The sequence below is a fragment of the Spermophilus citellus genome (assembly GCF_964194105.1).
Source record: "Spermophilus citellus genome assembly, chromosome: 10".
NCBI classification, from domain to species: domain Eukaryota; kingdom Metazoa; phylum Chordata; class Mammalia; order Rodentia; family Sciuridae; genus Spermophilus; species Spermophilus citellus.
This window is the reverse complement of record NC_138197.1, coordinates 4,253,840-4,376,623: the sequence shown is the minus strand read 5'-3', so window position 1 is coordinate 4,376,623 and position 122,784 is coordinate 4,253,840. Positions and strand designations below refer to the sequence as shown.

Sequence of the window (122,784 nt, the reverse complement as noted above, 5' to 3'; positions counted from 1 at the left end):
AAGGCCATACTGGATCTGGCGCCGTCCCATCCTTACGAAAGTCAGACCCCGGGAGAGACCTAGAACTGGGTCTCCAGCGCACAAGGGAGGAGTACTCCAGTTCTCAGGCCAAGACGGATGCTGACACAGGCCACCCCAAAGATAACAGTGAGTGTGTTTCCCAAGAGCTTTCTAAGATCAAAATCTGCAGCCTCGAAAATCAGGACAACAGTTAGGGACACGGAGAAAGTCTTGGTCCAAGAGAAAATGTAGTGGTTCCTACCTCACAGCCACAGCCTGCAAGGAAGAGCGGGGAGGAGCACCTGGCCAAGATGGAGCAGGCGGCAGGCAAAGGCTTACCCAGAGCACTAGAAGAAGTGACCACAGAGTTTGAACCTGGACCCACTAGAACCATGACACCGAAATCTAATAAGTCAAGCCAAAACCTACAACAAGAATACGCAGAGATTTTAAAGAGAAAGTATATGGTCTGAAAGATACTTTACTTATGGAACTGTTGACATAACAATTTCCCATTAAATGCATGATACGAATAACTTTAATTGAAGGAAAATGTTTGTATTATATGATTAATATTCATAAAATATTTGCAATTAAAAAAAAAGATTAGCTGCTTTCCTTCATTTTTTTTTGTACCATCTGAAGGCACCAGCATCTTTGAGCTGGTGGAAGCCAGAAGGTTGTCAGTTTTCCCTTCCTAAACATTCTTCGTCATCCCCATGCACCATCAGCTGTCAGTCCTGCTCACTGTAACTTCTGAAAGTTCTTCATCTCCATTCACTTTTCTCTTGGCACCTACTTAGTCCAAGTACCATCACCTCTGTCCTGAATTACTGGAACAGACATGTAAGTGCTCTCCCTCCACTCCCCTTCCCTACATCCAAGTTTCCTTTTCCCCTACTCTATCTCCCTAGCTTTTAATCTTGTGCTACCAATATAAATCAGTTTTTCTTGGAATGTCATATATATTGCTTCACTATATGCTGTTTATATTTATTCAGAAGGAGTGTTTCTTTCATGAAGATTATACAAGTACCAGCCTGTACTGATATTTATGTTCACATTTCAAACTTCAATATTCATTAGGGTCTTGATATATTCATTTTTGTATTTTACTTGTTCTTGACTTATATAAAAGCATCAACCTCCTCAGTTAATATAAAGATCTGAAAAGCATAGCCTCTGCTAAAAGAAATGTTTAATGCCAGCTTGTTGAGAAGCCATTTGAATTCCCTAATATTTTCTCTAAGTACTTCTATTATTTAAACTGCACCAAAACATGATAGTCATTTTCTACTCCTTTTTAAGTACATAATCCATAAGTAGGTAATCACATATGGCCACATGATTATTATGTTCATAAGACACAAAAGGAAAATTTCTCCTGAAATTATCTTGGTTACGAATTAAATTTTGTTACAAAATACACTTTAAAACTTTGACACTTTTCATAAAGTACAATAGACACCATTTGATACATTAACATAAGTGGATTTTGAATTTATTTTTAAGTAAAATTACTGAAATATGTGTTCCCATTAAAATAGAGACTTTAACTCACAGAAATATGAAAAGCTGCTTTTCTTTTTCATAAATCTAACCATGATTCATAGTTCTTCCAATCTCCTTATGTTTCAACAATAGTGTTTAACAACAAAAGATTAAGGACCGGTCTGTAGTGATAAAAATCCAAGCCTATGTAGTCCCATGTGGTTTTATCTTATTCTCTCTTGGCAGAATTTTATTTTTCCTTCCAATATGGAAGAAACCCATGTTCAGTGACTGAGTCACTTTCTCATTTTGGTCAGCAGGCTCAGTGCATTAAGTCCTAACTCAGCCTTGTGTTTGCTCCTTGCAGATCCAGACTTCACCTCCCTGGCTCACTCACCTCCGTGTCCCATGGCTGTTCATACTCCATGCATCAGGGGATCACCACCCTGATCCCTGCTCTCTCCCTTGCTCTCACCTTCCCGAAAGCAGCCTCCCTCCAGTCTCCCATTCACCTTGCCCATTCCTTCCAGAACCCTCTGTTCTCAAACCTCTCCTGCCTGAGTCAAATGCTCCCTTTCTTAAAGTTTACATTTTATCAACATAGAAAGGTAACAGTTTTTTAAATGTTTCTGTGGAGGCTCTATATGATTTATGACTTTATGTTTGGACTTCTTAATAAAGAAAATTTTTAAACATAGTTGCACTAAAAAATCCCTGAACTTGCAAATTATAAGAGTAAACTTCATTCAGGAAGCATTCAGAGAAAAGGCAGAGTGAGACACACTAACAATAGAGATTTTAGTTACTAGATTGTTAAAGCAGATTAGGGGAGATTTCCTTGAAATTTTTAATGGTGTTGTAGAGTTACAAAAACAAATTATGTTTGGTCTTTTTTGCTGTTGTATTTTCATTTTAACCAGATAGAAGGCATCTGTCTCAAGCATAGATAAAAATCTAAGTGGGGCTTTGCTAGCTGCTATGGTAACCCAAATGATTTTCCCTTTTGTGGAAGTGATTCAATGAGATTTATAAATAACTTACTGTTGAAAAAAAGATAAAAATAAAAATAAAATTCATCTGAAATAAATACATAGCTGCTTACTATACTTTTAAATCTTTTAGTTAGATTAGACTTTATATTGTGTGCGTCTGTGTGTGTGTTTCCTAAGCCAGCATCCCTTGCATATAATATACTTTATTCCATTCTAAGTGATTTATATTCTGTTGCAAATCTTTCTGTGGCTCCAAACTTCAATGAAAAAGATTATCATATAAAGAAAATTATATATCAAAAAACAAAAAGTATTAAACTACAGTAATTTTAAGATTTTCTAGTGCCTATAATTATTTTCCTTTGTCTAACACTTAAGGAGCTCATGTGATAACAAAAGCAAAATAAAAGACACAAAAGCCGGCAAGTTCATATGAAATGATGTATTCTGATGACCATTTTTTTTGCTCATTTCTATTCTAATTTTATTTCTTTTTTTAAAAAATTATTTTTTATTAGTTGCTCGAGACAATACAATGATCTTGACATATCATACATTTGATTCAATGGGGTATGAATTCTCATTTTTCCATGTGTACAGATTGCAGGATCACATTGGTTATACAGCCACGTATATACATACAGCAATACTAGTGTCTGTTGTATTCTGATGACCATTTTATTAAAACACATACACAAAAAATGTCTTCTCATTTCTGCATGATGTTACAGTAGAATAAAGATAAATATTTCTTATATTTTTAAACTTGCATTTTTTAATTAAGCCATTGAGTGCTTATTGAATATCTACTATGTCCCAAGCACATTGTTCTAGAGGTTGAAGTTGTACCAGAGAAGAAAGAGATTTGAATGTCCACCCTCAAGGAGTTCCCATTGTGATTACCTGTGAAATCTGACTGAGAAATTCAAGTGAGTATTAAAAAAGAGTAGTTTTCCAAAGACTCACTTTTATCAAGTTAGCGAGCTGTTCACATTTTTAAATGAAACAAAACTTATATTATGAATGAAAATGAATTATCTTGAATATGATGGAAAAACTGGAAAATAGAATTGTATAAACTATAACGCAAACTAGCCCTGTTTTGGGAGTTTAACACTCCTGATTACCCTCCCACATATAAATATTTACACAGCCAACTCTACTTTCTGTATGGAAAATGAAGGGACTGGGGGCAGAAAGTCAACTGAACTTTCTAAATATCCTCCAAGTGTGTTATGGAGACAGGAAAGCTGGCTGCCTCCACCCCTCCACAGCAGTGTGTTCACAGGGCAGCCCTGCATAAACTAAGTCTTTGCATACTCCAAACCCACAGGTCAGCTTTAGTCCTTGAATTAAATGCCTTTATTAATGAAGTTGCAGAAGAGGTTGACAGAATAAAATTATTAGTGAATATGGAACTTCCTGTTTCATAATTGTTTTTTTCTTAAAGTACATAATTAATTTTGAAATCACAAGGCTAGCTCCTTCTGAATACTAATAGCATGAATTTCAGAAAGTATATCATTGTATGTCTTGGGAGATGAATGAAGAAAGATCAAAGGAAGATGAAAAATGTGTTTTTAACATAAATAAAGTAACATTCATTTATATGCAGTTAAATCAAGTAATTTCTCCTGTTAAGGAGCATTTTTAAACTCAGAACAGTTATCAAAAAATCAAAGACAGACAATGGAATTATTTAAGACTAATATGCTTGTACAATCTAACAAAAAGGGAAATAATGTATATATAGCCTAATATAAATATATCATTACCATAGATTAGCAGGACATTAGCTAACAGTGTATGGGGGTTTACCCAAGAGTGTCTGAGTCACCATAATTAGATGTGTGGCATCATTACATTTCTGTGGACTCTTCTGAGTCCATAGAAATACTATCAATCACATTTTATTGTAATTCTTTTCATTTTAATGTAATATAAACAAGAAATCGGTTTGCTAATTGCTAATTGATCTGGAATCAGTTTTCATTTGTGTCCTTTTATTTTGGCTTAGTTGTTTATTTCCTTAGTAATAAAAACTAAGGGAACAGGATTAAAAATTTCAAAATAACAGGAAGTGAATAAGCAGTGTTTATATTTCTCAAAAGATCTGGCTTTCCAGTCTCTGAAACAGAAAATGTAACCCATGTGTAAGGGAAGCTGCAGAGTCAGAGACCAGATTAAAATTTTGGTTGCTGGAAATTTTGTTTTCACCTCATCTCCCAGTCTGAATATTTTCTTCTCATCAACTCTTTCACAAGTAATCCTTCTAATGTCTCAATTTAAAATCTTCCTCCAAAACTCTTCTTTTGCTGTTTTTCTCTTAACTATCTCTGCCTCCTCAGATTTATAGATTTAATTTAATTTTAATTTATAAATACATAAATAAATACTAAGAATTCTGTGGATTCTTAGAATTGGGTTTATCATTTCCATCCTTGCCTGCTTTGACACCTATTAGACTTCCCTAAATAATTCAAATATCTTAATCAATAACAACCAGAGGGCATATTGGCTTGGTTATGTCTATAGGCTGCCAGAATTTATGTACTTCTCAGTGTCAAGATAACATAAATATGCAAACAAGACGACATCATAAGGTTTGGTAGAAGCCAGAGGATGGTGGGTTAGATTTAGGAAATCTGGATCAAGTCTCATCCTTAATAAGCTCATTAAACTTTTTGTATTCATTTACAATAAGGAGAGAGATGATATGATCTATGACTGCCTTGAGAGTGTTTTTTTTTTTTACTTTATTTCACAGTGCATGAGTCACAGGCCATCCAGCATGGTACTTACTTGCCAGAAGTAGAAGTAGTGCTCCCTAGAAATGAGGGCAGCATGAGTCGAAATGATCTAAAGTATGAATTAGACAGGGCACAAAAAATAAAAATATAAAATATCTCACTAAGAAATATATATATATATATATATATATATATATATAGCTTACATGTTATATTATAATGTTATATATTAGGTTTACTAATAAATATTATTAATATTATTAATAAATATATTAATTTCGCTTATTTTTGTCTTTTAATTTTTTAGCTACTTTAAATTGAAAATCATGCTTGAGCTATATTTATATTGGACAGCACAACTCTAGAGTATCCGAAAAGTTTCAAAATGTTTCTTTTTTATGGAGAATTTTACAGAAATAGAAAAGTATGTTTTGATTTTTTAAAAGCATGTTCAACATGTTTTGGCAACATTTATGTTTCAATCATGTAGAGTTTTCCTATATATGTTTCAAATTAAGGTGATTGCTCATAACATTATTGGCAAATATATTCTTGAAAAGTGTGTTCTGATAATGAAACTGTACACCAAAATGTCTGTGGCTGTTATTTAAATATATGTGTACAGGTCATTTTATTCCTGGCCATACAGTTACATAATGCAGTTGTCATATCACAAGCAAATGGACATCATTAAAAAAATTAGATACATCTGCTCAACAGTTCAATCTAAACTTTGAGAAATCCCACCATTTAGACAATGTGCAAAAAATGATGACTAACTTTTAAAATGTGTATTTGTTAAAATATCTGCTGTACTGGAAGTCAGAGGCCAAGAATCATATTACCCATTCATGCTCTCTGAACAGCATTGTTTTAAAACTTAACTGTATTTAAATTTTAGCTTAAACTTTGGCAAAGAATAAACATCTAGAAAAATTGTGGACTTAAAATTTGTTGGATGTGAAAAATTCTATCTTGTTCTTATCCCTCTCTGCATGAAGATTTATTTTTCTAATGCAGTTTGTATGAGCAATCAGGACATGATGTAAACAGAAAGGAGACAGAGAATTCTAGCAAGATACCAGCACCCTAGCATGGGAACAGGTATTAATATTTATCTAGTGAAACCAACTGTGTTACTTAATTGCTTAAGTAGAGGAGGAGTTGAAGCATTTCAAGGACAAAAACTCTATGTCCAAAACATTTCCAAATGTAGTACCCTTATAACTAATATTCTTACCCTAAGTTCCTAATAATTCCAATATCTTCACTTCACCTCTCCACTGGCTGCTTATACACCCTAGACACCATACTGCTCTAGCATTTCTTCCCAAATCAATGACAAATACCTCTTATTACCTCCTCCCATCCTCCTTGTAACTGTCCCTTTTGACCCAGCCTTGAGTCTGTCAATCAACTCTACTGCCTTTCCACCATCTCTCACTTATTTCACATCTCCCCTCCCCTCCTCCTGTGTACTCCATTTTTAATAGATAAGTCTCATCCTGGCATTCCATCATCTCACCAGCTTAGAGAACCCTAACAGGTCAATGCCATCTATCTGACTGCTCTGTATGTGCCCCTGAGCACCTTCTCATATTAGAGAAAACACCTGCTTGGGTCTCTCCTCAAGTTCTTGATTCTGAATCTCCAAGGGGCTTTCACCACTGCCGACTCAACCTTATCCCATTTCACTTCTCTTCCACTAGACTCCTGTCTTCCTTAAGGCATCTTCATTGATAAAATTGTTATGTTTTCCCACGCTCTACACCTCTCAATCTCAGGATGCCCATGTGCTATGTGTTTCTGCAGAGGGATTGTCCATGCCCTCAAGTCAGGCTTCCTGTTCTTAGGCACATCTCATCCCAGCTCACCTACTCAAAGGCGGGTCTCCTGCCAACACAGAATCCTTGCTCCTGTGTTACATCAGTTCAGACCCCTGCTTTAGGCCATTCTCATCAGTAAGAGAAGTGTTGTGATACCTTCAACTTCAAAAAGTGATCTTGATCCCTGCTCAGGAGCCATCCCATTTCTCCGGATTTTTATAATAAAAATCTTTAAGAAAAAAATTTTCTCTTTCTATTCTCTCCTGAAGTTACTCTATCAATTTCAGCCCCAACTTCAAACAAAATCAGAGAATAAATGATTTCTACATCACTAAATCTAATTAATGGTTAACTCTATACCTGAAATTCCTGTTTTATTTGAATAATCGGTAGCATTTTATATGATTGTTATTTCCATCTTTCCAGAATCCCTCACTCACCTGGCTTAAATCAACCCAGATAATATTTAAATACATAGTAATATTAATAATTTTTCAAAGTTAGGATTTCAATTAAATGGCTAGTTTATTTCCTCTAATACAGTGTCCAGTTTTCCTTTTTGTACCCAAGGTCTCAAGTTCATATTCTATCACATTTGAGCATCTGTAATTGGTGAGAACTTGGCATCAGGAATAAGAATCATTCTGTGCAATATAATCTTGGAACATAACCTAAATCTGTTTATTTAAAATACAAAGTCATGAGGTCAGGGACCAGATCATGGCATTTCAAATATCCTCATCTGCTTCAGTGTATGGAAAATATGTTTCTCCTGTAAAGCTTACTTAAATGATACTATACTTATAAAGTAACAGATAACATGTTTATAATTGATAGCATAGAAACCATCATATATATATTTGTATGTGTGTATATAAATCTTCCAAAAAAAAACTCATTAACAGCATAAGCTGAAGTTTTTTTTAACTTCATTCAAACCATAGAAAAGAGAGAAGAAGAAAATGAATACTAATTCAAATACTAGTTCTATTTTACTTCAAGAGGAAATAAAAGATGTTTAAAGTTTGTATACATGGGGGACAGTTGCTAATAAATAGGTTCTAGTATTTTTACTATGGATACACTGAACACTATATAATCCATTAGCAACATAAATTTTATGTGTACTCTTCCACTTGTTGAAATAAAACTAAAATGTATATTATGCTTTCCTTTGATAATAATTGCATCTTTCCATAGTTTTAAGAGGGCGTGGTCACTAAGTAGTCATCAACATCACACATTGAAAATAAATCAAGGAGAGTCAACCTGCTCCCGATAACATTCCCAAGCACTTCAAGTATTTCTATTGTGTACAACAATCTTCACTGAAAACCTGTAATGAAATTTCCTCTGAGAAATCAAAAGATAGCTTCTCTTTAATATGTTTTAAAATAAGAAAGAAAGCCATAAGTATTGAAGAGGAGGCAAAACAATTCAAATGTAAAAGCTGCTCCTTATTTTTTCTCAAAAAGCATTTTATTTGTACTTGTTTTTAGTCAATCTCTTTCACAGACCCAAATATTTATTTGCCTTTCATTTGTTATCTACCATGAACCAGGTACTAGGCTTGATGCAAATGAAAAATATGAACTCACACACAGGTGCACACACACACACTGAAACCTATTGTCCCTTCCTCAAGTGATCCATATTTTCATACTTTATTAGAAAAATATCATAAAACACTGTAAACACCTCCCTGGTAGTCAGGGACACAGATCCACAATGCCAGATATGTCTCCGTAACAATTACTGTTCCTTATTTTCATCATTGATTTCTGTTCTCTATTGCCAAAGAAAAGAGTGGAACACTTGATAGAATTGTGATTGATTGGCTATACGGAATATTGAAATTGATCTTTGGGTTGTTGTCTCCCTTCCTCCTCTTTGTACTTTATTAATTCAATGCCCATTTCAAAACTCTCTGTTTAACTTCTACCAGATTCACATTCCTGAAATACCAGCATAGCACTGTGAACATACTCTGGAGCCAGAAAGACAGTGCCTGGAACCCTGGCTCCAACACTCACTGTATCTGTGGCTGTAAGTAAATGATTTGACATTTCTGAACACCAGATTTCTTCATGTGTAAATGAAGGTAACTTGTAAAATGAAGTTCAGTTTATTGCAGAGCTATCAGAATTGAAGACATGTATGTCAATCACCTTGCACACAGGAAACACCATCTGTGTTGGCAGGATATGCTGCTGATGGTGAGAATGAGGTAAGAATGATATACTCCATCTCAGAAACTTGCCATCACCCTCACTGAAGGATATATAAAACCTGAAACATTGTGTGAATTTTAAGATTTCCACAAACATTTTCTGCTCCACCTATGTGGAGCACAATGTCAACTATTCACAAAGTGCATTTTTCATGTTCTGATCTCTCAGATTACTTCCCACTATTCTTCCATGCTTTATGCTAATTAGGGCCTTTAAGTTGACTGCTTCCACAAAGTAAGAATATTTCTCTTGTTTTGAGCAACTATCTAAGTTTCACTAATTTTTCAATATTCAGCAGAAAGTTGAACCTCTTTCAAAGTCTCGTGAGTTCTTCTAATACTAACATCTCTGCTAAAAATAAAAATTTTTAAGATTTTGATGGATCTCAATTAACCTTGTCAAATCAGCATAAAAAATAAGGCACTTTTTCAATTAAAGGTGACCTGAGAATATTTTTCATATATTTAATAATCATATTCATTATCTTTCTGCCTCTAAGAATTAGCTAAAATACATAAATTAGAGGTCATATCCACTGCAAGAGGCAAGAAGCTCTGTACCTGGGATGAAGCAACTGTTGAAGCTAATGAACATGCAGAATTCAAAAGAGAAACAAAAAATAACATTATTTCACAAGAAAACTATTTTTAAAGTTTCTGAAAAATAAAGCAATTCACATAAACTATTTCTCCAGATATTTTAAGTCCAGATTGCAAAATGACACAAAACCTATAAATATTGCCTGACTAACTTATTGAATTCCTTTCCAATTTACTATTTATCAAAAATATGGAAAAAATGGAATTCAAGAACATTTAATGTGTACATAAGGACATTTATGGATAACAAAAAGATTATAAAAACAGAAAAATGGGTATTCATGTAAATAAGATTATTAAGAAATATCATTATATAGTTTGGTGCCTTATATTACTTAAACATTTCTAATGGCATCTTTTATTTTAAGAATATCTTCCTCATATTTATGTCCAACTGATTCACCCACTGGGCATTTATTTGATAATTTATTTTTGTAGAAAACATAAGCAAATTCTTCCCAATTGATCACAGAGATTTTTTTCCTTTAGTCCTGCAATTTATTTCTGTATAATTGAACATCAATTTCTTTTCTTTGTTCTTAAATGCAAGATTTTATAATTTTATTCCATGTCCCTATCTCTTCCACACTATACAGGTAACATATAAAACAAAGTCGGTATCATTGCAATACTTAAAGTACACTTTTCTGTTAAGGATGAAAAGAATTCAGCATGAAGTCTCATGAAATGAAAAGTGCATAGACTTTGCATGACAATTTCACTGTTTTTACTACAAGAATACAGATTACTTCAAACACATTCATTTATATGCACATGGAACTAGAAAGTAAGGGTTCAGTATCAATCTATTCTATGACTGTCTAAAATTGGAGTTGAAATTCTTACCTGAGTTTTATTTAGGGTGTATTTTTTTAAGACAGAAAATGCATGAAGCTGTCAGAATAGATAATACCTAGAGTGAAAAAAAGGAAGGGAAGCGAAGAAATCAACTGCATTTTAAAAAGATCCTCCAAATCCTGCTTCCAGACCTACAGTAAGTAGTTTTCCTCTATATCTTATAAGCAACTGTCTTTTCCTTTGCTATGAGAACACAGGCTTTGCCTAGCAGGAAAGTATGAAAATTAAACAAAAAACCAGAAGGTTATGAAATTCTCTTACCCTCTGGGCTTGCGGGACTGTGCTAGCGTCTCAGTTGCAGACACATATGTAAACAAGAGAATTTCCTGCATCCTTTTCTCATCTGAGCAGCTCCGGGGTCCTGGCCAACGGGATTATTCCAGTATTAAGGACACCCCACGCTAACTCCAAAAGGATTCCCATTGGTTGTGAAGTTCTCTCAAAACCGATACCACAACACCCTCTTTGGATCACAAGTAAGATAACCAAAATAAAATAATTTCAATGTTCTCAAAGCATTAAGTATTTGTTATTCAAAGCTTTCCAGACAGCCCATTTGAAACTATGTTCTGTGAGCAGAAAAGGAAGAAAATACCTACCTCCTCATTCACACGTATATTTAGTATTTAATAATAATAACTTCTAAAAATGGGAAAGCCTAAAGCTAAAATAACAAAAACTATTAAAGCCCCTATCTGGAAAATAGTTAAAGGAAAATTCTACTGCGGGTCATAGAACAATAGAAAATATCACTTGTTCAATTTGGTTTGCAAATTGCCAAAAAAAGAAAAAGAAATCATATTTAATAAAGTTTCTGAGAATACAACTCAGAATACAAAAACTATCTGTCAGTCCTTGGATCTTAGTCATGTTGGCAGGGAATGTGACCTTCAGTCCCAGGGACTCACAGGAGAGTTCCCTGGCCTCTTCCCAGGGGAAGGAGTGGCTTTCCAGTGACATGACTCAGCTGTCAGGAAGTGTGGTGATGAGGGGTGCTGGCAGACCACGGAGAAGAGAGCTTTCCTGGCTGACAGAGGACACAATTCCCCAAGGAAAAGAGCAAGGGCAGAGGAGACGATCAGGATGCTCCTCGTGAGTGACCAGGACAGCTTTGGAAATTAGGAAGTAAATGTCAAGTAAATGAGTTTATTCTTCCACCTTTTAATTTGGAGGATTATTCTTAGCTGAATATCAGGGTTTTTTTAAAAAATATTTTTTTAGTTATAGTTGGACACAATACCTTTATTTTATCTTATTTATGTTTATGTGGTGCTGAGGATCGAACCCAGAGCCCCACACGTGCAAGGCCAGCACTCTACCGCTGAGCCACAACCCCAGCCCAGCTGAATATCAGTTTTTATCATTTATTTCTACTTCACAACATCCTTTCCTTCTCATTCCCTAACTCAGTGGAAATGTGACCATTCTCCCTACAGAATCAACAAACCCTTTTGAGCTATCTGGCTCCATCACGCTTCCCTTCGTCTTTGAATTCTCCCCCTCCATGGACTTCCCCATGGGATTTTAAACACCATAAAGTCCTCAGGTGATTTCACTTGTGCCAATAAATTTCAATTTCCATCTAGTCATTTTCATTTGCAGGAACTTTTTGTCTCTCCTTCATAGTCAAGTGATTGGAAGAGCTCTCCCCAGCCAATAACCCCATTTAATCTGGATCCACTTCCTTTAATGCATCAAAGTAAACACACACACACACACACACACACACACACACACACACACACACGCCTTTATGTGAAAAAAAGATAATGTTTACAAACTCTGTTCTGTCCTCACTTTAACGGATTTATGCTGCCCTTGGATGCCCTTCGCAACCCTGTCCATGTGAAGCTTACCTTGGCACAACACTCTCCTGACCTTCATCTCTACCTGCCTCTTCCCACCTCCTTTGGGGTGTCCATTCTCCTCCCATCCTTTATTAGACATCAGGTAGGTTTTCAGATAACGTACACATTCTCTCTTTGGTTAGTGTCAAACATGCTCATGGTTTCAATTACCATCTCTCTTTCAGATGACTTCTCAATATCTGTCTTTGGCCCCAATCATCTTCTGAGTCTCCAATACTTATTCCTTAGCGCATTGTGTCCCTGCACTAGAAAATATCACAGATATGGAACCAACATGTTAAATCTGAAGTCATCATCATGCCGTGGGCCTACTAAGTTATACCAATAAATTCCAACAGAGCTTATAGATGACTAAACAAAAATCCTGGAAGTCACCATGACTCCTGTTCTACACCCACTCCAATACCAGTTCCTTGTGATTGTCATCCATAATTTCGCCATTCTTCTCTCTTCGCACTGCCACCACCCTGGTTCAAGCACATAACCATTCCGAATCACTGCAGTGTCCTCTTAAATCTCTGCTCTGCTCCCAAACTTGCTCTTCTTGTTGTTCAGTGAGAGATACAGCGGCCTCCATTCAGTTCACATACTACTTGACACTCAGAAGATTTCTAATCCTCTGGTCAACTCTCTCCTTGTCAAGCTCCTCTTATTTTCCAGAATGAAGCTTTTCTGTATTTTTTTTAATTTCTTGCTTATATCATGCACTGATCCCTTCTTTTTTTTCTCTCCTCAGTGTTGGAATACTCCAAAGAACCATCAGTGGTTCTGTTCTCATTCCACATCTTTTGTCAGGGTGATCACATCTATTTCTGAGGCTTTATTTTATCATATATATCATTGTAGATTGCATTGTGAACTCCAAAAAGATATGCTGAAATTCTACCCAATGCCTATGGATAGGACCTACTTAGAAGTACTATCGTTACAAATGTAATCAAGTTCAGCCATGCAGGATGGGGCCAGAGCTAATCCAATGTCTGGTTCCTTGTAAAAAGAAGGGCATTTGAACTCACACAGCAGGGGTATGCCATGGCAAGACAAAAGCAAAGATTGGGATGGTGCATCTACAAGCTAAGGACTGCCAAAAACCACCATCAGCTAGGAAAAGAGAAGAATGGTCTCTCCTCAGGCCCTCAGAGAGAGCACAGGTCTGGGTGCATCTCCATTTTGGACTCCTAGCCTCCAGAACTGTGAGACAAGAACTGTCCCTTGTTTTAAATCACAAGTTTGTGTAATTGGTTACAGCAGCCCTAGTAAACTAATATACATAAAATTCCAAATATACAAGATATCCCCATAATAGTGCCTCAGCCTTCAGATCTGTACTTCCAACAGTCTAATGAAATATTCACTAGGAACCAGTCAAATCTCAGTGACACCAATTCTCTTGTATTTCTTCCAAAAACTTTCACTGTATTTCCATCTTAAGATACTATCACCCCACACTCCCTCAATCATTTTATTGTCCCTGAGTCCTTACACTACTTTGCCCCTCAAATTTAGTAACTCAGCTTTGTACTAAAACTTGAACCATCAGTTTATGTCTCTGTCTCTGCTTCGTCTTCTTCCGTCTTTGCAGAACCTGCACCAGTCAGGATTTTGTCTCACTATAATTTTTTACAGGAGGTTCCTAAATTACCATCTAGTGAACTCTGACTGTGAATGGGGGCACTGTCTCACTTGCAGCTTCCTCAAGTGAAGGGTCATGTTTTCTCACACAGCCCCACCTCCCTTGGGGCCAGACAGTAGAGTGGGCGTCCTGCTTCACACTTACTGCTAGGTCTGGCTCCCAGGTTCTTTGTTCACTGGTAGCATGATACTTACCACCATCAAGGAGACAGTTATCCAGGGTCTGTCTCCATCCTAGCTCAAAGGGTACATTGAAACCATGATCCATAATCTACATGCATACACACACACACACACACACACACACACACACACATTCTTCTTGAGTGGATTCTAATTTTATTCCATACACTAGGCCTTCCCTGTGGATTCTGCTATTTGCCTATCCAATATCATTTCTCCCCTTCTTTTCCAACAATAAGAATTTTATTTTTGTTTAAGTCAACAATGTGATTAATTAAAGAAATTGCAATCTAGCCTCCTGTACAAATGCACTTGGCTGGGAAGTAAGTTTTGCCAATGAAACGTAAGTGGAAATCTAATGAGCATTTTCAAAAAAACAACAACAAAAAAAAAAAACAAAACAAATCTGCTCAAGATGCCAACCCATTTTACATCCTCTTTTTCCTTTTCTTCTTCCTGTCTTGAGAGGTCAGCAGGCTGAAGGTGGAGAAGCCACTGCTGTATGATGGTGCTGTCCTGGGCCCCTGATTCCTGTGGAAGACACAGAGTGAGAAGAGCAGAAGGAGCCGGGCTGGCACAGCTCTCAGTGTTGCGGGGAAGGTGGTCATCTGGCTAAGACACTGTCGGGTTTCTTCTGGGGCCTTCTTACTGAGTCAGGAGCTGCTTCAGGCTGAGGGAAAGTTGTAATGGTCTCTGCTGGAGAAACAATGGGAAATAACTATTAATCAAAGCTGATTTTATTCCAGGTAATTATCCCCTAACTGGGAGGTCCAGAAGAAAGCATAAAATTGAAAACTCATACCGCAACCTCCACCCAGATATACATCCATCTCTTCCCCTGCTGTGAGGCATTTCCTCGTTCCCATGACTCAGGGTTAATGCCAAAGCTCTGCACTTAGTTACATGCTTTGCCTCAGAGACCATAAATTTCCTAAGGAGGTAATATTGTATTTGTCTTTGGGTCTTTTGCAAATAGACAAGTTAGTCAATGGACAAATGGCTGAGAGTATAAATGGTAAATGAATTGATGAATGAACGCTCTATGTGTGCATTGAAGAAAATAAAAATAATGAGAATATCTGAGAATTGGAGAAGTTGTAGAGACAATAAATTAGAAAAAAACATGCCCTTATAACAGTGAAAAGGTCCATGGAGATGTTTAAATTTCTCCTACCATTTCTCCCTGCTTTTACAAATTAAAAGAATTAATAGGGCCAACATCGTGCATATGTGCTTCTCCCAGACAACTTTTAAAAAACAGAAATACTCACCAAGTAAGACAAATAGAATTTTCTGGACCTTGGTAACTATTTAAACCAAGCCATACTTTTAAATTTTAGGTGCCACAATTTTAACGGTTTTAAAAATATTCAAAATGTGACAGTGTCAGTAACTGAAAATTTCTTGTAAGGAAGTCAATTGTGATTTTGACTGAGAATCAGTAGGTGGTTTAGAATTGTGATTAGAAACACACATTCACAAAATTCACAAAATTCCTAAGCCACAGCTCTGATGTTACAAAGTTGCCTTCGTTAATCAAGCCGGTGGACTGGGTTGTCATGGTCTTCTATTAAGCTAACTAACCTGTCCCCACCCTCCTACATCAGCCTCATAAACAAACCCAAAAGACAGTATGTTTTAACTCTCTTACTATTTTAAAAATGGAGATTATTGTCTCTCAGTTGCTTTACAATCAATATATATTCTCAATAAGAATGCGAGGCTTTAGCATTAAGTCACTTATAGTTCTATTTTGTCAAAGGAAATGTTAAGGAAAAAAATGAGTAATGAATCTGATTTATAAAATCTAATACATTGAAAAGAGATGACGCCAGACAGACCTGAGATGGCATCTAGTGGAGTGTGCTCCCAGCAACATCTCTGAGCCTCATGCCTTCATTTATGAGGTGGATGTTAGACAGATTGTAAAGGTTAAGAGATAACAGACATAAAGTGCTGCAAAAGGTACTTAACATATGAATGAATGAAAGCTACCATCAGTAGTAATTATTATTATGCCGTCCTAACTACATTATCTATAAGGTAGTCTAAAGCAAAATGTTACATACTATGTACAAATGCTAAACAAATGTAGGCATGGTTTAGTTTGATGGCTTAACATATTGCTGCCAATAAGTGATAGTTTCATGGTTGTGGTCTTGTTCTGGCACCCAACACTTAGGATATGACCAACACTATTAGGCACATTACTTATAATAAAATCCATGCATTTGTGTTTATGAGACTCTGAACATTTCAGGAATGTTCCTTGGAAGATCTAATCACAAAAAAGTGACCCCAAAACAAACATTTTCCTTTTAAATCATCAGATATACTTTATTATATATATATTGTCATTGAAATTTTAGCCATAGAATTTTGCTTGAACTCAGCAAAAGTATATGGTTAACTTAATTATTTGGTTGATGGTAGGACATACTCCACGTTTTAGAAGGTTTTCTAGACTTGTCATGTTAACACTTATTGGGGAGCGCGGGGGGGGGGTACTGTGTTGTAGACTGTGGGGTGCTTAGCAGCTTCCCTGGCCCCTGCCCACTGCAGTAGCACTCCAGTTGTGACAACCACACCTATTTCCAGACTTTGCCCAGGTCCCCTAAGGAATAAAATAACTGTTGATCAAAATTCACTGTTTAGTGATGGAGAGTTGTAGAAAGATGAGACTCAGCCAGGCTTAGCTCTGCTGCTGGCAGATGACAGATTGTGGCCTTGGGTAAAGTGACTCCATGCTCCTAATCTTATTTTCCACATATATATATATATATATATATATATATATATATATATATATATATAGAGAGAGAGAGAGAGAGAGAGAGAGAGAGTCAGGAAATTAGATAATCTTGAAAGTCTATCTTACTAAAAATTGAAGCACTCTAATATCTCTTTCCACCCCCTCATATTCTCTCTCTCTCTCTCTCTCTCTCTCTCTCTCTCTCTCTCTCTCTCTCTCCTCACATATTTCAAACATAGTCATTTACGTAGACATGCATTATGGTATCAAATGTGTAAGGAATGAAAATTTTAAAAAAGATGCAAAATCTACTATTAAGTGGAGTCAGAGTATTGTAATTATTTTGTAAGTAACTTCAATTCCAGGATTACCATGTACACAGAAACAAATAAAAAAAGGTTTGTTCTGAATAAGTCTACATCAACATTGTTTAGCACTATTTTATCTCAGAATACAATTCAACATCTCTTATATTGATGAAAAGTGCTCTTTTACTATATATAATTACAATTTAATTTAGCCTCACTAATAAGACTATTCATACACTTAAAATGTAGAATATAATTTTAAGAAAAAATAATTTTTTATTAATTTAGAAAACATATCTTTTTGAGCAGAATAAAAATGTACAGTTTCATTGAAATCTTAGAAGGACAAATATTTAATATGTGAAAATCAGGCCTATAAATAATATTAAACAACTTTCCAAAATAATTTAATAATGGTAATATATTTGGTAGTAGAGTATTAACCAGGACTACACCTACTTCTTCAATTATAAATTATTTTTTGTTTTTATTTGAAACCAGAGAAGATTTAACTTTCTGGTTGAATGCTAAAAATTGTTAACACACAACTACAATAAAGCCAGCTTTGGTGTTAACAATTTCTCTTCTGTTGATGTCCCAGAGCCCTAAAAAATACCTCAGTTACTATTCTATTTGTAATATCTCTCATATCTTAAAATTAAAGTTATTGCATATTATCACTTAAATTAAGATAATTAATAGGATTTAGTGATACATGATGTTATTATAAAAACTTTCAAAATGTACAAAGTGGGAAAACCAATTCATCTTTCTTCTATTTAATCTCCAAATCATTACATAGGCAATACTCAGATAAGTTGTAGGCAATTTGAAAAATAACAAAATAATAATCATACATTAATATTTTGGCAGTATAAGGCAAGAATTAATCTTTATTAAACAAAAACATATTTCAGAATTTTTTATAAAGTAATGAAGTGTTTTCTCTAAGAGTCAATAAAAAATCATATATTACACAGAAGTCATTTATGTCTAAAGTGAAAACTCTCCCACTAAGGCATAGAGGAACCTTGGATACCTGCCTACTTGGAAACTCTCCCCACATCTAATTTCCTCCAACAATGGTCCTTGGAGGTCATCCACAGAACCCAGACTCCATGGGATCACTTAGGAAAACAACTAACACAATAAAAGCATTACTTTACAGATAAAGAATCTTGACTTCAGCAAGGAAAAAAATATATGTCCAGGTTTCTTTTGGTCTATGTACTCATTAGCCTTTTATCAATTACCTGGAAATTAAAATATACCTTTGTCTAAAGATAATATATATTACATAAGTCAGAGATATTTATTATAAAGAGAACATAAATAAGCATAAAGAAGATTGCCACCCATTGCCTCCATGGTCAGGGAAATCTGGCAGGCATTACTGTACTTTTAAGGGCATCATTAGTGAATGATACAGATGATACATAGATAATCATGCTTATCTGTGGATACTATGTCCAAGTTGCACTAATCTGAGTGTGTTATCCTGTGTACTTAAAGACTTTACTGATGTCCTAGGCTTTTTCCTTCATGCTTGGTAAGGCATGTGTCCCAGCAGCCCTTTCACCTTGTGTGAGTGCCATCACGTCATTGTCTGACACCCATCCAGGTCTTTTTTAAACATGTTACAACAGAGAACAGAAACGTTGACATAGAACTGTGAACAGAGTAGTCACTGTAAGTGTATGCAAAATGATTCTGATCCAGGTAGCATCAGCTAAGTGGTGCAGTAGGGAAACCTGCAGCTGAGAAAAAATAAAAAACTTGTAAAACTTGTCAGAATCTCTGTGGGCACTCTCAAAAAAAGTTATACAAATGGTAATATGTATGTGAAAAGATGCATAGCATCATTAGATATTAGGAAGTGCAAAATGACAGATATTAGGAAGCAAAAATGACACATTATCTTAGACTTATTATGATGGCTTTAATCGAAATGATATAAGAAAAAGTGTTGATTAAAAAAAGTGTTGATGAGGATGAGGGAGAAATGGAAGTTTCATATGCGCTGAGACTAATACAAAATGGACAGCTCCTTTAGAAAGTAATCTGGCAGTTCTTCAAAACAGTACACGGGACCTGTTGAAATTTAATTTAAAAAGGAGGCATATCCCCATAAACGATGATGGAATGAAATTCAACAATAAAGGTCAATGAAGTACTGATAATATGCTACAACATTGAAGAGACTCTAAAACGTGATGATAAATGAAAGAAGCCAGTCAAAACACGACAACACGCTGTAGGAATCCATTTGTAGGAAGTTATATTTTTATGAAATGTCCAAAGTGGCAAGGTGTATAAACACAGAAAGATGAGTCTCTCCACTGAAGTTGGGGGGAAACGGAGAGTAACTGCTCATGGGTGCAGTGTAAATGCCATGATTAAATCGTACTCTTTAAATAAGTGGACTATATGCCGTTGTGAGTTATAGCTCCATGAAACTAACTTATTTTTTTAAAAAGTCAGCCCATATGTGAGGCAGTGAGCTTGCCTAAGCTTTATCAGAGCTTCTTAAAATCAAGAGCAAGGCGTGGGAAATAACTAATATAACTTATCTCTGTAAAACAGCTCTCCTTTACTGCCTTTTCCTTCCCTCACTGCATGACGTTTCGCTACTCTATTGTAGTGGTCTCCACATGTTTCTGACTACAGAGCCATCGGCAAATTACATTGAGTATAAACCTATAATATATGATGTATATACATACATACATACATATACACACCCATACAAATGTATTCATTCATAAAAATATATTCATGAATTATTGTGCCAATATGTGCTATATATTATTGAACTATGAAAGAGCAAATTTGTTATTTTGCCTACAGTTTCTGATTACTTCAGCAATCCCGGCACATTGTCTGGGGAAGAAATGCAATTCCCAGCATATCCTGCTGCTAGACACACCATCATCACCCTCCCTCATAATCCTTCTGTGACAGGACTGTGTGTGTCTTGACATCAGGTCCAGGGCCAGCTCACCCACCTATAGAAAGGCACAAACATGTGCAGAACTACTGCCACTGTAAGTTTTCTGTTATTGTCACAGAAAAGCACCTGAGGATGGCTGTCCAGTTCTCCGGGTGGCATGTGTCATTAAATAGGAGCACATTAAATGTCTTCTCACTATCATTCAGAGTAACCTCTACCCAAATTGAGGACAAGCCAGGTGCTGAGGGCTCATCTTTCACATACACACACCATCTGCCTTAAAATTGTTTTCTGTTCTTGGAATTCTGGCACTGGGTTTTCTCAGTTTTTGGTTTTGTATTTCTTTAACTTTTCTCCTTTTCATCGTTGTAGTGAGAAATTTGGAAAGGATGAGTTAGTTGAAGGCTATAGCAGGAAATCGTTTTGATCAAAAGTCATCACGGTTTCTTCATAGCTCTGCCTCCCCAGCTCTGGGAATCCCTCCAGAGCAGTTCCCAGCCCTCTTCACCTCCTTATCCCCAGTTCCCAGCACTTTAGCCTGAGAAGTACTTGGTTTTCAATGAACACTCTTTGAATAAGTGTGTAATTTACTCAATCAGTTATGCATCAGAGATTTGGTATTTTTCAGCATAAACATAAACACATGTCAATTAAATGTGCAACTTGGGGAAAACTTTCACAAATCAATGTGCCTTGGTCTTTGCTTGTTACTTATTAAAAAAAAAAAAAAGTCCTGATAGACAATCAGCATTGTCTGGTGAGATGGCAAACTCAAAGTGGGCGCTTACTACACTAACTCTTGGCAGATACTCCATTAGAAGTATTGTTAGAGGTAAAATAAACCATTCCTGGCAATTAGATTCCTCCCAAAATGGTAAATATCCAATATGAATTCATAAATAGAATATAGATTGATGAAAAGGAAGTAACAAATCTTAGAAAAAGCTAGATGATGTTATATTTGGAAAATTAATCAAGAAACTTCCTTTGCTGGCAAGTGGAGATTTTGGCCCTTGTAACCAGAAACTTTCACCATTAATTGAAAGAAATATGCTTGGACAGTTAGACTACAAAGAGGGAAAAGGTCTACTACCTACACGATTTCCAAGTACATCAAACTGTCGTAGGAAGTTGTTCTTCTATTAGATAGAAGGGCCACTCTTATGTTTGCTATTTCATGCCTGAAAGTGCTACCTCACTTGTCAGATTTATGGATTAGTGGTTTAATTAACACCCTGGTGTAAGCTCTATGGCTTCTGAACTAATTTCTAATCTAGTGCCTCTACCCTGTCAGCAAGTAATACCTTGATAATGAGAATCTATCTTTAAAAGATGGAAGGAAGTTTTCCATTTAATTCATTACAATATGCTTGTCAAACTTGTTTTTAACTTTTCTCCTTTTCATCATTGTAGTGAGAAATTTAGGAAACTGTTCTTAGTGTCTTTCTGTTGTTTATTCATTTGCTACCAGGCAAAACACCTCTTAGACTTACTCTAATGTTATACATTTGAGGCATATGACATTGTGAGCTCTTTAATTTGAATATTTTATTATTGATAGCAACTTTAAAATCCTCTCTACCATAGAACAACTTTATTTTTTTCAGCAGCATAATGATCTAAAGACTTCCTTGGGGCCCTTCCAATGATAAACTTTAAACTAGCAGAGTAAAAAAGAAACACTATTTTGCAGAACTGTGGGAAAAAAATGAGAAGTATTAGGCCAAGCAGGAAGTCACATTAGAAATCAAGGAGGAAAGCGGTTGTGAAGGCTGTTTTTATTGTGAGGGAATGTCTCTATAATTGGGAACTCTGGTTCTCTGTTTGGAGATGGCTCAGGGCATAGGCGGGAAGGAGACCCTGACAGGTGTGGCTCTGGTTCCTTGACTCTCACTCACATAAACCCGAGTCCAAACAGCTGTGACTTCAGCAGAGAAATCAACTGCAGTCTCCAGCCTGTTGAAGTGCCCCACACAAAAGTCAGAAGAACCTCTCAGTCTGACATACAGTTAATAAGAAATACAGAGAAGAAGGAAAAAGTCACACTTATTAATATTAGTAACTAATTTCCAAAGGAAAAGAGGAATCTGTGGATTAAAATAGACTTAAAATGCAGACTAGCTAAGTGCAAAGCATGGATCTTATGTAAAGCTCATTCTAAATAAACAGCTAAAGTGATCTCACATATAATAAAAGGAATTTAGCACTAACAAAATTAGACATATTCTTTTAGCACTTTAAGCAGCAGCAATGCCAGTATGCCAGAGTTAAACTGGTGAAAGCAGAAAAGGACATGTAACAAAATCATTAATTAGAAAAATAACTGAAAAAACATGTTTAAATCAGCACAAATATCTGTCAATATTAAAATGGATGAAATTCATAGTTAAATATAGACAGAAAAATGTAATTTATCCAGTTGTAAAAAGGAATGAGGGGTTTTTCCATACATGGCTATAAAGTGATATCTATAATGGAGCGTTAAGAAGCCAGCCAAGGAAAACATAATAAAAAGTGTATCATCTTACAATGCATTTAAGAAAGGCAAAACATGCATATGTAGCTATGTATGTATCATGTACTTAATGTGTTTTTGTATAATGTATTAAACTATAATATTTCAAACGACAACTAAGAGTGGTATGGATTATATCATCAATATGTGTGGAAAAGTTAAGAATAAACTATAATATTTTAAAATGGCAACTATCAGGATTACTGGGTAGAAAGCACAGGATTAAAAAGTTAAATCAAATATACCTTGTTTGTAGGATCAATTTTGAGCCCATGTAAAATTAAATTAAAAAGGAATCAATCTCTAGAATTCTAGACAAAATAAAATAAATGAACTCACATGTACATTCAATAAGTTGTCATGACCACGAAATGACCAATGATTCAAGTTATTTATATCATGGAAATTTGACAAAAATAAGTGCAAAAAATCAAACTTTCCAGCGGTCATATTGCTGATGGCAGCATGGATATTGTTATTCTGAGACCATTGTGTCCATATATAAAACAATATATGGACAGTATATAAAACAAATGCAAAATTACGTGATATGCAATATACTAATATAATTCTGGTGTCACTCAGCATAAGAGTCTGCCACATGGATAAAAGAGGTACTGAAAAGACTAAAGAGGTTAGGAGAAACCTTAGTCCTGACTTTAAATAGAATATGAGAATCCATTATTTTGTATAGACACATAAAAATTACACATACAACTACATAAATATATTATACATACACATACACATCCTAGCTTTATTAAATAAAAAAGCCAAGGAATAATGTTAAGCCTAGTAACAAATAATATTCCTCACTCCCAAAATATGATCATCCAATACTATTTCCCACTCAAAATAACTGTTATTAATAGATCAGAGTAATTTAAACATCAGAAAAAAATAATAATTTCAATGGTGTCTATAAGAGAATGCTAGTGATCTGCCCACCAATTTCTAGTTGTGTTTTAATGTTGTCTATCTTATCAGATTAATGATATAATGATCATTTTTATTTGTTGCTTTAACAAATAATGGATAACCTCAAAGAAAAAGTGTAAATATTTTTAAATGTAATGTTTACTCTCTTGAGCAAGAGAAAAATTTCAATTTGTGATTTAGTTATAGCTATGGAAGGAATTATGGTGTTATCCCTGTTTTATTTTTCAAAAAAAGAGATGAATGTTCAAAGAAGGGACTATCTAGTCAAATTAAGTGTAGTAGCAAGTATGAGAGAGAGAGAGAGAGAGAGAGAGAGAGAGAGAGAGAGAGAGAGAGAGAATTCCTTGTATCCTATCAGATCACAATGAAGTGAAATTAGAAATAAATGACAAAAGATAAAACAGAAACCACTCTAATACTTGGTTTCTAACTAATGCACTTTGGTGAATGGATAGCAAAAGAAATCAGGAAAATAATTTTAAAGTCTTCTAAACAAACGAGAATAGTGATATGAATCAAAATCTCTGGGAGAGTATAAAGACAGTTCTAAGAGGAAATTTTATAGAACTGAGTTCATACATTTAAAAAAAATACAGGGGCTGGGAGTTGTGGCTCAGTGGTAGAGAACTCACCTAACGTGTAAGGCACTGGGTTCAATTCTCAGCACTACATAAAAAAATAAATAAATAAACAAAATAAAGGTATTGTGTCCATCTACAACTAAAAAAGTTAAAAAAAATAGAAATAAGCCAAATAAAATCTAACATTATGCCTCAAGTCCCTAGAAAAGAACAAATCAAAATCAAGGTTGGTAGAAGACAGAAAATATTAAAATTGATGAAATAGAGAATAAAAAATACAAAAGATCGATAAAAAGTTCATTTTTTGAAAGGGTAAGAAAAATTGCTAAACTCCTCAATAACTTCACAAATACTTGGGAATTAATCTAAGGAAAGATACCAAGGATCTCTATAATGAAAACTATAGAACACTAAAGGAAGAAATTGAAGCTCTTGGAAGTTGGAAAGAAATCCCACATTCTTGGATAGGCAGGATTAAAATTGCTAAAATGATCATAATACCAAAAATATTATAGAGATTCAATGAAATTCCCATCAAAATATCAATGTCATTCTTCACAGAACTAGAAAGAGCAATTATAAAATGTATTTGGAAATATGAGAGACTGAGAATAGGCAAAGCAACCCTGCACAAAAAGAGTGATGCTGGAGGCATTGTAATACCAAACCTTAAAGTGTATCACAGGTTTACACTAACAAAAAGAGCATGGCATTGGCACCAAAAGAGATATGAAAACAAACGGAAGAAAATAGAAGACACAAAGATAAACTCACATAAATACAATTATCTTATACTAGACAAAGGTGCCAAACACTTTGATTAAATCAATCTAACCTAACTTACCTATGTACGAATGTGAGTATACCACAGTGACTCTCACTGCACACAACCACAAGACAGTAACAAAGAAAAAAAAAATGTCTACAAGCAAATAGCAGAAAGATCAGGAGAGCAGAGGGATGGAAGGAAAAGGAAAAATACTGTGGATGAAATTTGAGCAAATTATATTCCATCCTTTTAAAAAATTATGTCAAAATGAATTCTAAAGTTATGTATAGCTAGAAAGAAACTATGAAAACATCTAAGAAAAATACCCCTAGTTATTTGTTGAATTAATATAATAAACAGATTTTTGTCCCAATGGGAGACTGAAAAAGCAGCTCAAAGATTATTTGAAAGACCTATAAGAGTTCATAACATGATAATTTATGGAATAAAAATACAGTAACTATTTTGGTGGAAATACAAGCAGAATTTATGGAGGGAATGTGAACAGTCACAATGGAATTTACAACAAAGAATTCCCAAAGGGAAGACCTTAGTCTCATCCATTTTCCATGCATAACAGAGTTCTAAGCTCTCAGTAAAATTATAAATTGAGCAAAAGCTAACATCATTGAACAATACTTGTTGCCTATCAAAACATTCTCCTGATCATTTTAACCTACGTAAAATATTTTTGTGTTTTCCACATTTCAATATAATTGGACAACCTCCAAACTTCTTTAAGGCAAGACATTTCTTACAGCATCACTCCCCTGTGTGTATCTTAATAACTTTTCTACAAAAACATTACATCCTTTATTACTTAATATTCTTTAGTATTTTTGTGCTGTGAATCAGCATGTGTGACTGCAATGTAACTTTCCAGGATGGCTCTGACAACAGTATCAACGATGTATTTCACAATTGTTAGAACATTTCAATGAATAATCTGCAATAAATTAATGTTTCTATGTCAACTAGAAATTTATGTTATGCAGATGTATAAATTTATTAAGTGATATAAAACATTTTAATACTTAAGGAATAGAAGTGTCAGAATAAAGAATTATAAATGTGGCTGTGTCACTGTAGTATGCTGATACTAAATCCTTTGGGTATAAACCAAGGAGTGGGATAACTAGATCAAATGGTGGTTCCATTCCAAGTTTTCTGAAGTATCTCCATACTACATTCCATAATGATTGCATCAATTTGCAGTTCCACCAGTAGTGTATGAGTATTCTTTTTCACCATATCCTCACCTTCATTTATCGATGCTTATATTCTTGATAATTGCCATTATGATTGGAGTGAGATGAGATCTTAGAGTAGTTTTGATCTGCATTTCTCTAATTGTTACATATTTTGAATAGTTTTTCATATATTTGTTAATTGAATGTATTTCTTCTGTGAAGTGTCTGTTCAGTTCTTTAGCCTATTTAATGATTGGGTTATTTGTTTTTTTGGATGTTAAGCTTTTTGAGTTCTTTATATACCCTAGAGATTAATGCTTTATCAGAGGTGAATGCAGTAAAGATTTTCTCCCATTCTGTAGGCTCTCTCTACATGTTATTGATTGTTTCCTTTGCTGAGAAGAAGCTTTTTCGTTTGAATCATCCCATTTATTGATTCTTGATTTTACTTCTCGCACTTTAGAAGTCTTGTTAAGGAAGTCAGCTCCTAAGCCAACATGGTGGAGAGTTGGACCTCCTTTTTCTTATATTATGCACAGAGTCTCTGTTCTAGTGCCTATGCCTGTGATCCACTTTGAGTTGAGTTTTGTGCAGGGTGAAATGAGAGATAGGAGTTATACTTCATTTTTTTAAATACATGGATTTCCAGTTTTCCTAGCACCATTTGTTGAAGATGCTATCTTTTCTCCAATGAATGTTTTTGGTGCCTTTGTCTAGTATGAAATAACTATTTATGTGGGTTTGTCTCCATGTCTTCTATTCTATACCATTGGTCTACATGTCTCTTTTGGTGCCAATACCATGCCCTTTTTGTTACTCTGGCTCTGTAGTATAGTTTAAGTTCTGGTATTGTGATGCCTTAGGCTTCTCTTTTCTTGCTAAGGGATTACTTTGGCTATTCTGGGCCTCTTGTTTTTCCAGATGAATTTCATGATTGCTTTTTCTATTTCTATGAAGAATGTCATTGGAATTTTAATAGGAATTGGATTTAATCTGTATAACACTTTTGGTTATTAATTTTGACAATATTAAGTCTGCCTATCCAAGAGCATAGGAGATCTTTCTATCTTCTAAGGTTTTCTTCAATTTCTTTCTTTAGTGTTCTCTAGTTTTAATTGTAGAGGTCTTTCACCTCACCTCTTTTGATAGATTGATTCCCCAAGGTTTTTTTTTTTCTTGTCTCTTTTCATTTCTTTTTTTCTTTTCTTTTCTTTTCTTTCTTTCTTTCTTTCTTTCTTTTTTTTGAGGCTATTGTGAATGGGGCAGTTTTCCTAATTTCTCCTTAGTGAATTCATCACTGATATATAGAAATGCATTTGATTTATGGTTGTTAATTTTATATCCTGCTACTTTGCTAAATTCATTTATTAGTTCTAGAAGTTTTCTGATGGAATATTTTTGAACTTCTAAATATAGAATCATGTAATTGGCAAATAGTGATAATTTGAGTTTTTATTTTCCTATTTGTATCATTTAATTTCCTTTATCTGTCTAATTGCTCTGGCTAGAGTTTCCATGAGCACCATTTGACCCAGTTTTCCCACTCCTCAGTTTATACCCAAAGGACTTAAAATCAGTATACTACAGTGATGCAGCCACATCAATGTTCACAGCAGCTCAATTAACAATAATCGAACTATGGAACCAACCTAGATGCCCTTCAACAGATGAATGGATAGAAAATATGTGATATATATATATATATATATATATATATATATATATATATATATATCACAATAGAATATTATTCAGCCTTAATGAAAAATGAAATTATGGCATTTGCAGGAAAATGGAAAACCAGAAAGTTTTCTCTGATATGAGTATAATAGTTCACAGTAAGGTAGGAGTTAGGGAAATATAAAAGTATGTTGCATCAGGCAGAAGGAAGTGAATGGAGGTGAGAAAGTATGGGGGTAGAAAGGATAGTAGAATGAATTGGACATTATTATCCTATGTGCATATACGACTACATGACCAGTGTGATTTTACATCATGTACAACCAGAAGAATGAGAAGTTATACTCCATTTATGTATGATGTGTCAAAGTGCTTTCTACTGTAATGTATAATTAGAACAAATACAAAAAGGAATAGGGACCAAAAAAAATATAAAATGTGAAAAAAAACCTAAATGTTGTGCAAATATGAAAATTAGGCAAGACATCTTAGTGTTTTTCCACTCAAACATTTTAATGACAACCAACCACAAACATGCTTATATATTAAATAATTATCCTTAACAATTAAAATTTTTTTTACATCTTTTGAAATCCTCATCCTTAATGATAGTCAATAAGTAATATAATGGTCTGCATATTTTGTACTTGGAAAATATCTTTAATTAAAGAAAAATATATTTAGTTTGAAAAAAAATAAATTATTTTAAGCATAGCTTTAAAAACCTCATTTAAGATCCAATTTACAATTAAAATACATTTATATTAGGATGCTATATAGCAAGGGATTTTAGTCATTTAATTTTTCATAAAGTATAGTAGTTACATTAGATAAAAATGTTTTGAAAAAATAAAATATAGAAAATTAACTTTAAAACCTTCATTTTTGGAATAAATTTTTCTTCTGTTGAAAACATATGAAGTACACTAACTTCTTGGATTCTGCAGGACCTATCAAATTAACCTTCCCTTTCCCTGGATCCCTTCCAGTGTCACTAGGATCTCATCAGCGTCATTCCCACAACTTCTGGATTTCAGATTATTTACAGCTGCAGACATCCTCTAACCCTGGCAACAACCCGGTGTCAAATTTAGTGGAGAAACTCAGTACAATTCTTTTGTCTTGGCCTTTCTTTTTCTACTTAATTTTGAAGAGGTTGCTTCAAGAATGAAAATTTCTTATATAACTTTGTAATAAGTTCTTATAGCACATGATGTATTTTTTAAGTTAAGGCTGAAAATTACTCAATCCTTTATTTTGTGATTTTTGTTTTGTATTCCAAATGTTTTAACATTCCTTTGCCCCTTTTCAGTAATCATTTTGCCTTTAATTTGCTTTTGCTGACTTGTACCAGTTTTCCATCTAAGTTTCTATCTCCCTGATATTCTTTCTGAAGTTTCTGTTAAATGATAGAAGTTCCTGGAGATGAGTATCATCCAGCTCTACCTAAAACAATATTCAAGCTATTCTTTTAATTAGTCTGTTAAGAATGATCAAGAAAAATCAGGGTATACTCTACTGTTCACATATCTTCTTTCCTTGGACTAGAAAAAAATTGTTTTTAAGTCTCAATCTCCCAATGAATGAAAATATTAATATTTTGATTATTTCATTTATCAAGATATACATATGTCAATAAATCAGAAAAGGCTTGTTAAATAGTTTGGCTCCAGTGTATAAAATTAAGAACGAAAATTTCTGGTTTCTTAGCAGTACAGATTCTGCCAAAGACTGTAAAGTACAAAGCAAAATGGAAAATTGGCCAGAGGGTTTGTGGAGAGAGCCAAGACAGACAGTTTGGGTCAAAAAGTAAAATTTCACCCATTGTTCAAATATTAGGAGTTATTCACAGCTGCAGATAATTTGTACTCTACAAGTTCTAAGAATACAGTGCTTTGTCTTCATTATTTGGTTCAGCTGCCCAAGCTGACCGGATTTTCAGCACAGTTTCCAGCTTTTCATTTCACCTCATGCTGGCAACAAGAAAAGGTTTCAATAAAATAAATCCATTTTAGTGAGCAAATCTTTGTTCTGTTGAATGATACTAGATTGCATGTGAGACTCTGGAAGTTTTTGTTTTTGATCCACAAACCAGTGTGTTCAAACTTGGAGTCAAAAACTCTTGGATCTTTGGCAGAAGTCACAGGAGAATTTGATTCTGCTCCTCGTTGCATTGGATTCTGCACTGAGTTATATTTATCCCTAACCTTGGAAATGTGCAGAACTGAAATAATAACATCTAAACAAAGGCTCAGTGAAACAATAATTGTTTGGGTTGGCATTTTAATTGCTGTGACCAAAAGACCTGACAAGAACAATTTAAAGGAGGAAAAGTTTATTTTGGCTCATGGTTTCAGAGCTTCAGTCGATGGTTGGCTGACTCCATCATTCTGGGCCCTAGATGAAGTAGAACATCATGGCAGAGGCTATGGTGGGAAAAAGTAGCTCAGAACAGCAACTAGGTTACCAGGGATAAAATATAAACCCAAAGATACACCCCAGTGACCTAATTCCTCCAGCCACACCCTACCTGCCTACATTTAGCACTCAATTAATCCATATCAATGGATTAATACACTGATTAGGTCATACCTCTAATAATCTAATTATTTTACCTCTGAAAATTCTTGCATTGTCTTACACATGAGTTTTTGAGGGACACCTCATATCTAAAACATAACAATATTTCCACAACCACATAAAACAGAGAAACCTATTTACCTAAAGGTAAGCTGACCAGACATTAAGAATTTAGCTACTTAAAAATTCTTATTTCCAAAAGACATGCCTGTGTTTGTGTGTGTGCACTCTTGAATGCTTATATTTCAAGCTACCAACTCATCCGTGCAGAAGTGGCAATGTCTCTCTTAGGAGTAACTGAAATTTACATGGGGATGACCAGTTTGTTATGTTGTTTCATCAACAGAATTATTTCTCCTTTCCTTACACGACAGTTTGGGGGCAGTTTCAACAGCTGTTTTATTAAATTTGTTTTTAAAAATAAATTAGAATTCCTAGGAGGAGCAGAAATGTCTATGGTCATACATAAAGTCATACCTTTCTCTGGAACCTGCAATCTCAGTAAAGACAATGAGCCTGTTCTCTTTATGCAAGCTACTACCATACTCTTAACATGAAATAAACGCAGTTATGTTCCTTAAAAAGTCAGGAATAAGGAAAAAAGGCTTTTGGTAACAGTTAAGGTTTTGCAATGAGGACAATGCAAGTTGAGTTACAGAAGTGATGAAGAACTAACTTCAAGAAGGTAAGCTCAGAGCAGAGCTGTGAGCACCCAGTTGTCATTGGCTCTGAGTAGAATTGTTGGGTTAAACTCACAGGCGTGGGCATGCTACACAGACAGGCTACACAGCACTGCATCAATAGGACATGTACATAGTGGTACAAAACTTGGCCTCTGAAGTACGAGGGACTTCTGCACTACCCCATGGTTGTATTGACCTGGCTTTTGAATGTCCCTTAGAAGTAATACTCCCTGGCTCTTGTTAAGGACACCAGGTATGTCCTCAGAAGCTATGTGCCATATTGCGAAACTCCAGGCAGAAGCTTTTAAATATACAGCTTACACTGGGCATGGCATTTCTTGCCTTCAGTACAGTTAGAAATACCTACCATATGTGGCACACATGGCCATCATTCTACCAAAACGTTTTCCTTATTGAATCAACACATGCAATTTGGATTTCCATTTTAAAGCATTATTGAAATTTGCAAGTTTACTAGGATGAATAGAAAAAGACATTGCCTAAAACAGTTTTTTAAATATATTTTGTATCTGCTATATTGTCTTTCATATTTTAATTTGTTTATATATGTTTTCTTTGTTTTTGTTATCTCAGAGGGTCATCTATTTTATTGTTTTAGGGGCTTTGCTATACTTATTTTAGAAACTACAAGATACTATTAATTTACTATTAAATAATTTATCAATATAACCTACTTAATTTTAGTGTTTGAAGTAATTTTCTCTTTCGTTATATTCATTCTTTTCCATGTTATCCTCTCTTATTTGCCTGAATTAATTCATTGATTTTAAAATATTATTATTGGAAACCTTCTTTGAGCCAAAGTATGATAATTTTCTTGGTATTTTATTTTTGAATGCTTAATACCAACTTTTTAACTTATCTCATAATTGATTTGCTCTATAATTCCACAGTTACTTGGAACAGTATTTGAAGTGATTGAGGTAATGTGTGTTTGTATTACATAGAAGTTTGGGCTGGGGTTGTAGCTCAGTAGTAGAGCACTTGCCTTGCACACATGAGGCCCTGGGTTTGATCCTCAGCACCACATAAAAATAAATAAATAAAAATAAAGATATTGTGTCCATCTACAACTAAAAAAAATATTTAAAAACAGATGTTTGATAGTAATACTTAGTCTGCAGAGGCAGTTTGGAAAGCATCACCTAGGTGTTTAGGGCTCCCAGATATAATACAGGAGCCCTGAAAATGATAAGTGAATTATAAATGCTGATACGTGAAACCCAGTTCTAGCTGAGCATCCCAAGTTTAGATTGATCAAATTTGGCAACTCTATACACAATTTCTATTATTTGTAATTTGTAGAGAAGTTCTTACTGGTCTTTTGTTTTTGATACTGGGGATTGAACCCAGGGGCACTTACCCACTGAGCACATACCCAGTCCTTTTTTGTATATTATTTAGAGACAGGGTCTCTTTCACTAGGTTTTTAGGACCTCCTTAAGTTGCTGAGGCTGGCTTTGAACCTCAATCTTCCTGCCTTAGCCTTACTGAGACACTGGGATTACAGGTGTGTGCCACCATGCCCTTCATTGCTTATTGGTCTTCTAAATCATAGGTTCTTATAATTTTTTTTTATTGATGTTTGTAGGGAAGTTCAAATCTCAAATATTGGATATATATATATATATATATATATATATATATATATATATATAACTTATACATATATATAACTTAAAGCTATATATAACTATATATTTAACTATAATGTATATTTATATACATTAATAAAATTTTGTTATCAATTGTTTCCATTTTTTGTTTACTTAAATCTATTATGAATAAATTACATGAATATAAAATCTCCTGTTTCAATTACTTTTCTGACAATTTACATATTTCATATCATGTTTGACAAAACCCAAAACTATAATTTTCATATTTGTGCTTTACATTGCAGTTTTTATAAGTATAAAATATCTCTATTTCTACAATAGTAATACTGCAGAGAAAAATAAACTTTTTTTTCCTTTCTTTTGATATATTGTTCATAGATTGTCTTCTCTCCAATCATGACTTTTTAGGGCTTGAACTGGTTCTGTCAGGCTGGCATAAAGCCTGGTCATGTCAGTCATACCCGGCCCTCCTCTGTCTCCAAGTCCAGTGGTCCAAGAGACTGAGGTGTAACCATGCAACTAGATCTTCCTAGAAATAGCAGCCAAGCTGTAGTTACTACAATAAAGACTTGGAGTGATTTCCTGGGCAGCATCTCCCACTCCAGACATCTATTTCTCTACTGGAGAACAGTTTTGAGGCTTTCTAGGTTTTGCATAATTTTCTGAATTATTTTGCAGCTTTCTTGCATTTCTCAATGAATGGAGATCAAGAATAAAGAAGCAATCTGAAATAGTTTACTTGATGTTCTCTCTTAGTCTATTGAAGATGCTATAACAAAATGCAACAGACGGGAAACTGAAAAGCAACACAAATTTATTTCTCACACATCCTGAGACTGGAAATTCAAGATTAAGATACCAGTGAAGTCAGTGTCTGCTGGGATACCTCCTGGGTTACACATTTCCGTCTTGGTGGAAGCAGCTGGAAAGCTCTTTTGGGCCTCTTGTACGAGGGCATCCATCCTGTTCTTAAGGGCTCTTCCCTCATGACCTAAGCATGTACCAAAACTCCATCTCCTAAAATCATCACATCAGGGGTTTCAGTTACAACATATGGATTTATGGGGACACAAATAGTAAGTCCATAGTGGTCTCCCCAGCCCACCATTGCTTCTGACCCTGTCCTCTTGATGTCCAATCACCAGTCCTATCTGTACATCCTTTGCTTAAGAGGGGTTTGCATAGCCAACTCACACAGCCTGTTCAATTCAATTCAGTCACATTGTTACTAAATTTAGCAGACTTTCTTTGGGTTCCTTAAAATGCAGAATATAGCAAATTTTACTGGCTTCCAATGAATATGGAGAATTTCCTTTTTTGAGTCTTTTGAATATTTAAATAGGACTTCACAAGGCAGAACTAGGGAATGATTTATGGCCTTTCCATTTAGCTAGAAGTTTTGCAGTTTTTATCATGGTCACTTTGGTTGTAAGCCTCTTCAAATCCTTTGTGGAATAAACAACTCAGAACCAACTAAATATCACCTCTCACAAGAACTGTAATAAAATTGACATTTAAAAAAATTTAAGGGAAGAAGTTGATACACAGTAATATTAACAGGTCTATCTATAATCAACTTGAGCAAGAAGGAGGTGATTGAATGTTAAGCAAGGCTTGTACAAAACACATTCTTAGTATTTGGGACACTAGACAATGTTGAAACAATTTTTATAATTTAAAAATAACGAAGAACTCTGTTATTTTTATAGAACTGGGATGTAGATAATCTTAACTGTGTATATATATATATATGTGTGTGTGTGTGTGTGTGTGTATCTTTTATCTTTATGTGTGTGCGTGTGTGCACACACACGTGCCTGGGTATATGTATATTGGTACATACTTGAGATAATCTATAATAAGATGGTTAATTGGTTTCTTATCCTCTTCACTGGTAATCTCCAAGTTTCAAGATGAGTTCAACCAAAGAAAATGAAGATCCACTTTTTCCTTTGACTGGACAAACATACCCAAAGAGTCCAAAAGAATGCCCAGTCAGATATTTTAAAGAAAAAATTTCTAACATGCAAAAAGAATAGATGTTGCTATTATAAATCCCAGGTATTCACAAGCTATTTAAGAAATAAAAAGTAAAGAATAATACAGTGAAATTATCTGTGTTCTTCATTCTTATTCCCCCATCAGAGTGCTAGTGACAACCATTATCCTGGAGTTAGAATCTGACTTTCATATACATGTTGCTATACTTTTACCACCTAGGCAACTTATCAGGTAGGAGTTCATCACAGGAAACACAGAGTCTGTTCTTGCCAGGTTGAAAAGAGGATTTATTAGTATTCGGTAAACTGCTTTCAATACAGGAAGCACTGAAGGACCGGCTTGAGCCAGCTACCATGCTGCTTGTGCAGCCTCTGGGTTATCTGCTATTGTGCCGCCAGGACATGCTGACACAGGAACTGCCACTGCTACAGTGAGTCAGAGAACTGCAAATTACTCACTTGGAAAAACAACTATATGTAGCTGCCTCATTAGGAAATTTTGGCCACCACTGCAGATTGCAAGTCTGCCGGTTAGAAAAATGCACACCTAGCACTCAGCCTGTCTGCTCAGGCTCAAGCTTCTGTGTTAAGGCAGAGTCTCATCAAGGTACACACAAGTGGAAAATCCTGTCTCATCTGGATTCTAGCTTAGAAAGTAAGATAAGGGGTTAAATTCCAAAATACGTAAGGGAATTCTACAACAAACAACAGACCAAAACAAGTAAGCCAACTCAAAAATGGGCAAAGTATTTAAGCAGACATTACTCCCAAATCATAAAAAAAGGTGTTTAGTTATGTGAAAAGGGGCACAAAGCCATTATCATCAGGAAAACACAAACCAAAACCACTGTGAAATGTCATCTCACATCTTTTAGGTTGATTATCATCAACTGCAAAAAGAGAAGTGTCAGTGAACACATGGAAAACTTGAGCCCCTGAACACCATTGGTGGAAATGTAAAACTGTGCAACCACTATGCAATCAGAGGAATTGGGACCAGCGTGAGGAAGGGAAACCCACACGCCTACATTCACTGCAGCAGTGCCCATCCATCACAGAAAAACATGGTATGTCCAGTGCTGTTGTTTGGTCTGGAATGTCCCCCAAAGCCCAGGCATTAAAGGCTTGGTCCTGGCCTATTGCACACTTGGAGGGTGGTGGAACCTTTAAAAGGTGGCGCTTAGTTGAAGGAAGTCAAGTCACCGGGAGAGTGCCCCGTGAAGCAGATGTTGGGTCCTGTGCCCTTCTTCCCTCTTTGCTTTCAGGAGGCCAGGACATGAGCAGCTTCCTCTGCCATGTGCTTCTGCCATGAGGTACTGGCTCGCCACAGGCCCCAAAGCAACAGGGCCAGCCAGGCATGGGCTGAAACCTCCGAACCTGTGAGCCCAAAGAACCTTTCCTCTTTAGAAGTTGATTGTCTCAGGTATTTTTTCCACAGTGATTACTGGGACTAACACATACATACAATGGAGTTTTACTTGATCTTAATAAAGAAGTTCTTCCACATGTGACAACATGGGTGAACCTGGAGAACATTATGCTGATGAGCCAGTCACATAAAACCTGACACTTGATGAATGCCACACATGTGCAGTGTTTAAAATAGTCCCCAACTCATAGAGAGTCAAATGGTGGTTAGCAGTCGCTGGAGGGGGAAGGGAAGTAGGAAGTTGATGGATGGGTATACAGTCGGTCACATGAGATGAGTAACTTCTGGAGATCCTCTTACAGCACAATGCCTACAGTTAATAATGCTGCCTTGTGCACTTAAAATCTGTTGAGGGAGTAGCTTGCATGTTCAGTGTTCTTACCTTAAAAGGGAGGGGTTTAATGTGAAAATTATGTTCTTTACCTTCATCATGATAATGGATTCAAGGACATAAACCTACATCCAAACTCATCAAATTGTATACATTAAATAGGTTCTGTTTTAGTATATCAATTATACTGCAATAAAGCTGTTAATTTTTATAATATGATAACTCATTAATAATATAGAATCTGTGAAACTATAAGTGTAGCTAATTTAGGGGAAAATGTTTGTAGCAGTGGGGTATAAAAACAAACCTAAAAAGGAGAGTAACAGAAGAAAACCTGTGTCTGTTAAGGTAAAGTTATGACTGAATTTTTCTTATGATCAAAGAAGATATTGAACCATTGCTTGTTCTAAACCCGTAATATTACTGTTCACCAGGAATTCTATGACTAGGGACTTCGTCATTCCTTTATGCAATCCTGGTATGGTTTGGATTATGAAAGAAGCACATCACATTAGGTAACAAACTGCTTAAGATTCCTTTCTGAGAAAAAGTTTATACATCTTCCAACAGCCCTTTGAAATGTCTTTTGGATAGAAAAGGATTCCCATCTGAAAATGCTTTAACTGTTTTTCTTAGTAATCTGCAAATGTTTTCTCACCTCTTTAAGTGACAGACTATATTCAGAAATAGCTGAAGTAAGGGTAACTTCAAGGGCCTAGAAATTATGCAAAGTTCAGCTCTTTTGTAATAAGTTCTTAATATGATAGTGATATATTGGCAGTCTGGCTCCCAAGCACACATCTGGAGTCTATTTCTAAGCATAAGGACAACATGTCATACACTGCATAATTTTTTAATATGATATAAGTCAGTAATAACATTAAAGGTTTACTCTGCTTTGTGGTTAGACAATTCATATGACACTGTAAATAATATGATTGAGTGTCTGATACAAATATAGGGGAATTTTCTTGTATATGCCAAGAAGCTCAAATTCCTAGTCCATTTTATGTGACTACAACAGGAATATTGAGACTGGGTGATTTAAAAAGAATAGGGATTCATTTTTTAAAGTTCTGGATGTTGGAAAGTCCACGGTCAAGGGGTGTGCATTGGGTGAGGGCCTTCTTGTTGCATCATCCCATGGCAGAGACAGAAGGGTAAGCAAGGACAAGAGTGAAAGAATAGGGGAGATCTGAACTCACTACTATAATAACTCCCTCTCCCATGATAGCTAAGTCACTTCTGCAATAAGGACATTAATCATTTTATGAAGGCACTGGAGATTGTTCTAACATGTGAACTCTGAGGCACACATTTAAACCATAGTACTCTGTAAATGGTACCTTTCATACTCATCCAAGTTCTGAACCTAGTAAGAATTAGTGTAAGAGAGAGAGGCAAGACAGTGGAGTGGAGCTAGGCAGCGAATGTGGACTCATCCGCAGTCTGGAATCAGTGCACTGAGAGAACAGCCGATGAGAGATGTGGGTGACAGAGGGAAAGCACTAAGACACCATATTCGACATTCACAGACTTGGAGGGACTAGAAAATTCTGGAAGGAGGGAGAGGCAAAGTGGAAAAGCTCCCTTCAAAAACAACAATAGGCAAGTTAAGCTGGGGCAGGAGCGGCAAAGCCACTTAGAGAGCAAGCACAGCATAGCTTATCTCCAATTGCTGGCAGAAAACTGTGGCGGGCCTCCATTTTGGGGAGGCCACGCCTAAGCCCACTTTTCTAGAAGAAATTAAATCTATAGAGCTTCAGCCCACCTACACAGAGCAGTTTACTATTATAGGGAACACCTTTGAGATGGGATGTCTCCATATCTGTTTAGAGGGATCCCAGATAGCTGACGGTTGCTAACTTTCATCCCTGTTGAGGGGATTGAGGTGGAGTGGAGCAGAGACCAAGTCATTCTCGGGGAGTTCAACCACTAGGGAGAAGCAAGTGCCCCAGCTGCTGGTCCCAGGTGCCGAAGCCTCAGCAGATGACAGAACCTGCCTGGGCCCCAGCAGTATGCTGTGCACCACGGATGCTGGCCCCATTGAGCATACCCGAACAGCTATCCCCACTAGCTATCAGAAGCTGCGTAGGCCCCAGCAGTCCAACAGAGCCAGCCTGCAGATGTGTACACACCCAAACACAAGCCTGCTGAAGTAAGCCCTGCTGACCTGAACTGCAGGCAGAAGCAGTACCATGCACGCCACAGAGGCAAGTGGAAGGACATACCCTACAGAAAATGAACAGGACAGAGCACTTCCAGACACAGGTGCACTTTGTATGTGCAACTACCTCACTCCCCCCACATACCACCCAGAAACACTGCCACTGGGCCACTGCACCTCTGCCACGCAGCATCACGCTCTGTACACCCTGAAGTCTATACAGGGGAGCTCACACCTGTTTTAATAGCTCTGGGCACAAGAAACTTTTCTGTGTGTGGAGACACAAGACTACATCCCATATTAGGGAGAGACCTGGCTACTAGGTGACAGACAATTAGGGCTTATTTCCTCTTTACCTACCAAAAGCTATTAGGTGCCTGGACACACCAATGATCACAGGGAGCCTCTTAGATTTGCATTAAATGGGAGCTAGTGAGGGTGAGACTCCACATACAGAGAAACTGAGAGGTAGAGTCAAGGGTTGTGGGCATTTGCTAACCCTCCTCAAACCTGATGGGATCCAAATCTGTAGGGCCCACCAAGAAATCTCTCCAGCCAGGTGTGGTGGCACATGCCTGTCATACCTACCAGCAGCTCAGGAGGCTGAAGCAGGAGGATCATGAGTTCAAAGCTACCCTCGGCAAAAGTGAGGAGCTAAGCAACTCAGTGAGACCCTATCTCTAAATAAAATACAAAATAGGAGAGCTGGGGTTGTGGCTCAGTGGCAGAGCGCTTGCCTAGCATGTGTGAGGCACTGGGTTTGATCCTTAGAACCACATATAAATAAATAAATAAAAAGGTTCATCAACAACTAAAAAATATTTTTTAAATGATACATAATAGGGCTGGGCATGTGGCTCAGTGGTTGAGTGCCCCTGATTTCAATCCCTGGTATCTACCCTCCCCCCAAAAGAAATCTCTCCATCATGATAGTTCAGAATGGAATAACTTAAACCTCTCTAGCATCAGATTTTGATTTCACAGATGTTATTTTCTGTATTGATTTCATAGTTTCTCCCTATTATTGGATACTGCATTCCTTAATTCATTTTTATGGATTTCTTTCAATGTTCTAAAGTGTTGATTGTTTTCTTCTTGCATTATCTGCCCCTGTCTCTAATATCCCCATTTTTTTTCTTTTCTTATTTTTCTCTTTTTCATATCATGCCATGTATCATTCTTCAAAAGTAATACTATATTATTGCCTAATTTCTCAGCCTATCCTAGAGCATTATTGATTTTTTTCTGCTTTTGGATTAGTGGAGTTGTGGAGAATATTTACAGTAAGTTTTCTTAAGGTTTATTACTACATGGCTTCCTTCTGAAAGGTCAGAGTTACTGGTGACTCTTCAAGTAGTCCTGGGGACTGACACAGCATGTGGCCACTTGAGTGGGAGTTTTGACACAGATATACACTCATTCTGGGGCACACAGCAAGGACAAATAAACTCGTTAAAAATTCTCTTGTCTTAGCAAAGTAGAAAAGATAATCACTCCAGTTGATGTGCCAAAAATCAACATAAAAAACCCAGGAACTATAATAAAGCAAGGTAGTGCCTCCCAGAGTTCCTAACCCTCCAGTAACTGCTACTATAGGCATAAAGTAAAGGAAATGTCAGGGAAAGAAATGCAAAAGTTAAATATTTAAATGACCAATGAACTAGAAAAAAGAGTTAAAGTGTGAACTAAGAAAGAAAATGCAGAAAATGAAAAAGCATTTCAGTAAAGAGATAGTTTTTCTGAAAAAGAACCATATAGAAGTCTTGAAAATGCTAACTCAATTAGATACAAACTCATGATATCCAAATTAAAAGCTTCTTTACAGCAAAGGAAGCAAGAGTGTGAAGAGAGAGATCTTACAGAATGGGAGATAATCTTGGCCAGCAACTTTTCCAACTGAGGATTAAAGAACACAAACAACTTAACAAAAACAATCAACAAATGAGCAAATAAATAAACATTTCTAAAAAGAAGAAACACACATTACTGACAAACGTAAGAAAAAAATAATGTTCAACATTTTTGGCCATTAGGGAAATGAAAATCAAAATTACACTGAGAGTTGATCTCACTCCAGTTAGAATGATAACCATCAAGAATACAAATAATACATTCTGGCAAGGATATGGGGGGAAAGGAACACTCATGTATTGTTGGTGGAATTGTCAATGATCACAAACTCTATGAAAATCTGTATGGAGCTTCCTCAAAAGACTAAGAATAGAAACATCATATGACCCAGCTATCTCTCTCCTTGGTATTTACCCAAAAGAATTGAAGTCACATTCTGTTGTTATAGTTAAAGCTTCGTCCCAGGGTTTCATAAACTGACTTCCAGACCACTTACGTATAATTGAATCAAGCCTTTATTGAAGCACACTGGTGGCAGCTGACCAGAACATAAAGCTGTTCCCCTGATCAGCAATTGCAAGGGCACTCCTTATAAGCTTGAAAACTGCAAAAGGGATGTTCGGGGGGGTCTAGCCAATGCATGCAAGCCAGGTTACAGAAGCGGGACAATGTAGTCAAGTGGAGGGAAGCCTAACCAATCACAGTTAGCCCAGTCACCCCAGTTACAGATACAGCCCCATTACCCTAGTTACAGAAACAATACCCCATTAGGTAGTTCTGTGTTCTTACAGGTTTCTATAGCAAAAGGAAAAGAACATCTTGCCCCAGTCATGACTCTTCTACTTGGCATGGTTGTTTTACAGGGATGAAGTCATAAAACAAAATGGAGTCACATTTGCTTCTACTACCACACTATAGTACCACAACATATCTATAGCATGTGCAATTCACAGTAGCCAAGTTACAGAACCAGCCCAAGTGTCCATCAATGGACAGGTAGATTGTGGTATATATACATAATGAAGTGTTACTCAACTATAAAGAAAGAAGAAATTATTTCTTATGCTGGTAGATAGATGGAACAGCAGAGCATCATGCCAAGTAAAATAAGCCAGACTCAGAATGTCTTGTCTCATATATGGAAGTTAGAGAGTTTTTAAAAAAAGGCTGGGGGAGGAATAGAAGGGAAACCAACAGAATAGAGGACTGAAATGGCAGGGCAGGAAGGGAAAAGGAGGTACTGGGGGATGAAATAGGCTAGATTATATTAAGTGCATGTATGTCACAATATATCCTACTAGTAAAAATATCCTTAATGCACCAATAATTCTTTTAATTAGGTGAGGAAAGAGGCTGTTGGAGAGCAAAGCATCTTTATTATTTATAAACTAAGTTCTACAAGGTAGCATACAGGGTATGTGGTGGGGCAGGGGCACGCTGACTTCAAGACTGATTCTCCCTTGAGCTGGGCTCTCTCAGTACTCTGTGATCAAATGAGCAGAGGACGCTCAGATCTCTGTGGTCAGGGTGGCTCCCAGAAAAGAAAGCTGAGGGTTGTGATTTGAACTAAGCACACCCCATTTCTTGTTCACACATCTCTAACAAGTACATGACTTCCACTGCCTTTTCTCCTACCTCTGTGGGGAGGGACAGGAACTGGAAGGAGTCCCGGGGAGGGCTTAGTGCCTCTTCTCCTGACTCCAGGCACAGGAGTAAGGGAGCACAAGCCTGCCCAGAGCACTGCTCACTTTCTCTGCTCTCTGTGCTAATCACACAGTCAATAAGGGTTGAGGCTGTTCTCTTAGAGACATGAAACCCAGGTCAGTCTGGGTGCCCGGCCTCAGCCTTGACTGGATCATATCTCCAATGTCAACTCCTCCTCTATGGGTACTTTTGAGACCCTGCTCTGGTTACACAGCTGCAGAATTAATCACTCAAAACATGGTGCTGCACAGAAGTGGGTTTTACTGTCCACAGGCTGATGCAGGGTGAGTGCCTTGTCTCGCTCTCCCATCTCTGCTGTCTTGGCTGGGGTGAATTGACAGATGGAGGTCACTAGAGAGCTGAGGGGTAATTTGGAAATGTCTTCACACGTCTGCAGATTGATCCCAGGTGGCTGAATCTGTCAGCAGGGACTTCAACTGTGCTGTGAGCCAGAACACCTACACACTGACTGTGCGGGCCAGGGTTCTTCACGGCTTGCCATGTCAACGCAGGTGGACTTCTTATCTAACAACTCCATGCTAATTTGAAAACAAGTGTCCCAGGAGAACTAGGAGAAGCTGTGTGGCCTTTGCTGACCTAAGCCCAGAAGTTAGGCACTCCACTACAATCTGTCCTTACAAGCAAGAACTATGTTAAAGAGGAATACACATAAGCCCTGAGCTCATAAAACGAGTATCAAAGACTATCAGTCATAATTTATAACTTCCAGTCTGTTGTTAAATTTTATTTTGTTGATTAAGAACATAAAATTAATCAGAAGGTCATATTAATACAGCCCCAAGACAAGTCTACCACCATAGTGTAAAATCGCTCCTTTGTTGCATATCCCACACAACCTGTGACCAGTTAAGACTTTCAACAGAGCACATCACAAGATCTGCAACCTGCAATGAAGTTAGACAGCAAGATGTTCAGATAGTAGTTTGACTAGAGATATTCTAATAAAATTTACAATACTATAGAAATGTCCAATATGTTGATTATAGTTTCTCATTAAAAATATTCCCAGCAAGAAATTAAATGCGAACGCTAAGTGTTCAAGACCAAAGACATTAAAATCCAAAAGAATTAAATCCAAAGTAAAAATTTTTTTGCCCTGACAATTAAAAGTTCAAAGAAATTGATTCCTCCTCAGTTTTCTTTTGCTCAGATTTAACTTTTAAAAAAATTCTTAAAATCTTGATGAGCTTGTGGTTTTTCTGGCAGCTGACAGCTGGGGCATCTCCTGCTGAAATGATTAAGGTTCCTTTAAGCCTCAGAAGCTTGTTAGTTCAGTCCCAAGTCTTCCATCAGCCTCTGCAAAGGTATCATGACTTGAAGTGTCTGGTAGGATAAGGCTGCCCATGCCTTACTCATACAGAAATTTGCTTAGTGGCAACACATATGATTCTGTAAGAGAAAGATAAGAGAGTTCCCCAAGCATTGGGAATTTGAGAGACATGCAAATGTTAACTCCCACTCCTTACTCACACACCAATGCACTTTCTGAATTGAGCCATCAAGATGTATATTATGAAGCTAGCCTTCCAGAGAGCTCAAGGCAGAAGCTCCAAGAGAAGATTTTAATGCACTATGATCCATAGTAAGACCAAATCATCTAACCCGTCATGCCAGTAAAAAATCACAAGATACAAGTATTCCATAAGACCAGAACTTAAACAGATGTATTAATTTCCATCACTCTTGGCTAAAAGTCAAAGCCAGATATCCAGGCCTCCCCAGACATAAAGCTAGAGCTGTTACAAACCAGCTGTCAATTGTGTTAATGATGGTCCCTCTCATAAAGAGAAGAGTGTTTAAACTGTCCCTATGTCCAGGAAAGGTAGAAAACAAAGCAGGCTGTGTTCTCTAAAGCAGGTAGGGAGGCCAAATTTCATTTCCATGATGGAGTTTCTGGAGACAGCAAAGACCTTAGCAGGAACTCAATGGCATCGAGGTGTCAGTGAATGGAGAAAATCAATGCTTTCGGCTCTACCATGACAGCCACTAACCTGTGTTAGTGGTTCATGGCATTATCTATTGATAAATTATTTATGTCATTAAGTTTACCTTTTATCAAAGCATTAATATATCAAAGGGTAGCATTGGAAATTTATTAGTCTCATATGGGTTGAAATGTGTCTCCCCAAAAGATATGAACACCTAATCCCTAGCACCTGTGAAGATGGCCTTATTTGGAAATAGGGTCTTTAGAGAAACAGAGAAGTAGTAAGTTAAAAAAAGGTGGTAGTGGAATCACTAAGTGACTGGTACCCTTACAAAAGGACAAAATCACAGGGATGGACTCAGGAAGAAACCCACATAAAGATGGAGTCAGAAACTGGAGCTGTGCTGCTGAAAGCCAAGACTTTGCATTCATAGCCAGCAGCACCAGAAGCTGGGAAGAGGGCAAGAAGTAGATTCTCCCTCCGATCGCAGAAGGAAGCCATCCTGCAGGAAGCCTGGCATGAGATTCCAGCCTCCAGAACTGTGAGGCAATAAATTTCTGTTCTTTTGACTCAGCTAGTTTGTGGTAACTTGTTGCAATAGCTTTGGGAACTAATACACAGTCTGACTATATTTTTTCAGGTTTGACCACTAACAGGTTTCAAGCCTGACCCTCCCTGTTTCCTTCTATTTCATAGCTGGGAAAGTAGATAAAGATGCACAGGTATTTACTCTGCTGTGGATGTAGGCTCCAGTCACCCCTCAGCTTGTTGCTTCTCTTGTTCTCCTCGGCAGGTGGACCAGCTCATGAAGAGAGGCATCGCTCTGCAGTGTGCTTGTCATATACTTCTCCTGGATGGGATTGCTCTAGAGCCTCCCCAGGGATCAGCTCTCACACGTTCTTGCTGAGCTGAATTCCCATGTCCCAAATCCCTGATGCTCTTCTGAGAACATTCCTCACCAAATCACTTGCCAAGAATCCCGCCTAGACTCTGCTAGGAACCAAAGCTTGATGTTTGCTCTTCAATGTGCTATAACTAGACAGAATGTAAATCATTGAAATAAAAACATGAGAAAACACAGCACACATATAACAATTTGCACTTGCATCCAGAAAAAAAAAGTTCTATAAAAACCACATGCTTAACCCATAGTGTTAGGACAGAGTGATAAAGGGATATGCATGGTGTATTGACACGAATCATCAGTTTTACCAAGAAGCCAGAAAAACATAATTTGAAGCTCACAAGCATATGTTAGTTTATACTGTTAACATTAATTCACTGTGAAGCTGGAGAAACATCTTTGTGTTTCTAAGAGCTACTCTTGGATTCAATATTTAAGATTATCATCACTGATGATATGATGCCTCATATGATGAATCACATTTTTAAAGATGTGCCTAAGATTCAAATGTTGAACAACTTTAAATTTAAGGTACTCTCAAAACTGACTTGCGTTAATGAATTTTTATACTTTTGATCAGTGTGTGCCCTAACACAGCCTTTAGAATTGCTGTTCCCTGTATTTATTTGTAAAACATGTTTTCTTTTTCTTTTTTAAAAATATTTTTAAAAATCTTTTTAGTTGTTGGTAGACCTTTATTTATTTACATGTGGTGCTGAGAATTGACCCCAGTGCCTCATACATGCCAGGCAAGTGCGTTACCACTGAGCCATAGCCTCAGCCCAAACATGTTTTCATTTAAATAACTGAAGCTATTATACAGTGAAAAAATATTGCCTGGTTATAAGATGTGTGGTATTTGGCCTAAGAGAACTGTGGGACAAAGTGTCTGTGGTGACTAAGGCTAGTTGGTCTCTAGGGAGAAAAGTGGTTGGGTGGCAATAAAGCTGACAAGCCTACACAATGTCAGGCTACCACGGGCGTCCCTCCAGCACAAGGTTCCAGGGTGGAAAAGGCCTTCAGAAGCAAGTGTCAACCTTTGCAGATTCAAATACTCAGCTAAAACAACAGAGCCACACAGCTTACAACACAGGGTGTTTCAAATTGGGGAATTTACACTGGATATTGTGTGTTCCTTATGAAAAAATGGAACCCCTTGGAAAGTTCTGGGCAGCTAGGTGAGGATATCTGGTAAGAAGGTGAGTCAGGGCCTGTGCACTTGAGTCTCCTTGTCATGTGTGCCTGCCTGCCAATAGGATACACAGGGAAAAACCCATGTCCAGAAATGGTATAGTGAAATTTAAAGAACACCAAAGACACAGAAACATATAGAGCTTTTTATAATTCAGTCTTGATTCTTTACAGATCACCTGCAGAGAAACAGGATCAGAAAGACATCAGACCTAACAATGAAAATGAATGCAAGAAAATAAAGGATATTATGTTTTTATGTATTTAAAGGAGAAAGTGTTGGATAGAAAATTCTGTATGTACACACAAGCAGAAGTCCTTTTCAAATACTGTTATCATAAAATATGATCTTGGCAATGCAAGGTTTCGGAAATGTTTGTATGTAAAGAAGCCATTCATAGACATTCGTGAAGAGAATACTAAAATGATTTGCCATGAGGCAGTAAGATTGGTCAAATTATACCACAAAGTATTTTGGGATCAAAAAAAAACCCAATTATTAAAAAATATTAAAGGAAGACTATCTATAAAATCTTAGTCTAAATTTTCATAAAATATCAGCAGGTTGAGGAAAGTGACGGCAAAGGAGCTATTCAGCCATTCTTACACTTTGTCCTGCCAAGCTGCAAAAAATAAGATGGAAAACATCTAAAAAATGGAGGCTAAAATTATCAAGTGTTTTTTTCAAGACATGTACTTAAATGGTTGTGACCTCTAGCCTGAAAAATATTCTGAAAAGGTTGACATTTGTAAAGGTATGAAGGAATAAAAAAAGGTACTCATTTTCAGAATACTGAATTAGGAGGTGTTGCTTTACATCTTAAGTAGACTTAAAATGGTGGCATTTGAATCACTACACATAAGGCCCTTGGCATTTCTGGATTTCTCTTTGTGGTTTAAGTATATGTGGTGCATAAAATTTCTCCCCAGCGAGGTGATAACAGCAGTCCCTCACTGTTGTTCCACGGAGGCAGTCAAAGCACGCTGCGTAATGCTGACTGTAAAATGCAGTTCAGATTTTGAAACAATACAGGTATTGAAACCCTGCTGTTTGGCCTACTCTCTATGCGCTGATGGTAATAAAAGTATTTACAGATGGACACTTCTCTAGCTGTTTGTCTTTTTTAGAGCTGAGCATGTCCTGTCATGTGTCTTTAATGAGCCCTAAAGCCAGCTTCCCTGCGGCAGCACACTATTCTCCATTCTTCTTCCCAGAGGACAGGTGCGTATTGGATACTATAGCAACCACTGCTCACTGCTTTCTCTCTGACTTTTTAAGCTTAGTCATGTAGGGTTTTTTTGGCAAAAATATTATTCCAGAAGATTTCAGTTCCCAAACCCCTGTCTTGAGGAGCTTGGCTTTTTTTTTCATCATAAATTGTTATTCTGGACCAAGTAGGGGGTTTGTTATTGCTACATTCACATGTGTCTGTGGTCCTTCCTGGGAAATACAGATAGATATATGGGTGAAGTGAATTATTCAAGCCTTGCTCTCTGATACTGAGACACACAGTCTCAGCATAAGTAATCACTTATTCCTAAAAAAATATTGGAACCTAAATATTTTTCCAAGCTGATAAAATCCATCTTCGCTTTCAGGAGGCAGAACTCATCACAAAGTGAAAGGAGTAAACCCAGGCCATCAGGTGCATGATTTCCCTTTCAATGGCTAGACCTAAATGGCTAGTTGGAAGACCTCCTAGATTAATTTTCATTTCAGGAAAGTTTTTGGTGATTTGTTTCCTGAATCTTAGTTTACTCATCAATAAGGGAAAGTAACGAGTTCAAAACAAATGAAAGATTAGGAGGGTTAAGTTGTAACATATCACGTGATGTTCCTTGCCACAAAGGCATAAGGATTTATTTGGCCTAATCTCCATCATATGGGTTTAGGCCCCAACTTCCTTAATAAAACTCCTGTGGCACAAGAATTAAAATCAAGAATCAATAAATGGGATGAACTCAAACTAAAATGTTTCTTCTCAGCAAAGGAAACAATCTGTGAGGTGAATATAGAGCCTACATATTGGGAGCAACTCTTTACCCCTCACATATCAGATAGAGCACTAATCTCTAGAGTATATAAAGAACTCAAAAAGCTAAACACCACTTGAATCAAATGTATGAAATATGATATGTCAAGAGCTTTGTAATGTTTTGAACAACCAATAAAAAAAAGAAAAAAAAGCTAAACACCAAAAACAACAAAAACAACACACACAAAAAAAGTAATAACCAATCAATAAATGAGTAAAGGACCTGAAGAGACACTTCTTAGAAGATGATGTACAATCAACAAATACATGAAAAAGTTTTCATCATTACTAGCAGTTAGAGAAATGCAAATCAAAACCACTCAAAGATTTCATCTCACTCCAGTCAGAATGGCAGCTATTATGAAGACAAACAACAATAAGTGTTTGTGAGGATGCTGGGAAAAAGGTACACTCATACATTGCTGGTGAAACTGCAAATTGGTGCAGCCAATATGGAAAGAAGTATAGAAATTTCTTGGAAAATTGGGAATGGAACCACCATTTAACCCACCTATCCCTCTCCTCGGTCTATACCCTAAGGACTTAAAACAACATACTACAGGGACACAGCCACATCAATGTTCATAGCAGCACAATTCAAAATAGCTAAACTGTGGAACCAACCTAGATGCCCTTCAGTAGATGAATGGATAAAGAAAATGTGGTATATATACACAATGGAATATTATTTAGCATTAAAGGAGAATAAAATCATGGCATTTGCAGGTAAATGGATGGAGCTGGAGAATATAATACTAAGTCAAATTAGCCAACCCCCCAAAACCAAATGCTGAATGATTTCTCTGGTTTAAGGATTCTGATTCATAATATGCTGCAAGAATGAGGGGAATGGGAGGATTAAATGAACTCTAGACAGGGGAAAAGGAAGGGAGGGGAAGAGAGGGGGCATAGGGATAGGAAAGACAGTGGAATGTGATGGTCATCATTACCCTAAATTCATGTATGAAGACACAAAGGATGTGACTCTACTTTGTGTACAACCAGAGATGTAAAAAATTGTACTCTATATGTGTAATATGAATTGTAAAGCATTCTGTTGTCATATAAAACAATTTTAAAGACTGTGCTATTTCAAACCAAGCATAGCTTGATAATTATCTCTATAAATAGTACTGTTTTTATCCAGTTTATCAGCATCATTTTTTTCTAAGTAATACCTAAGTGATATTTTGGGCAAAGAATAAGCCAGGAATATATTTAGTAATCTCACTTCTAATACTGGTTATACAAAAGCAGTTCAATTGCTCAAAAAAACCTTCACAGGATTCTAAGTAAGGATGTTGAGCAACCAATTAACTGCAGGAAAAGGATACAATATAACAACAGCATTGAAACAATGATATGGATCACAGTATCACTGTCTCACTGCAAGTGGTTTGGAAAAGAGAGCAGGTGAGCATGTAGATCTTTTTTTCTGTAAGGTTCATAGGTGTGTGCACTTTCTGTCTGGAATCAGGAACCACTTACATATACATAGAACACTGTGGAACTAGGGATTCCAAAGTGGAATTTTAGTTGGGTTTTTAAATATAATACTGCTTACTTACCATATTTCTGCAACAAAATCAGCCCCAACCATAGAACTCTCTGGGGTCTCACTGATACCAAATGTAAGTCCACTGTCTCACTCTAATAAACAATGCTGACAATCAGGCAAACAAAACAGAGGAACAAAAGAAGCAAACACTGGAAATTCTTTGAATCCAAGATTACAAAAGCAATGTTATTTATTAATTAGCATGTTTGAGATCTTGACTAGAGGCTAGTGTCATGCAGGAAATTAAGCACAACAGCTCTGGGCAATTCCAGAACTGATGCAAATTACCCTTCACAGCATGTTATAAAATTGACTTCCTGTTCCTAGTTTTACTATTTTGATTAGAAATTTAAATATATAAAAATTATTTTACTGCACTTACTTAAATGATTTATTTTTCATTTTTCAAAGGTTACTACAGAAAATTACATTTAACGTTTCATCTAATGTTAAACCATGCTTGTATTTCTGGAAAATATACTTTAGTCATGATGTATTGTCTTTTTGGTACCGTTAGATATGGTTTGCTGGTATTTTAGAGGGAAAGTTTTCTGCTTTTGTTTGTGAAATTTCACATGCATAATTTCCTTTCTCACATATGCCTTTTCTGGTATAGTTCCAGTTGATAGCCGCCTCATTGAATGAGCTGGTGAATGTTCTTCATTTTTCTGCTCTTATAGAGTTTGTAACAATAATTTGCTAGTTAATTGTATGTGTCAACAACAGTGAGTTAAAGGATACCCAGATAGGTGGTAAAACATTATTTTGGGGAGTATTTTTGAAGATGTTTCTGGAAGAGCTTAGCATTTTAATCAGGAACTGAATAAGCAGATGGCTTTCTCCAGTGTGGGTGGGCATCACCCGCATACATCTTGAAGAGAACAAAATGATGCAGGGAAGGTGAATTTACTCCCTCTGCTTGAGCCGAGACATACACCTTCTCTTGCCATTGTACCTGCTGCCAGTTCTTGGGTTTTGAAATTCGGACTAGGTCTTAACATCACTGGCTCTCAGTTCTTAGGTACTTGGACTTGAACTCATTTGTATCATCTGCTTTCCTTGTTCTGGAGCTTACAGGTGGCAGAACATGGGACATGTTGGTCATCATAGTAGTGTGTGCCAATTCCCAATAATTAATCTCTTCCTATTGGTTTTATATCTCTTGAATGTCATGACTAACACAAACATATATATATATATATATATATATATATATATATATATATATAGTGTGTGTGTGTGTGTACACATATAGTATATATGTTTTTTTCCATTAAGATAGACATCTTAGAAATTAGGTCTAATGTTTTCTTATGAGATAATTTCAACCTTTTGACTCAACTTCTTTAATGCCTATCCAATCTCAAATCTTTTTCATTCTTCAATCAATTTTCATTATATTTTTAGAATTCTGACTTTTAAGTTTTAATATGCATTTTTATAAAACTGTTCCTCTTTTCAATCTTTGCTGTGCAACAACTAGTGCATACTAGAATTTGAGAAGCACCATTGAACATTATATATTTTTATTGAAAAACATAACCCTGAATCATTTTATTTATTATTCTGTTTTAAACTGTTCTTGTTAGAGTGTACACACTGAAAAGTACACAAACACTAAGAGTCTGATGCATTTCCACAAACCCAGATTGAGAAACAACATTTACCTGTAATCCCTGAATTTCAGTGCTATTGTTCCACTAGTTTTGAGCTTATGAAAATAAAATCATGCCAGTTGTTGTGGTGCACCTCTGTAATCCAAGAGGCTCAGGAGGCTGAGGCAGGAGGAACATAAGTTCAAAGCCAGCTTCAGCAAAAGTGAGGCACTAAGCTACTCAGTGAGACCCTGTCTCCAAATAAAATACAAAATAGGGGTGGGGATGTGGCTCAGTGGTCAAGTGCCCCTGAGTTCAATCCCTTGGACCCAAAACAAATAGATAAAAATAAAAAATAAAATCATAATAAAATGGCTTTTCTTGCTTGACATTTATTATATGTATCGTTGTAAGTTCCCTATACAAAAGTTCATTTGTTCTTATAGCTATAGGAGAACAACACAATTTATCCATCCTATTATTGGACATTTTAGTTGTTAGTCTTTCACAGAAACAATTCTATTATAGATATCCTCATACACACCTTTTGGTGAAGATGTTAAGTCTTAGCCTGCTTCTGTTACTACATCAAAATAATTCAGATTGGGTGACTTACAAATAACTAAAAATAATATTTATCAGTGCTGGAGGCTGAGAAGTTCATTATCAAGGTGTCCGCAGACTGGGTGTCTTCTCTGCTTTCAAGGTGGCACTTTCTTGCTGTGTGTTCAGATGGCAGAAGTTAGACGCAGAAAAGGGACTAGAATGCTCCTTTTAACCTTTTTTATAAGGACACTAACCCCATTCATGAAGGTTCCACTATCACGAATTTATTACCCCTGTTGGTCCCCATCTCTTATTATTACATAAGCAATAAAATTCAACATATAAATTTTGATATTTTGATATTTAGACCATAGCAATGTGCATGCAAAATATAAAAAAGCATATGTATGCATCCATTGTTCATCTGAAAGTCTTTTTCAGAAAAAAAAACACTTGTCACAATTATAAAAACTTTTAAATATTAAGGGTATTCATCACTACTTGAGACAGATGAGTAAGTACTAAGAACTTACTTAGTATAAGTTTTACCATATGGAAAGGTAATATATTTTCTGCACAAGAATCCTAAAGTTTGTTTTGATCATTATCAGATTAATGCAATTTTTTTACCATTTTCAGATTCCCTAGGTTAGTGATGTGCAATGAAAATATAACACAAGTCACATATGTAATTTCATGTTTTTTTATTAGTCAAATTGAAAAAATGTAAAGTTGAAATCAATACAATGTTTTATTAACTCAATAGATGAAAACCCAACATTTTACATTTATAACACATTTCATTACAGACTCTAAAATTTCAAAATACTAATTCTTGATTAGTATTTAGATTTCATAAAATTTACAGTAGAAAATAATATTTAAGGTGCTGGGCACACATCTGTTATCTCAGAAACTGAGAAGCTGAGGCAGGAGCATTACAAACTGCAGGCCAGCCTGGGCAACTTAGTCAATTCCTAATTCAAAAAAGTAAAACAAAATGGGCTGGGGATATGGCTCAGTGGTAGACAACTTGCCTAGTATGGGCAAGGCCTGGAGTTCAATTCCCAGTAATGAGGGAGGAGGGAGTAGATTCACATACCCTAGTTGTTCCAACCACAAAAATATTTCCAATAACTAAATTGTGTCAGTTTACAAGTTTACTAAAATTAAATACTTGGTTACTCTGCCACACTAGCCACATTTAAAGATAGTTAAAGATACCATTGGAAGGCATAGGTATAGCTCCAGTGGGTTTTACTGTTTTGAACAGCTTGAATTAAGTTTCAAGTGAAAATATTTTCTTTTACAGGCTGTAGCAGTGAATTTTAAAATAGATGAGAATGCACACACACACACACACACACACACACACACACCTCAGTTTCCTCCAGAGATGTCAAATCTTACACTATATATCTAGGTATTTTATCACCTTGTAGAACACTTTCATCACCTCAATAGTCACCTTACTTTCTTTGTGTACTTTTTAATATATATCTATGCATATATACATATTTGAGTTTGTGAGAGGCTGCACTGAATACCATGCTGTATACAATAAGGGGTGAAACAGGATGCTTGTTCTCAGATGCGTGTAACTTATAAACTTCTTGTAATACTGTCCAAGGAGGTTTGTTTGTTTTAATTATGAACGTAGAGTGAATCAGTTGACATCCTAATCTCTTTCTGCTGTTCTCTTAAGTTGCAAGAATTTCAAGGATACTTTGGTACTGTTTGTACTATAAAAATTTCATTTAAGTAATATGTAGTGACAGGTGCGAGAACTGTTATGTAATAGAGTATCGTTCTTATATATCATGCATGTATGGGGGAAAAACTGACAGCAAAAAAAAAAATCATCTAAAACAAAACAAAAAAAAATCTTAAGCTCAACTTCAGTTTTCCAGGATTCCATGGAAACAAATTTTAAAGAGGGGTTCCTTTAGTTGGTCAACTGAAGGAGCTTGCGGCTGTATGAGCCCCCGTTTTGCAAACAACGTTTAAGATGTTTCAAATACATCTTAAAAACACACGGACGGATGCACAGCTCGGCAACCCACAGATTTCCACTTTCCACGCACGCAAGGCTAACGCACGATTTCCCACGAATTTTGTCCAAGACCAAAAGCGCAGGTGCGCTCACTGTAGAAAATAAAAAGATCCAATAAATTCAACTTTGACGGGCATCCCAGGGGTCCACCCCCCAGCGTGCCGCGGCCCGCACAGTCTGCACCGGGAGCGCCCCCTAGCCGGATTCCCACGCTTTCGTAAACTGCCGCAGGGCAAATTAACCCGGAGAATGCCACCGCGCTTGCGCCGTGGAATGCGCATGCGTTGCAGTGCCGCGCATGCTCTGAGGCAGAGGCCTGGGAGAGCTCGGAGGGTAACGGAGCTGAAGCGCCCCGCCCCCGGTGTGAGTGCGGAGCTTTTCTTCCGCACCGCGTCGGCTTGTTTTTTTTACCCCCGCGGCAGACGACCGGTCGTTACCTGCGTTGACTTCTCTCCCCTTCACGCTGAGCTGCTGCAGCCCACCATGGCGAGCGTGGCGGGCCTGGGGAGCCGGGCGGCGCTGGGTCTCTGCGCCACAGGTAACAAGTGCACTGAGGCCAGGTGCGCGGCCCGGCTGGGCCTGGCGGGCCGGGGTCGCCGCGGGGGCCGACACTGCGGATGTCTTCCGGGGCTTTGGCACCGGCGTTCTGGAGACTTGGCGCGGGGTGTTGGGAAGATGTGGCTGCTGCTCCTTGGCTTTTTACTGCAGGGGCAGCGCTGACTCCATTGGTGGGCGATGGGAATGCCGGTGTTCCTGCAGACCTTGCCTTGGCTCGAGGGTCTGCCCTGTCACCTTCAAGGGTGTTTACCACCGGGGTGGGAGAGAGGGTCAAGGACTGACCGTGGTCCGATCGCCAGGATTGTGCGCTGTGAGACGTGACTTGATGGTGTTGGTTAGCCTTTCCCAGGGCGCCCTGGCTGTCGTTGCTGGATGATTCGGCCACCATTAGAACCTGCGGTGTGCCACCCTCCATTCTGTGGGCAATGAGTATCAGAGGGGTAGCTTGGCTTTGGTTTCTTCTCTCTCTCCTTTTTAAAAAAATAGTATTTTCAGTAACGTTTGGAGTTTTTAATGAAGAGAGGTGATTGCTTGCAAAAAAGAAAAAAAATAAGAGAAGCAAGTTTTGTCTACATCCAGAAGGTAGTGAAAAAAAAACATACGTAGAAAATGGCACCATGTCATAGGTGGATTAGCCTACATAGCATTTGCTAGTTGCAGGATGATTGCACACAGAGTGAATGTTTGTTAAATGGATGTAATTCATTTGCATCACTGTAATTCTTCTGCATCACTCAATCCTTGGAATGAATCATTGATCCATGGTAGACCGTAACAAAGAATCAAAATATTTTATACGTGACTAAACATATGGTAAGAGGCAAATGATAAATCATTAAATTTTGTCTTCTCTTTTTGTTTTGCAGTTATTTTGCTCGATATGGCTTTTTTTAAAAGTGTTGTACAAGATTTAGATGACTCGTGAGTATATATATATATATATATATATATATATATATATATATATTTAAACTGTTATTTTAACTTTAAAAACTTGAGCTTTTATCTAAATATTTGCATGTGAATCTTTTCTTTAAATGATAGGGGCAGTAATGACCAGTGTTTATATGTTGCTACTTTTTTTTTCAGGAATTGTTCTAAATACTATATATGTACCCCAAATATTTATACTAATAGTTAAAAGATCAGAAAACTGGCAAACATCATTTTGCCTTGTATTTATTTCTTTGTACTCTAATCATATAGAGTGGGTACTGGAATTTACTTTCTCCTTTTGGGGGGAGGGGTGTACTGGAGATTGAACTCAGGGGCACTGGACCACATCCCCAGCCTTATTTTTTATTTTATTTAGAGACAGGGTCTCACTGAGTTGCTTAGATCCTCGCTTTTGTTTAGGCTGGCTTTGAACTCACAATTCTCCTGCTTCAGCCACCTGAGCCTGGAGGTACAGGCATGCACCACCATGCTTAGTGTTTATTTTCATAGTATCAGCCTTAATCACAAGGCCTTGCTTATAGTGGGTGAGCTGTCTAGCTCCAAACAAAAATCCTATGTGTGATTTGGCTTGAGTGAAGGTGACAGCAATGCCTTTCCTGCCAAGCCACAGGGGGAAGGTGCCCTCCCCACACCAAATTTAGTTGCACAGTTTATTGCAGTCTCTGGAGGGTCTTGTAATCAAGGATTCAGACCTCCTGGGCCAACCATGTTCATATGTATATGTGTGCTCCTAGCCCAGTTCTGTTTGGAGACCTCTTTATTTGGAGCTTCATCTGAGGCATTTCTCAGATACTTATGCCAAGACCTCCTCATCAATAGTCACTCATAAAGAGGCAGAACCCTTTTGTTCAGCTCTTCTCAGCAGTGAGATGAATTTCCCTGTCTTCTGCATCAACCTGATTCTCTGTTAGTGCTCTTTCATGTATTAAAATGGTACATCGAGGAGCTGGCACCTCTTTTATGTCTCTTGGCTCACATTGTGAAAGTAAGTGAATAAAGGCTTGATTATTACTTCCAGTCTAGCTGATTGTCCTAATTTACCTTCTGAAAACCTGATTGCATGACAGAATCAGTGTGGTGTTCAGGCTGGTCAGTTGAGCACAATGTTGTTACAGAAGAGCAAAACCTAAGATCCTATGTGTACCAGGCATGCGGATGGATCTTGGGAGTACTTGCAGATTGCTTATAGAAACTTTCTGGTGCTGAGGAAAACAATTAGGTACAAAGAAGTAACCTTATTGAATTTAGTGATACCCAATGGGGTGTGTCATTACAGTTTTCAGCTTATTCTGGCAGTGCTGACTGCCTGAGGAGGAAGGAGGAGTTATGCTCCTGCTGATCATTCCATTAGCTGTGTAAATGCTTACTGCAAAGGCCCCTACACTGGGGAACATTTCCAAGAGCATAACATGCTTATGAGATAAATGTGGAAACTGGTTCCTCACAGTCGAGTAAGCACATGTGCCATCAGTTGTTTCCTGGATCCGTAAGACAGGGGCCATGAAGATTCTGGTAAGATTCTGGACCAAGCATGGAATGCCATTATTTTGAGAAGGCACCAAAACAGCATTGAAAAGGTGTTCCACTTGTCTCACCATGATCAAAGCTAAAAGTACTTCCCCAGGGACAGATTCCTCAAGCTCATGGGTGAGGGTATTCTTACCAAATAGAGAACACTGGACCCCTTATTCCATTAATAGTGCTCTGGATCCCAACTGGAATTGATGATTCTCTGGATTTGCCTTAGCCATCCACATGTGTTCCACTGGCTTGAGCCACACTGTCTAGACCCTGACATGACCACAATTGCTTCTTGTTCACATTCTCTCAAGATTACTGTATCTGATGGCTCAGCCTGTACATTGGTGGGACAGATCTTGGGCATACAGTGCACTCTCTATGCTCCAGATCACTCCAATTCATAGGGATGGTTGAACATTTTAATGGACAGCTGATGACAATGTACCACTTTACCCCCGCCTGGACTGCACATTTACTGAGTTATTTCAATGCAGTATCAATTGGGTACTTTTCTCAAACATTAAAACTGAGCCATCAGGAAATGATGGGAACCCTCCTAGAATCCAACTTCTCAGATTAAAAACAACAGATTAAAAACCGCCAGTTTGTAAACAGGATTTTCCAAGCATAGCAAACTTAGGCTTTGCTATATTAACTTTTCTCTAGAGGTATAAAATGTAATAAAAGGGTGAAGAACTTAGGTATACAGTGTCATCCCTTGGTATCCATGGGGATAGGTTCTACAACTCCTTGTAGATACGAAAATCTGGATGCTTAGGGACCTTATATAAGTGGTACGGTGCTCTGTGCACATCCACCTGTATAGTTTATATCATCTAAGTGATTTATAGTATTTAATGTAAATGTCATATAAGTAGTTGTTATTTTCTGTTGTCTAGGGTATAATTTCAAGAGAAGAAAACCTTGCAAGCAACACTCTGTCAGATGATCAAAACTGTCTGAAACAATTTGAGCTTGCTATAGCAAGAACTCAGGGGTACTCAACTACTATTCTGGCATTAGGGTTCTCTCTTCCATCAGACAAACCATTCTGTAGACTTAAGAGTGTTAAAAAAAAAGAAAGAAAGAAAGAAAGAAAATTAAAGCGAAGAAAACCTGCACATGTTCATTACAGAATTAGAGAGGCAGTTTTCTATCATGCGTCCCACCAAGTATTTTCAGGTCTTAGTGATCACAGATGAGGAAAACCAATTACATTTGTATTTCTCCCAGAAAAACCTTAGTTCCACTTTTTTTGTTGTTGTTGAATTCTTTATTCCTCTTCTTTGAGTGGTTCTTTTTAAAAATTCAAAGAATAGGATAAGATGTGGAGGTCACTGAGGAAAAATTTTACACACATTTAATGAAAGAATTTGTTTCATGTTTCTATATTTATCAATTTATTATCCCTACCCTTATGATACATTTGTAAAGTGAACACAAACATAAAAATCAGAGATCTGCTTTTGTTTTTAGGTTTAAAGAAAATCGAAAAGATGACATTTGGCTTATAGATGTGAGTATGTAAATTTTATGTTAATTACCTGCCCCTACCATTTTAAAGACTCTTTTTTATTCTCTTTCACGCAAAGAAGGCAATATATAGTTAGTACTTATGTATCTTCTTAATTTGTTTTTGCAGATAGTATTGTTTTGGTTTTTCTGTTAAAATGAACCTTAGAGCTTTAAGGTTTAAGGGACTTATTTTATTGAAATTTTGGGGGTGAGAGTATTAAGATGGGAAGCTAGTACCCTATCTTATAATGCAGTAAATTTATAGATTATGTCTTTAGGAGATTATGATATGATTTTATTACAGAATGCACTCATTTCTTCTTGTTTTCCAAGATATTGAATATATTAATATCATTTAGTCACAGTCATACTTTCATCCTTTTTGTTTTTTGCATTCTGGGGATTAAACTCAGGGGTACTCAACTACTGAGCCACATCCCCAGCCCTATTTTGTATTTTATTTCAAGACAGGATCTCACTGAGTTGCTTAGTGCCTTGCTTTTGCTGGGGCTGATTTTGAACTTGGAATTCTGCCTCAGTCTCCTGAGCTGCTGGGATTACAGGTGTACGCCACCATGCTCAGCCGTACTTTGATCTTAATAGTGAACAAAATTAAATATTTAGCATCCTTTCCTCACTTTCTAGTTTAGAATAAATTTTAACCTCATGACATTGAAGATTTGTTTTAACATTGCCTCAGCAAAAGTAGAGTAGCCGCTGCAAAAGAAATGAAATAAAGATGGTAGAGTTGGGGATTATTGAAGCTATGTGATGGGATATGAGAGTCCACTGTTCAGTTTTTTCTCCTTTTGTATATTTTAACATTCCCATGGTAAAAATTTAAAAAGAAATATTACTTCATGAAAATGCAATAAGCAGTTTGTTAGCTTGGGTTCTAAGTATTACCCCCACCATTTGCTGATTCTGGTCTGTGATTTTAGTTTTATCAGTCAGATTTGTCACTACTGCTACTACTGCTGTGTGACACAGGGAAGGTTTCTTAAGGCTTCTAAGCTTTGAATTCCAATGCCAGTAGATACAATAAACTCAGCAAAGGCACTCACTTTGTTGGGATTTTTGTAATAAAAATAGATTGTTTATCATTAACATTTGGATGTGCACATGGTATGACATATGCATTTTTATTTACTGGTTTCTTTCTTTCTTTTTTTTTGAAGAACATGGATACATTCACTTGGAAGCAAAGACATTTTATTAAAATTCATATATCTGTTTTAAATAGGTATCAATAATCTATTAAAATGAACTTAAGTTAGTATTATATTTGAGGTATGACTTAGTAGTTAGCCTATCTAGATTTCTGTGTGTCTTTTATATTTTGCTGCATAACCATTTAGGAAATATATTTAAACATTTAGTTCCAAATAGATTATTAGCAATTATTTAATCAAAGAGATTCTTTAAATATTAAGATTGATAGTTACAGTAGTACAACATTTTTAGTGATTTTTTCCCCCTTTGGGTAGTTTTATGCACCATGGTGTGGCCATTGTAAAAAACTGGAACCAATTTGGAATGAAGTTGGCCTTGAGATGAAAAGCATTGGTTCTCCAGTTAAAGTTGGAAAGATGGATGCTACTTCCTATTCTAGTAAGTCTTGATGTAGTTTATTATTTTACTTTTCTCATATAAAGAAAATGTTTTAATTATATGCAGCAGTATTCAAGGTGGAAGAAAACATAATTTTCTGCTCTTGTAAAATTATCTTAGTTTAAGACTATACTTTATAAATTAAATGAATTAGCCATTGAGTATTTACTATACAACCTGTGATAGTCCTAGGCCTAACATAAACATACAAGCCATTGTGTATTCGTATTTGAACCCAACTTAGGTACTTAGTTTACATGAGGCAACTATAGAAAGTTGAATGTTTCATTGTTGATATAAGTTAAGTGAATGATAGTTTATTGTCTGAGTAGATAGATGGTATGGTAGAGAAGTACATAAGAACTTAAAGATGAATTAGGATGAATATGAGAATCAGGAAGGTATTCATGCTGAAAAGAATATAAGAACAAAAATCAGAACTGAAAATGAGCTTAATGAGTATGTACACAAAATAAAATGAAGCAGAACAGATCTGTCCTCCTGTTTGTTTTGTAAATAGAATTATTGGAACATGGCTACACTTGTTTATTTACAGTTGTTTAGACAGTGTTGATGCACCAGTGTCAAAAATCAGTAGATATGACGAAAACTACATGTTCCCCAAAACCTAAAATATTTATTATCTAATCCATTATAGAAAAAAGTGCTCTCTTAAAGGATTTAGGCAAAGAAAAAATTGAGTTTAGAGAAGTATGAATTATCATGGAAATTTAAAAAGAGCATGACTCTAGAAGTAAGCCTGGCTTTGCCTGCTACTACTGCTGTGTGACACAGGGAAGGTTTCTTAAGGCTTCTAAGCTTTGAATTCCATATTGGTACATAATTAATTGTAATGCAGCTTTTATTGGTTATTCTGAAGCTTGAATGATGTTGTGTTTGCAAAATCCATTGTATGTTATATATTTCCTTTTCTTTTAGCTGAAAAAGAAAGTTGAACTGTGTAATATGTATTTCTTTTTAGGAAATCAACTGCACATTTTGGATCATACCTATGTTTTAATTTCAAGTTTCTCATGTTCTACTTTTGTGGTTTTGGGAAAATACTTAAAATACTTAGTTTCCAGGTCTGTAAGGGACAGTGATATTTTCAAGGTTGTGAAGATTTTATTACTGTTTTATGTTCAGAACCCCCTATTGCAATAGCATATATACAGTGGTAAAGGATGATTTCAGATTGTTAGAACCTCCCAGGGCAGAATGTTTTGCGTTTTATTAGTTGTCCTTAAGGAAGTTATACACATTTTTGAGAAGACAAATTATTTGATAGAATTTTTTTGGCAGCAACTTGTAAATGAAAAAGAAGAGCAGGTGGAGACAAGAAAATCACGTGAGTGAATTTTTTTTTTTAAAGAGAGAAATGAGAGAGAGAGAGAGAATTTTAATATTTATTTTTTTTTAGTTTTCGGTGGACACAACATCTTTGTCTGTATGTGGTGCTGAGGATCGAACCCGGGCCGCACACATGCCAGGCCAGCGCTTTACCGCTTGAGCCACATCCCCAGCCCCGTGAGTGAATTTTTTTTTGTGTGTGTCCTGGTGTGGGTCACTAGGAGCTTAGGCTGGGGTAGAAGCAGTAAAGTGAAGAAGGAATTCTTATATCATGTTCAAGGCTGAAGTAGCAGATGAGATAGTTTGACAATGCTTCATTATATTCACTCACCTGTACTACTACTGTCATGTGGAAAAGAATGAAAAGTTTGATTTTGTGTGCATTTTCAACCTCACTTGAATTGGAGCCATTGCTTCATTCATGTTTCTGACTCGAGGAACTAGAGTTCATTTGCGTGCTTAGAGCTGGAGTTACTGATCACACATCAGTTTTTGCAACTTTGAAATAAGACAGGACATTGTCAAAGGGAGAAAATAATATTCTTGAGTTGCTATTTCTTGAAATAAACTTTTAAATAAACTTTTAACTTCATGTGTAACTACTGAAGGAATCCCTTTATAAGGCATTCCTTCAGTAGTTACACATGAAATAGGTTCTTATGTCTTGATTAGAAATGTATACACATTGATCATAGATGCAGTCCTTCATTAGTTCACTCAATTATTATTTCTTAACTACTGTTTATAAACCACCAAGTCTCCAGAGATTAAAGAAAGACTCAAACACATCCTGCCTGTTTTGGAAATGCTTATAATACAGCCTTATAGAGGTAGAAAGATAAACAAAGCAATAAGTGTAAAAAAGTCATAAAAACTGTAAATTCTTATGATCACTTGAATCATTGAGTGGAGTAATAATGTATAAAGCAAAGTGGAAATATACAAGAAAAAAGTCATTGAAAAAGTAGTTCATATAAGTTAGTAAAAATTTTTATGGTAAACTGGTCATGTGATGTTTCAGTGATAGTTAACAATTTACATTGTTACAATTCATTATAATATCTAATTCATCAATGTACTATTTATTAAGTGTTTCTGTGTGCCATTATTACATTGGAACTCTGATTAGAGGCAAAATAGATATTCAAGGGCTGGGTATGTAGCTCAATGTTATAGCACTTGCCTCGTATGCAAAAGGTCCTAGTTTTCATCCCTAGCACTACAAAAAAAAAAAAAAGCCCATGCATTTCTCCTGAGTAACTTAGAGAAGTATTTTAAATGCTTCGATTAAAAATCAGTATTTTTTTCTGCATCTTCAGAATATAATGTGTATATAAGTCAAGAGTATCCACACACAAACACACTGTATACATATATATACTATATGTTGTTTTTGAATTTTAATTTTAAAATGGGACTGGGACTTTTTTTTTTGTTTTTCATAAACCAGAGATTTGGTTTTTGCCTATAATTTCATGATTGTTGCAGATTTTATTCCTTATGTCTTGATTAGAAATCATCTTAACATCATATTACATGTTATATTGGATTAATGGGGAGGAAAAACCACTATAGAGATTGCTTTGAAGGAAATATATATACAGCACATTATCTCACACAAGCCACCTAGCTTTGGGAAAAAGGAAAAGAGGAACTGATATATACTGAGGCCACTATCTGCCAGGTTTTGGGATAGGTATTTTTTATATACCACCCCAGCTTGCACATCAACCTACATAATGATGTGTTCTTGTGAATACTTGTGGCTCCTTGAATAATTGAAACATGGTTTATTCAAAAAAGTCATTCCTTTGTGAGAAAGTTATTGAGTCACATTCATTAAATATCACGTATTGGGGCAAGACAGGAACATTCTAGGTGTTGGTAATTTGTTAGTGAGCAAAACGAACAAAAATTTCTGCTCTTGTAGAGCTTGCATTTTTATGGAGAGAGACAAAAATAATCAATATAAACATGAGTGAATAGTCAGTATTTCATGTTAGTCATGGATGCTTTTCCCTGCTGTAGACAGAAAGAAATTTTATCTTCCTAGTATTTAAAAAAAGTTGATAAATATTCAGAACCACTGTGGAGACATTACAAATACATTTTGGCTTATACTTTCCAATGTTTCTTTAAATACTCTAAGGCAGTTCAAATTTAGGCATTTTAGTGGAATTTAGAGTTAAATAGACAAAGAAATTGAATCTGTTGGGATTATTCTGTCTTACTGTAGAATGTTAATGATTTGGCTATTTTACTAATACCTCTTCCATCCGCACAACCCACTTCTGTTTCTCGGCCTATAGTCTGTAGACTTATGACATGCATTAGGATGACGTGGGAATTCATTGTCAGTTCAGGATCCTGAGGCCTACACCACTGTACCAAATGGAAATCTTTCAGATTTGGTCAAGAAAGTATATTTTGAACATGTACTTCAAGTGATTTTGCTGCACACGTAAGTTGAAGAACCACAAAGAAGAATATTAATTTGATTAATAGATAGTTACAGGACTTTGTTTCAGAGTGAGGTAGGATTATTCAAAGTGATCAAGTGCAACAAAAGTCTCTAAGATTCTTTGATGATATCTTATTTCTTATTCATCTCTTTGTAGTGGTTGAAAGCAAATGCCATCAAACTCAATCCAACATATCTGTTTGTAGAACTTTTGAAGTGGAGAAATTTGAACTGTATGTTTATTCAGTTCTCTGTATTTAGAATTGTACCAGAAACTTCTTGATGCATGGTTTTGTTTTTGTTTTGTTTTCTTTTTTTGGTACTAGGGGTTGAACCCAAGGTTGCTTTATTATTAAGCTACAACCCCAGTCCTCTTTACTTTTTATTTTTGAGACAGAGTCTTTCTAAGTTGCTGAGGGTCTCCCTAAGTTGCTGAAGCTGGATTCCGACTTGTGATCCACCTGCTTCAGCCTCCCTAGATGCTGGGATCCCAGGTGTATATACTATATTAATCCCTTCATGCACAGTAACTAATATCAGATTTAATAAAAAAGCTGTATGTGATCACTGTAAATTCAGATATATATTTTAGCCTTTCTTTTTGTATGTATTCCTTCAAGAATAAATATTGGAAGTTTCTCATTCAGTAGTTAAATTGTGATATTGTGCGCCCTGTAGTGGGATGCTGATTTTATTGTGGAACCAATGGAATTATGTTTAGTCTCTAGATATGGTTGTATGAAAAAGATCATAGTTTACCTCTCTTGATGCCTAAACATGCAGTGGTGTTTGAACAATAAAATTCTTATTCTGACTTCATGTTTACAGATTATATTTACAAATTAATTTTACTTTCTAGATTGTAAGCTCTGTTTGATCAGTGATTACATTTCAAGTTTTCTTACCTTGTATTATCAGCATTTGGGGTCTCTTTTTGGGGGGAGGGGTACAGAGGTTCTGTGCATTGTAGGAATTTTTTTTTAGCATTGTTTCTTGCCCCTACCCACTAGATACTAGTATACCACCTCCTCACTGCCCACTCCCATCACCACATTGTGTCAATGAAAAATGTCTCCATTTGATTGACAATCACTATTGTCTTTTATGTCCTTTTCATGTTGGATATATAGTGATACTTAGAGAGTACTAAGACAGATAGTATTTTTCAGCTGAAATAGAGATTGAGAGTTTGAGGCTAACTCCTCGCTACGTCCCCCCACCTCCAGTTTATAGGTTAAGTAGCATGGTAACTAAGTGGCATGAGAATAATTATACATACCAGAATTTGAGATAGAATTATGCCCAGAATTCAAGATTACCATGATTCATATCTTTACCTGTCTCTGCCATCAAATTATTATAATTTCAAGAAGCCAGAAATAAAAGATTGCTTCATATTTAATCTCATTTTAGAAATATTTAAAAATATTTAAAATTATACAACTTCAGAGGAAGTTATTCATTTTATAAACTGGATCTTCTGTTTCTAAATAAATCAATATTATTATTCTTTAATATAAAATGTAGAGAATGAAAACTTAGACCGAGTCTCAATTGCAACCTTGCTTCCTAATTTGTTGTTTTCAAACAAGTTACCACATTTTCAAAAGTTTTCTTTAATTTGAATTTGCAGTATTTTTTCCCTCCAAACAAAAATGTTTCAAAGTTCAGTGGAAGGATATTAAAACCTGTTAAAATTTGTACATATTAGTATTTTAATATTATTTACACTTTGATGTATCAGCAGATAGTTACTAACAGTGAGGTCAAGAACAAGAGTAGGAAGGAAATGGCTCTAACATTTAAGGATAATTTATGTGCCAGACTCTGTGTTAGACACTTTTCTACATATTTTCACATTTAAAAATTCTACCTGTAGTCCTGAAAGGTGAGTTGTATCTTAAGAAGTAGTATCTTCTGAAGCAGAATCAGAGAAGTTGAATCATCCAGCATTGCACTCGATAATAAATGGAGCAGAATCTTAACCTGGGTCATTGTACGTCTACAACCTAGCCTTTGCTTGTGTGCTTTTCATTATATTGTCATTCCCCTCTAGGGGAAGCTAAGACAGTCATTGTCAATTGAAATTCTATCAGACATGAAGATCAAGGAGGCAAGGGGCTTTTAGGATAGGTGATATGAAAACTTCTAGATATGAAAACTGAGGTCAAAGAGATTGATAGAGTTCAATGTGGAGCAAGGATTTTTGCTCTGAAACCTGTTAAAGAGATTCACCTCATGCTGTGAGATACCATCACTATATTTGTCAGTGTGTACTTTGTTTTATTTATTGGATTTTTACATAAATAACTTAAAACAATTTGTGTGGATTGATTAATTAGTAGGATATAACTCCCTCCTCCAATCAGTTATATTCTCATGTTTTGGCAGATTTTAATCAATTTTTAGGTGAAGATGATATAGGCTTATATTTATTTGCCTCCGTAATTTGGGAAGGACAGGGTTTACTCATGTAATCTCTCCCAAATCAGTGTTTTTGCCGTCTTGGTAGTCACAATCATATTTAGTTAGAATACACTTTACAGAATTAAGTTTTAAGTTTAAGTTAGAGATGGGCACAAATTGTGTAGTTGCTCAAAGTTCACGTGGATATTCAGAGACAGGACCTCCAAAACTTGAATTTTCATTAGCTTTGCTGTTTATGGTACCTCTTATGAACATAGGTATTGTTCATTGTCCAGACTATTATGGTCACCTCCCTCCATGTGCCTCGGGAAGAACTCTAAGGTGATAAGGGAAGGCAGAGAGATTGGGGTGTTATTTTGCTACAGATTTTCCTTGTTATTCTGAATTGGTGACATATAATAAGAAACTGGACATGAAGTGAGTGTTAACTGGAGCTCAGTGCTGAGAGCCATGGCCAAGCAGTTTCCTTCTCCCCAACTGCAGTACACATATACTTGCATATACTGGAAATAGAGGAGATGACAAAGGGAGAAGTTTGGGGGTAAACATGGTACACTCTGCATAAATACTAGTATAGCTTTGCAAATGTTTTATATTGTATAATGTCCACTGAGAATATTTATTCTCTCCTTGTTGCCCTGAGTATAGTATTAATTTGATGAATGTTTTTTATACTTCTGAAAGTCCTAATTCTCTATTGGCATTTACTTGGTTGTGTTTTTATTTCTTCTTTTGTCTCAAAAGATGCCATTGGAGCAAATCCTTCTCATTTTAATCACTTGTGAGGATTTCAGAATAATCATTCGAGTTTATTGGAATTATTCTAGGTTATTACAGAAGCAGAAACTTACAAAATATAAACTTGCGTTTCAATCATATATTTACTGCAGTTAATTACAATTAGTGGTTTTAAATGTAGTAAACAGTAAAGGAAGAGATGGGTCTTTTTTTTTTTTTTTTTTTTTTTTTTAGAAAAATGAGTTAGATCTAGGAAGAAATGCTTGTCCTGGAAATAAAGTCAAAAGAAAAGTACCTGAGTACTTTAAAATATTAATAATAATAGTAACCAGAATGTCTTTTAGAATGATTACTCTGGAGATAAATTTTGAACTATTCTTTTGGCATTTTTTATTTTATCAGAATATTTATTTCCTGCCATGGATTGGATTTTTAAGTAATTGAATTCAATGAGAATGTCATGTTTTTTATTTTTCTATGTGAGTTTCTTTTTAGCAATCAATTGCAACATATCTGCAAGGGCTTATATAAATATATATATTTTTTAAGTAAAAGACTCATTGTTATCTAGTTTCTTAAATAAAATATTTAGAATTATTTATTCTTTTTCTTATTAAGGCCTTGCTTCAGAGTTTGGAGTTCGAGGTTATCCAACAATTAAGCTGTAAGTTAAGTGTTGTATGTTTATATGTGTATTTTTTATTAGTTCACTCTGCTTACGTTTTAGTACGTTCATTTCTAGTAAAATTTCACTGGTGGATTGAGGATTGGGTTCAGCTGCCTTTTTAAGATAAAATTTGTATTCAAAGGAGAGGAATGCTCTTCATTTTTAAGTCAATACATTGTTTATGGCTGATTCAATAAGTGTGTTTTGAGTGCTTACTGTGTGACATGTCCTGGGCAAGACATGATATACAGTCATAAATTATGAAATGTCTCTTATTCTTGAGATGCTCAAGTATGTATTCTGCTTTCTCTCTGTAAATCCTGTCTCCTAACAGATTTAATGATTGTATGATCAAATTTACTTCATTAGGGATAAAAGACATGAAGGGAATCAAAATTGATGGTCATTAAGTTTAATTTGTAGGTAATTGATCAAGTCTAACAGTGTACAAATTGGAAGAAATGGTGTGATAATTCTAAAGAACTTTTATTTAATTTCTCAGGATATTCATTGCCCTTATGTTGGTAATGTGAATAGGTGAGGAATTGTTTTAAAAGTTATTTTTGTAATGAAAGTTTTTTTTTCAGTATTTTAAAATCTCAAATATCAAAATTTGAGTAACTTAAATTCATTATATATTTGGTATTATGTTGATTTCTTTCACCTTTTCAAAATGTTTGCTAAGCCTCTTTTACTTTTTGAGTTTAATTTTCCTTTCTTTTGTGTTTAATTATAGGTGTTCTGTTATACTTCCTAATTTTCTTTTTGGTAATTTCTGTTAATTAGACACACATCAGCAGGCTTTTGAAGAATTATCTAAATTTTTAGAAAAGTAATTGTATGTAATTTTTATGGTAGATATTAGAGCATATGTTAAATAACTATGATATTTGTTGTTTAAATTTGAATGGCTTTACTAAAATACTCTTATTAATTTCCTCCTTTTGACAGATAAGATAGAATCATACTGCTTTGAAGCTCTTGTCCATGAATATGTAGATTACTCACTTTTCAAAAGGCATAGGCTCAGTGTAATACAGAGTCAAATATTTTTTATAATTTATTAGAATGCAGCCTTTTCCTATATATTTTGAGTTGCTGATCCTCTGAAGCCAGTTGCCTGCTATATTTTACATGACTATACTACTTGTAAAAGTCTTCTGCAATTACTATTTCATGTACTTTAAGTTTATGCTATAATAGTTATTAACATTAACTATTAAAATTTAAAATAATTCATGTTCTTTTATTTATTTACTTAAGATTAAAGGGGAACTTGGCATATAATTACAGAGGACCACGTACAAAAGATAATATTATTGAATTTGCTCACAGAGTATCTGGGTAAGTTCTTATCAGGAAAAACCTGTATTTAACACTAACATTTGAAAATTAGATATATCGTAATAAACCACTTAAAATGCACATATTTTAGGGACTTAAATAAGAAGTATTTGTTTCCTGATTTATTTATGGAAGGTAGTTATGTAGCTTAAGCAAAGAGATATTTTAAAGAGATAGTGTTTTGTATTACATATTTGTTAATCTCACATTTAAATTCACTTTGTGTATAGAAGAAATTTTCTAAAGTGAATTTTAATATATTTTCAAACTTTGCATTACTTACCAGGCAGTCCTCCCTCATTCATGGGTGGTACGTCCCAGAACCCCCAGCAAATTCTTGAAACTGTACATAATACCACACCCTGTATATGCTGTGTTTTTTCTAACATATCCTTACCTGTGATAAAGTTTAATTTATAAAATAAGCACAGCAAAAGATTAAATCAAACAGCAATTCTAGAAATATACTGTAATGATGGTTATGTGAATGTGGTGTCTTTTCTTCTTTTTCTCAATATCTTATTCTACTTTTACCTTTTCACTTAAAGCAAATTCTATAAGGCTTATCTCTGGTATCCAAATTTCCAGCATCACTACTCTTGCACATTGAAGCCATTATCAAGTAAATTAAGAATTATTTGAACACAATCACTGTGGTACTTTCACAGTCCATCTGACAATGAAAAGGGCCGCTAAGTGACTAATACGCAAGTAGTCTATACAGCATCCACATGCTGGAAAAAGGGATAACTCACACCCTAGACAGGGTGAAGTGGGACTGTGTGAGATTTCACCACACTAATTAGAATGGTGCACAACTCAAAATTGTTTATGCTGAAATTTTCTTACAACCTAATTATTGATTTGAAAGTGATATATTTTTTTAAAATCTATCTTGCTTAGGAATAATAATTTAATTTGATTATCTATGGTTGTAATTATTTAATGTGATTATGTGGAACCTCTTGAAGAGAACATTTATCAAGCTAGGTTAACAAACATTGACTTTAAAGCATTTGAGCTTGACTGGATATATTGATATTCCTAATAGCTTTATTAGAATAAGATTGATTTTATTATGATATTTTATTATGATACTGTCTCAAATTATTTGAGAAAATTCACAAAATTTGAATATTTTTGTAGAAGTTTAGGATGCTTTCTGGTGTATTTATTTATTGATTGCATGTTTTATTTCCTTTCTTTGCTTTGTAAATAAATTTTGAAATAACTTTTATATGAAGGTAATGTTTTGGGGAATGGGCTTTACTCCCCCATGACTTATTAGTCTACAGGTTTTGACGGTTTTTAATGCTTTTTGGTTTAAGCTTAAGAATGGCTTCTGATGTAACTTGGGTTGACTTTATTGCAACTGAAATTTCAGGAGTCAGTTCTGGAGTTGCATCACTTGCTAGTTAATTACTGAGCATTAGAATAGAGGTTGAGGGAAAGTGATGCAATGAATCCCAAGAATTGTGCATTTTGAAAATGTTTCCTTTTGCAAAGTGTTTTCTGTTCCTTTTATGAATTTTGTGGGGTGAAAGTCTGACAATATATACCATTTTAAAAAGATAATTCTTCTTTTAGTTATTTAATTACATTTAAAGGTGATACGTTTTATAATAATTTTGATGTAATTCATTTCTGTTTGCTTTTGAAAAATACTAACAAAGCTGTAGAGTTCTGTTTTCTATCTACAAGCTTTTATGCACTATAATGCATACTATTTTATTTTTTCTGAAAATAAGTAATAATCTGTTCTGGAACTTGTCAGGTTTTAACCTCTGTAGATTACTTAGAAACTAACATTTAAATTGACAGAATATTATATAAATATTTTTAAATGCCGTATATTCCTGGGATGGTATTTCACAGTATGTTTTGTGAATGTTCTTTTAAAAGGGGAAAAACATTCTCATGTGAATTGTTTTGTTTTTAATCAAGGGCTGTAAAAAGATGATAATTCTGTTTTTACCTATCAAAATGTTGGCAGTGGTGATATTCTCTGAAGAGATTATTTGAAACTTGTTTTCCAATTGGTAGGTTAAATTGTAGGTGTATATATATTGTCAATATGTGGAAATAATCATAGTCATGGGTTGAAGCTTTATTTGCTGTATGGATTTGGGGATAATGAATTGATATATTATTAAAGCTTTTTCACTGTAGACATGACCAGCCCTCATAGGTAGGAGTAGAGTAAATCATGTACTATCTTTAGTTCATGCTTGTTTTGTTTTCACACAGAGCTCTAATTCGGCCACTTCCAAGTCAGCAGATGTTTGAACATGTGCAGAAGAGACATCGTGTATTTTTTGTTTATATAGGTGGAGAATCACCTTTGAAAGTAAGAAATTATTTCTTGATCTATAAAAACATACGATTATAATTAAATGTGCTTAATAGTTAAGACTTAGTCAGAGCCTCAAAATTTACTCCCATTTTTACAGGAAATCTTTCAGTTCAATCTTAAGTATTTTTGTAATAAAAACATTTTCTTGGATACCTTCTGTGGTGTTTGCTGCTCTCAACAGAAGTTGGTAAAAACATCGGTGGATGCCACCTGCCTTAGTGTTTCTTTCATTACTGACCTGGTTATTTAAAATTCACATTGCTTTTTAGCATTGTACATCTTTAAGACTACAAATTGCAGTGTGAATATCAACTCTCTAAAGGCAAAAGGCCCTTATTGTCTTAAGTTATTTTATGTGTATGTGTGCTCACACATATCTTCCTTATAATCATCACTGTCATTATTATACATTGTTAATCTAACTTAAATTAATATATTGAATCAAGTTTAAAATTAAATATCAAATAAACAATCAAATGTATTTGGAGGAGGATAAAAACACTTGGTTACAATTATCTTTTGCCCTAGAAACAATTCATTTCATTTGCTTGTATTTTATCTTTTCACTCAATGTGCTAGCAAATTGCAACACTACTACTTACTACATAAGGTAGCTCTGATTGTTTAATGAATAATAAATTTTCATCTTTTGATATTCTAAAAAGGCCTTTTTTTCCTCTTTATATTGTTACAGGAGAAATACATAGAAGCTGCTTCAGAATTGATTGTTTATTCATACTTCTTTTCTGCTTCAGAAGAGGTGGTTCCTGAGGTAACATTTAAAATTGTATTTTAATGACAGTTTTATTTTTTAATTTTACTTGATTTTATCTGATTTATTTATCGTGAGGCATAGAGTAAACATGTTTACTCTTTACTGCTGGTGACAGACTGCTTATTATTAATAAACAAATATCGCCAGATTAATGAAATTTAGGAATTATTATTATAGGTTTTTTTTTCCTTTTTAAATAACAAAGGTGGTAACAAATGATATCTCACACTCTAAGGTTGTTCATAAGTAGTTGTTCATAAGTAGTAGATTAACTTGGGTCTGTGCACATGCTTGTGTGTTATACATGAAGTCTACTGTTTGGATCCTAAGATAGCAGTTCTCAGTAAACAAATCTATAAACAGGATCTCATAAATTCTGTAAAACAAAAAAGCAGCAGTGTGATAGTGGGACATAGGGGGGTGAGATAGTTGCTGTAAATTGGTTAATTAAGAAATGTTTATATGAGGAAAAAATAGGTAAAAAGGACTTAAGACGATGTGAAAGAGTCATGCAAAGATAATACAAATACCAAGATGAGAACATTCCCAGCATATCTGAGGAAGCAAACAATAGACCAGAGTGACAGTGGTGATGTGAAAGAGGAGATCGGAGTGGGCACTTACTGGTGATGAGGCTAAGGTTGATGGAGAACATGGTTTGATACTCATTTTTTTTAAATGTAGACTCTCTTTTTAAAAAAATATATATATTTATATAAAACAGCAGAATGCATTACCACTCTTATTACATATATAGAGATCAATTTTTCATATCTTTGGTTGTATACATAGTATACTCACACCAGTTTGTGTACTCATATCTGTACTTTGGATAATAATGACCATCACATTCCACCATCATTAATTACCTCATGCCCCCTCCCTTCCCCTCCCACCCCTCTGCTCTGTCTAGAGTTCGTCTATTCCTCCCATGCTCCCCCTCCCTATCCCACTAGGAATCAGCTTCCTTATATCAAAGAAAACATTTGGCCACCCTGAACGTGCCCAATCTCCTCTGATGCTCATTTTAAGGACATCTGTGCTAAATGCAGACTGAATTGTAAATTGGATACATAGGAAAGAAAATCCAGGGAGGTCAGTTGAACTTTTGTAGTAATCTCCAGAGTTTGGGCTTGGGGGTTAGTAAAGAACTGGGGGAAGTGAAAGGATTGGTGTGTTTAGGAGGTAGAATTGTCAGGGCTTGATGTGGAGGTAAAAGGGTGGACTTAAGGTGAGCCCTGAGTGTTTGGTTGGAACACCACAGTCAGTGGTGGTGGTATTTATGAGCTTGGGGAATGTTGGGAAGAATGGTTGGGAAGTAGAATAGTGATAAAGAACTTGAAATTTTCTTTTTAATTTGATTTGGCATAACTTGTCAGGCATCTGATTTCAAGTGTTAAATATAACAGTTGGATATAGAGATCTAGAGATAAGACAAGGCTGCATGAATAAACTTCATAGACAGGGGATGCAATATTTTAAAGAAACAAGTAGTCCCAGAACCCAATGACAGCAAAGAAAAATGAGTAGAAATAAGCAATAATTGAAGTAGGAAAACAAAGGAGTAAGTAATTGTGTCACCTGCTTAGGAAGTAATCAAGGTGAGGAAGTAACCACAGTGTCCACCTGGATGTGGTTGTTTTTGAGAGGAGTAATGGGGATAGATATTATATGGTGTCATTTGAGAGATCAATGGCAGATAAGAACATGGAGACCACAGTATGAAAATTTTTGCTTTGCAGGGTACCTGAGAAATTTGACAGTAACAAGGGAAACATAAAGGATATCAAAGGAGCTTTTTTTTAACTAGTATAAGTTATCAAAATGTTGAAATATTTTTATTTTCACAAAGGTAAGTCATATTATACTTGTAAATATTTTTAAAATGTCTTAATGTTTAAATATTTTGATGTAAGAAGATTACAGACTTACCTAGAAGCTACATTTAATGTTTCCTGCAATGTATATGCAGGTGTTTATGCTATAAATATGTACTCTGATCTGATTTTCAACTCCTTAGAGTACCGCAGGCAAGTTTTGGTCAATCTAAACTCACTTTTAGTTTATGTAGTTAGGTGTAATTCAAGTTATTTTGCAGCATATTCTTTGTTTATACTTTTACTTTTGGCAGACAGGGGAAGATGGAATGGAAAAAGGGCCAACTTTGCCATCAGATCTCAAACAAGTGTCTCAAAAGGTTACGTTTACGTATGGAATGCCAATATGTGATATAAAGCCTAAAATGAACTTGAACTAGAACTTCTAATTGTTTGTTATCTCCTAAGTCCAGTGGAACATTCTTTTTAATATTAGAGAGTTTGTGGTGAATCCTTATCTATAGAGTCTTCTTGGCACTTTCTCTTAGACACCAGGGCTCTGAGTAGGCACAGATAGCATCTGCTACATGGGCACACTTGGTTATTATGTATTACGGTTGATGTTGTTATTAGCTCTGACAACTAGTTTCTTTAAGCAGTTTTAAATTATTCTTGGAAATATCAGTCTTTGTCATCTCTTAGTTCTGAGTATCTAGTTGGCAAAGAGTGCTTGGGGAAATAATGGTTATTGCAAAATATTATAAGGAGTTTTACTCCAGTAGAGAGAAATCTAAAAAGGGCTAAGTCCATGATTTTTATAGTTCATCCATATTTTGAATATTAGTGTTTTGCCAGAGTTTTATTACCTTTACAGTTAGGATTTATGAAAATTCTAGTTGGTGTTGTAGGAGGATAAGAGGGGTGAATTAAGATAGTTTCTGACTTCAGAATACTTTAATGTGTATGGAGAAGAGTGACATGTAGACAGATGACTGCAGTATAAGATAGTGAGTTTAAAGGAGCACAGGGGAGAAAAGTAGACTGAAGTATGTGATCCTGGATAGGTACAAGTCTTCAGACTACTTTAGTCGTGTTCTAGGACAAACCACTCATATGTCTTTGAAAGAGAGACATGCTGAATGGTGAAAAATTATTTCATACATCTGTGTGGGTCAGTTGACAAGAGCAGGTAAATGGGGCATGTGGATTATAGAGCCCCACCTAAGAGCTTTACCACTGCCTGTAAGTAGGTGTTTTTTAAATTTATTTATTTTTTCTGGTGCTATATCATTTTTTTAGTGGTAATGTAACCAAATCATTGTATCTTATCTTCTCCTTTCCTTTATTTGTAATTACTTTCATTTTGCCATGCTCATAATAATTCTCAGTGGCTTTATCTTCTGATCTCATTCTGATTCTCTACTATAATTTTACTCCTTTAAAATTAGTACCATGTAGGTATAAGAAGCAATTACTTCCTGAATGAATTCATTATTATTGAGACTGTTGTAAATTGCTTATAAAACACTTTATAGTTTAAATATGCTCTCATTCATTATCTAATAGAACTCATAAGTGCCCTGTGGGGGGAAGTGGTCTGAATGTCCTTATCTCACAGAGGAGGAGGCAGATTCCTCTAGAAAAAGTGTTTGGCTCATTATCACACAACTGGTGAGTGGCTGGGAAGAGCAACCCAGATGGGCTGATTGGCACTGTGCCCTTGCTGTTCTGCTGAGTGCTGTGATTCTCATGATGGTACCTTTAGGTCTGTTCTCAGTTTTAAGAATAAATCCATTGCTTTCACCATTGTCAACTGGACAGTGTGCCAGTGTGTGTAAGGAAATTCAGACCCAATCTTTAGGTGAATCTTGGATTGATGCTACTTTTTTAACTTTGAAATGTTTTGATAACTTACCTTTCTCTTGGGGGGGGGTGGTTTGTGTAAGCTTGTGCAATGCACACTTGGTATCTTTCAATACTTGAAACCATAGCTATCAATTAAAATTTTTTAGTGATAAAAGTTATTTACATTTCTGATGTTTTGCAGTATGTGACCCTAAAAGAGGTGCCCGCTGTGCTTGTTTTCAAAGATGAGAATTACTTTGTTTATGATGGTAAGTTCCAAAGTTTTAATCCATGCAGAACATTTTAAAATTATATGTTATATATTGTCTATTACAGGAGGCGTTGATAAGATTTTTTAATAGTTGAATGATTAATGTGTTTTTGCCCTTCAACTTTAGTTTTTCCATTTCTTATACTTTTATTCTGAATTTAGAATAAAAAATTAAAAAATAGTAATTTTTTGTCAAATTATACGACATTTTGAGAAGTAAACCATATGCAATTTCTATACATTACTTTACAAAAATGTTCTGAATTAATCTTAGCCAATACCTAATATTTCAGATATATAAAAAGATGAAATAATAAAACATCTTCCGTAGTAAAGCCTTCATAAATTCCTTTCCAGCTGCATCTCTCCCTCATCAGAGAAACCCATTCATTGAACAAATACTTGATCTGTTTTAAAAAGTATTATTTTGATGTCAGATGTACATTATAAAGAGAATGATATGATGAAATCCTGCATACTTATCAGCAAGGTTTTTTTTTCACCCCCAAGCACAGAACTAAAAAATGTAACTAAAGGAAAACCTAACCCTCTTTATATATTACAAACAAACAAACAAACAAAAAACCCCAAGAGACATTTTATAAACTCCTGAAAAATAGTAGCTGCAACATTATTTAAAATAGCAACATAAAAAATGGTAAACTGAGTTGAATCCCCTAACATATATAATAAAATTCATAACCCATTTACTTGAAGCACTATACAAAAGCAGGAACAGAATCTCTAATATATGACAGTTAAAGACATAACATGATGCAAAGAGAGTTAACTTTAGCCACTTTTTTCTTTTTTATTATTTTATTTATTTTAATTAGGTATATATGACAGCAGAATGCATTTTGATTCATTGTACACAATTGCAGCACAGCTTTTCATTTCTCTTGTATTTATCAAGAATACAGACAACAGTAAGTTTTGGTGAGAATGTGGGGGAAAAGGCACACTCATACATTGCTGGTGGGGCTGCAAATTGGTAGAACCAATCTGGAAAGCTGTATGGAGATTCCTTAGAATACTCAGAATGACCATCATTTGACCCAGCTATCCCACTTCTTGGTCTATACCCAAAGGACTTAAAATCAGCATACTATAGTAACACAGCTACGTCAATGCTCATAGCTCAATTCACAGTAGCTAAACTGTGGAACCAACCTAGATGCCCTTCAGTAGATGAATGGATTAAGAAACTAGTATATATACACGATGAAATATTACTCAGCATTAAAAAAGAATAAAATTATGGCATTTGCAGGTAAATGGATGGAGTTGGAGAATATCATGCTAAGCGAAGTAAGCCAATCCCAAATACCAAAGGCCAGATTTTTCTCTGATAATTGGATGCTGATTCATAATGGGGCGAGGGCATGGGAGAAATGGAGGAACTTTGGGCAAAGGGGAGGGGGGGTTGGAGGGGGGTTAGGGAGGGTGAATGGTGAATAGGTACAGGAAAGATGGTGAAATGAGATGGACATCATTACTCAAGGTACATGTATGACCGCACATGTGATGTGATGCTACATTGTGTACAGTCAGCAAGGTTTTTTACCACATTTACTTCAGCTGTTTTGGTTTTTTTTTTCCCCTTCTTGAAATATTTTAACGCAAATCCCAGTGTTATTTTATCACTTTGGTGCTTCATATACCAGTCTTTTAAAATGTGAGCCATATGTCTTAGATAGCCTCATGCTGTTAGAACAACTTGGATGATTATAATTCCCTAATACCATCAATCCCTACCCCCATGGTTCCCAGACTGCTGAGTACTGTAGGTAGTGCACCTGACTACCTGGGACCCCAGGAGATAATTTAAATTTCAGGGGAAGGGGAAGAACAAGACATCTGTTGGACCCTACATAACTGCTCCAAGATGAAAGTAAATGCAGTCTTAGCAGCCGTCTCAGTTAAAGTTTAACAAAAAACTGAGTTTCTCATTCTCACTAGCCAGTGACTTGTGGCTACTGTGTTGGAGAGCACAAATATGGAGCATTCTGTTCACTACCAGAACATTGTAGAGTGTGGTTGTTTTTCATGTTGAATTAATTGTACTATGGAACAGAAAGGAAACCAGAACTAATTGAGAACAATAGACTTTGAATTTCTTAATTCAAATGTAACAGAAGAGTATCCAGTGAAAGAATGTTTTTAATTAAAAGGAACATTTTCTTTTGATAGTCATATGAAAGTTGAGCATTTCTAATGTTAATTATCTTTAATTACAAGAACTGAATTTAGTTTCTTGTAGTAGAAGTGTATAGAGGGCATGCTATCTCTCTACTTAACCTGAGGTTGTCCTTTTATCCTCAAAGTAATCTATGAGGAAGTTAATATGGTAGATTGATTAATGTCCTAAAATTAGGGCAGGTAACTGATAATGTTAGATGGTAGAGACATGTACAATTAGTTTTTTATGTGGAGTGTTCAGTCATTCATTAGAATGTTTATTAAATATCTATGTTAGACATCAAGCTTAAAAAGGAACTTAAGAGGAACTTGCATATATGAAAAGAGAGGGAGATAGTTTTTATCTATTCTGTCTACTCTTTGATTATAGTTCTCTTTGTATAAGCATTTTCTGTATATTATTTATTAAAATAATCATTTAAGATTAATATTCTTAGTAATTTACAAATTGATTAAAGCATGAAGACATTTTTCCCCCCAAGTTAAAATGTGTAGTCATTGGGATCAATGTTGATCATACAAATTTCTTACTCCCATCTTATATGAGTTTCTTAACAACGTAGAAAGCAACTTTGTTTCTTTGTTTTTTTGGGGGGGAAGACATCAATTTAGATTTAGATTATTCTTTGAGTCTGCATAAGAAAGTACCCTATTCTCATTTCTCTGTGTTTTCAGCTGTGGAGACTTCTGTGCTTGAGACAGGATTAATGTGAGGTTTCTACATTTATAAAGGCCAAGCTTTTCTAACATGGAGTAGATGGTATTTAGAGCCTGCTTGGAGCCTTCAGATAGACTAGGGGTTATCCTTTAAATATTTATTTTAATAATTATTGATAATATGTTTAGAAGCATTGGGTTAAGGGTTTAGGAGGATGGTTTATTTTCTAATGAGTTTCCAGTTTATCACTTTGAGAAATCTGTACAAAATTTGCTTTTGACATAGAGTGAAGATTGTGTCCCAGAAAGCAACTTCTAGTTTTAGGTTTACTTTTCTGATTTATAAGTCCAAATGCATAAATACTTTCAGATTTGCATTATACTACTTATATTTTGATAACTTGAAAACGTTTGTTTAGCAATGCAAGTGACATAAAGCATACCTTTCAAGAAGTCAGTATAATACAGTTTTCAGCCAGAATTATTGATAGGCTTTAAAAGATGTTTACAATTGGCTTTTTTTTTCATACAATTGTAATTACTTCAGAATTACTTGAATTATATTTTTAATCAGGATATAATATTTCTTTTGAATATTATCTTCTCTATCTGCTTTCCACAGGAAGTATTTGATGTTGGAAAAAAGCTGATATGCTCTGGTTTTATGTGTGTGTTTAAGTTGTACATACAAAAAAGATTTCTAAACTAAGAAAAATTCATAAAATAGAGATGAGCAAAAAAATTATAATAAAAATGCCATCCATCATACAAGTGAAGGATAACCATTTAGGAGTACATGCTTTTATTTATTTATTTATTTATTGAGAGAGAGAATTTTTTAATATTTTTTTGTTTTCGGTGGATACAACATCCTTTATTTTTATGTATTTTTATGTGGTACTGAAGATCGAACCCAGCGCCTTGCGCATACCAGGCGAGCGCCCTACCTCTTGAGCCACATTCCCAGTCCCTATGCTTTTATTTTGTCCTTTGTTACTATCTTGTTTAACTTTGCAAAGTTAGTTATAATACTCATTCATTTATATTAAAATTTATTAAATTTTTAAAATTTATAAATCATCCTTCCCAGCATGTACCAATATGCACTTATTTTGATTTAGGGCATTTCAATTGTTTTTCTTACTTCAAATTATTTTTTGTTGTTTTAGTGATGTTATAAGTTGCTTTGTGCTTTAATCTTTTTGTATATCTGATTGCTTGCTTACCATAAATTTCTAAAAGTACTATTTATGGATTTAAGATTATATTCTTTGTCAGATATTTTATATGTATTGTCAGATTAAAACATTGCAACTTTGTTAAACATACTGGTACTACAATTTAGTCATTTTGTTTTGTTTTTAAGAATATGAGGATGGTGACCTGTCAGGATGGATCAACAGGGAGAGGTTTCAGACTTACCTTACTATGGATGGCTTCCTCTTGTATGAACTCGGAGACACAGGTAACAAACATATGTACAGCTCTTCATTACTCTTTGGGATTCCTTAATTGACTAAAATCGATTTCTAAAAGAGATGGATCATTATCTCCATTTCATGAAGTAAACTTGAATGTTAGTACTGCTTTTGAGAATAGAAACTTATTACCAAATATACTTGTGGGGGGCAGGTCAAAGATTAGCTAAATACAGGGCTTACTAATCAAACTGATGACAGGAAATCAAAAGGCCTGGATAGGAAGGGATTTGAAAAAGTTATCTACCAAGAGGCTATCCACAGGTTTTGTATAGGAGTTGAAGTAAAACTTATCAGAACCTTATTATAAGGTCTACTTGTACTTATGGTGGGTGGGGGAATGAATCAAACTGGCAATTTCTTAAAGTTACATGATTAAAAATGACAGACAAAGCAAATATGAACATAAAAATGGAAGTTACAAGAAGTTAATTACATAGTTTTATAGATGCAAACTGCAAAACTTATATCATAAGTTTTAAGCAGAATCGTTTTATAAATATACAGCAAATGAGAAATCATGGCTTCTCTTGCCATTTTTGTTTTAATTCACAATGTTAAGATTAAGCCTTCTGTAAATAGCCTAGTGTCTGGCACATTATTTGGCACTCAGTAATTGGTAAATTAACATGAAAAACTGTTCCTGTGTTTCTTGAATCTTTTTCGTACATGTTGTAGACATTGTGAATAAAGGAAACTAATGAGGCATGTAAAAACTAAGAAGCACATGGTAAAAAAGCAAACACTGAGTAGTAAGTGAAATATTTTAAGAATGGAAATAATCACTGTGAACTAATGTTTTCAGCAGAGTGTTAAAAGTATTCAAGATTGTGTGGACTTTAGAGATGTGTGTAAGCAACATTGGGGGCAATAGAAGCCATGTGTAATGTGAGGAGGATGTTGAAAGACTATTAACTTAATCTTGCTTTGTATACCTGCTAGGAGCCACATAGTATCCCAGTATTTTTGTGTATATAATCTCATTTTCCTCTCAATGACTCTATAAAATAGATACTAATTTCTTGGAGTAGACTGAAGCTTGCTGAAGTTGTTACGTAGCTAATACTCAACTGAACCTTACCATTGCTCTCCCAGGGCTTGAATAGTGCCAAGAACATAATGTCCAGCACTGATGATTATATCATGCTAATCCTCCTAGAGCTTAATCACATACATTTGATTCATGTTCTATTTAAGATTAACATGAGACATTTAATTCTGTTTATTATTACTGGCAAATAGGCTACATAAAAACCATCTTACTGTTACATTCATTTTCTTTTTACTAACAACTATAACAATTCTTAGTAAACTTTTTACCAATTCACTTCTTATGGTTTCAGCTTTTAATAAAAAATGATCTTAATCATTTTGTAGGTAGTGTGAAAACACAATTTGGGTATATAAATTGTTAATAGATTTACTATTAACATTTTGTGAGTGAGTGCTTGGAGAGAAATTATCACTTGAAGTTGACTAATTCACTGATTCTCTCTGATTCAAATGCATGTTATACTATAATGTGCTAGTTTAAGGAAGTTTAACATGTACGATAATTGTAATTAAATTTTAAAAACATTTTTTGCTATAATTCCTTATTCTCAATGAAAATGATAGTTTAAAAGTTGTTTAATAAGAGTTATTGAACTTAGATATGTCATTCTTAATTTCAGGAAAGCTTGTGGCTATTGCAGTTATTGATGAGAAAAATGCATCAATTGAACATACCAGGTATAGTTGCCTTGAAATAGTTTTAAGCTTCTAATGTCATCTAATTCAGACTACATGTGGCTTTAAGTCAACTTGATACAGTAGTATTTTACTTTTGCTACTGCCCTTAAACAAGGTGGAAGATATTTGATACTTATATGTTTCAAGTGATGAATTGAAATATTTATGTATTTGTTCTACAGATTAAAGTCAATTATTCAGGAAGTTGCAAGAGAATACAAAGGCCACTTCAGTAGGTATGTGCTTACATTCTGGAAGATTTACTTATTTTTGTTTAGTTTTATTTTGTAATATAGTAAAGCAAAAGTGGTAGTATAGTTTGAGCATCCCTAGTCTGAATATTGAAATGCTCTAAAATATAAGACTTTCTCAGCTCTGACATGTCACTTCCAATGGAAAATCTCACATTTGACTTCATTTGATGGGTAACAGTCAAAATGCAGGTGCACTTAACATATTGTGTCGCATTCCCTTCAAGCTGATTGAGGTATGTATGAAACAAATGAATTTCATGTCTGGATTTGGGTTCTGCCTCCCATATATTTCATTATGTATATGTAAATTTTTCAAAATGATAAAAAAAATCTGAAGCATGACTGGTTGTGAACATTTCAGGTAAGGGTGCTCAGTCTGTATTCTGGACTTCCCAAGGTAAATCAGGGAACTGAAGTATGGTAGCTTGTAGCATTTCAGAGTTTTCTGGATCTTGAAATTGACTGATAGTGTGTCTTACAAGTTAGGAAAAGAATGCAGCCTTATTTATAATTTGTATCATACCTGCTTTCTTATAGTATTGAGACAGGTTTTATGGAAGGAAATAGATGCTCAGATATTCATAAATTTGAGGTTATGTTACGTGAGCTGTCAAAAGTTAGAACAAAACTATAAAGATAATTGTAACAAGAACTCAAAGAATAACAATATAAAAATGTCATCAGAAATACTTTTGCTATTTGCCAAATCATTCTGTATGTTGCTGTCAAAAAAGACTGTGAGGGTCTGGAGTTGTGGCTCAGTGGTAGAGCGTATGCCTAGCATGTGTGAGGCACTGGGTTCAAAAATAAAAATAAATAAAAATAAAGGTATTGTGTCCATCTACAACTAAAAAAAATGTAAAAAGACAATGTGTCATTTTATATTATTTGATTTTTGTTATCTTATTCCAAATCTAGTGAAAGGTTAGTAAGCCTACAAAATACACAGTAGGTTGTATCTTCCGAATGGTCCAGTTTTAGAGTAAATAGGTATTTTATCTTAAAACATATTTCTGCTAGACAGGATTTTATTTCCACGCATCTAACCATTTATAAATGGAGATGTCTTAGAATTTGTTAGTGCTATTCATATATTTGTCTCAAAATCCAGTAGAAATCAGATTTCCTATGTATGTATATTATGTGATTCATTCAGTAGATATTTACAGCTTATATACTTATCAAGCCCTGACGCTATTTGTTGTATTGGTTGGCTTTTTTTATTTTTTTAAATATTATGCTCTTGGTTTTTGTTGTTGTTTGTTAGGGATTTTCAGTTTGGCCACATGGATGGAAATGACTACATCAATACCTTGCTGATGGAGTGAGTAAAGTGCTGGGTGATTTTGCTATCACATCTTTAAATTTGTTTTTGAGAGATAGGTTTAACAGTTAAAAAAAAAGCTGTTGGTATATTCTGATGAAAGCAGTCTTTCATTATTTTACTTTAGTTTCTAAATTCTGTATATGAAACTTACTGTGTTTTAGTATTGCTGTATACTAAAAATATTTGTCTCCCAGCTCAGTGTTATAATTCATACTATTCTGAAATGACATTATTCAGAAACTCTGATTTACATACTTTAACAAGTTCATTTTTAATAGGTATTTATAACTATTAAATATAAAATTTTGAACATTCAAGAACTAACTGCAATTATACAAGAATTTATTTTAATAGATTAAAATAACTATGTAGGGGAAAATGTGATTTTATAATTATTTAACCTAGTATGTTTTTGTAACTATTTGATATTAACTCTCTCATTCTAATAAGGATTTGAGAGTAGTTTGCCGAACTATGTTGTGGACCAGATATAGAATACAATGAAATCAAGAGAATGAAAAAGCACAGTTTCTCTGTAGAGTATTTGAAATAGCTGACCCTAAATTTTTTAATACTCAAAGTGGAAAAACAGGTTTTTTTTATGCTCTCCCATTGTTATAGGATACCTGTTGGTTTTAGGAAGTGTATGGTTGACCTCATCAACCTAAGAGAAGTTTATGAAGGGGACACTCTGCAATAGAATTATATTTTCATGTCCCAGGATACAATTTGCCTTGTTGAGGGTTCCAAGTACACTTGAAAAATACATGTGTTCTGATGTTGTTGGGTAAAGTTCCTACACAGTGTGACAAAGGGAGAACAGAGAATTTGCAATAGTGTTTTCTTGACTACGTATGATAAGGTACATGCAGAATGCTAGGCTTGAGTTATCTCGTATAATTTTTGTAGCATTGCCCGCTTCGTTCCATATGAATAATGTTGTGTGTGTGAAGCTTAGTTACTTGCTTGACATACTGTAACTTTCAGGGAAAGCTCCAAATTTGAACATTCGAAGTGGGCCTCTAGAGGCCACACTCTTAGCCTGATTTTCTGAATGCTGTGTAGCTAAGGTGGGTTGTGTATGATTAACAATGATAGTATTTGAAGTGGACTTATGACAAGGAGGAATCTGTCCCAGCAATTGACATATCATATATCATAATGTTTATCTTTACATTTAATCATGATTACTCAGCTCTCTGTTATATTATACATTAGAATGTTTTTCATATAATTTAACTTATATAATAAATTATATATTATTTCATATAATATAATTTAATTTCAAATTGATACACAATTTGAAATTATAGGTGAAGCTATTGATACAGCTTCCTTTTTCTGTAATTATTGAGATATAAAAATTCCAGAATATTTGTTATCAATATGTTTAATGTTTATTTGATTTCTTTTTATGTTTTCAGTGAATTGAAAGTCCCAACTGTAGTTGTACTGAACACATCAAACCAACAATACTTTGTGCTAGATAGACAGATTTCAGATGCCAAAGACTTGATCGAGTTCATTAATAACATTTTGGATGGCTCAGTAGAAGTAAGTGTTTCAGTTCTCTTTCAGAGGAATGATAGGAAGTAGAAGAGAAGCAAGTTGTTTTCATACTTCTGATTCTGAAAGGAATAGCAGGCCCTTGCTGAGGGGTGAGAGGGAACATTCTTCCATGTGATGGTCTCTCCTTTCATAGGCATTGTCACATTCTCTCAGACATAGAAGATCTTCTATGGAAGTAGCTAACAGGTGGGAATGCCCCATTGGAGGGTAATTTGGAGACATTTGGGGTGCCACAGTGATGGGGGAGGTGATACTGGCTTTTAGAGTTGGCTCTGAATGCTCAGAGGTCCTATATTGTGTGAGGTAATCCCTGACTCTAAATACTGCTTAGTTCCAAAAGGACCATTGAATTAAGTTATGAGGATGAGTTTTCTAGGAAAATTTGTGAAGAAGACTACAGTTTCTTAAGAGGTAAGGATATTCATTAAGAATCAAACCCCTGTGGAGAATTTCAGATATAATCTTATAAAATATATCTCAGAAATAAGTGAATAAGTTGCCTTAGTAATGTATTGTTTTTTTGTTTTTCTATAAATCTTAAGTGGGTTGCCACCCTTAGCATTAAAGGATCATGTTTTTCCTTCCAGGTCACAGGTTGTAACTAGCACACATCTTAATAGACTCAAAGAAAATAAGAGACTTTATTGCTTTCATGAAGTTTAATTATTATTATTTTCTGTAGATACTCATTTTCAGCTTTACACAAACCTTATTTGAAACATAATATGCATATCTACCTTGCATCAAAGTCGAGAAGTTTGTAAAACCCTCTTAATCACATAGTGGGAATTTTATGTTTGCAGAAATAGTATTTTGGTTCAAATGAAACTTGTCTGTATGAATGAGAACCCTTCCATTGTAAGTGAGCGGATGGCTTGAACTGTTTAATAATACAGAGATTACACTGGTCCTCATAGGTTGGTGATTCAGAGTGGGCCAGAGTTCTTGGATGGCTGAGACCAGGGATTGGATTGATTTTCATCAGGAAGTTTTTTCTCTTTGCCTTTCAGCACTTCCTTTTGAGCTTTATCCTCAGGGAGACTTTCCCCAAATGATAACAAAGGTATCCTATAGTAGTTCTAGTTCAGCAGTCCCAGATCTAAACTCAAAAATTGGGCATGCCTGGATTTAGGGAGTAGGTCAGGTTCAACTAAGCTGCATGGATTATGAATAGGAGAGAATGAAATTCTTCAGAAGAGAATCAGGTTGTGTTAACACAAGAAGACAAAAAAAAACAGCAAATGTGTTAAAATGGCTTTTTCAGGTGTTTTATGAAACATTTTATAGTCAACCTTTTGGCCTCCGATAACATTTTAATTTCTGTTTTCTTATTAAATTGAAGGCCCAAGGAGGTGATAGCATTTTGCAGAGATTGAAAAGAGTACTGTTTGATGCCAAGTCTACTGTTGTGGTAAGTTGGACAGTTTGTTTAGTGTCATTGGAAGCTTAGAAAGTATGGGTTCTTCATGTCTAATGAGGGTGAAATAGAGAATTTCAAAGGATTTGTTCAAAGTGTGTCTTCAATTTGAAGGGTATGAACTGCATCCATCATAGAAATTAAGTTTCTTTTTTTTAATATTTATTTTTTAGTTTTCAGTGGATACAACAACTTTATTTTATTTTTATGTGGTGCTGAGGATGGAACCCAGCGCCCCGCGCATACCAGGCGAGAGCGCTACAGCTTGAGCCACATCTCCAGCCCCAGAAATTAAGTTTCTCTAATTATTTCCATATGATTGAAGAGATTACTGAAATTCAGAATCACAGAATGCACTAAAAAACTATTTCTCCAACCTACTGAAAATTTAGATAATAGGAAATTTTTATTTCTACTAAGCATTGTTTCCTGTGAATTGGTCATTTTTGTTGAAAAAAAAAAAGTCTCAAGAATTCCTTTTTTTTTTGCAATATTCAAAGTAAACTTCCAGATCTTAAAGTTTTAGGCATCCCTGTGATTTGTATAGTTTACCCAGATCTTTCCTTTTATAGTTTCATTTTTGAAATATGTTTCCTTAGCTTTATTCACTCACTTCTTACCTGATTTTTTCTGCCATTCTAATTTCCATCTGTTTTTACCATATGAAACTTCCATGCAGTCTCACTGATAGCCTGCTGATAGTTGAGTCTTCTTGTGTATTCCTTTGGATTTCTTCAAGGAATCTCTTCTTCGCCATTCTCCTTTCCCTGCTGCTGTGATACTTACTACTTCCCCCACTTCCACCCCATTTCTCCAATAATCCATGCCTTTCCAGTGTCTCTTTCTGTTGCCCACTTGAGTCCTTGGAGCTGAGCCTTCTTGCTTGTAAGTGTATTCTAAAAGCTCATTCTCATTCCCCAGCTTCAATTCTTAGTCACCTTGACAGTAGAGCCTGTTAAAATTTGCTTGAGGCCTAAACTTAGTTTTAATTATCTATCATGAGCCATGCCATCAGCATTTTCACTCTTCCTAGCTGAAAGCAGGCATGCAACTATAGCTAGCCTTCTCTATTCTGAGAAGTGACTCTCATAATCTATGGCTTACCATGCATAACATACTGTTTCTTCAGTTTATCAGTGGCATTTCTTAATTTTCCTGTTGCCACCAACATGGATTACACATTATCAAACTATTTCTCCTCTTTACCTGGTCTCCACACTTCGCTCTTATTGGTCTCCATTCCATTCTGTAAACCACTAATGCCTCTAAAATAATCAACTTTGGCCATTGTTCATCCTTTTTCCAGGGATGCACATCAGAATGTGAATGAACTCTGTCCATCTAAAATACTTTCTCATTGTTTTTAAAATGTTACACAAAGTTTCCTGGATCTAATTGCAAGTACTTCACATTATGCCTTGTTCTGCCTCTTTCTTCCTTTTCCTATTTCTACCTCAAAATATAACCTGACTCTGTGTAGCCTTCTTCTGTTATCTTAATCCAAAATAATGATCTTTCTGAACTTGTGTATATTGTTCTTGTGAGTTACAAATGCAACCCATAAAATACAATGTAGTGGAAAAAACATTTCGTAAAATTTCTTTTGTTTTTGTGGGAGCTAAGGAGATTACATATAACATGAGGGAAACTAATAAGTGAATGATGATTTACTGCTTACCAGATGAGTAATAAATGATAAAAACATCATGTGAAGGGAATATGTATATACTCTCTTCATGGTAAATAACTCCATCTTTGCCATGAGCATCAGATTCCTATAGTTCAATGAATAGCTCAAAAACTGGCAGGCATAGTAATCACCTTAAAGAGACCTTTCAGTTAAAATGAGAAAAATGAGTTTTTTAAAAAGGGATTTAAGCAACTTGGTACACACACACACACACACACACACAAACACACAAAAGCATGTGTGTGTGCACATTTACATGCATGGATGCTGAATCTCTCTCTTATGGTGTCTTTAGCATGGTAGTTATTGTTTAAGTGTTGACATTTAAATATTGACATTTCAAGAAAGTTGATAAGCAACAAGAAGAAATTTGCAGTGGTTTTAAATTTATTGTGTGCTTTTTATATCAGAATTACATCTGAGGGCAACTGAGTTTTAATTATCTTTCCTCAGTTGATATTCAGGAGCTCGCCACTTATGGGCTGCTTTCTCTTTGGCCTGCCACTGGGTGTCATCAGTATCATGTGCTATGGAATCTACACAGCTGACACAGACTCAGATGGAGGTTATATGGAAGAGCGATATGAAATGTCTAAAAGTGAATTTGAAATCCAAGAACAGCCAGAGGAGAACACAGATCAAGAGCCAAATGGTGGTGATTCTACAGCACCTACTGCCCAAGAGCCCAAGGATGTGTTAGAGAAAAAGAAAGACTGAGACTTGACAAGTATAAAACATTTGATAGGATTTCAAATCATTAAAGAGTCTATTTATTGGATATAGATATTTAATCATGATCTTTACAGAAGAGAACATGTTATTTGTACTTTGCTAATATCAACTGCATGGATTCAAGTAGTCCTTCTACAAAGGGGGAGATATTTGGAGTAAAGAAACGGTGTATCTAAAACAAACAGAATCAAACCACTCCATCAGAGTTTACCTTATAGATGTTATTATAATAGGTCAGTTTTATTTGCATGTTTCTCTATCTGAATATTCTGTGACAAAGTTAGGATTCTTGGAGAGAATATTTAAATTGGTCATTCAGGTAGAAAGTACATGTCTGATAGAGAAAAAAATAACACATCTACCTACAGCTATCCATTCTCATATATTTTGCATAAGATTTGTATGGACAATGTAAGTCTTTAAAAGTTAGGCACTTTAAGGAAAACTAATAACTTTTTCCATGTATCACATTAAGATTACAAGGTTAAAAGTGATGTGGTTTTATATATAGCATAGTGCTTTTATTTTGTTAGTTATTTTTAAAGGAGAGGAAATGTTACTTTTTAACTTTATACTTGGTTGCATTATTATAAAATTTTCATATGAGCCTGTATAGTGTGTGGGGGGAGTTTTGTGGTTGACCTTTGCAAAATAACCAGGTTGTGCAGGGAACAGTAACTTCAGCCCGTTCCTGGGAATGCTCTCTAACCACTTGTCTTCATCAGTCATTCCAGGAAGGAAAGGAGCTATGTCAATCCTGTCTTGCTTAGCTTTAGCCAAAGCAGTTTAGGATTTTTGTGTTCTTTCTTTTTTATTTTGTATATTGAAATTTCTTCTAAAATTTCATTTGATTAAAAAATCTGGCTTTTGAAAAGTAATATATCATATTTTTGTTTGTGGTAAGTTTATAGCAATTTAAAATCTGAATTATCGCACATCTATTTTGTAATGCCATTATGAACACATGTTCATAATGAGTAATGAGTGACATAATTAGCATGTCAAGCAGTGTGTCACACACAGTGAGAAAAATAGAGATGGCTGGTTACTTTCTCTGTTCTCTGAGTTCTGTCATCCATTTCAGTGAGTATCTCTAATCTCATTTATAATGAAACAGTGTAGGAATTCTAACACAGTAATATCTAAAAATTGGTATTTTGCAGTAAGCTTGATATGCTTATTGTGGATTAATTTGTTATTTTTGAGGCCTTCGTTTACGTAAGTTTGGAATTTTTACTAGGTAACTTATTTAAGTACTTATTCTTTAGTTTTATTATCCATTGTAAAGATTGTCTTGATTGTATTAAAAATGTTTAATCATTTTAAAAATATGTAATTTATGGTCCTTACACTGAAGTTATTTAGGGTTTTGATTGCCAAAGGCAGCTTTTGGTTGTTTCTGATGCCATACTAATCTGGACTAACTGAAACTCTTGTATCTTAAATGCTGCAGAATTACAAATAATTGTTTTGTTGTGTTCATGTGTTCTTTTAGCATATAATAATTAAATATCCATCTTTAATGTTTGACCCCTTATTAACTTTTTTAATAATGAAATAAGTATGTAGTCAGAGAGAATTTCAGGAAATACTAAAATGAAAAGTTCTCAAATGGAAATTGGTCATAAATGCTGTTAATTCAAAAAGGAGATTCCTCTGCATAGAATACAGAGAGTGTCTTTCGGAAGATAATAATGTTCCCAGTGATCAGACTGGTTTTGCAGTAGAAAAAACTTAGATAAGTATAGATGCCTCATTTAAGACTCAGTTTATTAAAGAAGTGAAATAAAATTACAGAAAATGTCATTGATTTTTTTCCTTCATGTTTATCACTATCAGATGTTAGTTTGCATATTTTTGTGTTATTAGTCATCACCTATACAGAACACCTCTGTAGGGAAAAGAGTAAAGTTCAGGAAGCAAAAATCCAGTGATGATCCTTTGTATTCTGGGACATGGCCCTTTAGTTCATGGCCTTAGATCTCTGTCATCCTTTGCACAACTCTGTGCCCTTGCCTCATGTGCTCTTTGCACTTTTTAAGTGTGTTTATTGAGAAAACAAAATGTATAGGTTGTTTGATAAGTGAATTTTTTTTCTTTTTGTATTAAAATTTTGCCTTTAACTTGTTTCTGTTTTAGAATATTACTTTGTCAGATTCCTCACCAAAAAAAAAAAAAAAAGGTTCACTTGTGTGCTTTTTCCCTTCAATGTGATTATCAGAGCTTTACTCTGAATGCTGTTTTCATTTCAGGAAAAATTATTTCAAAATAAAGGTGTATCTCTTAATAATTAAATCTGGTAGACACAGTGATAATTCAGATGATGAATTACATGATTACATATCTTTAATAGAATCCTTCAGGAAACTGGAGTCCCACTTTCTCTTTCAGTTGCAGCAAAGTTCCATATCTATTTTCTGGAATTCAAAATTCTAGATCCTTGAACAATATTACCAATATTCTGAGGGAAAGTGCATATTTTTATCATGTACCCTCTGCACCCCATGGTAGCGCACAACCTTTTTTGTTTCACTGTATGCATCAGTATTGCTCTAGCTACTGTCTGAAACTTGTTAGAAGGGTATTAAATCTGGAATTTTCATTTTCTTCCTCACAGTGCTTCCTGGTATCTGATTTAGAAATAACATTTAAGATGCCAAATGTTTTAAGGTTGAAGGAAGGGTCTATGTGAGTAGTTAAAACAGCTGTTTTGATTTTGGGGCTTTTTGTTTGTTTGTTTTGGTTTTGTAAAAAGTAATATGAATAATTTCATCACTGTTCTGTATGACCAAGAGGTAGGACAAGGTGGAAAAACTACTTAGCTATTCTTATTAAGCAGAACTTGTTGAAATAAACCAGTGTGAGAGTGTGAGATATTATGACTATCAATTAATTGGTAGGGTTAAGTTTACCATTTTATTTTTATAATTTTTTTTTCCTGAATGTGTGAGTCCAAGAGTGGACAAAAAAATACTTTTCTTCTTTGGACTAACCTCTGGTGGTTTTTGAAAGTCTGTATTACTAACTTGTTGAATTCATGATATTCTGTCTTATAGCATCAGTTGTAAACATTTGTTTTTCTAAAATAAAGTAATTCAAAACGTAGTTGTCTATTATTTTTACTATGTGTCCTTTGGCAGTTTGCCACATGAATAGTTCTGTAGGAGCAAAGACAGCAACTAATACTGATCTTCATACAGTTTTTATTTCTTTTGTTAAAATTTTAAGTAATTCATAATTGGAGTTTTAGAATTTAAGCAGATTTGAGATCAGATTGTAATCTTATTCCCTGATAGATTTAGAACTTGGGATTCATGAGTTTGGTATATTTTGTATTTGTAAAACTTGGTATCTTTTACATACTGATTTTTCTAAAAGGGTGCCTCACCTGCTTTTTACAACATTTAAAGATAGAAGAATTGAATTTGTATTCTTAAGTCTGCTGTAAAGTTATGATCTTGGTACAACATGGCCTCAGCCCCCTCACTGTATTGTCAATGAAGTGAGAATTCAAATCCTCAGTGTTTTGTTTTTTTGAAATGGCATCGATTGAGAGTATATTACAAAACATAAATTTATACAAGTTAATTTTAAAATTTGTCATTCTATACCAAGAGCATGTGTTTTAATGGGAATAACTGGCACAAGGATAATAGTCAACAAAAATGAACCTGTGAATTTATGAATTTGCACTGACTAGCTGGTTAGGATAGTTGCTTCTGAGAAGGGCCTAGCACGTTGAGCTCCACAGAAGTGTGGCAGAGGCACCCTGTCTCGACAGGAGCTCCCATGCCATGCTGCCTGGTTCATACTTTCTCTCCCTCGTGTGCTGTGTGAAGTTGGATAAACCACTTGACCCCTCTGCTCCTGAGTCAAATATGATTGGGGATAATGACACCTATTTCCTTGGATTGTGAAGATTAAATGAAGCATATTTGGAACAGGGACTTGATTTCTCACTTCATTTAGAATTTTATAGTTGTTTACCACAGAGAAAAGGCAAGTCATTATGAATATAAAATCTTTATGTTTAAATTTGCTTGGCTACTTTCAGCAACTTAAGTTTTAACATTCTGAATCAAAGTGGAAAAAAAAAGTATTTAACATTGAAATTAAACAATTATAAATATTTAGGTTTAGACATCTCTGAAAAAGCCTCTGGTCTTTGTGCTTTTTTATTGAAACAAAATGAATAACACAAAGAAAATGTTAAGTATCTGGTAGAATAATTGATTGATTTCTGTGAATGTTTGTTTAGATAGGTAAATATGTGATTTGGAATTAGGATATGAATGCATGTTGCATACAAATGAAAAGATTATTTTCCTGCAAAGATTTCTGGCTAAAACTCAAAGTATTCCAGTATTTACTAAGCCCATCTTCTACAAACTGGAATGGTGTTTTAATCTAGTGAAAAATTGGCAGTGATTTTCTGTGACCTAATCTTTCAACAAATGTTTATTAAATATTGTCTTTGTACCACCAAGATTGCAGCATTCAAAGACAGGTCCCAATCCTCATGGAGTTTTAAGCTACTGTAATTGCCAATCCATTTTTATTTAAAACTTTCAATTCTATTTTTCTGTTTTTCTTAATTTCCCTTCTTTTGCAATCCATTTTTCAACATAAATGCATTGTTGTATCTTTGGGACAGTATTGGTGACCAGGGACAAAGAGAATTTATTGTCAGTTTTCTTCAAATAATGGAGAGTTGGATTTATTCTGCATGTCTGCAACTGTGGTGGTACCAGGGATGGAGATAAAGGGAGATGGAATGCAGTTCAAAGTAAGGAAACAATATAAGAACTGTCCAGAGAGAGAATGTTGGAGGCTCAGGATCCCCACACTGAAAATGACCAAGCATAAGCCAGACTGTCCTTTGGTACTGGTTCCTTTTGGTCTGCGATTCTGTTGTACACAACAGTCCCTTCTCTTTCCAACGGAGAAAGTCAAGAAGGTTCTTAGCCAAATCTGATGTATTCAGTTTTAGGTGGATGGCTAAGACAATTCAGTGAACCTGAAGAATCCCTAGAAACTCAGAATATTCCTTCACTCTGGAAATTTTTCACAGAAATCCTCATTATCGTTTTCGTAAGTGACCAGGGTCATCTGGTGATGTATATGACTGGTTTTGTTCTAACAGAATCGTTTGATATATCACAGTTTCTATGTCTGATGTTGTCACTGAAAATTTTCTTGCCATTCTAAGAACCCAGCCAAAAATACAGTAAACAGATGTTAATGGCTTATAGGACAGCACTTAAGATTGTGAGCTATGAACAAATAATCTGTGTAACTAACCTGTTAAATTCTTTTGTCTTTTTTCCCTCTTTAAACTGACCATCAGAACATTTTCATAAGCATTCTGAATTGGCATTATTGAGATTACAAGATTATATAACTTCTCTGAACAATAATACATCATAACTGTAAATCAAGTAATTGAGGGAATGACTTAAAATATGAAGTTGTAAGGATTTAAAGGTTACTATCAAGGAATAATTTTGGAAGAGTAAATAAATTTAAAATCTGTTCACCTAATATTTGGATATAGGTGACTTAACGCTTTTCATTAAAGACTAACTTGTTAGTTTGCTAAGATGATCATAAATTTCCACCCCAATTATCCAATTATCCAGTTATCCTTCTTGAGAAGGATAGAATTACTACTGATAAGCACCATGCTTAGCATGTTTGGTTTGCATTAAAGAATATCAACAGTTGTGTAGTAGTTTGTGTGTGGGAAGATTTTGAATTCTAGTGCTCTGGAAGACACTGCGATACAAGTTCATTGACTTTAGAGGACGAGCGTGAAGTTCACAGTCTGAACACTAGGATGTAAATTACAATGAAATCATATAACTTAAAATTACAAAAAAAAATGTTTGGATGGAATAACAATGTTTTTAAATAGTTCGTTGGATCAATTGACATTGATTGCTTATACACAAATGGATAGACTAAACATTTGAGAATATTTTGGTTTTTTTGTGATTTATTTTTAAACTTAGACTGCAGTTCTTTAAAGTTGTTGATGTCATAATCTCAGATACTCTGAAAAAACTGAATTGCTAGCTTTGAAAATATTAGAAATATTTTCTCCCAAATAATATTTCATAGTATTCCACCTCATAGAATCTCTGTTGTCTCCCTCCCCTAACACTGGATCTCCATCATTGTAGGGATGCAGTTACATAGGAAAGTATGAGGCATTATTCAGAAGTATTACTGAGGAAAAACAGTCATTCAGTTTTTTAAGAGTTGGATTATGATTCAAAGGACTCTTGGGAGATAAATTGATATCTGAGTATAATCATTCAATAATTGTTTAATTTGAACACTTAACGTTTCTTCATTGTTATCTCATTGTCTGAATTAAAAATTGGATTGGAGCAGTCTCCTGGCTCCTGGCAATGAAGCCGGAATGTTAACCTGTTGATGGTTTGTGATCCACACAGAGGTTGGAATTGTATGGGACGTGGTAGAAAAACAGGATATTGGACTGTGTTGACCACTTCCTGGGGCCTTTGGGAAGGTCTGGTCAAGAAAGAGAGGACAGGAGAACAGGAAGGTGAACACTCAGAGCCTCCTGCCTAGAGAGAGCAGTGCAGCGTGCCAGGAAGCAAGCTGTTTTCCTGTTTTACCTGCAAACAGATTTCTTGCTCAAGGTCAAATTAAGGAAGAGAGTGAAGTACTGACATAATTGGTACCCCCGCATGCACTGGAAACCTGAAGGCAGCCCCACTTGCCACCCTCTGACCCTTGACCCAGCACTTGCTGCATGCTTTGCCATTCCCCTCCACCAACAGCAGGCTACACAGCAGGGCACCGGGACTAACTCATCTTCCAGATCTGAGATTTCAACCACTTGTAAAGATGGTATACAGATTGAAAGGCCAAGACCCCAGAAAATCCCTGACTTTGGTCATTGGTCATGGATTCCCTGGAAATCTTAAAAAACAAGTAGCTGAACTAAATTTTTTTTTTTTTTAGAGAAGAGAATTTTATTTTTTAGTTCTTGGCGGACACAACATCTTTGTTGGTATGTGGTGCTGAGGATCGAACCCTGGCCGCACACACTCCAGGCAAGCGCGCTACCAGTTGAGCCACTCCCCCAGCCCCTGAACTAAATTTTTATGGGAGCTATATTCCCAGAGAATCTCCTAAAGCTTAATATAAAAGATCTAATTCCTCAACACTGAAATGATGCTCCGTAAGTCAAAATCTTATCCTAATCCTCCTTTAGGTGGAGGATACCTAAATGAGCTCACCATACTGCCAAGCTATGCTGTCTTTGCTCAGTCAGGTGTTTCTAGGAGGTTGTATCCACCATATGTTGTTTTAGGTAAACTCCTGTGGGAGAAGGATTTCAGTAAATGTTCATTTAATTGTACACTGTATATGTGAAATTATACAATTTACATATATTCAATATCTCTGAAATGAAAAGTGAACGTTGACCCCTCTGTAACACTGTTCACAGAAATTCAAGATAAATAACAGACCTAATGTGTAAAATGAAACAATAACTTTTTGGAGAAACCTGGGAAAGAATCTATAACTCTAGTTGAAAATAATTGGGTAAAGAGAACAGAAATAGCATGCATATTACTGGGAGGAATTATCAATTGGATTTCATTAAAAGTGAGAATTTCTATTAATCAAATGATACCATTAACAGTGTAAAGGAAGCCACATCAATGTTTTCAGCAGCTCAATTCACAATAGCTAAACTGTGGAAGCAACTTAGATGCCCTTCAGTAGATGAAAGGATAAAGAAACTAATATATGTATAAAATAGAATATTACTCAGCATTAAAAGAGAATAAAATTATGGCTTTTGCTGGTAAATGAATGGAGTTGGAGAACATCAGGCTAAGTGATGTGATCCAGTCCCAAAAAAACAAAGGCCAAATGTTCCCTCTGATAAGTTGATGCTGATCCATAATGGGGGGTCAGGCAGGTGGAGAGGAGTGGGAATGGAGGGACATGGGAAAAATTAAGGAACTTTGGGCAAAGGGGAGGAAGGGGTGGAGAGAGTGCATGGGGGCACGGCCAGAGAAGTGAAAAGTTGTGCTGCAGTTGTGTACAGTGAATCAAAATGCATTCTGTTGTCAGATAATAAAATAGTGAAAAGGGAGGAGAGAAACTGGGAGGTGGTATTCACAAAATCCTCATCTACCAAAGGACTTCTGCAGAATATATAAAGGATACCTTTCAATCAATAAGGAAAGATAATCCAATAAAAGCAGCAAGCAAAAGACACAATTAAGAATTTACCAAAGGGCGGAGGGAGCCATATAGCTAATAAGCCTCTAAACAGGTGCTTAGCATCGTTGCTCATTCAGTCTCTTGGCTTTAAAAATCTATACATGTTTATTTCATCATTTTTTATCTTGAATTTCAAATGTGTGTGCGATCGATATCTCCACCTGGGTGGTTAATGTGCAATTTAAAGGACATGACCATAGCACCTTTGCTATCTCCACAAAATGCCTGCCTCTGCTCAGTCTGGTCTCAGTAAATGGTAACTTCATTATTTTAATTACTCAAACCCAAACCCCTGGATCTGTCTTCTTTCCTTCAAAACCCCACATTAGATGTGAGAAACGCTGTTTGTCTTGCCTTGCACACTTTGCACCACACTCGAGTTCAGGCTCCTGCTTCAGACTGCCATCATCAGTGCATTACCAGGATTTTTTGCTTCTGCCATTGCGTGACTGTGGTCTGCATTCTACAAAGCCACTAAGGAGATCTTTCTACAGTGCAAACTCACACCTTTTTCTGTTCAAAACATTCAAACTCAGTGTAAAAGCCAAGGTTTTTACCATGGCCTGTGCCCCAGGTTGTACAGTGTCTTGTGAAAATTCTTTATGTTGCAGTCCTAACCCCCAGGACCTCAGAATGTGACCTCATTTGGCCATGTTTGTTGCAGATGTAACTAAGAAGGTGTAATTGTGTAATTAAAGTGAGGTCATACTGGAGTAGGTGGACTATCTCCAGTATAACCAGTGTCCTTCTGTAAAGGGCACTTTTATAAGCAGACGTGCATACTGGGAGAGTGCCATCCATGTAGGCATATAGGCAGAGTTCAGCTGATGTTTCCAGAAGGCATGCCAAAGATGGTAGCACATCCCCAGGAGCCAGGAGGAGCTTGAAACAGATTTTTTCCTCATAACCTTGGCTAAAGAACCAACCCTCCCACCCCTTTGGACTTCCAGCCTTAAGGACTGAGACAGTAAATTCCAATTAAGTCACTCCTATTGTGATACTTTGTTATGACAGCCCTAACAAGCCTATATGGCTTATATGATGCTTTGTAACAGTCTCCCTGCTTCCCACCATTACCACCTGTTCCCACCTGCAGCTTGCAGAATTCATCTCAGCTTCCTGCTCCTTTATTTGCCTTGGGACACTGAGAATCCTCCCTGGCACTTGATGTTCCTCAGACTGGAGGCTGTTCTGAGTTCCACGTGGGTTCCTCTCCGCCTTACTTCAGGTCATCTTGTCATCGATGCCTTTATTTACCACTCCATATACATGAGACCTCCCAGTCTCCCGTCCTTCCCAACCCTATACAAAGATTGCTGCTTTATTCTTATAAGTGCTTCTTTTATAGTGACTTCATCCCTCAATTACACTTTTTAACTGAAGATTCTAAGTGGTCAGAGACTATTTCTTCAAGTCTGTCATCCTGGTTTTTTTTTCAGTTTTCCATTCTTTTTTTATAATATTTTATTGTTGGTTGTTCAAAACATTACATAGTTCTTAATATACCATATTTCTCAGATTGATTCAAGTGGGTTATGAACTCCCATTTTCACCCCGTATACAGATTGCTGTGTCACATCAGTTACATTTCCATTGATTTATAAATTGCCTTTCTAGTGACTGCTGTATTCTGCTGTCTATCCCATTCTCCACTATCCCCCCTCCCCTCCCCTCCCCTCCCCTCCCCTTCTCTCTCTCCACCCCCTCTACTATAAATCGTTTCTTCCACTTATATAATTTTTAACCTACTCCTCCTTTCCTCTTATATGTAATTAAACATGCTTGGCATGTAGTATGCATTCAGTAAGCAAGGAGTGAATGATGATAATGGTTTTATCACCAGAGTGTTACTAGTTGAAGGTTTTTGAGTAAAAAAATTAATAGTATATATATCATTCAAGTTGAAGGTTTTAAATGCATGATTTCAAAGTGTCAAATACTGATTGCTATGAATAAGAAAGAAGAATGATTAAAATAGTCATAGCTTTCAAAGTAATCTACATTAATATGGGAAGACTTTTTTAGTTACCTTTGGATAAATAAGAATAGATGTCAACTACTATGGAAATATTTACATAACCAAATAATTCTCCACCCCTCAAATACTATGAGCCGGCAGGCACCACAGCCTTGCTTCAGGAGAGCCATTTCCCCTCCTGTGGGTGGGAAGGCAGGGCGCTCCAACTGGGGCCACGCGCTTGCTCCACTCCTGCTCTGGAGATGAGCAATAGCTCAAATGACTCCATCAGCCTTTGCTGCTGGGGACACCCGCTGCAGAGCAGCCCCCCTCGAGAGGGGTCTCTACCAAAGTGCTCTCTCTCCTGCTCTTCATGAGCCATTTAAATTGCAAACATATATTTTAAATGCAAACATATTCACAAGCTGCTTTTGTCTTCTACAAGACATAATGACCATTGCCAGATTCTAAATATAAGTTTGACTTTTGTGACGGAAGTCAATTCTTCCACTGAGTGTAGAAGAGAAAAGGAGGAACTAAAATCCCTACCTGCCCCCACCCAGTTTGACGACTCCTGCTAGAAGAGGAGAAAGTACCGTGACTTTAACCACAGTTGTGCTACTTCAAGTTGAGTTGTCCCTTGGCATCCTCCGACTGATTCTAGGACCTCTGTGGATAGTGGATGCCAAAATCCCATGGAAGCTCAGCACCCTTATATATGGCATGATATGTGTGTAAAACCTACCCACATCCTATGTACTTCCTGTCATCTCTAGATTACTAATAGGTTATCCCTACACCATGTCAATGCTATGCAAATAGCTGTTGCACTGTATTGTGGAGGAAAAAAATGTCAGAAACGTCTGCACAGGTCACTATACATGCAGTTTTTTTTTCTGTTCATGGTTTTTTGAACACACAGACCTCACAAATACAGACCTCACAAATACAGAAGGCAGATTGTATGTGTTCTGCTTTAATCAAAACACATTATGGGAATGGGGCTGTAGGTCAGTGGTAGATACCAATACTTGCCTTACATGTGTGAGGCACTGGGTTTGATCCTCAGCACCACATAGAAATAAAAAAAATAAAGGTATAAAAAACGTTATAAAATATAAAGGTATAAAAATACTTTATAAAGCCTTCTTATGTGCATATTTAGACAAATAAGCAAAGCAATTGTGGCTAAACATTTACAGTAATTATATGCCCTTCACCTGCAATTCCTTACCCTTCTCCTTGAATCACCAATAACTCTTTCAACGTTTATGTAGGTTGAAATGTTTCAAAATACTTAGAAAAATGTAAATATGATAACCAATATAATAAATTATTTTTTCAATGCACCAATATATTATATATTCAAACACAACCAGAGATTTCTAGAATATCAAATATGATAGAAACATACAGGGAGCTTTGGATAAGATAGACTATGGCAGCATTATGCATGGATTTATGAAAGTATTATACAACAGATGAGAAAGGGGTTTATGTGAAATGAAAACCTTCATATCAAAGATGCACATGAAAAGTTTCAACAGATCGGCTCAAGGGTACTTAAAAAGGTCTTTTGCTATTAATAATAAGTGAATAAATTATATTCAGAAACCATGCACACAGGTTGGAAATTTTATCCCTTTTATTCGACTTGGAAAAATAATCACATAAGTAAACTCCTAATTACAACTTTTGTCAGAAATATAATATCTGGTTACTCTTGCTTAGTTTATATCAGAGTATCATTACTGTTTAAAACTCCAGGTCAAATCAGAAATCAGCACATCTTTGAAGTGTTCTCTAACTTCTGTAGGTGTTATTTTTTTCCTTCATCTTGGTTAATGAATGGTACATTGTATAAACTTAGATTTTATGTTTAATGTACAGAATTCCACTATTGATTAATTAAATCCATTTATGTAATAACACACCTCTTGAAATTCATCTAATGACATTTTTAAGAATTGAAATTGTGTTGCCTGAGCCCCGTGTTCTTAAGAGTTTGAAAGAAGGAATGATTGACTCAGTGAATGGAAATATGAGTCAGACTTTTTAAAAAGATAAAAACAAGTTTATAAAGACACAAACCACACTTCCTCCAAAAGAACATCCAAATAGAGGTGACTGTCTTCATTGGCAGTTGCTTAGGAGCAACTGTACACACATACATACAAATAAAATGATGTTTCTCATATGTCGGCTATAATAAGGCAACGTTTTCACTGTATTTCCATGAAAACAGGAAATTGTCATGTGTGCAGAGACAGTTAAATAAAATACATGTAGTGTTGCTTTGAAGCAAAACTACTAGCAGATATGGAGTACACACAGAGAGAGAGAGAGAGAGAGAGAGAGAGAGAGAGAGAGAGAGAGAAACACACGTACACACAGGAATTCTCTACAGGAGGCTGGTGGAACCTGCTCGATAATGGTACCTTGGTTAATGGTGCACTGCACTTTGCCTGTGATGCCTGAGCTTGACTTCTACAGTCATAGCCCTGAAGAAGGGAAAGTGGACATGAGATGGAGGGGAGCAGGAAGCTGGAGCCCACAGGATGGACTGAGACCCATCCCAGTTCTTGCTGCTTCTGCACCTGGTGGTGTGAGAGTCCTTCCAACGCCTTTTCAATGGTGCTGAACCTAAACATGTGGCCCAGGAGACACAGAACTACAGGAAGCCTGAAGGAAAGGTGCACATGTGCAGGTCCAGCCTTACCTCATCAGCTATGTCAATGACCTATAAATACCTGGGCTTTACTTCCACCCTCCAAATCTCACCAGAGGTCCCTCTGGTGGCTCACCTTCTCAGCATCCTGCCACACAGGGAATTCTGAAAGTGTTCTGCCTACCAGATGGGCATGGTGCAAAGCCAGGAACAGCCACCTGCTGTCACTGGCTCCCACACACATGATGCCATACACTGTCACCCGGGATAGACATCTCTAAGTCATATCTAAGCACTCTTCCCAAATCAGTAACATGATACCTCTTTCCGTAGAAGAGGATCCTGAGTTCTTTTTCTGTCTTTGGGAGGTATTCCTTCTGCTGCTGTTGGTTCACATACCTCATTTTAAATTTTGTAATTTAAATACTGACATAAAATGTTCACTGCCATTAACACCACTTATATTAAATGTAAGGAAATCAGAGGGACTAGAGACCCCCAGATATTTACAAGATACATATCATGTGTGGGCATTCATATAATATATATATATATATATATATATATATATTCATTTCAAAGTGAAAGGGGTTCTCATAACCACCACATACAGATACAGAGAGAATTGGCTTTTACAAACCAAGGAGAGAGACTTCACAAAGAACCAACTCTGCCCTCACCTTCATCTCCCACTGATTGCTTTAAGAATGGTGAGGAAATAAAGTTGTGTTGTTTAAGCCTTCCAGCCTGCGGTCTGTCTTATGGTAGTCCTAGAACACTGATAGAAGTGTCATCAATGTCCCACACCAGTGTACATTCCCAGGAAGAAAAATCCACGAGGATTCCTGAAAGCCAGATTCTGGCACATGACTGAAAAACTTGAGGGAAAACAATAATGTGTATGGCTGCCTTCACCAGCTTAAAGCAGATATTTATTAATTTCATCCTGAATGCATCCACAAGGTACCTTCAGTACAATGGACTCATCATTATTCACAGCAATCAATAATTTTAAGTTTTCCTTGTGCCCAAATTCCTAACCCTGGGACGAAGAGATGAAAGTTTGATGCATTTGATTTGATTTGATTTGATTTGATTTGATGTATCGAGTTTGTATTGTAGACAAGACTCAGAGAAGAGTCTGTGTGCTTCTGTACATGTTGTCCAGCTCTCCCCTGAGAGGAAAGGATTTAGAGTTCTCATTCCAACCCTTTGAAATGTAAATGAGTCCCTCCAGTGGAGAGACACCGTCCTTCTGTCCAGATCAGCAACCAGGGTTGACTCTGAGCCACTGAAGCACCACTTGGAGTGAAGACAAACGCTCCAGGTAGTAAAGCTCTCAGAATTCCTGTGTATCCAGTAAAAAAAATCACTTTCCTGGGCTGTTTTTAGTCTGGGTCCCAAGTTTCGGTCTAATTTGTTTAGTGCAGAAACATAGCATAGAAATATATTCTTTCGACCTCCACAAGGGAGGTTGAAATATGGAGTACACACACACACACACACAGAAACACACACATCCCACAGGAATTTTCTACAGGAGTCTGGTGGAACCAGCTCTTTAGGCCTGTACTTTGCCTTTGATGCCTGAGCTTGACTTCTACAGTCCTAGCTCTGAAGAAGGGAAGGTGGACTTGAGGTGGTGGGGAGCAGGAAGCTGGAGCACTAGGGGTCAGCAACTTTTTCTGCAAAGGGGCAGACAATAGTAATTTAGTCTTTGGAATCCACATAGGGATTGTGACCACATTTTTTGCTTGTTTGTTTGTTTGTTTTGACTCTTTAGAAATGTAAAGACCTTTCTAAGCCAGGGACTCTCCAAAAGCAGGCTGCAAGCTAGATTCTGCCTGTAAGTGTGCCTTGTATAGAGATAAAAAGTGTTCACCAGATTATAGTCACACACCAGATACAAGGGGATATGTTAATTTGATCCAGCAAAGAAATTGCATCTGGAACAGCAGCTGCAATTGGAGTCACCACCTGATTAAATTTTCAATATTCTGCTTTCATTCTTCAATATCCATCTGCACTCGATGCACCCAAGATAGGTGATTGGAATAGAATTGCCAAACCTGCATCCTTTGAGTCCCTGGTGGTGGAAGTAATCTCTGTTGCTCCCCCAGAAATGTGGCCTTGCTTTGGCTTTCTATTTTCAAAGGCACAGGTGGCTACTGCTTCACTGTGTTCTCTGTTACCACTCTCACTCCATAATCAGGTGACATGGGAATTCTGCAAGATGGTGTCCTTCCACTCATTGATCCATTCTGGCCCTAAGCAGGTGATGGCAGGGTGGGTCTGCTGTGAGATGGATTCCTGCAGGAATGACAGCCACCATCTGATCTCCATAACTTCTTACTCAGACCAGTGACCACAGCAGGTACCACTAGTTTGAAACCAATGTCATCAAATCCTTCATCTCTGAGTGTTTCCTCATCCAGACCTATCACCATGTGAGACCCTTTGTGTGAGAGCAAAGAAGCTTATTTATAGATACAAATTATTTTTTCATTTTGCTGTGTAGTGGTGTCTTTCTCAAAGGGAACCGGCCTCTTCATTTGAGTGCCTTCACTTGGTTCCCATTACCCTTGGCTCCCTTTCTCCCATTTCTTGGAGAGCCCACTTCAGTGCCCTTGTAATTTCCAACTCATGGAGGACAGAGACCACCTGGATCATCAAAAGTGCTGCAACTCTCCTCATGAGTTTATTTCTCAGAGTTGAAAAAAAAAAAAAAAACGATATGTCTTCTAGGCCTTTCCAGAACAGCTCTTACAAAATAAGTTCACCCCGTGATTCTAACCTTCTAATGTTTCTAAGCCTTTTTCTTCAGACAACTTGATTGAAATATAATTCATATACCACGAAATTCAGCCTTTTAAACTGTACAATTCTGTGTTGTTGGTATGAGTGTGTTCCCTTAGTTATATACCTCCCCACACTATCTAATTTTAGAACATTTTCATCACAACAGTAAGATCCCAGCTCATTTAGCATTCACTTCCTGTTCCTCACAAGCCAGCTCTAGACAACTTCTAAATGCCTTCCATATAAAGGTCTTGGTTTCTTCACATCAAGGACAGCACTTGTTAGCATTGGGCTCTGCCATCTTAGACATCTCACAGGGTGCGTGATGAATAATATTGAGTTATCTCTCATGTTTATTGACTTCTTCGTATTTTTTGATAAATATCTATTCAGAGCCTTTGCCCATTTTCAAAAACTTTTTTTTAAAAATCATTGCATTTTAACAGCCATCTCTATGTTCTGATATGAGTCTTTGATTTCAGTCAATATAAATTGGCAACCTAATGCCATTCTTTCAGTTTGTTTTGCACCTCTTCCTGGGTCACATTTGGTTTCTTCTGACGGAGGGCCCGTTGACCATGTCAGGCCCTTGTGCCAAGGTGCCAACCTCCTCACAGAGTTGGAAGAACAGCTTCCATTGCCAAGAGGGTGCATTGGGACCCCAGTGTTTGAAGTGCCCATTTCAGTAGCAGTCTGTCCACCTGTTCTTGTGCCAATTTTCACGATTTCATTACTCCTAATTGATATCCCAACTTGAGCAAAAGAGGCTCTTCAAGTTTGAGGAGGCTTCTGTGTTGTGAACCTGCCACATGCAAGAAAACGTTATGTATAATCAGGTATGGTGGCCAACGCCTGTAATCCCAGACACTAAGGAAACCAAGGCAGGTCGACCATTTGTTTGAGGACAGCCTGGGCAACTTAGAGCCTGTCTTACAATTTTTAAAAAGGACTTAGGGTGTAGCTCAGTGGTAGAGCATTCCTGTGTTCAATCCGCAGCACTGAAAGCAAATTATAAATGGGTGATTTAATATCTGACCTCTTCTTTCCTTTCCTTTTTTTTTGTAGTTCTAAGAATGGGAATGGTACTAGGACCTCACACATGCTAGGCAAGCACTCTACCACTGAGCTACATCCCCAGGTCTCTATTCCTTTTTAAAACTCTTTAATTATTATAAGCATTTTTTAGTCTATTTTACATTCCCCTATTTTTCTTGTTCTTGGATCATCATTTCTTCATATGCGTCTATACATTTTTTTCATGATACTTTATTTTCTTGTTTATGTAGCATTTTTTTGCTGTGATCTTATATTTGATAATTTGTCCTTTATTGAATTTTTCATCCTTGGCCTGAGGAAGGATCTTTATAAGAACGTTCACAGATTGGCTTTTATAAGGTTCTAATGAGTTCGTGTGCAGAGAAGTGTTTTTAAATTAATTTCAAGGCTTATGATTCCCACATTCTGTCAGTAAATATTCTTAATTGCTAACCACTGAAACCTGCTGTGCCTAATTTAAACAAAAACCAACTCATTAAAGGACATGGGATGCTCATGGAGTCCCCGGGAAGACTAGAGAAGCAGCGTTGAATGCAGCAGAGCCACACAGTGTCCACGTCATCCGCACAACTGACTCCGTAAAACCTGATGGTGTCACTCAGCGGCCAGTGCACTGAGGCTCGACACTGGGTGCTGCAGGACTCCAGGCAGGGTCACTGTGGGAAGCCCTTCACTTTGCTGCTGCTATAGTCCTTGCAGGAGAAGGTTGCAAGCAGCATCTGATTCTCTGATTAAATCTCTAGTCAAATTTGGCAGAAGTGCATTTGTTTGGAGAGCTAGGTCCCACGGTCACCTGGGTACAGTACCAGGGGTACAGTATCAGCCAGGAAAGTGGATCCTTGTCTTCTTTAAGGGAAGGGATCTCTACCTCCAACCCCAGCTACCTTTCTGTGCAGGTTCAAAGCATGGAATGGGATTTCTCTTTTGGGTAACTTGAAAGAATAGCAGATATCCCGAACATGCTCCATGGGACAGTCTTAGAATTTTAATTCTCCTAGGGGACTTCTTCGTTTCTCCTAGGGTCCGATATGGTTATAATATGCAGTTCAGTTTGTTTGTAGGAGAAGGGACTCATGAGTCAGATGGACATGTCGTGTTTCCAGAAAAAGATAGAAGTGGTTGTACTGATAAGATGGGCACTTAGGCTAAAGGGTAGGTCTACAATAATTGAGTCCTTTCCACCTCGCTAAAGGGAGAGAAGGAATTTTACCTTTCTTGGGGGGCGAGGGTACTGGGGATTGAACTCGGTATTCAACCTCTCAGCCACATCCCCAGCCCTATTTTGTATTTTATTTAGAGACAGGGTCTCAGTGAGTTGCTTAGTGTCTCGCTTTTGCTGAGGCTGGATCTGAACTCGCTATCCTCCTGCCTCAGCCTCCCAAGCCACTGGGATTACAGGCATGCCACACCTTGCCCACCTTTACCTTGTTATCTATGCGACGTTCAACCATTAAGGAAGTTACAGGTGTATAGGTCGGAGGAAACTTTGCCCTAAATTTTAATAAAATTCTAGGATATAATCTTTAGACACTCTCAACTTTGGACTGGTGCTGTTGGCATAGTCTCTTAGCAAAAGTGGCTGACCTATGGACTTGGGAGACCAACTACCACATTATGCTTGACACTGACTAGCTGTGTGGTCCTAGACAAATTTGTTAACCTTTATTTTGGTCAATTTTTCTGTAAAATGGATACAGTTACATTATCAGTATTGTGGGAACATGCAAAACATGGTAGATTATGCATTACTTATTATACTGCCTTTACTTTGAAAAATAATGCATTTTGGAGAGCATCTATTGGTCAAGGCACCAGTAAGATAATTACATCTATGGATTCCTTCAACATAAAGTCATACTTTATGGGAGTTGATCTTGTTGAATTACTTCCTAGGTTTGTACTTGGGAAATCACTTAATGTCTCTGGTTCTGTTTTCTTATCTGTGTAATGGAGGAAATTCACAGTGTCAGTCCGAGGATTAAATGATATAATATATTATTTAGCCTTTAGTGGGCACATATAAAAACAATTACTACATATTAGCTGTGAGTGTCAACATCATCATTAAATTTTCCATAACATCTCTCTCCTAGACCTAGTCAGTTTTACTGTAAACAGAATAATGCAATTTAAACATCATTTTTCTTAGAGAATTTAAGAGAAAATATAAAAATGGTAATTGGACACAATGTATTTTTTTGCATTGTCCATCTTTGATATTCAATATGAAAATCTAATGTGACTTAGAGTTTAAAGTAATAGTTCACTCTTGTCTTCATTAATTTTAGCATCCTTCCTATTTTTTAACCAGCTTACCTCATTTGATTTGACTTATTTTATAATTAAGGTGCCTGAAAATAAAATCAACACACTGGAAGGAGTGCTACTTTTTTTTTAATGTCATCTTCTAGTATTTATTTTTATTACACCTTTGGACTAAAGATTTAATACTCAATTTTCACTAAATGATATAGAATTGAAATGTGGTGATATGTGTGTATAATCTTCAAGTTGATGAATTTCACTCCTAAAACCAGAATTTCAATAGTTTCATCCTGGGTAAATTTCTGTTGATCACATTTTCTACACCCTTAAGAATTATGTGACAGCTGCTAAGTGCTTAAGGGTGCAAAGAACTGGAATTTAATTAATGTTCATTTCTTCATTGCTTAACATAGTTAATAAATTTGTAGTGACAAAAATAAAAATAAAAACCTTGTAAATTGGATGACACAAAAGAAAAAGACCCATAGAAGCAAGACTCAAGTTACTCTAAAATCAACATTGCTTAGGTTATGATTTCATTTAATTTCCACAGAGATCTTAATTGACTCACGCTTGGCAAATAGGGGAGACAAAGGAACTATCTACTGTGTTTCACTTAACAGCTAGTAGGTTAGAATTGGATGAATGCTGGTGGGGCAGCCTTTTTGATAGAGTTGGAAGATTTGGTGAAACCAGGATGCCCAGCTACACTCAAATTTCAGATCATCAAAAAGTGTTTTGTGTGATGTCCATGCAATATTTGAAGTAAGAAAATAAGAAAGTTGCATTCCATTGGACTAAAGATAAATAAAATGGATGTCACCATAAAATGAGGGGACATACCAGGGTCATATTATGTTAAAATGTCATTCCATGCTTGGCTGAGTGAACACTGAGGTGGGCCCCTGTATGTTTTCTGGCATCGGCAGTCAGACGAGCAGGCTGGGTTCTCTGGGACTTTGACTCTCTTCACCTCTCCACGTACAAGTGTTGTCACAGATGCTGCCCAGGGACACTCGTGCCCTCATCTCAGCTCAGAGATTCCACTCACCTCATCGAGCAGCCCATCGGGCTTTTTCTGTTATGTTCATGGATTCATTTTGCTATTTATTTATGTAGCTCAAACTTTTTATCTTTATATTTATTTTTAAACCAATACCTAAAAAGATAAAACCCATACATATGATGGGATACCAAGGAATGTTTCAATACATCTGCATTGTGTAATGTTGCAGTCTGGACATAGGCAGTGATCTCCTCACACGTTTATCATTTCTTTGTGGGGAAGGTGTTCAGATCTGCCGCAGTCCAGCTGCAGCAAAACAGCCGGGGGGTGACGAGCAACTTGTGTAGATTGATACAGCAGGAGTGGGAGCTGTTTACTGTAGGACAGGAGGGGTAAATATACATTCCACACAGCTTATCTTAATTAACATAAACTCGATGCAGCAGTCAACCAATAAGGAATCTCCACACTCAATGGCTCGCTGGCGCCACCTCACAAACCACTCCCCCTGGCAAAATGCCAGGCGCCATCCTGACTTGTTTACAGATTCTAACAAGATCATGTCTTCTGGCTTTCTGGAGGGTGTGGTCTGCAGTCACCCTGCCCTGCGACAGCACCCCAGAGCTGCACACCCCTCTTCATCTGACACTTAGAGCCCCTCGAGTCAAGCTTTCCCAGCTCTCCCTCCCCACCCTCCTTCCTCCTCATGATTCATTTTGAAATCCTGTGTTATTCTTTCCAATACTGATGAATATGTGTTGTTCACTTGTAAGTTCTGAAGCACAGTGAGGAAGAAACATAGTTCAGTCTCCATCTGAGAAAGACTGGGACGTCCCCAGTACCACTGAAGTCCCTGTCATCTCAGAAGGTAGCTCTTCCTGCCCTCCCACGGGGTGCCACACTGCTCGACCTCCTGCACTCCTTTCTGAAGGGACTTACCATGTATGTAGGAATCCCTGCCTGATGTTTTATTTAATTCTGTCTCTAACCTTTACATAACGGTATGGAAGTCCATGAATTCTCCCACGTGTGTTCTTCTTTCACGCAAGCTTTTGAGAACTGTTGTCTTAGTTGAGTTCTCCCAGAAGCAGGCCCTGAAATAGAGGTTTGAAGAAAATAGTTTTGCATAGAAAGTTCTGAGAAAACGAGGAGGTGAATGTGGGGTGATGGAGAGGCCAGAGGAAGCCAGTAAGGGGTGCGCATTGAGACATCAGGCTCAGAGGGTGACTGAGGCTTTGTTTTGCAGGGAACTCTGGGAAATGGTGTGGAGCCCAGGCCTGGGAAGCATCGCACCTGAGGGAGGAGGGAGCTGGGTGGCTGCACACCAGCTCCCAAAAGTGTCATCCAGGGCTGTGTGCGGGTGGCAGCTGTTCATTCCTTGGCACTTCCAGCCTGGCCTAGCCTCCTGCACAAGGGACAGCCCTTGGCAGTTGGAAATTTGTGGAAACAAAATGCACTGACATTGAGAAAACTTCTTTTGAGGTACAAACAACTAAAGTTCATTTCCTCTAGAGAATTGAATAGTGTAACATAAAAAAGAACGAAATTTGGGATTTTTATTCCAGGCTCCAGTGCTGAATGTAAAACAGATTTGGCTGACCTATTAAGTGCGTCCACTTTGTCCTTGGCAGCGAGGGAGTGTTCCTCAGGTTTGTGTGTTGGGCTATTACCAGTTAAGCATCGTGATCTGTGTATGCCTGAGAGTCCAGCTACCTCTGTGTCCTCCTCCTGCTGTAACAAAGCCCCCATGCCTTCTGATTCCCTGGGACCCGACTTCTGGGTTCTAGACAGTGGGAGGGGAGGAAGTGACTGGTGCCACTTCGTCACCCAGGGCATAGGACCCTTCTCTACTGCGTGCCTACTCCAGCTCATCCAAGGACGGACAACTAGGGAGTGGAAGACAGGGTCAGAAATGACAGCATGAATGTGGGCACACCACTGACATGACAGGAGGTGTGGCTTTAGGCGAATAAGAAATAAATGACTCTGTTTCTTGAACATGATGCTTCTGGGAACTCACTGCCGCTGTCCCCTGTATTAACTTTAATCAGCACTGTTCACTGAAGCTTACAACTGGAGGCATACTGCTTCTGCCAACCCCTGGAGTATTTTGCTTATGAGTTATTAAATCACAATGTAATGAATTGCAAAAAAATATTTACTGCATAAGTGTACACTTATCTTCAAAATAATGAATTTAAGCCTTAAGTATGCAAAACCAAACATAAAGGAATACACAAAATTAGGGTCATGTAGCAAGGAATAAATAATATGCCTCAGTTATTTATTATAACTTGTTTCTTGGTGCCAGAACTGCAGAATATACTCCTAGCTAAAGACATTGATGGATTCCAAAATTCACCTTCTTCATGTGAGTCCCTAAATCAGCCACGGCAATCTCCTTTCCTTTGCCAGTGACTGATTTAGAAATAGGCATGGGGCACATTTCTGTCCATTGTCCCCAAAGGTACTTACCCCCAGAACAAAAGACATACAGGAAGATATCCCATCGCTCTCCTATAACTGTGAGGTAGGTGAGCATGTGATGACTGGGACTCTCGCAGCCCTCTTGTGACTATGCACCACTGAACTGAGGGCCAGGCAAGCTGTATAGATGGATGAAGGGAGACCAGGGTCATGATGATGGGTTGAAGTGTAAGCTGTTGCCTCAAATAGCCTAAGATTGCTCTTCTGAGTACTTCTTGCTCCACAAGAAACCTCATTTTTCTTGTAGTTTAGTGGAGCTTAGGATGTGGTTTCCTATTACTGGCAGCTGGATGCATCTTAAATCCTACACTGTCCTCAACAGGTTTATGGGGAACATTGAAGAACAAATAGGACCCAGACAACTTTTGAAATTTTCTACCTGTTTCTCTCTCCTTCTCTGTGTGAAGATGTGTATTTCTCACTGCTGCCATTGCTGTTTCTATTAATTGGTTATAATTATTTTGGATAAATAGAGGCAGATAATAGAAATATGTGAAATATATTTTCCCGACAGTTATGCAGTCTATTTTACAAGTTATAAAGTCTTTTGCTATTTTAATACATTGAAAAGTTATATTTGAAAATTAAACCTGGAAGTATATAGAAGTGAATTATATTTAATCCTTCTGAGAGAATAGTCATCACCATCTAGGTACATATTTCCCGTAGACTGATTTATGCCCAGGATTTATATGGACAGGATTTATATTGCTGGTTTCTCTGAGGTAAACAGAGACAAGATGTAGCCAGGAACCAAAGCAGCCAGAGCAATAAGAAAAGGAATTATAAAATTTCATATCTACAGACCAGACCCGGAAGGATCACTTGGAGCCCTGACACCCTGACTGCTCCTGGGCTGTCTCCTTCACCTGACTCAGGAGCAGGTGCTAACTCTCAGCAAAACTAGATTGGCAGTTGTCCTAAACATCACTAGCAATGCGCACTTGAATGCACCTCCGTGGAGACCTGATAAAAATTTTTCAAAAGTAAACTTTATTTTTTGGAACAGTTTTAGGTTTCTAGCAAAATCAAGCAGTAAGTACAGAGAGTTCCCATATACTCCCTGCCCTAAAACATGTAGATTCCCATCACAGTGTCCCCCTCCAGGGAGGCTCTTTCGTCACGATTGAGGAACCCACACTGACACACCATCCTGACCCAGACTTCCATATAGTCGGCATCAGGTTCACTCCATGCTGCTCACTCTATGGATCTAGAAAGATGTCTGTGGGTGTGTGTCTGCCTCCATAGTACCGTGGGCTGGTCTCACTGTCCTGAAAATCCCTCGTGCTCTTCTCAGCCTCCAGTCTCTCCGACCTCCCTGTACTTGCTCATCTTTTCACTGTCCCCATGGTTTGCCCTTAACCAAATGTTGTACAGTTGAAATTATGCATTTGATACCTTCTCTGATCGACCTCTTGATCAGATGCATGTCAATGTGCTCCATGTCTTTTACAGCTTGGTAGCTCCTTCCATCATTTGTGCCTATTAGTTTATTTTCCTATTCGCCCATTGAAGGACATTTGGTTGCTTCCAAATTTGGACAATTACGAATCAAGCTTTTCTAAACCTTTATGTGCAGGGTTTTCATGGCTATATTTCCAACTCAAGTGTGTAGATACCATGTCTGGATTGCATGACAAGAGTACATAGGATTTTGTAAGAAACTGCTAAAACGTCTTCCAAAATCTCTATGCCATTTTGCATCCTCACCAGTAATGAACAAGAGCTCCTGTTATTCCACGTCCTCGCCAGCATTTGGTGAGGTCAGTGTCCAGATTATGCATTCTCACAGGTAAGCAACAATATCTCACTGTTGTTTTAATTTGCAGTTCCCAAGTGACATGTCATATGGGGCATGTTTACATGTGCTTATTTGTTATCTGTAGTTCTTCTTTGCTTAGGTGTCTGTTCAAATCTTTAGGTCATATTTTAATTGGGTTTTTAACTTTCTTATTGTTCAGTTTTGAGAGCTTTTTGCTTAATTTGGATTCAAAATACCAAATTTGTGTCTTACAAATATTTTCTCTCCTAGTCTTTCGCTCGTTTTACCTACCTACTGACAATGTCTATGGCAGAGCAGAAAATCTTAATTTTAATGAAATGCAACTTATCAATTCTTTCTTTCAGGGGTTGGGCCTTCATTGGTGTTACATAAGTCATCGCCAAAATCAAGGTCATTGAGAATTTCTCTATTTTATCATTAGAATTTTGGTAGTTTTGCATTTTACATTTAGATCTAAGATCTCTTTGAGTTAATTTTTTAATAAAGTTTTAAAGAGATTTTTAAAATGTCATCACATGGGATCTTTGTAGATCACTGCATAGTTTATTCGGTGCTAGGAAACTTCCAGAAGGCATGCTACATAGGACATAAAAGTTGAGTTTTCACTTGCTCCTGAAGAAGAAGTGAAGGCCCTGGGTATCTGCTTAAACTTGTCAGTGAATAACCTGCTCTGAATGGGCTCTTCTAAAGTTATTTGATGTTTTAAAAGGCATTTACCAAAGATAATTAATCAGAATTCTTTCTTTTTGATAAAATTAGTAACTGCTTATAATTATCCTGAGTCTTAAGAACCCAATATTATGATACCCCATGCCATCCACCAGGAAACCTGTGATCAGGGGATCTAAGCCACTCACCAAGGACTCACCAATCCTGCAGCTTTCCACGGCTCCCAGTTCCCTCTCCACGTAGCTGGGATTTGGAGTTGTCTTGGGAAGAGCATTTTCAAATTCTCTTTCCTTTCTTGGGAATCTTCTCTGCAGTTTCGCTTTTTCTCATTGATTTTCTCTTCAATGATTTTTATCCTAAAGTTCTGTTTAGTTTCCAACAAGGCAAAAAAAAAAACAAAAACAAAAACAAAAACAAAAACGTTCTTTGGTTTATTTACCTCTCTCACTGTTTGGTTTCAAAAAGAAACTAACACCACAAATGCCTTAATGACTTTTGAAGAAAAGAGACATTGAAATGACAAATGAGAGCTATCAAGTTAAATTTGTTTTTGAATCTACTTTGAGTTTAATGAATGAGAGAAAGAACCAATCCATCTATAATCAGGTTTTCCTGACCCAAGTGTCTGACCTGCACTGTTCTGCACGTGATGCAGTAAAAACACGACTGCTGTACACACTTTTGAGCTGTGCAGGGCTTTATACCAACAGCATACATTATGTTATTCAACTGGTAAGTGTTACTCATTGACTCCAAGGGGCAGAGTAGTGTGCAGAGATTTAAAATCAATTTTCATGTGATAAATTTGGGTGATTCTTTTTCCTTGAATTGTTTCGCTTTAGAATAATCATAGATTTGAAAAATAGGTATGATTCTCATTTACTTTCACAAATGAGGAAACTGAGGTTAAGCGAAATAAATGAAATTCCCAGTGCTAAAGGAATCAGGAGCCAGGCAGGAGTCAGGGTTCCGGCTTCTTAGGGCGCACTCCGGAACAAAACCTGTGAGACCTGAAGAGCTGAAGTTCATGTGTAAGTGAGCGTTTCTTAACGTTGAGTATGAAATGATTTCAGGTATTTAAATGAGCATTGGTGACAGGGAAAAAACCCAAGGTAAGGGGATATAACTGGGCAGCTGCCAAGCCCCTGTGCTGCTAATGGACAGTCAGCTGGCCTGTGCAGCCAGAGGCTCCTCATAGGTGGTTCCCAGTGGTGACCAATAGCATGTTGAACAAGCAGTGATCGTTACCGCTCCTAGATTTGCACGTTCAGTTTGTAACAGTGTGGTGTAACCTCTTTGGAGCTCCTGAGATAGACTGATGTGTAAACAGGGTGTAGACATAAGCAAATGATGATGAAACACTACAGGTCTCATGATTCGTGAAGGATGTATTTCAGAAACAATATATTTATAGAGAGCCCTGCTAAATCTAAATGCCACTCCGTATCCCTAGGTTTTCATTCTTTAGTTGAAGATGTAATAGGATGATCTCCAGAGGCTCAGAGACCATGATGTAAAAGAAAAAACAAAGTGGCACAGAATCTGAAAAGCCATCAGGGAATGGCTGACAGATCTGACTCACGAGGAAGTTAGCTTTAGAAACCGAGTACCCAGAGGATGCTGCATTGGTTTCCCCTGAGGAATAAAAAATCTAAATTATAGGAACGTAATGGTGATTTAACTCACAGGGTGCCGTTTGTTCCAAAGTTTCCCACTTGGTTGAAATATTCAAACTCTGAGTAGAATTCTCAAATGCATGTTGTGCACGGACATCCCCTAAGATCTGTGTTTCTCCCTTTAGTGATGTACAGGAGCAACCGAGATGCACTTGAAATACGTCTGCCTACCAAAAGTATGATAGCCAAGGGAATAAAAATTATCACGAAGCATTTAGCATATCCAGAGTGATGTAGAAATGCTAAATGACGTGCCAAAGCTTACCAGGTGATTGATGTGTGATTTGTCAAGTAACTGAGAATGCATTTCATTCTTTAAGGGAGAACAAAGGGGCTTTCAGTAGTAGAGTTCAAAGGCACCAGTGTGATGGAGAGAGGGTGAATGTGTGTGTGTGTGTGTGTGTGTGTGTGTGTGTGTGTGTACATGATGAACAGAAAGGTGAGACATAAACTACTCCAATAATTTTATTTTAAAAAATCTTATCCCCTAAGTTGGGTAGTTTCAACTGAATTTGATGTAACTAGGGTTTGCATGTCATCCATTCTACAACAAGTACTATGTTTGAAAACCAGAGTAGAAAAAAGTATTTAAACCTTAGCGGCCCTCTCAGTCTTGAGGGGATGACAGATACATAAATGGGAAAATTATAATAAAATGTGGTTTTACTATGTCTTGGTACATTTTTTGCTGCTCTAACAAAATACATGGCACTGGGTAATTTATGATAAGTAGAAATCTTTTCCTGGAGGGGAGGAAGTCCATGACCTAGGATATGGCAATGGCCCTCTTGCTGTGTCCTCCCATGGCAGAAGGGCAAGGAGAGAGGGATGGAGGGACAGAGAGAGGCTGAACCTGTCTTTCCAGAAGGAGCCCACTTCTTGATAACGGTGCCAGTCCACTCATGAGGGCAGAGGCCACACAACCTCATGGCTGCTCACAGGGTCCCACCTCCCTCGCTCCTGCAGTGGGGATCACGTTTCTAACACGTGCTTCCTGAGGGACTCATTTACGACACAGCAGAGTGTAGAACAGCTGTTCCCCTGTGGACACACAGATGCCAGGGCACCTACCCTTACCTGTACCTGCACTCACCCGCAGGGCGAGAACTGGACTTGAATCCTGCCTTGGGTTGCGGTTAGTGTTGGTGCTGTTTTAGTGGCTTCTTGAAATCTTAGATCATCTTTAGTTGAGGTTGTACTTGTGATGGTTTGGGATATGAGGTGTCTTCCCAAAGCACATATTGGATAAGGCAGGAGTGTTCAGAGGTGAGGTGCTTTGATTATGAGAGCTATGACCTCACCAGAGGATTGCTGTATCTGCTAGAGTAATGATTGGAATTCCTGTAGGCATGTGGGGTGTTCTAATAATAATGATCTTCTTCCCTTCCAGTAGTAGTTACTTCAGTCTTATCAACTGCCACTCATTTTGACCCTACTTGCATCTTTGGTGTTGATATTTTGTCTCTGTTGCCCCCCTCTCTCTCTCTTTCTCCCTCTCCTTCCTGACCACCATGCACTGACCTTCTTTCCCCCTCCCTGCCCTTCTGCCATGATGCTCTGCCTCACTTCAGGCTGCGAGCAATGGAGCTGGCCAACCACCGACTGATCCTCTGAAACCATGAGCCAAAATAATCTTCTCCTCCTATAAATTGTCCTTGTCAGGTTTTTGGTCACAGCAATGAAAAGCTGACTAACACAGTACCTAGAAATAATTTTGAAAAATAGCATAACTTCTCAAAAATTTTAGAATAAATTGTGAGAATCTTCCAGTTACAAACCATATTCTAGCATCAAGAAATTCAGGACTTAAAAATTATTAGAATTCTGATTGCCTGTGTGGCAGAATGAACAGCTTAGTAAAACTAAGCATTTTTTAAAAAATCAGCACTTTTGTACTATTTTATATGTATTGCATAGAACATTTTTGTTGTATTATGTGGTGGTGTTTTTTCCTAGTCTTACCTTCAGCAGATTGGTGTATTGACATGTTAGATTGGTTGTTATTATTCTGGCTATTGAAGCAGCATAAGTAGAAATTTCTCAAATTTCTAAAGAATGCAAGAAACTCAAGGTAAGCCCTCTCCTAAGTGCTAATAAATAATGTTTAGAGATAGCTGTGTTCTTCTGTCTGTTATCTCTGAACCCACCTTTATCTTACTATAAGATTGTAGTTATCTCATTGTCCATTAAGTGAATATGTTCCATTTAATCTTAGTCTTTTTTCAATAATAATGATCAATGTTTGTTTCTTTGGCATTGGTCTTAAATTACAAAAAAAAAAAATTCTAATAATCTTCTTCCCTTCCCATAGTAATTATTTCAGTCTTATCACCTGCCACTCATTTTGATCCTACTTGAAATTTTATGATCAACTCTTGGCATCTGATTAATTAAAAGCCAGAGAGAGAGCTTATGTGATTTTGGAGAGGATAGGAACTCTCTGGTGCTAAATCCTTGCTCCTGTTGTTAATACTTATTTTTAAAAATGGAATCCTGGCAGCAAGTCATCACACAATCTGTAAGTAATAACCTGTTGGGATGGCTGGAGGGGCAGCAATCCACAACAGCGACTATAATCAATAGTGTGGGAGTCAGTCACGTTACATGAATTATTTAGCTTTATAGTTCCTCCTCAGGAAAAAAAAAGTGCAGCGGTTGAGCAAACAAATGTTCTCATTACATCCTGTCACTCATCTCTAACCGCATATTATTGGGTGGTTATTTAGAGAGAGAGATTATATCTGGAGGAACTGGTTCGAACTCTGTGACTCTCCAATAAAATACCACAAAACTTTTAAAGAGCAGGTTTCCAGGGACAGACCAGCCCCCAGCAAAGTGGATTGTCTGTGAGCCGGGCTGAGCAGTGTGTCTAAAATAAAATGGCAGCTCACCCAGATCCTTTGAAGAGAGGAGGCAGAGTCACAGCAAGGACACAAAGCCGCCGCATGCTGACCACGGACCACACGCTCCACTTCAGATTGGGACTCCCTGAGAAGGGGGCGCAAACCCCAGGTAGCCCGTCTGCCATCCTCCCTGGCAGGCCCGCGGGATCAGGGCATTCCATGGATACCCGGAAGGCAGCATCTGGCAGGGCTCACTGTCACCTACTCTTGACAGGGACTAAAACATAAGCAGGTGAGATCCTGCAGAGGGAAGGATGAAGGCCTGACAGATGCGGGTTTTCCTACCGACTCTGCAGCATTGCAAAAGAAGCATCAGAGAATCCAAAGAGAGAGTGTGGGGAACCCAGGAAGCCAGCAGAGCTAGTTCCTGCTCTCAGCAGCCAAGTTCTGAACAGACCCGGCTGCCTCTCAACTACCCACCACACTCCAGGTCAAGGTGCAGGGGACACAGCATTGTGAGTTAAAGGAAAGGGCAGTTTGCTTCTCGATGCTAATTGGGGACCCAAGAAAGTTTGAGGCCATTTTTATTCCACCAGGATCTCCATCCGTGCCCTCAAATATGTGTTATGAAATAAAAAAGTGCAGATCCACTCCTTAGCTGTCCCATTGCCTGACCCTCCTACCCCCTCCACCTGATGGTAGCCCCTGATGCCGTTCATAACAGAAATTCAGAGCCACCAATTTTCCAAATTGGATGACACACTCAGCATTAAAAGGATTCTATCCAATGCTGGAGGCATAGGATAGGGGTAGCATGTGCCTACCCTGGAGTCACAGCTCCTTTTGGGAACAGAAGATTCCTTACAATATATTTTTTTATTGCAGATAACTTGTGATTATAGCTCATGGATTGATGGATGCAGTTGTTCAGTCAACAAACATTTAATACACTTTAGTATGTGACAGTCATTATTTCTTCCTTCTGGGCGCATAGGACTGAACAAAAGCAAAAGTTCTCCCCTCCATGACTACCTGTGTAGGTGACAGAGGCACATGACAAATGAGATAAATCAGAAAATATAGGATGCTAGTGAGAACTATGACAATAAAGAAAGCAGGAAGTAAGGATGAGCAATTTGGCTTGAGGTCTGGGCTGACTCTGGGTCCCCAGGTGTGGCTATCTGCATGTTGATTTGCCTGGTTAAGAAACTAGCATTTCAAGTTTTTCTCCCTGAAGTGTAGGAGTGGGTCTTCCAGAGCCACTGTGTGGCATGGGGATAGACAGAGTCCTTCCCCTAAAGGACAGATTCTTACAGGTGCTTGTTTCAATACTACTAGGCTGGTATTCTCACCACAGAGGTACGTGTTACATTCCTAATCTCCAGCAGCAACAGGTGAAAAGCAGCGTATCCGTTCGTTTTATGTCCCAGTAATTTTATAGTTGAGCAGTAAACTTTTGACATTACAATGTCACCTAGGATTCTGCATCAGGGTATCACTGCAAAGAGACACTGGCTTATGTTTATCATATCAGACTATCACCATTCAAGGTACCAGACCACACAGATTAATGTCACCGATTGCATTTTTTCTCTAGAAGTGAAGATATGATTCAGCAGGGATTGCCTTTTGAAAACAGGCACTGCAAAAATTGAATAAGTTCCTGGAAGCCTGGAGTATGCTATTTCATGCTTTTCTTCGTAATAATAATGCTATTTTTCATTGTAGGATGGATATTAATTTCTATATATATATATATATATATATATATATATATATATATATATATATATAATTTTAAACAGTAAGCATAAAATCATTTCTCTTGAATCTTCCAGTGGAGCTGCAGGAATACAGGGAAATCAAACAAAGGCTTTCAGGATAAGAGGTATTTTTTTTCCTGAGAAGTTCCCCTCAAGTTAGGAACAAAGATCCTGAATAAGAGTGGAGGAGGTGAAAGTCAGCTAATGACTATTAAAATTGGACACCTCTATAGACTCCTTGTTATGAAAAATGAGGACAACAACATACTTACCCTTTGTCCCATGCCTCCCTCCTACACTCCTGATTTTATGGCTTAATTTTAACAGGGTGTGTAATTTCTACATTCTGTTCAGGAACCACGTTCCACGGTTGGTGAGCAGCGGCTGTGCTTGTAAATCAACCCAATACTCCTCCCCAGGATGGTGGCTGAGATTCCCTTCCAGAGATTGTTTTATGCAGTTCTGGGTTGACTGCATTTCACCTAAAAATACATTTTTTTTTTCTTTTAAGAGGAGTTCATGAGTCCTGTGCTCCCTGAGTTATGTGTGCTTGAAAGTATTTCCTTTCATACTTTTAGAAAAAAAATCAATGGGAATAAAATTATTGTCTCACATTTCCTTTTCCTTATAACTTTGTTGTATAGCAGATGTCCAGAACTTGTTCATCTCACATAACTGAATCTGTGCCCAGTTGCATAGCAACTTCCCACATGAGGGTTTTGGATTAGCCTTTCAGATCATTTTTGGGAGCCTTTAACAGAACATATTCAGTAGGGTCATTAGAGTTTGTATTAGAGTAAGACTAGCTGCTATGAGAAGTAAACCTCAAAGTGGGTGATCCTCAAGATGACAGAAGCAGTTGTTTTTTTCACTTTAAGTAAAACACAGTTGTTTTTACTTTACAGGATTTCTCTGAATGGTGACTCAAGAACTCAGGAGCCTTATGCCCTGTGGCTCCTAAAGTGTCAACACAGATCCCTATATGTTTTCGGATATCAAGCCAGTGGAGATCAAAAAGCTAAGAAGATCTTGGGTAGGAAGCACTGTGGGCCAGCCAGGAGAGACTACTGAGGCTTTCTTTGTGTGTACATCCCATCTGCCAGAGCTCATTTGGATGGCCACACCTGCCTACCAAGTAGATTATTTCTCAAATAAAGGGAGCTCAGTGCATAGGAAAAGCACATGTGTTTGGGGGCAATCAGTCATCTCTGCCTAATTGCAGTGGGTTTAGATGAGAATAGAGCCTGAAGACTGTAGTCAGTGAATGAGGTACTCAGTAATCATTTGTTTTGTGGATAAACAAACATCTATTATTATATCCTCACTCTTCATGTAAGATAGGTCATGTACCCTTACTGTTATAATACTTTATCCAAACAGTACTTTGCGGTTTATCAAGCGGTTTTTGTTCAATTCCTCAATCATCTAAAGTAGTAGAACAGTAGCAATAGTTAATCAGTACAAAACTTGAGAAATTAAACTACTTTCCTAAGATTAGACTCCCAATTCAACTTACTTCCTATGGAAATACCCCCCTCCCCACATGCATATGGTATGAATGATAATTTCACTGTTATTGAATTGTATTTCCTAAAAATTGATAGCAGGGCCAGATCTTTTCTTATTACCATATGTAGGGGGCTTGTTACATATTAAAAAATGTAATACCTTTGCATCTTTAATTTAAAGATTTAGATTACATAAAATAATAGAGAAAGATATCACAGGCTTTTAAGCCACATAGAAGAAAACATATTTAAGTCCCCTTAGTTAAAACGTAAGAATAAATCAGTAAAAAATGTATAGGGAATCATCTCAGTATTTTAAGTCCCTCAAACAGGTGTCCTTTGGAGCTGGAATTCCTTTCTGGGCATGACAGTAGCCTCAGTGTCCCCTCAGAACTGGATATTGGATGTCTGTTAACTTGCTGTAGTGAACTC

At 36.4% G+C, this 122,784-nt stretch overlaps 1 protein-coding gene and 1 pseudogene across 6 annotated transcripts in view; one reads left to right on the top strand and one right to left on the bottom strand.

Annotated features, from left to right (window-relative positions):
* LOC308659076 (coiled-coil domain-containing protein 102B-like) overlaps nt 1–11,219 on the bottom strand; it is a 184,023-nt pseudogene extending 172,804 nt beyond the window's left edge. Inside the window, exon 1 of the transcript XR_014024301.1 lies at nt 11,009–11,219. The product of XR_014024301.1 is annotated as a coiled-coil domain-containing protein 102B-like (transcript). The remainder of the gene's footprint in view (nt 1–11,008) is intronic.
* Nucleotides 11,220–54,630: 43,411 nt separating this feature from the next.
* On the top strand, nt 54,631–121,891 carry LOC308658414 (protein disulfide-isomerase TMX3-like). 5 transcript variants are annotated; one of them, XM_081311040.1, is made up of 16 exons: nt 54,631–54,869; nt 55,756–55,810; nt 58,844–58,883; nt 60,370–60,493; nt 68,088–68,133; nt 69,400–69,480; nt 71,728–71,827; nt 72,528–72,605; nt 76,473–76,539; nt 80,767–80,865; nt 82,552–82,609; nt 82,792–82,845; nt 84,131–84,187; nt 85,615–85,744; nt 87,102–87,170; nt 121,750–121,891. In XM_081311040.1, exons 1-16 carry the CDS (start codon nt 54,815–54,817, stop codon nt 121,765–121,767), a joined length of 1,131 nt encoding a protein of 376 aa, XP_081167166.1. In that variant the 5' UTR covers nt 54,631–54,814; the 3' UTR covers nt 121,768–121,891. The 5 variants fall into 5 exon arrangements, with proteins under 5 accessions (XP_081167166.1, XP_081167164.1, XP_081167167.1 ...); XM_081311038.1 differs by lacking the exon at nt 121,750–121,891 and adding an exon at nt 89,320–91,725; XM_081311041.1 differs by lacking the exon at nt 121,750–121,891 and adding an exon at nt 87,856–88,515.
* The last annotated feature ends 893 nt before the right edge of the window (nt 121,892–122,784 follow it).

Bases quoted from the DNA above. Each gene is read 5' to 3' on its own strand.
- LOC308658414 (XM_081311038.1), top strand. From the start codon at position 54,815: ATGGCGAGCGTGGCGGGCCTGGGGAGCCGGGCGGCGCTGGGTCTCTGC. The intron at 82,610-82,791 runs GTATAGTTGCCT...TTTGTTCTACAG, and splicing joins GCATCAATTGAACATACCAG to ATTAAAGTCAATTATTCAGG. The intron at 84,188-85,614 runs GTGAGTAAAGTG...TTATGTTTTCAG, and splicing joins ATCAATACCTTGCTGATGGA to TGAATTGAAAGTCCCAACTG.